The sequence below is a fragment of the Cetorhinus maximus genome, unplaced genomic scaffold (genome assembly GCF_964194155.1).
Source record: "Cetorhinus maximus unplaced genomic scaffold, sCetMax3.hap1.1 HAP1_SCAFFOLD_323, whole genome shotgun sequence".
Taxonomy (NCBI): Eukaryota; Metazoa; Chordata; class Chondrichthyes; order Lamniformes; family Cetorhinidae; genus Cetorhinus; species Cetorhinus maximus.
Window position 1 is genome coordinate 454 of NW_027596273.1, and position 144179 is coordinate 144632.

At 45.4% G+C, this 144179-nt stretch overlaps 6 protein-coding genes, 1 non-coding gene and 1 pseudogene across 7 annotated transcripts in view; 3 read left to right on the forward strand and 5 right to left on the reverse strand.

Annotated features, from left to right (window-relative positions):
* Positions 1–11085: 11085 nt before the first annotated feature.
* Positions 11086–12417, reverse strand: LOC144673279 (uncharacterized). The gene has a single exon (XM_078535193.1). It carries the CDS (start codon positions 12293–12295, stop codon positions 11306–11308), a length of 990 nt encoding a protein of 329 aa, XP_078391319.1. The 5' UTR covers positions 12296–12417; the 3' UTR covers positions 11086–11305.
* Positions 12418–15748: 3331 nt separating this feature from the next.
* On the forward strand, positions 15749–52025 carry LOC144673269 (uncharacterized). The gene is given in 5 exon segments (XM_078535184.1): positions 15749–16893; positions 29119–30294; positions 36883–37641; positions 51429–51868; positions 51871–52025. Coding segments are annotated over 5 exon segments (3648 nt in total). The 5' UTR covers positions 15749–15775.
* On the reverse strand, positions 46256–47205 carry LOC144673286 (uncharacterized; annotated as a pseudogene).
* Positions 52026–63924: 11899 nt separating the features above from the next.
* On the forward strand, positions 63925–67223 carry LOC144673278 (uncharacterized). Its single transcript, XM_078535192.1, has one exon. The coding sequence runs from the start codon at positions 65351–65353 to the stop codon at positions 66386–66388; it is 1038 nt and encodes a 345-aa protein (XP_078391318.1). The 5' UTR covers positions 63925–65350; the 3' UTR covers positions 66389–67223.
* A 1908-nt stretch (positions 67224–69131) lies between these two features.
* On the reverse strand, positions 69132–84861 carry LOC144673270 (uncharacterized). The gene is made up of 5 exons (XM_078535186.1): positions 84812–84861; positions 84087–84202; positions 80417–80519; positions 77983–79047; positions 69132–71447 (listed from the first exon to the last, which is right to left on the reverse strand). Exons 4-5 carry the CDS (start codon positions 78591–78593, stop codon positions 70829–70831), a joined length of 1230 nt encoding a protein of 409 aa, XP_078391312.1. The 5' UTR covers positions 78594–79047; positions 80417–80519; positions 84087–84202; positions 84812–84861; the 3' UTR covers positions 69132–70828.
* Positions 84862–90060: 5199 nt separating this feature from the next.
* On the forward strand, positions 90061–98430 carry LOC144673271 (uncharacterized). Its single transcript, XM_078535187.1, has 2 exons — positions 90061–91350; positions 97552–98430. The coding sequence occupies exons 1-2, from the start codon at positions 90223–90225 to the stop codon at positions 98161–98163; spliced, it is 1740 nt and encodes a 579-aa protein (XP_078391313.1). The 5' UTR covers positions 90061–90222; the 3' UTR covers positions 98164–98430.
* A 22863-nt stretch (positions 98431–121293) lies between these two features.
* LOC144673287 (U1 spliceosomal RNA) lies at positions 121294–121454 on the reverse strand. Its single transcript, XR_013574281.1, has one exon. It is a non-coding gene; the product is annotated as a U1 spliceosomal RNA (small nuclear RNA).
* A 4407-nt stretch (positions 121455–125861) lies between these two features.
* The window catches only part of LOC144673272 (uncharacterized), a 74222-nt gene continuing 55904 nt past the window's right edge, over positions 125862–144179 (reverse strand). Inside the window, 3 exon segments of the mRNA XM_078535188.1 lie at positions 125862–126406; positions 126489–126671; positions 140489–141265. Of these exon segments, the coding sequence (XP_078391314.1) occupies positions 125938–126406; positions 126489–126671; positions 140489–141265 (1429 nt within the window). The 3' untranslated portion in view covers positions 125862–125937.

Consider the following 144179-nt stretch of genomic DNA (forward strand, 5'->3'; position numbering starts at 1 on the left):
GTGGGACATGAAGCGATTCCCTTGAAGATCATCAATAGAACGGTTGATAAATCCAGCGGTAAACCGAGTTTTGTGAACATTTCCCTTGCACTGATGGACACCGTTAATTCATGTCAATGAGAATCTCTCGGTTACATTTCAAACTTCAATAAAAAAATAATAAAGTCCTTTTCTCCAATCATGATTTAAATACACAATTGTTTAATCAATGTTGTTTTCCACTTTTGCTAATGTTAGACCTGTTTAGTTAAAATCGGATATTTACAGGGCTCACACCCAAGTCTTGTACACCCAGTGCTCGCAGCTCAGATACACCCTGGGTTAGAGACAGAGTAAAGCTCATTCATTAAGGGATTCTGCAAAATAACATCACCAGCTCTCCTCCCGCTAAGGAGAAATCTGACAATTCCCATTTCCGACAAACAAACACAGTGCATTTAGATCTTGGTGTTCCTGCTTCTCTTGTTGCCCATCCCTTTAAAATGGATGTCAGCTTTAAGCTGCTGCACCACACCCACTGGGAACTGAAGTGGAGTCACACAGAAACATGTTCCAACAATCCCCCATCAGGGAGAGGGGGGAGGGAAATTGTTAACCCACTGTACCCCCTCTTCCCCAACAGAGAGAGGGGGAAGGGAAATTGTTAACCCACTGTACCCCCACTTCCCCAACAGAGGGAGGGGAAGGGAAATTGTTAACCCACTTTACCCCCACTTACCCAACAGAGAGAGGGGAAGGGGACATTGTTAACCCACTGCACCCCCACTTCCACAACAGCGGGTGGGGGGGAATTGTTTAGCCACTGTACCCCATTTTCTCAACAGAGAGTGGGGAAGGGAAATTGTTAACCCGCTGTACCTCCACTTCCCCAACAGAGAAAACTGAAAAGAAAATTTTAAGCCAATTTTACCTCCACTTGCTAAACAAAAAAGACGAGGAAGGACATTGGTTAACCCGGTGTGTCTCCACCTTCTCAGCAGAGAGAACCGAAAGGGAAATTGCCTAGACAACCAGACAGAGCAAAACTATTAGCTCACTGGACCCTCACTCACCAAGCAGTGAATCTGGAAGGGAACGGGTCTCTACTCAGTTACCAACAGTCCAAGTCGGCTTCCAGCTTACTGGCCACAGATTTTAAACTCCCATCATGCTGAGGATGTTGTAAAAACATATATTTATGCAACATAATTTGAAGATGTTTTAACACTCTTGTTCCTGTTAAGATTATGCTAAGATTGATTTCCCATAATCCGAATCTAAACTGGTGATTGAATCCTCCCTGGGTTGTTCAAGGTTGTGTCCCTGAATTTTATGAGACACATGGTTGATTGTTTGCATTCGTTCACCTGATATCACCTTGCATCTCACAGAAAACACGTTTATACACAGAACATTGAAAATATTCACCAAACTTTTCACCATCAAGGTCAGACTCGATCATTTGCACTGGTGAAATTCGGAAAAATAGTAAAAATACACACAGCTGACAAAAATGGACAGACACAAACACGCGTACACACACACATAGGCACAGACACACAGACACAAACACACACAGGTACAGGCAGACACATTTACACCCACACATGCGCAGCCACACAAACACAGGCAGACACACATAGACAAATACAGACACACGTGCACACACATGCACACACGCGCGCACAATCACAAACACTTGGGTGCAGATGCACAAACATACACAGACACACACGTACACGCAATCACACACATAAACAAATACACACGCACACAATCACACACATACAGAAATACACACACAGACACACTCGCTCACACACATATCCACAATCACACACACAAACAGATAAAACCAGACAAGCAGACTCATACAAGGACACAAAGCACAAATGTAACGATTAGCATATGCATTATCACACGTTCACAATGACATAAATACAGACATAAAGATACACACTATCGTACACATTAAAACAAATGCATGGACACACATTAACACATGCACACATATGAGCAGACGACACCCAGGCACAAAAACACAGAGGAACAGACTAACACATTCACAGACACACATGTAGACACAAACATGAATATACTCATACACACTAGAAAACAAAAAACATACGTCAGTACCAATGAAAACATAAACACACATTGATACATAGTTCTAAATATCGATCAACACACAAATGCACATATTAAAAACTCTCTCTCTCTCGCTGTGTCACACACACACACACACACACACATACACACACAGACGCTGTGAGGCAGACATTAATATGCTGACATACACGTGGAACACAAAAAGAAACATTAACACTCATATTAGCAGGCACACATTAAACAGGTAAACACAGATAGTAATAAGTAAATATAGAAATCAAAACATAAACACACACAATAACACACTCATACATCCACATTGGCAGAAAAACAAAATATACGTAAAGAAGCAGACACAAAAATACACAAATCAGCACACATTGGCACATGAACACACACATTAACACACATGTACACCTATGGACACTCAAACAAACTAATGCAAAGCGCGACATACTCATGCAGACACACACAAAAGCTAAAGCACAACACAAACGCCAGGCGATTGAAGAAAGTATAATTCAAATGCACTTTTTAACGGGCATATCCTCCGGCAATTGTCTCTATTACCCGATAAACACACTGAAAAAATGCTCTTACTGAGAAACTGATTTAAGTTAATGACGCACCAAACATTCCCATCACAAATAAACAAACAAGATGGGAACTCACATCCGAGCTTTTAAAAAGCAACGTTCACAGTTTCCAAATAAGTAGCTCAGTGAATCTCTCCCGATACCCATCATAATATTCTCCAATAATAGATCGTACGAACTGTTCGAAAATGAATTGATACTGGAGAAAAGTTGCCATATTTTCCGACACGGACTGTACAAAGATTGTAAAGGAAGAACAGCTGTGGAGATAGTTACAGAAATGGGTTACTGAGTGTCACGAACTTAATAGTAGATATACATTGAACATTGAATACACTAATAACTTAGGAAAGAGTAAAGGAAATGTTTAAAAAATGATATCCTAGATTAATAAACAATCTAATAATATCTCCTCGGATATATCCCTGTAGATTCCACAGACCGCATCTGGACTGAAGACTCTGAGGATGATAACGGCAATATCTGGACAACCGCTTCTACATTCATCATCCTGTTCTTCCTGAGCATTTTCTACAGCGCTGCCGTCACTCTGGCGAAGGTGAGAAGATTCAATCCACTCACACTTCAAACTGACAGAAGCGGTTTGAAAAATCTCTCAATGTTTCATTAATTAAAACTCTAACATAATTGTCCTAGATCATAAAGATCTGCTTCATTATTTCATCCTCTTTTACAGATCAAGTGACCAGTTGAATTTTGGACACCGTAGATTTTCCTCAGCTCTTTACTGAGATCTCTGTACTCCGAATTTAAAATATGTCCTCTCGGTGATTCTAAAACTGAAATACCTTCAGCTTATGTTTCCGAATTTGTAACTGAGACAATGATAGACGATATTTCCATTTCTCTGTTTCAAATGTGCGAGATAATTATGATTGCATTGCAATAGCAGCTTATAATTTCCCAGTCGTTTGAATTCCCTGTGTAAATAAGTAACTTTTTTCATTCCTCGTCCACAATTACTCCCTTCCCTTTATATTGAGCTCCTGTTTTCTCTTTCTGGTGTCTGTTACAGTTGTACACACAGGTGGCAGCTCAGAGCAAATGTGCTCTGTTCTCAATGTGACTCTCAGTCATTATATTCACTTCAGTTAACTTTAAAATAAACTTCCCTGTAAAATGTTCTCTGAAATTGTTAATAAATCATGAATGTGAAACGAACTGACTTTGCTGAACTCCTTTCTCTCAGGCCCATCGACACCGCTCCATTTTCCCTATTATACTGTTTTCCCCCCTTTCCCAGGCAGGTATTTTTAACCAGCCCTGTCTGGGATGTGAAACAAAAACTGCAAATGCTGGAAAAATTCAGCAGGTCTCACAGCATCTGTGGAGTCAAAAAACAGGGTGAACGTTTCGAGTCCTTATGACTCTTCTTCAGAGCCCAAGGTCCTTCAGTGAAAGAGTCACTGCGACACCCAGCGACCCATCGGTGTTACTACACCTTTACTTCTGCCTTTTTTCTGGCAAACCCCAGAGGCAGAATGATTGCACAGCGAGGAGAACCTCGGTGATTTCACTCATACTCAGGCCTGTCACAGTCACATGTCAGGTAATAGTAAACAGCAGGTGTCTGCTTCATCAGAGGCCCATACAGGACAGTATATGGTGGACGAAAGTTTCCTTTACACTGTCCCATTAAACACTCCCAGGGTCGGTGCAGCAGGGGTTAGATAGGGAGTAAAAGTTTTTTTTTAATCTCTTTACCCTTTCATGAGGTGTGGGTGTCGCTGGCAAGGCCGCCCAGAACAGCCCGGCTTCCGAGGCCATTTCAGAGGGCAGTTAAGTGTCAGTCAGGTTGCTGTCGACCTGGAATCACATGAAGACCAGGCCGGGTAAGGATGGCAGATTCGCTTCACTAAAGGACATTAGTGCAGCAGATGGATTTTTACGACAATCGGTGATAGTTGTCATGGTCACCATTACTGAGGCTAGTTTTCAATCCCAGGTTTTAATAATTGAATTCACATTCCAGCAGCTGCCATGTTGGGATTTGAACCCATGCGCCCAGAGCATTCGCCTGGACTCTCTCCACTTTGTCCAATTAAACACTCACAAGGCAGAGACGTCACAGGCCACCTTCTCAATGCAATTAGGGATGTGCAATAAATGCTGGCCCAGAAAGCCACGCCCACATCGCATAAATGAATAAGAAAAAATACACAAATACCGCAGACTGAACCGTTGACACAAACCATGGGAGATTCCTAGAGACTAGGGCCGATCTGACACAGTCACATTATCGAGCAGTAATCCTGCAAATTATTACCACAGTTTGGGGCTTATTAGGAACACCAGGGAGCAAAAATAGTGGAAATTCCCAGGCTGCCAGGCGCAACAAACAACTGAATTCACGGAACATCACCCCAGGGATCCTCTCTCCCTGCTCCATTCCCTCTCATACCTTTCTTCTGAACTCACTGAACATCACCCCAAGGATACTCTCTCCCTTCTCCATTCATCCTGATACCATTCTCCTGAACTCACTGAAGATCATCCCAGGGATCCTCTCTCTCTGCTCCATTTCCAGGCCTGCTGTTATCCAGTAACCTCCCACACAAATAGTTTTCGAATATTTATTTTTGTAAATGGGATAACTTAGATCAAACATGTGCATAACATCCAGCCCATTAGAAATATTGGGTTCAAAATAACAAATATAAATTGTTTCTATGATTGCACATATAGAACTGGAACACACCATCGCACCGAGTGAATCCACTGTCAGTTTACATGTTGCTCAGTGAAAATTTCAATCATCCTTGACTTTTTGGCATTTGCGCACTGAGCCGGGAAGCAGTCTGGACTCAAAGAACATGTGAACATATGAACTCAGAGCAGGAGTAGGCCACTCGGCCCTTCAAGCCTTCTCCGCCATTCAATAAGATCATGGCTGATCTGATTGAAACCTGCTGCTTACCCCGATCACCTTTCACCTCCTTGTTGATCAAGAATCAATCTAACTCTGCCTTCAAAATATTCAAAGACTCTGCTTCCACTGCCTTTTGAAGGAGAGAGTTACAAGTACTCACGACCCTCTGAGAAAAAAACTTCTCTCATCTCTGTCTTAAATGAGCGATCCCTTATTTTTAAACAGTGACCCCTAGTTCTAAATTCTCCCACAAGACGAAAGATCCTCACCACATCCACCCTGTCAAGACCCCTCAGGATCTGAAAGATTTCAATCAAGTCGCCTCTTAACCTTCTAAACTCCAGCGGATGTAGGCCTAGCCTGCCACCTTTCCTCACAAGACAAGCCGCCCATTCTTGGTATTAGTTCAGTAAGCCTTCTCTGAACTGCTTCTAACGCATTTACATTTTCCTTAAATAAGGAGGCCAATACTCTACACTGTACTCCTGATATCACTGTCCTGTACAACTGAAGTATAACCTTCTTATTTCAATTCCCCCTCACAGCAAATGATAACATTCTATTAGCTTTCCTAATTACTTGTGCCTAAACAGTTCAGCATTTTTCAATTTCTGTCAGACCTTCTTAATAGCTTTGCACATCTGGAAAGTATTCTCCCATGTTCTATCTTTGTTACCCTGACGTGTCTAAATCTCTTCACAGCCGAGATACTCCTCCCCACAGTTTACATTTCCACCGCTTCCATCAGCTAATCTTTATCCACAGGCACCAGCAGGGATCGAACTCACAGCATCTGGGTTGATAAGTCCACTATTTTAACCACGGGTTACGCCAACCGCGCCAGAAAGGTTAAGGTCCTCTTCCAACTCTTAAACCTACTGGTATTCTCTGTGCCATTTACTATGAAGATGCATAACGAAAGTGAGTAAAGTTTATGATGGTAAAAATGCATTCATCTCCCTCAGGGAACTGAATCATATTGACACACGCAGAGGAACACACACAGACATAGACACCGATAGTGACAGCGGCCTAAGGAGAGACAAACATCCAGAAATCAAGGATGTCACCAAATTGGCTCCGTTTTTGTTCCATTTCCAACTGCAAATTTGGTGAATGCCGACAGATGAACGGAAATGAAAAATACAGGGAAGCGTTTGAAAGGTTTTTTTAGTCCATTTAATGGATAATCATTTACTGTAACTCATTCTTAAAACCAGAACTGTGAGAAATGTAAACTAATAAATGTAGATTGCAGGTTCAAAATGTTGGATTTTCACCTGTACCAGGAAACTCTAAAGGGTTTCAAACCCATTACATAAGCAAGTCAGTTCCGTACATCGTCGCCATGTACCTTTTAATGTTCTGTACATAAAAGGACAGAGTGGTTACAGAAGGGAATGAAGAAATGCAGCCCCATCTATTCCTCGCTGTCCTACAATTTCTGCTGCCTCTCCTCGATCTTTCCGCCAGAATGGAGCACTGCACACGGAGCGCACACAGTGGGGACATGATTGAGGTGCATAAAATTATGAGGGGCATAATAGGGCACACAGGAACGAACTTTTCCCCTTGGTGGACGGATTTTAAGGTAAAGGGTAGGAAGTTTAGAGGGGATGCGAGGAAGAATTTTCTCACCCAGAGGGTGGTGGGAATCTGGAACTCACTGCCTGAAAGGGTGGTAGAGGCAGAAACCCTCATAACATTTAAGAAGTATTTGGATGTGCACTTGCGATGCCATGGTATACAAGGCTATGGGCCTAGTGCTGGAAAATGGGATTAGAATAGTTAGGTATTTGTTTGACCGGCGCAGACTCGATGGGCCGAATGGCCTTTCTCTGTGCTGCAGCCCTCTCCAACTCAATGACTGAAGGGTGTGGCAAAATTGATTCGAAATACGGACAGTCTGAAACTCTGGCAGCGATGGGATTTCAAGCCACGCCTCCATAGAGTCTGAAACTTAAATCCAGCGCCTTAGACCGCTCGGCCACTGCGACGTCTAAAATTGTCATTGCCTTGACTGGAAATTTCAAACGCCATCCACTTTGTAACGCTCAGTAACTGAACGGCCTCCAATGTAAAAACATACGGAAAGAAACAATCTCTTCTTGCATCTTCCCAACCTGCTTTTTCTCCCTGAACCTTTTTATTATGAAGCTACACAACTAATGTGAATGAAGTTTGCGATGGTAAAATGCGTCCACCCCCTCGTGGAACTGAACCGAATTGATATCTTCCAGATCCGAACCATTGGCTGTGCAACATAGAAGCCCCTTTAAAATTGTAACCTTAATTTTCTGTTTCCTCTCCTCTCCGACGAAAATGAATCACTTCACACTTCCAGACATGAAATTTCAGCTGCCACTTGTCCGTCGAAATGGATTTGTTGAAGAACCCGAAAGGAGAACCGACTCAAACTTGACAATCAGACACATAGACACAAGAACAAAGAAGAAAAGTACAGCACAGGAACAGGCCCTTCGGCCCTCCAAGCCTGCGCCAATCATATTGCCTGTCAAACTAAGACATTTTGCACTTCCAGGGTCCATATCCCTCTATTCCCATCCTATTCATGTATTTGTCAAGTTGCCTCTTAAACACTACTATCGTACCTGCTTCCACCACCTCCTCTGGCAGCGAATTCCAGACACTCACTACCCTCTGCGTAAAAAACTTGCCCCGCACATCTCCTCTAAAGTTTTCTCCTCTCACCTTAAATCTATGCCCCTAGTAATTGACTCTTCCACCCTGGGGAAAAAGCTTCTGACTATCTACTCTGTCCATGCCACTCATAATTTTGTAAACTTCTATCAAGTCATCCCTCAATCTCCGTCACTCTAGTGAGAACAATTCGAGTTTCTCCAACCTCTGCTCATAGGTAATAACCTCCAGACCAGGCAGCATCCTGGTAAACCTCCAAGTGTGGCCCAACCAAGGTTCTACACAGCTGCAGCATGACTTCCCAGCTTTTATACTCAATACCCCTGCTGATGAAGGAAAGCATGCCATGTGCCTTCCTAACTACCTTATCCACCTGCGTTGCCACTTTCAGTGACCTGTGGACCTGTACACCAAGATCACTCTGCCCGTCAATGCACTTAAGGGTTCTGCCATTTACTGTATAATTCCTATCTGTATTAGACCTACCAAAATGCATTACCTCGCATTTGTCCGGATTAAACTCCATCTGCCAAGTCTCCAACCGATCTATATCCCATTGTATCCTTTGACAATCCTCTTCACTATCTGCAACTCCTCCAACCTTAGTGTCGTCTGCAAACTTACTAATTAGCCCAGTTACATTTTCCTCCAAATCATTTACGCATGCTACAAACAGCAAAGGTCCCAGCACTGATCACTGCAGAACTCCACTAGTCACAGCTCTCCATTCAGAAAAGCATCCTTCCACTGCTACCCTCGAGTGTGTGCGCGCAAACACTCACACACACCATTTTGTGTTGAGCTGGTTTCAGTTGTGCCTGTTAACCAGAAGATAGATTTTTAATTGGATACCATTAGGATCCTGCAGCAGTCAATTCGACTGAGGAGACAGTTCTAGATTCTGTCTGACACCATCAGTGGGTCAGGTGGAAGCTAAATAGAAAATCCTGCAGGGAAAATAATCCTTAACATTAAAAATCTATCTGAGCAATTGTCTCAGTGCTACACCAGTGTGAATTAGTAAACTTTTAACACAACAGGGTTTGTCACTAAGTAGTGTGCAGTGCAGTACAGTGCACTAATGCTCACCTTTAGTCTTGCCCCTCAATCCCAGTTAATCTGGGAGATTGTTACAAGATTCACCCCATCCTTTCGACACAAATATTACCCACATAACACTGGAGTCATTAGAAATTGATGTGTGCTTCCCACACACTGTCCTTTTAAATATACTTCACTCCTACCAGCCTTTAATGATCAAAAACATAACAGGGTTAATAGCTGCTGATAGCTGTCAATGAGATTAAATTAATGCTTGAAATGATTAAATCTTCACATGCAAAATATATTTTGTTTTATTCTTTGATGGGATGTTGGTGTCACTGGCAAGGCCAACATTTGTTACCCAACCTTAACTGCCCTTGAACAGAGTGGCTTCCTCAGTAATTTCAGAGGGCAGTTAAGGGTTAATCACATTGCTGTGGGTCTGGCCTCACATGTAGGCCAGACCAGGTGAGGATAGCAGATTTCCCTCCATAAAGGACATTAGTGAAGCAGATGGGTTTTTACAACAATCAATGATAGTTTCATGGACACCATCACTGAGACCAGATTTCAATTGCAGATTTTGAATATCATCATGAGGTTAGAAGCCTGGTCAATATGCTCAGGTTCTGAAGGTGAAATCCGCAATCTAGAGATCCTGAAATCAGTGTTGTCACTGTAACCAAGCTGCTACTGAAATGTTTAAGGAGCTAAGGTGACATTTTGCATCTACAGTTTGACCATAACATTGGTTAATACCGTTACTGTTAAACTTCCAGATAAAATCACAAACAGCAACTTCAAGCAGAAGGAGCAGAATAAACGAACTGGAGAGAAACACGAGAGCCCACAGGCGAGTACCACATAGAGCAGGTTCACACACCCGGGGACAGGGTGGGTTGCCGCGTCTGGGGGTGGGGCGGGTTCACACACCCAAGGCTCACCGGGAATGATCAGAATAAGGAAACCGTCCAGAAAACTACCAACAGGAATCTTCAGCTGAACACATCACTCATTCTTAAAGGGACCAAAGGGGTCCTGACACTGTGAAGTTAAAGGGGCAGAAACAGCTTCAGCCTTCTCTCTGTTACCTTTCTGATAGTTAAAGGCTGGTAGGAGTGAGGTATATTTAAAAGGACAGTGTGTGGGAAGCACACATCAATAAAACTGGGAATTCTTGGACATACGCTGCAGGTCGTTCTTTTTCTGGGAATCAACCTGTTGTATTATTGTCCCAGCAGTTAACAGTCTCCTGTGAACTCCTCCAGCTTCTAGTTTAATGCAGATTTTAACCCAATAAATTTCAGCATGTTTCGATTCAGCGACTCGGGACTGACACACAAACACGTTGAACCATTTTAGACTTATTAAGAACCATTTTCCGTCTGGAAACTTAAACCTGCTGTTTCACTTTCAGTCAGGAACAGATCACAATTTTACACCAATCTTTCATTTGGCAGCACGTTTCCAGCATTCACCGTTGTTCTTCCTGACTCTAAACCCAGTTGTAAAAGAGCCTTCTGTTCTGTGTCTAGGAGCTCTGAACCATGGAAGAGAGCAGCTGAGACACATTTCTTACACACCTCAGGATTCACCCACATGGGGATTGTGCAGTCAGTGAAGAAAGATGAGAAAAACCAAAGTGTTGTTTGGGGGTCCCTCACTGTGAACCTAATGGACTGTGTCCAGGCTGAAGTTTTGTTCCTACTGTAAGATCCTCCCCCAGATTGTCCTTTCTGACTCCAGTCAGGCGATGTTAAACACTCAAGTGGGGAAAAACAAAAATCTACAAACAAAGCTGATTTATGTCACATTTATTCAGAATATTGAACCTCATCAACAGGTCAGGACAGTCAGAATGAACATGGTTCAGTCCTGGTATGATTAACAGCATCAACAGGAGTAGAATCCAAACCTTGCAGTCGCTTGTGAACCCACTGTGTGTTCGCAGGTGTGATGACTGAGTGAATGCCTTTCCGCAGGCATTACAGGCGAACGGCCTCTCCCCACTGTGAACTCGCTGGTGTTACAGCAGATAGGATGAATGAGAAAATCTCTTCCCACACACAGAGCAGGTAAATGGCCTCTCCCCACTGTGAATGCTCTGGTGTGTCAGCAGGTTGGATAACTGAGTGAATCCCTTCCCACACACAGAGCAGGTGAACGGCCTCTCTCCAGTGTGTATTCGTTGGTGATTCAATAGGTTGGATGACCGAGTGAATCCCTTCCCACACACGGAGCAAGTGAATGGTCTCTCCTCAGTGTGAACCTGTTGGTGTGTCAGAAGGTTAGATGAACGGGTGAATCCCTTCCCACAGTCAGAGCAGGTGAACGGTCTATCCCCCGTGTGAAGTTGCTGGTGTATCAGAAGGTTGGATGAATTAATGAATCCCTTCCCACAGTCAGAGCAGGTGAACGGCCTCTCCCCAGTGTGAATTCGCTGGTGATTCAGTAGGGCAGACGGACGGCTGAATCCCTTCCCACAGTTGGTACAGGTGAATGGCCTCTCTCCAGTGTGAGTATATTGATGTGTTAGCAGATCCTTTTTGCTTTTAAAGCTCTTGTCACAGTCAGAACAATTAAAAAATTTGTTATCAGAGTGAACAAGTTGATGTGTTAGAAGGTGGGATGACTGAATGAATCCCTTCCCACACACGGAGCAGGTGAACGGCCTCTCCCCAGTGTGAATACGTTGATGTATCAGCAGATCTTTTCTGCATTTAAAACTCTTCTCACAGTTAGAACATGTAAACGGTCTCTTATCAGTGTGAACAAGTTGGTGTGTCACAATGTGGGATGACCGAGTGAAGTCCTTCCCACACACAGGGCAGGTGAATGGCCTCTCCTCAGTGTGAACTCGCTGGTGTGTCCGAAGGTTGTACAAATGGGTGAATCCCTTCCCACAGATAGAGCAGGTGAACGGTCTCTCCCCAGTATGACTGCGCCGATGAACTTCCAGTTGGGATGGGAAACTGAATCCCTTCCCACAGTCCATACATTTCCATGGTTTCTCCATGGTGTGGGGGTCCTTGTCTCTCTCCAGGTTGGACGCTTAGTTGAAGCCTTGTCCACACACAACACGTGAACAGTTTCTCCCCACTGTGAATGGTGCGATATTTTTGCAGACTGTGTAACTGCTTAAAGTTTTTTCCAAAGTCAATTCACTGGAACACTCTTACTCGAGTGTGTGTGTGTTGAGGCTTTTCCAGTCACACCGATGTTTGAAATCCTTTCCCAAAGACAGAATAGACAAACATTTCTCCTTCCACATTCAAAAGTTGATGATACTCAGGTCCTGATGAATTCAGTGCCTCTGACAGATCTTGATGTGATGTTTGCTTTGCGTTTTCTGTCTGCCAGTCACCTCCGTTTAATACCCTGTAAAACGAGTTTACAAAAGTCATCACTATAAATCCAGGACTGAAATTCAGAACAGAGTTTCTATGGAACATTTATTCCTCTCTTGTTCCCCCAAAGCTGTAAATCCCCGTCCCACACACTCTCCCTCCTCCCTGGGCTGAAATCCAAACCCATCTCACCATCTCCACCATTTCTTTCCTCCACTCCCAGTTTTCTCCCTCCCTCTCCTCTGCCTGGGTTCAGTTCTCCAGCTCCTGTGTCTCTGATTCAGGGTCTCAGGCGGGACCCCAGCTGCCGTCGGGCGGGATACAGGAGGGGGGACCCTCCCGGGTGGGTCTTACCCGGACCATGAGTCCGTCCCCCCAGTTTCTGAGCCCCCGGGCGGCCCGCGGTCTCCCCATAGTTTCTGAATCTCCCGCTCCGGAGCCTCTTCCCCTGAAGCCGGCGCTGTCACCGGGAAGAAGCCCCGGAGCTGCAAACACGGGTCATGGAGGCTGTGATCCGGGATTGCGGCCTACACCGGGTGTTTCTGGATCCTCCCCACCCCGGCTCCCAGAACCGCTCCTCCCTCCGCCTCAGCGAATCTCACCCGCCTCTCCCGCACTCCCAGGGCTCTGAGCAAACTGACACTGCGCATGCTCCAGGTATCATCAGCATTGCGCCTGCGCGTTGGGCTCCTGCACAGTGACTAGGGCACTTTCACACACGCAGGAGATTGTGGGTATCGGCAGTGCCATTGAAACAAAAAATAGAGAACGAAAACAATTTTCTGATACCCAATTGTGAACAAATAAAAAGAAAAATCACACGCAAATCCTAGTAAATGGGTGGTCTGCCATGTTCCATTTCTAGAAGTGATTTAAACATATTTCAAGCCAGCTCAAACGTGTTAAGGGCAAGTCATGTTCAACTAACTTGCTGTAAATTCTTTACAAATGCCCATTCCCTTTCCTTCTGCTGTATAATGGAAGTTCCGTGCATTGGTGTTTCTTTATCATTTGGTTCTGATCTTTATTGATTGGTCTACGGTCAAAGTTTCAATCCCATAACCACAAAGTAATCACAAAAAAAATATTTTCCACTCACAATTACCCAGCACCCCAGCAGCTGGGATTCTGCATTGCGACTGGATGAGCTCCTGCTCACAGATTCTGCCTCCGACAAAGGTTGTTCTTGTAGTGGCTGTCCCTGTGGTTGATTTTTTGCGGGTTTTTCTGGGATAAAATTGCCCATTGCCCCCGTACAGTTGGAACCCTGGTTCTGAAATACTGTCCGTATGATTTTAAGGCTTCCTGGAATAATGCACCGATGGAAATCTGCAATAATCCATGGTCCCATCTGAGTTGCAGATTTTAATGTGATTGTCCAATCTAGAAAAAATATCATTTCACCCCTTTAAACCTGATTCAGCTGATCCCCTCCACACATACTGCAAAAGATTATCTTTGAGATCAGCTGTTCCTTTATAGTCTGTAAGAAATACAAAAAATTCTGGAAAAATTCAGCAGGTCTGACAGCATCTGTGGAAAGAAACACAGAGTTAATGTTTCGAGTCCGTATGACTCTTCTTCAGAGTCTGTGTTATTCTGAATTATGACATTGAACCTGTCCTAACCCTTCTGCCAGTTCACTTATTGGAAACAGGGACTCTCCTTGTTTTAATGTTAACACTCCATGTCTCCCCAGTTATTCATTTAAGTCAGCCCATGAATTGTTTGAGCATTGTTTCATCATGTTCCCACATTTCATTAACAAATGTTGAAACGTATGCTTCACACCCACAGGGTTTCATCTGTTTAAAGCCACAAACAGAAAGGTCCAGTTTTCTCCTGGAGGTTGAGACAAATCAGCTTTCAAAATGATGCAGGGTTTCAGCCAATGAGGGACATCCGGATTCAGCCCCCCCTCATTCACTCCGATTGGTTGGAGGATCACACGCGCACGATCGGAACTCCAGCTCCGCCCCCTCTTCCTATTGGTCCGGAGTTTCCGTCAATCCAACGGGCACGGTGATCTGGAGCATGCGCAGTGTGTGTAATGACGGTGGATGGAGGCTTGTTTGTCGGATCCACAGGAGGTAAGATAAAGAGCGGAGTGGAGGGAAAAATAGAGCCGGTGGGTGGATGGGGAGGGTTCGTAAGCACTCGATGCGGCTCTTAACCCAAAATAAGAAACTATCTGTGGGGCGAAGGCTGCGGGATCACGTCTCCAGCAAAAGGCCCAGGTTAACGACCGCCATCTTGAGCGGGGTTAATGTGTAGCATGGCGCATGCGCAGTCATCCCTGTCACCAGGAGGAGAGAATGTTGTGCATTTCTATCCTGGACTGACGGGGATGGGTTTTGGAAACTCCTTTTACAGGGGATTGGAAGGGGAGGATTTGCACACAGCAAACTCCAAGCAAAGATCACATTAAGATCTGACTCGAGTCACTCGATTCATCAGGACCTGGATATTATCAGTCTTTGAGTTCCATGTCATTAACACTCAATGTGTGAAATTTCTTCCTCACATTCCCCCTGTAGATCTTACCCTAAATCTTAAATCCGTGTCTGTGATACTTTTATGATTAGCTAATACCTTATGTTTTTTTCATTCATTCATAGGATGTGGGCTTTGCTGGATGGGCCAGCATTTATTGCCCATCCCTAGTTTCCTTTGAGAAGGTGGTAGTGAGCTGGCCCTTCTAGGTGGTGGAGGTTCAGGGTTTTGAGTTTCTGTCAAAATTCTGGTTGAGTTGTAATCCCTCTTTTTCAACAGTTCCCTCTCCCACCCCAACCCTTCTCTCTCTTCCTGTCTTCTTCCATCTAGGCCTGTGCCTTGTGTAGGCCCAGACTGGGTGGCAGATTCCCTTCCCTGAAGGACATCAGTGAACCAGTTGGGTTTTTATGACAATCCAGCAGTTTTCATGCTCACTTTTCCCTGGTGTCGGCCCCACAAATTACCAGATTCATTCAACTCAATTTCACAACCTGTTTTTGTGGATTCTCTCTCACTCCCTTTTCTCTGTTTTAAATCAATTTCACAGGGTATTAGAAGGGGAGGATTTGCAGTTGGGAAACTGAAACCAAACATCACATCAGAATCTGACAGAGTTGCCCAGTTTATCGTCACCCAGATATCATCGGAAGTTGAACATGGAAGGAAAAAGCACCGTTCACAGTGGGGAGAAACCGTACACGTGTTCTGTGTGTGGACGAGGCTTCAACCGATCATCTAATCTGTTGAAACATAAATGCAGTCACAACAGGGAGAAACTGTGGAAATGTGGGGACTGTGGGAAGGGATTTAATTACCCATCAGAGCTGGAAAATCATCAACGAATTCACACTGGGGAGAGGCCATTCACCTGCCCTGAGTGTAGGAAGGGATTTACTTGTTCGTCCAGCCTGCTGAAACATCGGCGAGTTCACACTGGGGAGAGGCCGTTCACCTGCTCCGAGTGTGGGAAGGGATTTGCTCGCTCATCCACCCTGCTGACACACCAGCGAGTTCACACTGACGAGAGACCTTTCAAATGTCCAGACTGCGGGAAGTGCTTTAAAAGTCCCCGGGAACTGACTGCCCATCAACGTGTTCACACTGATGAGAGGCCATTCAGGTGCTCGCACTGTGGGACTGGGTTCAAGACATTATTTCACCTCACTGTTCACCAGCGAATTCACACTGGGGAGAGCCCATTCACCTGCTCCAAGTGTGGGAAGGGATTTGCTAACGCATCCACCCTGCTGAATCACCAGAGTGTTCACACTGACGAGAGACCTTTCAAATGTCCAGACTGTGGGAAGTGCTTTAAAAGTTCCGGGGACCTGATGATCCATCAACGTGTTCACACCGATGAGAGACCGTTCAGGTGCTCTCACTGCGGGACTGGGTTCAGACAATCATCTCAACTCATTGTACACCAGCGAATTCACAATGGGGAGAGACCATTCACCTGCTCAGAGTGTGGGATGGGATTCACTCGCTTATCCATCCTGTTGACACACCAGCGCACGCACACTGGGGAGAGGCCATTCACCTGCTCTGAGTGTGGGAGGGGATTCACAACCACATCCTCCCTGCTGAGACACCGGCGAGTTCACACTGGGGAGAGGCCATTCAGCTGCCCCAAGTGTGGGAGGGGATTCACAACCACATCCTCCCTGCTGAGACACCGGCGAGTTCACACTGGGGAGAGGCCATTCACCTGCCCCGAGTGTGGGAAGGGATTCATAACCTCATCCAAACTGCTGAAACATCAGCGAGTTCACAAGTGATTGGGTTTTTCTGTTAATCGCATCCAGGACTGAACTGTGTCCATTTGGTCTGTTTCTGCTGATGTTAATAAACTCCAGTCCAATTGTAGGGGTTAATATTCTGGATAAAGTCAAATAAATCAGCTTTGTGTTAAACTTGCATCGTGTTGAGTCTTTTTAATATCTCTAACACAAATTAGTTCCTTTTGAAGTGCTCTCCCTCTCCTCTGTCTCCTTCATCCACAACTCCAACGAGTGTGAGGAGCTCATGGAGCTTCGTTGTCACTAAGATTGAGACAATCCGATCAACTGCTTCCCTCGTTCCACTGGCCCACTGGGCCAAACTCTTTCTAAAGCTCCCCCCTGCCCCTTGCCCTGAACCTGTGTTTTTCTCCAGTTTTGCCCCTCTCTCCCCTCTTGCCCTCTCAGAGCTCATCTTGTCAATGAGACCTGCCTTCTGCTGCCTTGACACTATTCTCACGAAACTGCTGACCATCCATTTTCTCCATGTTAGCTGATATTGTTAATGGTTCGTTCTCTTATCTGTCCCTCTTGCCTTAAAATCCACCACTAACACTCTCCTGAGAAGAAACAAACCTTTATCCCACCATCTTTACAACCTACCACCCCATCTCCAAACTCCCTTTTCTCTACAAAGTCCTTGAACTTGGTGTCCCCAAGGATCTATCCTTGGCCCCTCCTATTTCTCATCTACAGGCTGCCACTAGGCAACATCATCCAAAAGCACCATGTTAGTTTTCACATGTACACTGACAACGCCCAGCTCTACCTCACCACCATCCCTCTCCATTCCTTCACTGTTACTGAATTATCAAACTGCTTATCCGACACCAAGTACTGAATAAGCAGGAATTTTCTCCAATCAAAATTTGGGAAGACCAAAGCTATTGTCTTCAGTCACCACTTTGAATTGTCAAGGAACTATCAGATTTTTTTCTGATATTATTGTGGCATATTGTAAAGCAAGCTTATGGTTCTGTGTGTGTGGCTAATTTAATTAACTAAAGACAATTAGACTGCAAGGTTTAAATTATCAAAGGAGTGAGGTGTAAAAGAAGCATTTGAAATGGGGATAAGTGAGCTGGAATGAGGTCTCAGTGAATGAGGTGTGAAGGTAATTTACATGTTTAGATAAATGAAGGAGTTGTTTGATTTTCAAAGGGATGGTGTAATGTTTACAACTGACAAGATAAGTCAGGCAAAGTGATTGCATTTGTTTTTCCCAGAAGTGCTGGCCATAATAACAACGTGAAAGATTTTTGTATTCTGGGAAAAGTAACTTCGAAAGAGAAACAATGGGATTTACAAATCAAAAGGTATAAAATATATTTAAAGAAGGATGGAAGGTTGTGTGGGGTATGGCCTTGTGAGATCTTGAAAGGTGCAACGTGTGAAACAGACTTGGGGGGTGGGGAAAAGCCTCTAGCTACCCTCCAGAAGTTTGCTGTTCCAGTAACCAAGGTTGTGTTAAAAGCCTTTGGAATTCCACTGTCGAGTGGGTGCTTGTGGTAATAGTACTGAATGTCTTTATAAATTGGGAATCTATTTGGGTTGTTGCCTTAAAGGAAGTGTGTAGTTGGTAGTCTGGTTAAGTATGAACTTTGTGAAATGCTATAAGATTAAGTAACTGTAACCATGATTTTGTGTGTGTGTGTGTGTTTAAGTTTTTTCTTCTTTTGTTAATAAATACTTTAAATTAATCTTTAAAATCTCTGAAGGTGGCCATGAACTCATTACTTCTGACTTCAGTGCCATTACTCATTACTTCTGACTTCTTGTAATAAATGCAAATAGCAAAATTATTGTGATAGCGTAGCCAAGTCTCCTTTGTGGATTTGATCAGCCTGGCAAATTCTGTTCCATAACTGCCGTGTGCATCCCTCTCCCTGTTGGAGGCTCAACCACACTGTTCACAATCTTGGTGTCAGATTTAACCCCAAGATAAGTTTCTGACCACATATCCACACCATCACTAACACCAGATATTTCAATCTCCATAATGTCGCCTGTCTCCACCCCACCCCAGCTCACATGGGACACCTGCCTTTATTAGCCGAGACACAGAATATAAGAGCAGGGAGGTTATGTTGGAGTGTATACAATGTGAGTTAGGCCATAGCTGGAGTACTGTGTGCAATTCTGGTCACCAAACTATAGGAAGGATGTGCTTGCACTGGAGAGGGTGCAGAGGGGATTCACCAGGATGTTGCCTGGGCTGGAGCGTTTCAGCTATGAAGAGAGACTGGATAGGCGAGGGTTGTTTTCCTTCGAGCAGAGAAGGCTGAGGGGGGACCTGATAGAGGTGTACAAAATTATGAGGGGCATAGAATGGGTAGATAGGAAGAAACATTTTCCCTTAGCGGTGGTGTCAATAACCAGGGGGCATAGATTGAAAATAAAGGGCAGGGGGTTTAGAGGCGATTTGAGGAACCAACAAGCAATCTGATAATGAGCAGATAATCTGTATTTGTGATGTTGATTTGAGTGTGGAAGGGGATGTGTAAAGAGCTGGTCATTGTATAGAGATGTGAACCAAGGAAATGGTACCTGTGTGTAATAGTGACGCAGCCTTGTGTTCACACTCAGAACAATACACAGATATCCTTGTGGTTATGGTTTGAACAGGGCCAGATGACGAATGTGGTGACCAAGTTAAATATAAATATCTCCAGTGTAGCTGCAGCTTCTTAGATCAGAGCTGGGGAGAAGAGAGCTCCGAATCCACTGCATTATCTTCCCATGGAGAGGTTGTGCAGTCAGTAGTTTAGTGGGAATAGTGTCAATGGAGCAGGTGGTGTGTCTCATGGACAAGATGAGCTCTGAGAGGGCATGAGGGGAGGTGGGAGAGAAACTAGAGGAAGATGTGAGTTCAAAGCTCGGTGTAAGGGGAACTTTAGGGGAGGTTTGGCCCAGTAGGTTAGGGGAAGGGAGGGAAACAACAGAGGCAGCTGGTTGGATTGTCTCAATTTTAGTGACAAAGAAGACCATGAGCTGCTCCTCCATGAGCACTTGTTGGGGGTGAGATGGAGGAGACAGGGGAGAGGGAGAGCAATTCAAAAGGAGCTAACATGTTAGAGATATTAAAATGACTCAACATATTGTGTAATTTAAAACAGAGCTGATTTATTTAACTTTTATCCAAAATATTAATCCCGATAACTGGGCTGGAGTTCATTTACATCAGCAGAAATAAACTAGGAACGTAGGTCAGTTCTAAGTGTGATTAACAGCAAAATTCAAGCACTGTAATTTTTTTTACTTATTTGTTCATGGGATGTGGGTGTCGCTGGTGTCACTGGCTGGGCCAGCATTTATTGCCCATCCCTAATTGCCCTTGAGAAGGTGCTGGTGAGCTGTCTTCTTGAATCACTGCAGTCCGTGTGGGATAGGTACACCCACAGTGCTGTTAGGAAGGGGGTTCCAGGATTTTCTTCCAGTGACAGTGAAGGAACGGCGATATAGTTCCAAGTCAGGATGGTGTGGGGCTTGGTGGGAAACATGAAGATGATGGCATTCTCATGCATCTTTGTGAACTCGCTGGTGTCTCAGCAGGGTGGATGAGTGAGCAAATCCCTTCTGACATACGGTGCAGGTGAATGGCCTCTCCCCAGTGTGAACTCGCTGGTGCTACAGCTGGTTGGATAATGTAGTGAATCCCTTTCCACACAAGGAGCAGGTGAACGGCCTCTCACCAGTATGAATGCGCTGGTGTGTCAGCAGGTTGGCTAACTGAGTGAATCCCTTCCCACACTCGGAGCAGGTGAATGGCCTCTCTCCAGTGTGAACTCGCTGGTGTACAGTGAGGTCAGATAATTGCCTGAACCCAGTATGGCACCGAGAGCACCTGAATGGCCTCTCATCAGTGTGAATACGTTGATGGCGCATCAGTTCACCAGAACTTTTATAGCACTTCCCACAGTCTGGGCATTTAAAAGGTTTCTCGTCAGAGTGAACTCGCTGGTGAGCCAATAGGTTGCATGACAGAGTGAATCCCTTCCCACACTCGGAGCAGGTGAACGGCTTCTCCCCGGTGTGACTGCGCCGATGAGATTCCAGCTGAACTGGAAAATTGAATCCTTTCCCACAATCCCCACATTTACACGGTTTCTCCTCAGTGTGACTGCGCTTGTGTCTCGACAGGTCAGATGATCGGTTGAAGCCTCGTCCACACACAGAACACGTGTACGGTTTCTCCCAACTGTGAACGGTGTTTTTTCCTTCCATGTTCAAAATCCGACAATATTCAGGTTACGATAAATTCTGCAACTTTGTTAGATCCTGAAGTGATGTTGGGTTTGAATTTCCTGACTGTAAATTCTTCCCCTCTAATACCCTGTGAAATTGATTTAAAACAGAGAAAAGGGAGTGAGTGAGAGAACCCACAAAGACACAAAGGCAGATTGTGAAATTGAGCTGAATGAATCTGGTAATTTGTGGGGCCGGCACTAGGGAAAAGTGACCATGAAAGCTGATGGATTGTCATAAAAACCCAACTGGTTCACTAATGTCCTTCAGGGAAAGGGATCCACCATCTCATCTGGATCTGGACTCTGGCTTCTAAGGGAGAACAGGCAGACATTGAGATGTGGGAGCATTAGGGGGCAAAGGAGAGGGATTTTATATATCCACAACTCAACCTAAACTTTGACAGAAACTTCCAAACCCTCAACTTCTACCATCTGGAAGAACCAGAGAAGCAGGTGTATGTGAAAACCATCACTTCCAAGTTCCCCTCCAAGTTGAAACTGTCGTGACTTGTCTGACTCCTAGTACTGGATGAACAGAAATTTCCTCCAGTTAAATATCGTGAAGACCAAAGACATTGTCTTCAGTCCCCGCTCTAAACTATTCCATAGCCACTGACTTCATTCCTCTCCCTGGCAACTGTCCCAGGCTGGACAAGACTGGGCACAATCTCAGTGTCATGTTTCCCACCTGCTGATCTCCTGACCACAGAACACCGCCTATTTCCATCTCAGTAATCTCACCTGCTTTGCCCCTGAGTCAGCTAATCTGCTTCTGAAACTCTCATCCATTCCACTCCCTAAATTTGAATATTCTAATTCATCCCACATTTAACCTCTCTGTAAAGCTGAGTTCATCCAAAACTCTGCTACCCTTCACTACTCTGCTCACTGAGCTACTTAGGCTCAGGTTGAGCAGTGCTTCAAATCTGAAAACTTTCATCTGTTTCCAAATCTCTCCAAAGCTTTGCTCACCCCTATTTCCGTCATCTCCTCCAGCCCCACAGCCCTCTGAGATCTCTGTGCTCATCTAATTCCGGTCTCTTCAGCATCCCCATTTTCAGTTCCTTCAGTGTTTGTGGCTGGGCCAAAGGCAAAAACTCACAATATCCCTCATGAAATCTCTCCACCTCTGTAACTTACTTTCCTCATTAAGACACTCCTTCAAACCTACCTCTTTGACCAAACTTTTGACTTTCTTCCCTGATATCTGTGTGTGTCTCGGTGTCAGATGTTGCTTTGTAAAACTCCCATAAAACACCCTGGAATGTTTGATTACATCAAAGGCGCTCTATAAATGAAAGTCAATGTTACAGACTTGGACACATATCACCGTTATAAATGTAAGTCAATGTTACAGACTAGGACACATATCACTGTTATAAATGTAAGTCAATGTTACAGACTGGAACACATATTACCGTTATAAATGTAATTCAATGTTACAGACTTGGACACATATTACCGTTATAAATGTAAGTCAATGTTACAGACTGGGACACACATCACCGTTATAAATGTAAGTCAGTGTTACAGACTTGGACACACATCACCGTTACAAATGTAAGTCAGTGTTACAGACTGGGACACACATCACCATTATAAATGTAAGTCAGTGTTATAGACTGGGACACACATCACTGTTATAAATATAAGTCAATGTTACAGACTGGGACACACATCACTGTTGCTTCATCACTGGATGAAGATCCTCTCAGTTTATACCTAACAGTTTTGCGGAAGCCCCTTCACCACACGGGCTGCAGCGGTTCAAGAACAAAACCCAGCATCAATTTCTCAACAAGCGACTGGGGATTGGCAATATGAGCTGCCTTGCTACTGACTCCTATAAGCCCATCATAAATTAAAAGTATCTGCCTGTGTGAAATGGATTAACAGCTCCTACAGGAATCCTTGTTCCTCCCGCTCCCGGCCGCTCCCATTCAGATTCCAGGAGCCGCGCTCACTCTCACGGAAGCTGCGCTCAGTCTGGAGCAACACTGCGCATGCTCCGCGCACGCAGGCGGCTTCCGGGGGCGGGGCCTTCCCACGCCTAGGCGTAACTGCCCTTCTGATGGAGATAGGGTGTATTCACTCTCGCGGAGCATTCTGGGTCTCCTTATCCGCCATCATTAAAAAAGCGTCTGGAGGGTGAGAAGTCTGTTCCAGTAATTTTGATACAATCCGTTGTTTACACCGAGAGGCCCGACACAGTTGATGTCAGTGACAGGTCCAGGTTAGCAGCCGCCATCTTTATAGGGATAAAAACAAAAAGCTAAAAGCTACTGCGGATGCTGGAAATCCAAAACAAAATAAAAACAGAATTACCTGGAAAAACTCAGCAAGTCTGGCAGCATCGGCGGAGAAGAAATCAGTCAACGTTTCGAGCCCTCATGGCCCTTCAGCAGAACTGAAGCATAGTTTCAACAAGGGAGAAATATAAATTGGTTTAAGGTGGGTGGGGGGGAAGAGACACATGTGCCATCGTTTGAAGGGCAATGTGCTGCTGGGTGCAAGCGCTGCCATCCTAACAACATAAGAATAAGAACATCAGAACTCGGAGCAGGAGTTGGCCTGTCGGCCCATTGAGCATGATGCACCATTCAATGAGACCATGGCTGATCTGATTGTGGTCTTAACTGCACTGCCCGCCCCTCATTTTGATGCTTAGATGAAAAATTTGTCTAACTCGGTCTCAATTAGTCATTTGGTAGTAAAGAACTTGAGTGTTGCTGAAAAAAAGAGACATGTGGAAGCTTTTCGTCTTGTACTCATCGGGGCACTTCGCAAGAATACCAATGTAAGGAAAAACAACCATATATACTGTATGTAAAGAGAATGCTGATTGGTTGGCGAGTGGACTCTGATTGATAGAGGCTTGCTATGCAAAATGCACTAGTAATGGTGCCTGACAGTTAACTGCCAAGCATTGTTTGAAATTTGAACCAGACAGTTTGACCCTGATTGGTCAAGGCATTGTCCTGAGGAATGAGTCAGCAAATGGCTGTCACTTATTTTGTTTAGCTGAAACAGGCGCAATGTGTGTATATGTTTTTTCTGTCTGCAAAGAACTGAGCCCTATTAATATATGTATCTTTCAGTACATGCAAATGCACCACACTGCAAGCCCAACTGAGAATCTTAAATTGGTTGTCAATGTAATTTTTAGCACACTGACGATTATTTAGCAAATGTTGTCCAATCACGGAATCACATCTAATATTGGACACTGTTTTGAGCTTTGCAAACACAGGCTGGTTGGGTATGGTCTGTTTGCAATGTTTGGCAGTTAACTGTCAGTCACTATCACTGGTGCATTCTCCATGGCAATGCCTCTACCAATCAGAGCCCACTTGCCAACCAATCAGCACTCGCTTTGCATACAGTATGTATAGTTGTTTTCTCCCTATATTGGTATTCTTGCCATTTGTCCTGTTCAGTACAAGGTGAAAAGCTTCAACGTGTCCCTTTTTTTTTAGCAATACTCAACTTTGCATCTATTCAATAACCAGACCTCCACTCCTTGCTGGGGAAGAGAGTTCCACAGACTAATGGATGCCTGAGAGAAGAAATTTCTCCTCACCTCAGTCTTCCGCATCTCAGTCAAGTTTATTGAAAACCTTTATTTTTAAATGGTGCCTCCTTGTTCCATATTCCCCCATGAGGGGAAAAAGCTCTCTCAGGATCCACCCTGTTAAGTGCCCTCAGAATCTTACAGGTTTCAATAAGATCACCTCTCATTCTTCGAAACTCCAATGAATAGAGACCCACCTTGCTCAACCTTTCCTCATGAGGCAAAGCCTCTCATTCCAGGAATCAGCCTAGTGAACTTTCTCTGAACTGCTTCCAGTGCAAATATGTCCTTGCTTAAGTTATCTTGGACCAGGCAGCAGGAGGAGAGAATATTGTGAATTTCTATCCTGGACTGACAGTGATGGATTCTGGAACCCCTTTTACAGGGATTAGGAGGGGAGGATTTACACACAGCAAACTCAAATCAAGAGAAATGTTTGTCTCTTCTGAATTTATACCTGCATCTGACACTTATGACTTTTGTAATCTCCTTTTACAGAGAGCTAGAAGATTTGAAGTCTGTGAGATTTTTCTCTGACTCCAGTGCTTCTGATATCTTTCCAGCTGCAGGCTCCAGCAGGAGATTTTAAATTTGAAAACAGTGAAATTGTTTCAGGGGTGAGTATTATTGAACATTCATCGACAATTTAGAGCTCTTAGTGCTGCGCTGTCGTCCCATGGCTCTGGGGCTGGTGTGGCTCCTTTACTGTGGATCTGAATCCATGTCCATCCATTGCTCTGTTTCACCCTTACCCTTCACAATCACCTCTCTACCGTTGTATGGATCCCTCTGCCTCTAATGTTGGGTGTATTTTAACCATGTTTGGTATTTTACTGTTATTTTCACCAACTGTGTCTAAATGAGGTTCCACTGCTGCCCATCCCCCCAGCTATTCACTGCTGATTTACCAGCTTTATCTTCCCATGGCCAGGAATTGTTTTTCCTGCACTAGAGATCATTTCTCTCCCACTTCTGAGCTTATATTGACTGTCAAATTCTGCTTCATTTGTATTCCCCATAATTCATTCTGTACACCCTGAAATTTTAACTCTTTCTCTTTCCACAGTTACTGCCTGACCTGCTGAGTATTTCCAGCACTTGCTCTTTTTATTTCAGATTTCCAGCAGCTGCAATATTTTGGTTTGGTTTTATTGCAGGCATTTCTCACAGAACTGAGTCTGGGAACAGAGATGAACCAATTAAGAACGGATTTGTATTTGGGTGGGTGTTGATTGGAGAGGTTGGTCCCTGGCCTCCAGTGTTAGACTTTTTCATGCAGCCATAGAATGATTACAATACAGGAGGCCATTTATCCTGTCATTCCTGTGCTGGCTGTGTGCAACTGCAGATCAGCTAGTCCCACTCCCTGCCCTTTCCTCATAGCCCAGCTTTTTCTCTTCAGGTACTTATCCAATTTTATTTTCAAAGCCTTTGCTGTATCAGTTTGAGCTGGAGTGGAGATGGAGGAGAAGCTGCTGGGTTTAACCACAAGGACCCGGCAATTTCCAACGTGAAATTGTCAAAGGGAGGTAGGTTCTGGGGAAGATGAGGTTGCTGAGCAGACACTGGCCATGAAATGTAAAAGATCATTGTTTTAGGAAAAAATATTTCTGTAGATGCTTTTAATCTATTCTACAAATGCATACTTATAAAATCTATTCTGGGGATTTGGGCGTCACTAACAAGACCAGCAGCAGATATTTCCCATCCCCAGTTACCTGTGGAGAAGATGATGTTTGACCTTCTTGAACTGCTGCAGTCCGTGTGGTGAAGGTGCTCCCACAATGATGTTAGATAAGGAGTTACAGGTTATTCACCAGTGATGAAGAAGAAACAATGATATATATCCAAATCAATAACAACAATCTGTATTTATATTGCAACTTTAATGTAACAAAATGTTCCAAGGCATTTCCCAGAAATATTACAAAGCAACATTTGACACTGAGCCACATAAGGAGATATTTGGGCAGGTGACCAGAAGCTTTGTCAAAGAGGTAGGCTTTAAGGAGTATCTTAAAGGGGGAAATTGAGGTAGAGAGGCAGAGAGGTTTAGGGAGGAAATTCCAGAGCTTACGGCCTAGGCAACTGAAGGCACAGCCACCAAAGGTGGAACAGTTAAAATAGGAATGCTCAGGAGATTGGAATTAGATGAGCACAGATATCTCAGAGGGTCATGAGACTGATGGAGGTTACAGAGACAGGGAGGGGCCAAGGAGGAATTTGAAAATAAGGATGAGAAATTAAAAATTTAGATTCTTCTTAACCAAGAACCTTTGTCGGTCAGCGGGCACAGGAGTGATGGGCGAGGAAAACTTGGTGTGAGTAAACACAAGGGCAGCAGAGTTTTGGATAGCCTCAAGATTACAGAGAGGTTGAATGTGGGAGGCTGGCACGGAGTGCCTTAGGATAGTTAAGTCTAGAGGTAACAAAGGAATGGATGAGAGTTTCAGCAACAGGTGAGCTGAGACTAGGGCAGAGTTGGGCGAAGTTACTGAGGTGGAAACAGGCCGTCTGGGTGATGATGAGGATGTGTGGTTGTAAGCTTTTTTCATTACTTATTCATGGAATGTGGGGTTGCTGGCTAGGCCAGCATTTATTGCCCATCCCTGATTGCCCTTGTTTAGAGGGCAATTAAGAGCCAGTCACATTGCTGTGAGTCTGGAGTCACACGTAGGCCAGACCAGGTAAGGACAGCAGATTTCCTTCCCTAAAGGACATTAGTGAACCAGATGGGTTTTTTTTTGTAGTAAAAACCCATCTGGTTTACTACTGTCCTCTAGGGATGGAATTCTGCCGTCCTTGTACTGGTCTGGCCGACATGTGACTCCAGACCCACAGCAATGTGGTTGACTCTTAACTTAGGGATGGGCAATAAATGCTGGTCTAGCTAGCGATGCTCACATCCCATGAACGAATGATTTTAAAAAAGAGCTCATCTTGGGGTGAAGTATTACACTAAAGTTTTGAACAGTCTGGTTCAGCCTCAGACAGTTGCCAGGGAGAGAGATGAAGTCAGTTGTTAGGGAATGGAGTTTGTAGTAGGGACTGAAGACAACACTTTCAGTCTTCCCAGTATTTATATGAAAGAATTTTCTGTTCATTCATTACTGGATGTCAGACCAGTCAGGAGAGTGTGTGACTTCAAGGCGAACTTGGAGAGTTGGTGTTCACATACACCGGCTACCCTGGTCCTAGGTGCTGGAGGCTAGTGGTTCAGGAGATTTGTCAAAGTTATGGTCGAGTAGTAGGTATATAAAATCCCTCTCCTTCAACTGCTGCCTCTCCTACTTCTCTCTCTCTCTCTCCTTCCATAGAGACCAGAGTCTTGCATAGGCCCAGTCTGGGTGGAAGGTTCCATTAATAAGAACTAGGAGCAGGAGTAGGTTATTCAGTCCCTCGAGCCTGCCCCGCCATTCAATACGATCATGGCTGATCTCATTTCGGCCTCAACTCCCGCCCTCTCCCCATAACCATTCAACCCGTTACTAATTAAAAATCTGTCTATGTCCTCCTTAAATTTATTCAGTGTCCCGGCATCCACTGCACTCTGAGATAGTGAATTCCACAGATTCACGACTTTGAGAAAAGTAATTCCTCCTCATCTCTGATTTAAATCTACCACCCCTTAGCTTAAAACTATGGCCTCTTGTTCTAGAATGCCCCAGAAGAGGAAACATCCGCTCCACGTCTACTTTGTCTCTCCCCTTTAGCATCTTATATACCTCAATTAGATCTCCTCTCATCCTTCTAAACTCTAGCAAGTATAGGCCTAAACTGCTCAATCTCTCCTCATAAGACAAGTCCCGCATCTCTGGAATCAATCTCGTGAACCTCCTCTGAACTGCCTCCAATGCAACTACATCCTTCCTCAAGTAAGGGGACCAAAACTGTGTACAGTCCTCCAGGTGCAGTCTCACCAATGCCTTGTACAGTTGCAGCAATAATTCCCTATTTTTATACTCTATTCCCTTAGCAATAAATGCCAAAGTTCCATTTGCCTTCCTTATTACCTGCTGTACCTGCATACTAGCTTTCAGCAATTCATGCACGAGGACACCCAGACCCCTCTGCACTGAAGCATTCTGAAGTTTCTCTCCATTTAAATAATAATAATAAATAATAATAATTCCCTGAAGGACATTAGTGAGCCAGTTGGGTTTTTACGACAATCCAGCAGTTTTTATGGTCACTTTTCCCTGGTGCCGGCCCCACAAATTACCAGATTCATTCAGCTCCATTTCACAACCTGCCTTTGTGTTTCTGTGGGTTCTCCCTCACTCCCTTTTTTCTGTTTTACATCGATTTCACAGGATATTAGAAGGGGAGGATTTGCAGCCCAATTTATCATAATGTGAATGTCACCGGATTTTGAACACGGAAGGAGAAAGCACTGTTCACAGTGGAGAGAAACCGTACACGTGTTCTGTGTGTGGTCGAGGCTTCAGCCAATTATCTGACCGATCAGAACATAAATGCAGTCACAACAGGGAGAAGCCGTGGAAATGTGGGGACTGTGGGAAAGGATTTAATTACCCGTCTGACCTGAAAACTCATCGGCGCAGTCACACTGGGGAGAGGCCATTCACCTGCTCCGAGTGTGGGAAGGGATTCACTCAGTCCTCCCACCTGCTGATACATCAACGTGTTCACACTGATGAGAGGCCATTCAGATGCTCTCACTGTGGGATGCGTTTCAGGCGATCATCTGACCTCACTGTACACCAACGAGTTCACACTGGAGAGAGGCCGTTCATCTGCTCCAAGTGCGGGAAGGGATTCACTCGATCATCCAACTTGCTGATACACCAGCAAATTCACACTGGGGAGAGACCATTCACCTGCTCCGAGTGTGGGAAGGGATTCAATCATTCATCTGACCTGCTGCAACACCAGTGCGTTCACACTGGAGAGAGGCCATTCACCTGCTCTGAATGTGGGAAGGGGTTTACTTGTTCATCAGACCTGCTGACACACCAGCGAGTTCACACTGGGGAGAGACCATTCATATGCTCCAAGTGTGGGACAGGATTTGCTCGCTCATCCACATTACTGAGGCACCAGCGAATTCACACTGACGCGAGACCTTTTAAATGCCCAGTCTGTGGGAAGTGTTATAAAAGCTCCAAGGAACTGTTGTCTCATCAACGTGTTCACACGGATGAAAGACCATTCAGGTGCTCTCTCTGCGGGACTGGATTCAGTCAATCATCTGACCTCACTGTACACCAGCGAATTCACACTGGGGAGAGGCCATTCACCTGCACGGAGTGTGGGAAGGGATTCACTCAGTCATCCAATCTGCTCAGACACCAGCGAGTTCACACTGTGGAGCGACCGTTTAAATGCTCAGACTGTGGGAAGCGTTATAAAGGTTCCCAGGAACTGATGTCCCATCAACGTGTTCACGCTGACGAGAGACCATTCAGGTGCTCTCAATGCGGGATTGGATTTAAGCGATCATCTCAACTCACTGTACACCAGCGAATTCACACTGGGGAGAGACCGTTCAGCTGCACAGACTGTGGGAAGGGATTCACTCAGTCTTCCGCTCTTCTGAGACACCAGCGAGTTCACAAGTAATTACCGTGATTGGATTTTACAGCTGGTCACACCAGGACTGGGCCATGTTCTTTGGGGTCTGTTTTTGCTGATGTTCACAGAATCACAGAATTTTAACGGCACAAAAGGAGGCCATTCGGCCTATCGTGTCTGCACCAGCTCTGCAAATGAGCATCATGGCCTAGTGCCATTGCCCTGCCTTTTCCCTGTACCCTTGCACATTGTTTTGATCCAAATAACCATCTAATGCCTTCTTGAATGCCTCAGTTGAACCTGGCTCCACCGCACTTCCAGACAGTGCATTCCAGACCCGAACCACTCGTTGTGTGAAAAAGATTTTTCTCCTGTCCCACTCGCTTCATTTGTAAATCACTTTAAATCTGTGCCCTCTCGTTCTTGATCCTTTTACGAGTGGGAACAGCTTCTCCCCGTCTACTCTGTCCAGACCCTTCATGATTTTGAACATCTCTATCAAATCTTCTCTTAGCCTTCTTCTCTCCAAGGAGAACAGCCTTAATCTCTCCAATTTATCCCCATTGCTGAAGTTTCTCATCCCTGGGACTATTCTTGTAAACTCCTTCTGCACTCTCTCCAATGTGTTCGCATCCTCCCTATAACATGGTGCCCAGAACTGTACACAATATTCCAGCTGAGGTCTAGTGAGTGTCTTATATAAATCCAGCATAACTTCCCTGCCCTTGTACTCTATGTCCCTATTAATAAAGCCCAGGGCACTATAAGCTTTACTAATTGCTCTCTCCACCTGTCCTGCCACCTTCAGTGATCTATACACATATACACCCAGGTCTTTCTGCTTCTACATCCCCATGTTCTTCCTACCAAAATGCATCACCTCAAATTTCTCTGCATTGAACTTCATCTGCCATCTATCTGCCCACTCTACCAACTTGTCTGTCCTCTTGAAGTTCCACACCGTCCTCCTTGCAGTCCACAACACTCCCAACTTGCATATCGTCTGCAAACTTTGAAATTGTCCCCTGCACACCAAGATCTAGATCGTTAATATATATCAGGAAAAGCAAGGGTCCCAATACCAGCCCCTGGGGAACTCCACTACAAACCTTCCTACAGCCTGAAAAATATCCATTGACCATTACTCTCTGCTTCCCAGTTTTCAGCCAATTTTGTATCCACATTGCTGCTGTCCCTTTTATTCCATGAGCAATAACTTTTCTCAGAAGTCTGTTGTGTGACACTGTGTCAAATGCGTTTTGACAGTCCATATACACTACATCAACTGCATTACCCTCATTCACCTTTTTTGTTACCTCTTCAAAAAACTCCAGCAAGTTAGTTAAACTTTAGTAATCCATGCTGGCTCTCCCTTATCAACACATATTTTTCCATGTGACTACTAATTCTATCCTGAATAATTGTTTCTAGAATCTTGCCCACTACTGAAGTTAAACTGACTGGTCTGTAATTGCTGGGCTTATCCTTGCAACCTTTTTGAACAAGGGCATAATGTTTACAATTTTGCAGTCCTCTAGCACCACCCCTGAGTTTAGGGAAGACTGAAAGACTATGGCCAGTGCCCCTGGAATTTCTACTCTCACTTCTTTCAATATCCTTGGATGCATCTCATTTGGTCCCAGTACCTTGTCAAGTTTTAGTACCGATAGTCTATTCAACACTTCCTCCCTATCAATTTTGAACCCTTCAGAGTCTGTCACCATGGCTTGGGTAGCATCTACCTCCTTAGTAAAGACGGATGCAAAGTGTTCATTTAATACCTCAGCCATGGCCCCTTCGTCCATGTGTAAATTCCCTTTTCGGTCCCCAATCAGCCATACTCCTCTTTTTATCAACTTTTTACTATTTATATGCCTGTAGAAAACTTTGGGATTCCCCTTTATGTTGGCTGCCAGTCTCTTCTCATAATCCCTCTTCGCTTCTCTCATGTGCTTTTTCACCTCCCCTCTGAACCTTTTGTATTCCACTTGGTTCTCAATTGTATTTTCTACCTGACACCTGTCATAAGTGCACTTTTTCTTTTTATCTGAATTTCAATCTCCTTTTTCATCCAGAGAGCTCTGGATTTGTTAGCCCCACCTTTCCCTTTAGATGGAATATAGACTCATGGACGTTTACAGCACAGAAGGAGGCCATTCAGCCCATCGTGTCTGAGCTGGTCAACAAAGATCTAACTACACTAATTCCATTTTCCAGCACTTGACCCATAGCCCTGGAGGCTATGGCAACTCAGGTGAATGTCTAAATACTTGACTGTGCCCGAACCAATTCATTTTTTGAAGGTAGCCCATTGTTCAGCTACAGTTTTTCCTGCCAATCTTTTGTTCCAGTCTATCTGGCCCAGCTCCATTTTTGTTCCATTGAAGTCGGCTCTTGTCCCATTAATTATTCTTACTCTGGATTGCCTATCGTGCTTTTCTCATCATCATCCTAAAACATGCAATACAATAATCACTATCTCCTAAATGTTCCCCCACTGACACTTGATCTACTTGGCCAACCTAATTTCCAAGAACCAGGTCCAACAGTGGATTAGACACATACTTCTGGAGAATATTCTCCTGAACACAATTTAGGAACTTTTGTCCCTCTCCGCCCTTTACACTACCACTGTCCCTATCTATATTCGGGTAATTAAAGTCTCCCATTATAACTACTCTATAATGCCTGCATTTCTCTGTATTTTCCGTGCAGATTTGTTCCTCTACACCCTTCCCGCTAGTTGGCGGTCTATAGGCTACACCAAGCAATGTAATTGCACCCTTTTTGCTCCTTAACCCTAGCCAAATTGATTCTGTCCTTGAACCCTCTGGGACATCCTCTTTCTCCAGCACTGCAATGCTCTCCTTAACCAATACCGCCACCCCTCATCCTTTCCTTCCTTTCCTGTCTCTTCTGAACACCTTGTACTCGGGAATATTGAACACCCAGTTCTGCCCTTCCTTGAGCCAGGTCTGTTATTGCCACAACATCACATTTCCACATGGCAGTCTGCACCTGTAACTCCCCAAACTTATTTACTATACTCTGTGCATTTACATGCATGCACAATAACCCTGATTTGGCTTTTGTTACTTTCTCCCTTGCCCCGACTTTACCTATTAACTTACTCTTCTCTAAACTAGTACTCTCTGTCCCTCCCAGTATTTTGTGCACCCTGGTATTCCTCTCTAATATTTTCTCTTGGTTCCTGCACTCCTGCTGAGCTAGTTTAAAGCCCTCCCAACAGCACTAGCAAAACGCCCTGCAAGGAGCTCAGTCCCGGCTCTGTTCAGGTGCAATCCATCTGGCTTCTACAGGTGCCATCTCTCCCAGAGCCTGTCCCAGGAATCTAAAGCCCTCCCTCCGGCACCACTTTTCCAGCCATGCATTCATCTGCCTTATCCTCCTACTTCTGTAATCACTAGCACATGGCACTAGGAGTAATCTGGAGGTTACTACTGCTGAGGTCCTGCTTGTTAATTTTCTACTTAGCTCCCTAAATTCTGATTGCAGGACTAAATCCTTCCTCCCTAAGTCATTGGTACCAATGTGGACCACGACCTCTGGCTGATCACCCTCCCCCAGAAGAATGTCCTTCAGCCGCTCTGTGACATCCTTGACCCTGGCACCAGGGAGGCAACATACCATCCTGGAGTCACTTCTACGGCCACACAAACACCTGCCTGTTCCCCTAACTTGCATCTTTCTCCAATTTCTCTCCTATCTTCTATCTCACTCAGAGCTCATCTTGCCTTCTGCTTCCTTGACACTATTCTCACTAAACTGCTGACCATCCAACTTCCACATTTTAGACGATATCCTTAACGGTTCTCTCTCTCTTTTGGTACTGTCCCTCTCACGTTTAAATCCACTGTTGTCTCCCATCATTAAAAAAACCTTCGACCCCACCGTCCTCTCCCTCTCTTTTTGCTGACTTTGCACTTGCTGGTAAACTGTTAGATCTTTAATTTTTTTCAAGTTTGGATAAAAGGTTACTGACCTGAAGCATTCACTCTGTTTCCTTCTCCGTAGATATTTGACCTGCTGAGGTTTTCCAATAGTTTGTTTTGAGGTCGTGCGAACATACGAATTAGGAGCAGGAATAGGCCACTCGGCCCCTCGAGCCTGCTCTGCCATTCAATGAGATCGTGGCTCATCTGATTGTAACCTCATTCCCGTCTACTCCCGATAACCTTTCGCCCCCCTTGCTTATCAAGAACCTATCCAGCTCTGCCTTAAAAAGATTCAAAGACTCCCCACCGCCTTTTGAGGAAGAGAGTTGCAAAGACTCATGACCTTCTGCGAGAAAAAAAATCCCCTCATCTCTGTCTTAAATGGGCCACCCTTATTTTTAAACAGTGACCCCCCCTAGTTCTAGGTCGGGTTTCCACCTGGAGTATTGCAGTATTTTGTTTTTGGGTCAGAGTGGATCCGTTTTCTCTGGAATGAGACAACAGGAACTGTCACCCTGTTCGACATGAAACTAAACTCACTGTTAATTCCTCATCAGTAACAATGTTAAACACAAAGTTTCCAGCCAGGATTGAACCGGGGACTTTCTCATATAAAGTAAAGGTGATAATCACTGCACTGGGGAAATGAGTGTGAATCCCCCCCGGACAGAGGGGAACTGACCATCCATCTCTAGCTCTAATTCCCAAACAGAAAATGCTGCCAAGAATCAGCAAGTCAGGCTGAGTCTGTGGCCGCTCTCAGCGTTTGAAACCGTCATAATGCCCGGGTGATTGACGGCAGCTCCGGACCAATAGGGAAAGGGAGGGAGGGAGTGGGGCGGGGGGAACTGGAAGAACGCGCAGGAATGGCTGGTCCTCCAACCAATCGGAGTGAATGGAGGGGCGGGGGCTCGGCTGTGACTGAAGCATGCGCAGTGCGGGTAATGGCGATGGGGAGACGGGTCCACAATGGGTAAAGGGGGGGACGCCGGGGCGGAGGGAGCGATGGATCCGGCGAGTGGACGGAGAGGCTCCGGAAACATGTTGTGTAAACCGCAAACCCCGGAAATAAACTGACCGGTTCCCCCCTCCCCGTTTGCACCGAGCGGGGCCGCAGCTCCCAGATCAATGAAGAGCCGGTTTGTATCAGGCTGGACATTGGTTCTTTTATTCATTCACGGGATGTGGGCTTCACGGGCTGGGGCAGCATTTACTGCCCATCCCGAGTTGCCGTTGAGAAGGTGGTGGTGAGCTGCCTTCTTGAACCGCTGCAGTCCATGTGGTGTAGGTACACCCACAGTGCTGTTAGGAAGGGATGTTGACCCAGTGACAGTGAAGGAACGGGATATATTTCCAAGTCAGGAAGGTGAGTGATTTGGAGGGGAACTTCCAGGTGGCGGTGTTCCCATCTATCTGCTGCCCTTGTCTTTCTAGATGGGTAGTAGTCGTGGGTTTGGAAAATGCTATCGAAGGAGCCTAGGTGGATTCCTGCAGTGCATCTTATAGATGGTACACCCAGCTGCTACTGTTCGTCGGTGGTGGAGGGAGTGAAGGTTTGTGGATGGGGTGCCAATCAAGAGGGCTGCTTTGTCCTGGATGGTGTCAAGCTTCTTGAGTTTTGTTGGAGCTGCACTCATCCAGGCATCCTTTGCTCCCTCGGCTTGACACATTTATTTGTCTGGCTAAAAGGATGGCCTCTTTCCTCATGTTCACAATTAAAGTGGTGGATTCCCCAGGAGATGGCTGACATTTAAGGGGACAGTAAAGTAATGTAGGACAGAGATATGCCTGGTGTTATTATATGGTATATATTAGATATGTTATTTATGATTCTGTAATAAAGTTAATTTATTATTATTTCTAGTCTTGTAACATAGCACTGTGCTATGTCATATATTTTGAGTCAGTCATAATGGCACAGAAGGAGTCCATTCAGTAATTCAAATCCATGCTGATTCTCTGTAGAGCAACCCAGTCAGTCCTATTCTTCTTCTATATCCCCGTTCCCCAGCAAGTTTATTTTCTTCAAGTGCACACCCAGTTTCATTTTCATATCATTGACCATCTCCACTTCCACCACACAGTGAGTTCCATGTCTAGCAGCCTGCCTGAACATTTTCAGGTCTCTGTGTCCTGGACAGGAAGCGATGAGCATGGATTTGTTAGGTCAGCGGATTGAGATTGGATGGAGAATATGTGGGATCGAGATTGACTGTCTTTGGGGAATGAAAGAGGAAAGAAGGTTCCATAGAAAGTAGACTTGTGTGTTCTGAATTTCTATCCTGTACTGACAGTGATGACTTTTGTAAACTAACTCCATTTACAGGATATTAGAAATGGAGGATTTACAGACAGAAATCGCAAACCAAACATTACATCGAGACCTGACTTGATTTATGGGAGCTCAATATCATCAGCCTTTGAACTAGAAAGAGAAATGTTTGTTTTGTCTGCTTCAACAGATTTTAAACGTCACTGTGTCTGGAAAATCACCAAGAAGCTCGCGTACACACATGTGAGAGAGTTCCAATGCACTGACTGTGGAGAAAACTTTAACCAGATACACAGACTGAAGAAACATTGCATCATTCACAGCCGGGAGAGACCGAACACGTGTACTGTTTGTGGATGAGGCTTCAGTTAAACATCTTACCTCAAGGAATGCAAGGACACCTGAACCATGGAGAAACCATGCAAATGTGGGGAATGTGGGAAGGGATTCCGGTCCCCATCTGCACTGGAATCTCATCGCCGCATTCACACTGGGGAGAGGCCGTTCACCTGCTCTGATTGTGGAAAGGGATTCACTCAGTTATCCCACCTGCAGATACACCAGCGACTTCACACCGGGGAGAGGCCATTCACCTGCTCTGATTGTGGGAAGGGATTCACTAACTCTTCCAATCTGCGGACACACCAGCGAGTTCACACGGGGGAGAGACCGTTCACCTGCTCCAAATGTGGGAAAGGTTTCAGTGATTCATCCAGCCTGCTGATACACCAGCGAGTTCATACTGGGGACAAATTATTCAACTGCTCTGTATGTGGGAAGCAATTCAGTCGATTATGCAACCTTCTGCGACACCAGCGAGCTCACACTAGGGAGAGGCCGTTCACCTGCTCTGAGTGTGGGAAGGGATTTGCTGATCCATCCATCTTGCGGAAGCACCGGCGAGTTCACACTGGGGAGAGGCCTTTCAGCTGCTCCATGTGTGGGAAGGGTTTCACTCAGTTAACCAACCTGCTGACACACCAGCGAGTTCACACTGGGGAGAGGCCTTTCATCTGCTGTGAGTGTGGGAAGGGATTCAGTGATTCATCCACCCTTCTGCGACACCAGGGTGTTCACACTGGGGAGAGGCCGTTCACCTGCTCCGTGTGTGGGAAACGATTCACTCGGTCATCTCACCTGCTGAGACACCAGCGAGTTCACCAGTGATTACAGGGGTTGGATTCTGCTGTGATTGCTGCTGTCAATCACATTCTAGACTGAACCATGTTCATTCTGACAGTTGGTGAAGTGGGAAGGTCAAAGGGTTTCTTTCTGCTGTACTGGCCAGTCTTACAACTTTGTTTCCAGTGGTCTGGGAGTGCACATTTCCACTGAAATGTTCCACAGAAGCTGATGAAGGTCATTTATTGCTGCAAAAAGAGACATGCTCTCGAAGTTTTCATATTGCACTGATCAGGACAGACACAAGAACACCAAATTTCAAAGGGAGCAACTATTTATACTGCGTGAGAAAAGGGTGCTCATCAGTTGGCAAGTCAGCTGTGATTGGTCAAGTCGTTGCCATGGAGAATTCACCAGAATTCCTCACGTGACCTCAGCATTTAGATGAATTCAAAAATGTTGCAATGCCTGGACATGTCCATTTTGGCTTCAGAGTATCAGAGCTTTATGATGGTTCAATGTCACTTCCCTGCTTCTTTACTCAATAACCTGGATTTTCAGAGTCAGAAAGACTCACCTACCTTCAAAAATCGTGGGTGGGACCCGGATGCGGAAGTCCCACTCCCATTTTTCACAGATCCAATTTTTGCCAGTAGGGGACAGGGGCAGGGCTTGATTCACACCCAAGTTGAACCTGAACTCAGCAGAGCCATCTGAACTCAGCACTGAGTTCAAACAGGCACCATTTTGCCTTCTGCAAGGGAGTTAATTCATAGTGTGAAAGTCACGACTTTATGGAGTAGACGTAAAGACTCTTGTTGGGTGGATAGGGTCTGTTTAACTGTCATGATCGAAAGTCTTTTTTAAATTCCTTGCTTTCCATGCCAGGGCAAGAATTGGCATGAGCTGGCATGGAGTGTATAAGGGCCTTGGGGTGGGATGGGGGCTTACAATTGGCTTACTTGCATTTAGTGAGGAGCAATTGTGTTGGACTGCTGCCCCTGGTGGGTGGGCAATTATTCCAAATAATCATGTCTATTAATTTATTTTTAAAACATTCTCTTGGCATGTGGGTGCCACTGGCGAAGACCAGAGATTCCAAAAGGTTACAATACAACTGGGATCAAGTCCCAGAGAATGGAGGCGGGCCTTTTAACCAGCACACCTCAGTGCTCGGGCATCCTGTTACCCGCCTAAGCTCCGATTCCGGTGGCACAGCAACCAACTCGATCCATAACCGCCCACCTCAAAGCACCACCCCCTCCCCCCGCCCCCGAGTGAAGATCACAACATTTGGGAACTTTTGAACCGAGGCAGGTCCGGCAATTGGAAAATTTCCAGATCCAAGCTACCCACCTCGGTACCGAAGATCCAACCCAAGCTCTCTATTTCTGAAGCTCAAGATCCCACATGCTTTGCTAATTCCTCTCTCACTGTGTCCTGCCACCTTCAAAGATCTCTGCACATGAACCCCCATGTCCCTCTGTCCCTGCTCACTCTTTGAAACTGTGCCATTACATCTGTGTTGCCTCTACCTGTCCCTTCTGCCAAATTACATCACCTCAACTTTCCCTGTATTAAACTCCATCTGCCACTTCAGAGAATGTGAAGGGGAGATTTAAGTGTTAAACTAAACATACAGAGAAGAGGAGGCACTGATTGCTTTAATATGTCACCCACAATTGAAGATCCTTTAAATGCACATGAGGCTCATAGAGCACAGTAGGAGGCAATTGGAGGCTCTTTGAAAGAGTTTTCCCATTAATCCCATTGCCCTGCAATTTTCTTTTTCTTTCAAGAATCTGTCCAGTTCCCTTTTGAACGATACAGTTGAATTTACTTCCAGTCGGTTTTGAGGCAGTGGATTCCAAATCGTAACAATTCGCTGTGTTTTTAAAACAAATAATTCCTCATCTTGTGTGTGGTGTATTTGGACTTTCAAAAAGCATTCGGAAAGGTGTCAACCAGGAGCTTCATACACAAAATGAGGTCTCAATCCTTATGAATGATCGAGATGAGGGACTGAGTGTAATGCATCCAAATTTGCTGACAATTAAACAAGGATTTGCATTTCTATAGCGCCTTTCACAACCACAGGATGTTTCAAAGCGTTTTACAGCCACTTTTGAAATGTAGTCACTGTTGTAATTTTGGAAACTCGGCAGGCAATTTGCACACGGCAAGATCCCACAAACAGAAATGTGATAATGACCCAAATGATATGTTTGTGGTTATGTTGATTGAAGGATAAATATTGGCCCAAGACACCAGGGATCAAGGCCCGGGAGAGTGGGGTTCAGACAGTGCCAAACAGCAGGCCCTGGGATGTTGTGGGTGGGGGAGGTGAGTAGGTGTGGGCTGGGCTCGTTGTTTCAAACAGTTTTGCATCATCCTCACTGAGCAGCCAGAGCTACAGACCTGACAGACCAGCTTAAAAAAAACAGATCTGTCAGGCTGAGAGTTCTGATATTTTCGAAGCCAGTCTGTCAGTGTCAGGTCAATTTCACGAGTCGCTGCTGCTGCCTCCGACCTTCAGGCAGCTTTGCAATTCCAATTTTTTTGAAAAACCCGCCAGGAAACCACAAAGCTGCCCAAAGGTGAGAAGCAGCAGCAGCAGAAACTGAGAGTTTTCCTGCTTGAGAAATAGTCAGTCAAATCCCTGTAATTTTACAACCAATTGGATGCAGTTGTGGGTAGGGGGTGGGGGGGAGGTGTGGGGGGGGAGTTTGGGGGCATGTTTAGAGGCGGTTGGGGGAAGTTTGGAGGGAGTTGGGGGATGTGGGAGGGGGTTTGGGGGATGTGGGGGTAGGTTGGAGGGGTGGTTGGGGGTAGGTTTTGAGAGGGGTTGTGGGGAAGTTAGGGGGTTGGCGAAAGTTTGGAGGGTTGGGGGAACTTTAGATGGGCTGTTGGGGAGAATTTAGCAGGAGGTTGGGGGAATTTGGAGGGGGTTGGGGAAAGCTTGGAGGGGGGTTGAGGGGTAGGTCAAGGTTTTGAGGGAAGTTGGAGGGATTTGGGGAAGTTTGGAAGGGTTTGGGGGAAATTTGGAGGGAGGTCGGGGAAGTTTGGTGGAGTAGGGGGGATGGTTGGAGGGACGTTCAGGGGAGCTAGAGGGGTTTTGGGGGTAGATTAGGTACAGATTTGAATTGTTTTTGTAAATGTAGTGATTCCTTTGTAGCCACTTTGCTAACATCAGTTGATTGCTCGGTGATTAATTATCTTTAAATAATCAGCAATGGGCCTCCACTTTCACCATTGCTACTGTCACTCTTCCCACTGCATGCAGGTATAATGAAAGAAAGACAAAACCTACATTTATACAGCACCTTTCACAATGCCCCAAATCACTTTCCAGCCAATTCAGCACTTTTGAGTTGTAGCCATTGGTGAAATGTAGGGAATGTTATCTAATGGTGGAGCAGGCTCATGGGGGCGAATGACCTATTCCTGCTCCTAATTCATATGTGTGTACGGAGACAGGTGAGATGAACAGGACTCGATGGCCTTTGTCATCTATAATTATCGTGCGAACAGAGGGTGGAATCCTGGCTGGAGTTCTGTTTATTTTGTTGCTGGTGAAAGTTTACTGTGAGCAGGATTTGTGCGATGAGATCACCAGGACAGGAGTGCAGATTGAGCTCAGTGTGAATCAGTAACCTGTTTTACTGCACATGATTCATAAGAGTCTTTTCCATATACTTCAATATTGTCCTTTTGTCCAGTTACCTGTTATCCCGCTTCATCTTGCTGTTTTTTGAGGTTAGAAATATCATGATAAAATTATGTTGCGTTGCAGATATTGAAAATATATTGTGGTGACAAGCAGCAATCAGCAGAGTCTTCAGACTTGCTGATGACCAAACAGATACAACTGTGAGCCATTCAGTCTTCGTTCTCTGGCCCCTTAAAAGTTCTGTTGCACGGAGAAGCCTGGAAACAGGAAAAGCACCGGGGCCCAGGATTTCTCTCCCAGTCCCTGCTGGAGATAACTGTCCTGCTCTTCTTCGAAATAGTGGCTGTGGGTTCTTCTACGCCCACCTGAGAGGGCAGACAGGGCCTTGGTGTATTGCTCGTCTGAAGGACAGCAGCTCTGACAGTGCAGCACTCTCTCAGTGCTGGCACCAGGAATGTCAATTTTGATTGTTGTTCTTGGGCCCCTGGATTGGGACTGGAACCAACAACCTTCTGACTCAGAAGTAAGAGTGAGATCCACTGAGCCACTGCTGACACGATAGACAATACAAACTTAGAAAGGGAAAGTTACCCTTTAAAAGCCCCCACCCTTTGCCTCCAGCACCTAAATCTAATAATAAAAACCCTAGTATAAAAAACACATACAGGACTGACAAATGTTACAGTGTTGGTTTAGAGCCAAAGTTTTGAGTTCCCATTTGAGTTCCTACGCTTTTCTGTCTCTCTATTGTGCATGTGAATGACAGCCAGGCGATGGAGCTGAAGGCTCAATGTAGCTGAGAATAACAGGGCTTGTGGCCCAGTTGGGAAACTGCCACGGACGTCGCACTAATAGAGAGAGACAGGAAGGTGCTGGAGGACTGACTGGGAAATGGGTCTCCAGCCAATCAGGGAGGGAGAGATGGTGATGTGACCTCCCCGGGGTTCAGTGCTCCTGTGTCCAAAGTGGGGAGTCATGAGGACAGGGTACAGAGGAGCCAAAAAGAAACCATTTGGATCCAGAACATTGTGCACATCCTTTTATTCTGGTTGTCTTTGATCCTCAAGTAATTTGCTGTTTTTTTTAAACCGTGTTCTGTTACATTAATAAATTTTATCAGTAAAAATATTTGATTTTGCTGGACTTTTGATTTGATTTATGCACTTTAGGGAAAGTGGGTGAAAGGAATTGGCAGGCTGTTTAACAGAAAGTGAGTCCCTCTAAGATAATTGGCAAAGGATCCAGAGGGTGAGATGATGGTGGGGGAGTCAAGAACCAGAGGTCACAGTCTGAGGATATGGGGTAGACCATTTAGGACTGAGATGAGGAGAAATTTGTTCACCCAAAGAGTGGTAAGCCTGTGGAATTCGTTACCACGGCAAGTAGTTGAGACCAAAGCATTGTATGTTTTCAAGGAGTTAGATACAGCTCTTGGGGCGAAAGGGATCAAAGGGTATGGGGAGAAAGTGGGAGCAGGCTATTGAGTTGGATGATCAGCCATGATCATAATGAATGGTGGAGCAGGCTCGAAGGGCCGAATGGCCTGCTCCTGCTCTTAGTTTCTATGTAAATTTTATTTTTTTCACATAGCGAGTAGTTCTGATCTGCCTGAAAGCAGATTCGATTATTTATTTCCAAGGTGTAAATATTTGAAAGGGAAGAATTTGCAGGGCTGTAGGGAAAGAGGAGAGCAGTTGGATGAATCAGAAATTCCTTTCAAAGAGATGGTACGGGCATGATGGGCCAAATGAACTCCTGCAGCCTGTGAATCTGAGCTTCCTGTCTTTGTGCAGGTTAAAAGGGTCAAATTTCATTTCAGCCTCTTCCTGGCATATATATTTAAAGAGACAAGTTTCTCTTTAGTTCTGAGGGACCGACATAACAATGTCTCTAGTCCTCTGTATATTTAAACATTGAATATTCCATGGCCAATTGTAGTCAACAGCCTTCCTATAGCTCTCTCAGGAGGCAGCAACAAAGCATTTTGACTGCTTAACAATAGCAACCTCCGCTGAACATGATTAAACCACAACAACAAAAACAACCTGCATTTGTATAGCACCTTTAATCATGTGCTTCACAGGTGCCATTACTAAACAAAATTTTACACCGAGCCACATAAAGAGATGACCAGTAGCTTGGTTTTAAGGAGTTTGCGAAAGAAGCACAAGAGATCAAGGGGCAGAGAGGTTTAAGGAGGGAATTCCAGAGCGTGGGACCCAGGCAGCTGAAGACAAAGCCCCCAGTTGTTGTGCAATTGAAATTGGGGATATTGAAGAGGCCAGAATTAGTGGAGCACAGATATCTCAGAGGGTTTTAGGGATGGAGAAGATTACAGAGATGGCAAGAGGGGGACGTGAGACCATGTGGTGATTTGAAAAAAAGGATGCTGGTGAGGGATTTGAAAAAAAAGAGAATTTTAAAATCGAGGCGTTGCTTGAGTGGGAGCCAGTGTTGGTCAGTGAGCACAGCGGGTGATAGGTGAACGGGACTGAGTGTGAGTTGGGAGACGGGCAGCAGAGTTTGTCGACTGAAGAAAACTGGTCCAGTTCTGTACATTTCCCATGACACTACTTATGTCTAAGATTGAGCTGAAATCAAACCTTTCCATTGGGATTGCATAATCTGCTGATGTCATCACATTCTATTGTGATGATGTCATAAGATTACATCAGCATTTTTCTGATTATATAATCAGCTGACACCAGACTATATACTTTATTGGGAGTGTGGGATTAGCTGATGCCTGTACAATCCTTTACCTTTGCGCAGTAAGCAGAAACGATCGTTTGTGTGATTTCATAAATAGAATTTTTAACTACATGTACATAACTTATTTTTGAATCCAGAAATGGTCCAGATCGTGAACATTTACCACTAAAATTAACCAATTTGCTAGCGCAAGCGTATGTGACTTTTCAGCCAATTTGTTGTTCTTGTTTACAATAAATTGTTGGGGAGAAAAAAATGTTATTTCAACCAATCTCCCAATGTTATCAAATCCTTTTAAACATTTGAATATTGCTGAAAAAACAGACATGCTGTCAAAGCTTTTCGTCTTGCACTCATCAGGATAGATGCAAGAATACCAAATGTCAAGGGGAACAACTGAGTTTAAACTGTCTGAGAAACAAGGTGCTAATTGGTTGTCAAGTGGACTCTGACTGGTTGAGGCATTGCCATGGAGAATGCACCAGGGAACAGTTACCCCAAGCTTTTGCTCAAATTCAGAAATGGCAAGTCGATTCTGATTGGTTGAGATGTTGCCATGGGGAATGCATCAGGGAACAATTGTCCCCCAAGTGCCTGTTTAATTAAAAAGGCAAAATGCTTGGACAAATTCCTTTTGTGTGCAGAAAACAGGGCCCAGTATTTGAATATGAAAAATCCAGTGCCTGGATCCAGTCTGCATGTTCACTACATCTAATCATTTCTTCCTATGGCCATAGCCTATTTGTGTGCCACGTTTTGTTCAAATCCATCCATTAGTTTTTACGATATATTGTTACAGACAGACAAACAAATAGGCATGAAAACATTCTCTGTAAGGACAAAGCTGAAAAAAAAAATGTTTTTATTAAGACCAAGGAAGCCTTAGGATAATCCACAGCCAACAACCTGCTCTGAAAACTCTGCTGATATTTTGACAGCTGTGATAAATTCCACCCCAGCAGCGGAGACAATCCACAACATTCCAGAAAGCAATCGCCATTCGAAATAAAACAAACCACAACAATTGAAAAGAAAAAGTCAATTCTCCTGATCTCCCAATGTGAACGGATCCTTCAAAAAAATTCCAGGATCCGCAACTGCACCGGACATAGGACAGTTCTTGCATGGTCGGTGTACCAAGTTTCGGTAAATCCATCCATTACTTTGTGAGATCAATTGTTTACAGACAAACATCTTCAATGGCAGAGGTACTCTCAGTACATTGACCAGCCCCAAAATCTATTCTCAGCCAGCATTTCACAGGGGGAAAGGGGTGGATTCTCAGACAAGCAAGATAAGGCAACCCCTTTAAATAGCCAGTTCCCACAATGTATTCAGTGGCCTTTGGACGGAAGCAGATTGGTCCACACTGGGAGTTCTTGCACTGCCTCTCCCCCCCACCCTCAGGTCAGCTGGCTCCTGCTCCTGCTGGACAATCTGCCGGTAAGAATAGGAGCGTGTTGATTTAAAAATAAACTTGCATTTATAAAGCATCTTCCACCACCTCAGGGAGTCTCAAAGTGTTCCACTGCCAATGAAACACTTTCTGAAATGTGGTCACACTGTAGGAAACGTGGCAACCAATTTGTGCATAGCAAGCTGCCACAGACGGCAATGGCCAGAGTGTCTGTTTTCACTGATGTTGACTGAGGGATAAATATCAGGCACCAGGACACCAGGGGAGATCTCCTCCCCCTCCTGCTCTCCTTCCAATTGTGGCCATTGAATCTTTTACATACACCTGAGAGGGCAGACGGGGCTCTCGGGTTAATGTCTCACTGGAAAGACGGTCCCTCCGTCAGGACTGCTCTCCCTCATAACTGGCACCGGAGGTGTCAGCCGTGGATTCTGGGGGCTTGAGTCTCTGGGTTGGGGATTTGAACGCAGCACCTCCTGACTCAGAGGTAAGAGTACTACCCACTGTCATGCTGTGTTGAATAAAATTATCTAGCTGGTGTTCTAGAATGATGGAATGGTTACAACACGGAAGGGAGGCCATTCAGCCCATCGTGTCTGAGCCAGCCCTCTGCAAGAGCAGCGAACATGATGTCATTCCGCTACCTTTTCCACATAACCCTGTCAATTTTTCCCCTTCAGATAATGATCCAATTTTCTGTTCAAAACCATGACTGAATCTTCCTCTAAGCCCCTTCATCCCTGGCACCATTCTAGTACATCTCCAATCCTCCCACTTCACCAACTGTCAGAATGAACATGGTTCAGTCTTGGATATGATTAACAGCAGCAATAACGGCAAAATCCAACCCCTGTAATTACTTGTGAACTCGCCGGTGTCTCAGCAGACTGGATAACTGACTGAAACCCTTCCCACACATAGAGCAGGTGAATGGCCTCTCACCAGTATGAATTCGCTGGTGTCTCAGCAGGGTGGATGAATCTCTGAATCCCTTCCCACATTCAGAGCAGATGGACGGTCTCTCCCTGGTGTGAACTCGCTGATGCATCACCAGGTTGCATAACTGAATGAATCCTTTCCCACATCCAGAGCAAGTGAATGGCCTCTTCCCATTGTGAACACGTTGGTGTGTCTGCAGGTGGGATAATTGAGTGAATCCTTTCCCACACTCGGAACAGATGAAAGGCCTCTCCCCGGTGTGAACTCGCTGGTGTGTCAGCAGGTTGGATGACTGAGGGAATCCCTTCCCACATGTAGAGCAGATGAAAGGCTTCTCCCCGGTGTGAACCCGCTGGTGTGTCAGGAGGGCAGATGAATCGCTGAATCCCTTCCCACACTCAGGGCAGGTGAATGGCCTCTCCCTGGTGTGAACTCGCTGGTGCATCAGCAGGTTGGATGACTGAGTGAATGCCTTCCCACACTCAGAGCAGATAAATGGCCTCTCCCCAGTGTGAACTCGCTTGTGTGTCAGCAGGTGAGATGAATTACTGAATCCCTTCCCACATTCAGAGCAGACGAAAGGCCTCTCCCCGGAGTGAACTTGCTGGTGTTTCAGCAGGGTGGATGACTGAGTGAATGCTTTCCCACACTCAGAGCAGGTGAAAGGCCTCTCCCCAGTGTGAATGCGTTGATGAGTTTCCAGCGCAGATGGGGTGCAGAATCACTTCCCACAGTCCCCACATTTGTACGGTTTCTCCATGGTGCAGGTGTCCTTGTGTCCCTCCAGGTTAACCGCTCAGTTGAAACCTCGTCTTCACACAGAACATGTGTACAATCTCTCCCCGCTGTGAATGGCGTAATGTTGTTTCGGACTGTTTAAAGCTCTTTTCACAGTCAGTGCACTGGAGCACTGTCACTCAGTTGTCTGTGTCTCATTGCTTTTCCAGTCACACTGATGCTTGAAATGTTTTCCCACAGACAGAACAGGGGAACATTTCTCCTTCCACATTCAAAGGGCTGATGATATTCAGGTCCTGATGAATCCAATAAATCTTGATGCGATATTTGGTTTGAGTTTCCCAGATACAAGTCCTCTCCTAATATCCTGTAAAAGGAGTTTACAAAAGTCATCATTGTCAGTGCAGGATAAAAATTCACAACACATAATTCTAATTTCTACGGAACATTCTTTCTCTCATATTCCCCAGAAGCAGTAACTCTCTGTCCCACACACTGTCCCTCCATTCTCACTCTGCTGTACCTCCCAAATCTCCTGAAGGTGCCATTTCATGCTGATCAGCAGATCCATGTGCACTGCTTCCTGTCCAGGGCACAGGGGCCTTTGAAATCATTATGCAGGCTATTTATATATATATATATATATATATATGGAAACATTACTGGATTTAAAATGTGCATAATATACACTGCATTACTTGATTAAAGGTACAGAGAGGATGCAAGGAAGAGCTTTATTTAGGAGCGAGTGTGCATGACCTGGAACTCACTGCCTACAAGGGTGGAGGAACTCGTGATGATCAGTGATTTCAAAATGAAATTGGTGGACACTTGAAGGAAATAAACTTGTAGGAGAACGGGGTATAGAGGGAGAATGGGATGGATAGCTCTACAGAGGGTTGGCATGGACTTGAGTTGCTGAATGCATTCCTGTGCTGTAATGACTCGATGACTGGAAATATATAACGGTAGCTAGAGTACTATATTACAAACAAAAACAGAATTACCTGGAAAAACTCAGCAGGTCTGGCAGCATCGGTGGAGAAGAAAAGAGTTGACGTTTTGAGTCCACATGACCCTTCAACAGAACTGAAGTATAGTTAGGAGAGGGGTGAAATATAAGCTGGTTTAAGGTGGGGGGCGGGGGGAGAGAAGTTGAGGGTGGGGTGGTTGTGGGGACAAGCAAGCAGTGATAGGAGCAGATAATCAAAAGATGTCACAGACAAAAGGATCAAAGAGGTGTTGAAGGTGGTGATATTATCTAAGAAAAGTGCTAATTAAGAATGGATGGCAGGACACTCAAGGTACAGCTCTAGTGGGGGTGGGGTGGAAAGACTGACAAGGTATTAGTTGTAGATTTAAAAATAATGTAAATAGGTGGGAAAAGAAGAATCTATATAAATTATTGAAAAAAAAACAAAAGGGAGGGGGAAGAAACGGGGTGGGGATGGGGGGAGGGGGAGTTTAAGATCTAAAGTTGTTGAATTCAATATTCAGCCCGGAAGGCTGTAAAGTGCCTAGTCGGAAGATGAGGTGCTGTTCCTCCAGTTTGCCCTAACTATACTTCAGTTCTGTTGAAGGGTCATGTTGGACTCGAAAGGTCAACTCTTTTCTTCTCCACCGATGCTGCCAGACCTGCTGAGTTTTTCCAGGTAATTCTGTTTTTGTTTTGGATTTCCAGCATCCGCAGTAACTTTTTGTTTTTATCACTATATTACAAGACTAGACATATTTATAAATGAAAGTTATTATCGGTCAACAAAAAATATATCAAATATTTACCATATAAAAACATTGGACATATCTCTGCCCTATATTAGTTTACTGCCACCTTAAATGTCAGGCATCTCCTGGGGAATCCGACTATTTTATTGGAAATACTAGGAAAGAGGCTATCCTTTTAGCCAGACAAATAAATGTGTCAAGCTGAGGGAGTAAAGGATGTCAATGTCTTTAAGAGAGAGCGAGAGAGAAAGAGAGACCTGGGCCAACCTTTCCAGAGTCTGCACCCTCACTGGATTCACTTACTTTCCCTTCAGTTCCTGCAGGTCAACAATTTAAACCCAGAATTAGAAAAGAAATGGAAAAGGGGAGAAAAAGAAAGTGTTTTACTCACAGGTATTTGACACGAGACTGGGGAGAAAGTTTTCGTGTGTGTGAAGCTAAATCCTCATTCAGAGAGAGAAACAGCATCAGCAGCTTTGCTGGGCAGTAATGGACAGGTTTAAAAGCTCATTGTCCAACATCCGCATTCAAACAATGGGGGAAGCTCCGTGTCGGCAATGCGACAGTGCCCGCGCTCTGATTGGTTGGAGGACCATCCACCTTCCGGTCGTCCAGCTCCTCCCATTGGCTAACCTCGGTCCGACCACAATGAGGGAGAGTAACCCGAGCGCGTGTTCGGTGGAGAGAGTTTGACCATCAAGTCCACTGCACTGAATGTGAACTGGGAACGCTCCTCTGAATCATTGTGACGCCTGAATCAGCCAATAGGACTGACTGTGCTCCGCGGTGACGTCCTCGGGTTCCAGTTTGCAGACCAGGCGCGCGGACACGGTAGCCCCACCCATTGTTCCCCATCCCCCTAACCTCCTCGAGCCAAAGTTTCCAGGCAACCGGCTGACGGCTCCGGCCAGAGCGAGAAGCCGCTCAGCGAATTCCCCCTCCCCGCTCTGTCTACGGCGACTGGCTTCTCCAAAAAGAGATCGAGAGCGACCGCTGACGACAGCCGCACTGCGCCTGCTCCGGACAGAAAGCGCTTTCTGCGCCTGCGTGCTGGGCTGCCAGCTATGGGAGTGGGGAGGGGACTGTGTAAAATGTCTTCTCCTCATTTTCTTCCAATGCAATTTGATTTTAAACGGCACAGCATTTGTGTTTAGCTTCATAAACATTAAAACTTCTTCCTCGGTCCAACATCTGTGAGTAAATCACTTTCTTTCCTTCCCCTGGGAAGTTGCGGGACTCTGTAACTGGAATTAGTGCCAAATATGCTGAGGGGGGAAATGCTGCTGATTTTATGGACCAGGCTGATTCTCCAGCTGTTTAAAGTCATATTTATCCGGTCTATTGAAATGCTATTTGTCTGTTAATGCAGGCTTCATTTATGTTGAATTTAGTTTGATTGTTACCGGAATCGTTTTTAAAAAATAAAACCTTGTCCTTCTGTTTATTCCGTTGGGGTTGTCTGGGAATTTGTTTATTTTAAGGTTATTGGTTTCCACAGGGATCGTAACAACAGAGAAATGTCTAGTTATTTATTATTCTGTATTAAAGTTCATTTAATATTATTTCTAGTCCTGTAATAATACTGTAGCTGCATTATATATTTCCGGTCATAGACTCATTACAGCACAGATGGTGTCCAATTGGAAACTCAGATCCATGCTGACATTCTGTAGAGTAATCCAGTGAGTCCCATTCTCCATCTGTATCCTCGTTCCCCTGAAAGTTTTTCTTTCAACTCCCTATCCAATTTAATTTTGAAACCATTGATCATCTCCGGTTCTGCCATCCTCATAGGCATCGAGTTCCAGGTCATGACTACTTGATGTCTAAATAAAGTTCTTCCTCATATCCCCTCTGTATTGCTAATCAAGTATTACAATCTTTTTGGCTCCTTCAGGAGAATTGGGAGTGTATAAATGAGATATAACAGAGTGAGAATGAAGGGAGTAAAAACAGAAAATGGTGCAAAAAACTCAGCAGGTCTGGCAGCATATGTGGAGCAAGAAACAGAGCTAACATTTTGAATCTGAACATTCCTGAGAGCTCAAAATGCAGGGAGCATGTTGGGGATGGAGATTTACAGCATTTGGGGAATGAGAGGGGAAAGAATGTTCCATAAAAACTAGAATTGTCTGTTCTGAATTTCTATCGCAGACTTTCTGTGATGACTTTTGTAAACTCCTTTTACAGGACATTAGAAGGGGATGATTTGCAGTCAGAAAGCTCAAACCAAAGGTCACGTCAAGATCTGGCAGAGCCACTTGATTCATCGGGATCTGAATATCAGCAGCCTTTGAACCTAGAAGAAATATTTGTCTGTTATGTCTGCTTCAAAATATTTGAAACATCAGTGTGACTGGAAAAGCACCGATTCTCACACACCCGAGTGAGTGTGTTCCAATGCACTGGCTTTGGAACGAGCTATGAACTGTTATACAGTCTGAAGAAACATTGCCGCATTCACAGCCGGGAAGACCGTACACAGGTTCTGTGTGTGAATGAGGCTTCAACTGATTGTCAAACCTGGAGAGACACAAGGGCACTCGCACCATGGAGAAACCATGGAAATGTCGGGATTGTGGGAAGGGATTCCGATGCCCGTCTGCACTGGAAATTCATCAGCGCAGTAACACTGGGGAGAAGCCATTCACCTGCTCTGAGTGTGGGAAGGCATTCAGTGGTTCATGGCAGCTGCACGCACACCAGCGAGTTCATGCAGTGGAGAGGCCGTTCACCTGCTCTCAGCGTGGCAAGGGATTCAGTGATTCATCAACCCTGCTGAGACACCAGCGAGTTCACACTGGAGAGAGGCCGTTCACCTGCTCTGAGTGTGGGAAGGGATTCACCCAGTTATCCAACCTGCTAACACACCGAGAAGTTCACACCGGGGAGAGGCCATTCACCTGCTCTCATTGTGGGAAAGGATTCACTCGGTTATTCAACTTGCAGACACATCAGCGAGTCCACACCGGGGAGAGGCCGTTCACCTGCTCTGTGTGTGGGAAGGGTTTCACCCAGTCATCCAACCTGCTGCTACACCAGCAACTTCACACTGGGAAGAGGTCATTCCCTGCTCTCAGTGTGGGAAGGGATTCACTCGATTATCCAGCCTGCAGAGGCACCAGCGAGTTCACACCGGGGAGAGGCCTTTCATCTGCTCTGTGTGTGGGAGGGGATTCACTCAGTCATCCCATCTGCAGACACACCAGCGTGTTCACAAGTGATCACAGCGATTGGATTCTGATCTTATTGCTGCTGTTAATCACGTCCAGAACTGAACCGTGTTCATCCCGACAGTTGGTGAAGTGGGAGGATCCCTTTATACTGGACTGGCCGGTCTCACAACTTTGTTTCCAGTGGGCTGATGCTCTTTGAGGCTTGTTGCGAATATCCATTGCACATTTCATATGGATCATAAAATAAAATGCTATATGGATGGAAAAAGATTTCTGTTTGGAACCTCCCAAAGCATGCCATGTTGCCATGGAGATGGACTGTTGGAGTTAGAAGGTTCTTTTGTTTAATTTATCTGGGTGTTTCCCACAGAAGGCAGTTGCACATCTGGGATTGTGTAGTTTGCAGCTCACTTGGACTTGGTGAGGGAAAAGAAGCTGGAAGATTTGCCTGGCTTGGAGCTAGAGGATGAAATCTACAGTGACCCTCCCAGAGAAAGGCCTTGTGGTAGAAAGCAGTTAATCATATGAATTAGGAGCATGTGTAGGCCATTCAGGCCTGTGAGCCTGCTCGGACATGTGATAAAATCATAGCTGATCTGATTGAGGCCCCAACTCTACTTTCCTGTCTACCCCCATAATCTTTGACTCCCTGTCAATCATGAATTAACTCAACCTCAAAATTATTCAATAGCCTCCACTGCTTTCTGGTGAAGAGAATTCCACAATTGACGACCCTGTGAGAGGACAAATTTCTCATCTCTGTCTCAAATGAGAGACCCCTTATGTTTAAACAGTGGCCCCTAATTGTGGTCTCTCCCATAAGGAGAAACATCCTCAGCCTCCAAAGTGGCCTGGAGGCACAGATTTGTTTCAGCGCAAAAGGAGGCCATTCAGCCCATCGTGACTGCACCGGCTCTTTGAATGGTCATTTGATTTAGAGCCGTTCTCCCGCCTTCTACCTATAACCCTGCACGTTCTTCCTTTTCCGGTAACAGTATAATTCCCTTTTGAATGCTTCAATTGAACCTGCCTCCACCACACTCCCAGGCAGTGCATTCCAGACCTTAACCACTCGATGCGTGAAGAAGGTTTTCCTCGTGTCACTTTTGCTTCTTTTACCAACTACTTTAAATCTGTGCCCTCTCGTTTTAGATCCTTTCAAAAGGGGGAACTCATCACATTCTCCCCATCAACCCTGTCCAGACCCCTCATGATTTTGAATACACTTCCAGCCCACTGAAACACCAGTTCTTCACACTGGGGAGAGGCCATTCACCTGCTCTGAGTGTGGGAAGGGATTCCCTCATCATCCCACCTACTGGCACACCAGGGAGTTCACAAGTAACTATCGTGATTGGATTTTGCTGTTAATCACAAACAGAATTGAACTATGTTCAATGGGGTCTGTTTCTGCTGATGTTAATAAACTCCAGCCCAGTTATAGGGCATAGTATTGTGGATAAAATTCAAATCAGCAGCTTTGTGTTAAATACAGTGTGTTGAGTCTTTTTAGTATCTCTGAGACAAGTTAGTTCCTTTTGAAGGGCTCTCCCTCTCCCCTGTCTCCTCCATCCTCATCGCCAACAAGTGTGAGAAGCTCATGGAGTTTCTTTGTCACTAAGATTGAAACAATTTGATCAGCTGCCTCTGCTGCCTCCCTCCCTTCCACTAGATCACCAGTCCAATTGACCTTGAATGTTCCCCCCTCGCCCTGCACGTGCATCTTTCTGTAGTTTCTCTCCCATGTCCCCTCGTTCCTTCTCAGCACTTAGCTTTGCCATGAGACCCATCTCCTGCTACCCCAGCCCTGTTTTCACTCATCTGTTGATCTCCAAGCTTCCCATGTTCGTTAACATTGTTAACAGTTCTCTCTCTTCAGTTACTGCTCCTCTCTCCTTCAAATCTGACATTATCACCCCCTCCTCAATAAAATCAACCATTGATCCCACCATCCTTGCAAACCACTCCAAGCTCCCTTTCCCCTTCTAAGTCCTGAAATGTGTTGACACCTCCCAAATCCTGCCCATCTTTTTGGAATTCCATTTTTGAATCTGAACATATGAAATATGAGCAGAAGTAGGCCATTTGGCCCCTCGACAAATAAGATTTCTGCCTCTGCCACGTTATCAAAGTAACTCTTCTCAGTCCCTAACTGCATCCAATGTAACCAAGGTAAACTCTCCCTCATTGTCCTTTGACCTTCTTGGCCCATCTACAGTCTTTGACACAATTGACCAAACCATCCATAGGGATGGTGAATAAATGCTGGCCTAGCCACATCTCATGAATGAATTATAACAAAAATTCCTTCAATGCCTCTTCACTGTTGTCCAGCTGGGTGGGACTGATCCCTGATTCCTTTCTTATCAAATTGCAGCAAGAGGATCAACTGCAGTAGCAGTGATTATTTGAGGTTTTTTTTACAAACTGACTCACTGGGAAAATGATCAGGTGTCACTGGACATTAACATAAAAATGTTCCATTATCAGTCTCACATTGATTGTCTCTTACAGACCAAGTCCTTCTAAATATATCACCGCTCCTGGATCAACAGGAAAAAGTGAAGACGGTATAGTCCATAACCCAATCTAACAGCAGTAAAAATATCTGAAAATTCCCATTAAAATGCAAGGCATTGCAGAGCAACTGTGGCTTCTGTGACTTATTGAAACAGTCATTACACAGATTGGCCAAAAGCTCCATTATTGCAGGATGCGGATGGTAGAAGATTGAGTTTGATCCTTCTTATTTTTCAACACCGACATTAGCGGAATCTCACCCCCACTTCCCTAGAATCAAATGAAGATTAAGTGAGTTCGATCTCTAATGGCGGCCGCAGTACCCACAATACCACACGGCTCAGAAACCGCTCTATCTGCCGCGGGTTGGCCGGGTGGGTCGCGCATGCTCGGAGGGTCCTGGTCTCTTTGTTTGAGGTTGTTCCCGGAGAGAAGCCGGAAGCGGCGGATAGTGAGAGTGGAGAATGTTCATTGTTTAATATTCGGCTCTGGGGCCGCAGTCGGGATTTGTAAACCCCGCCCCCCCTGCCCGGGGTTTATCCACCTGACAGTTCACGATGCACGGCTGATTGACGGCGGAGCTAGACCAATAGGAAGAGGGGGCGGGGTTGGAGGCATGAGCACTGACGGCTGATCCTCCAACCAATTAGAGTGAATGAGGGGCGGGGCTGAGTCCAGATCAGCCTCATTGGCTGAAACTCTGCATCATTTTGAAATGGGCAATTGGAGATGTCACAGAGCTGGAAGCAGGCAGCCTGGAGTATTGTGTGCAGTTTTCGTCTCCTTACCGAAGAAAGGATATACTTGTCACAGAGGAAGTGCCTGCAAAGCTTCACCAGCCTGATTCCTGGGATGGCAGGATTGTTGTATGAGGAGAGTTTTGGGTCGACTAGGGCTGTATTCACTGGAGTTCAGAAGAATGAGAGGGGCCGTCATTGAAACGTTTAAAATTCGGACAGAAGTGTACAGACTGGATGCAGGGATGATGTTTCCCCAGGCTGGGTTTGGAGGGGTGGGTGGTGGGGGGCGTCTGGAACAAGGGGTCAGTCTCAGGATATGGTGCAGGCCATTTCGGACTGAGTTGCGGTGAAATTTATTTGCTCAGTGCATGGTGAACCTGTGGAATTGTCTACCACAAAAGGCTGTGGAGGCCAAATCGCTGAATAGATTTCTAGACATGAAAGGCATCAAGGTGTTTGGGAAAAGAGGGGGAGTATGATGTTGAGGTAGAGGGTCAGCCATGATCACTTGAATGGAAGAGCAGGCTCGAGGGGCCAAATGGCCTACTCCTGCTCCTATTTTCTATGTTTCTAAGTGTCTATGCCTTGGTAAAGGAGCGGATGTTGGTCACAAAATCAGCTCAGGGTGAAATCAACGTTGAGATGATGAACAATGTGGCTCAGACTCAGACAGTGGCCAGAATAACAACAGAACAATAGAATCCAACCAATACAGTCAGATGTGAACTTATTGGTGTGTCAGAAGGTTGAATGATCGAGTGAATCCCTTCCCAGATTCAGTGCAGGTGAATGGTTTCTCTCCATTGGTATTTCATCTGATCTTTAGAGCTTTGAAAACTCTTCAGACAGTGAGAACAATTAAAAGGTCTCTTATCAGAGTGAACAACTTGATGGGCAGTGAGATTGGACACACAAGTGAATCAGGATCGGATGTGTCAATAAATTTCAGTTATGGAGCAGCTCTATTAAGAGAAAGGCAGGACAAACTTAAAGACGAAATGTAAAGTTCAGGCAGTGATTTACAGAACAACATGAGCTCTATACTTCTCTTGTCATATCTAGACAGCAGAGCACACTTCTTTCCTTGGAGCTTCCAGTTTTCTTGTGGAGTTTCCAGCTTTTGTGTTTCTTTCTCTTCTTTCCTTTGTTCTTTTCTCCACTGTACCAAATCCCTCAGGTGGACTGTTCTTAGTTGGAAACCCCCCCGCCAACTGGCTCCCCTGAGACCACCAATCAGAACTGTCCATGGACATTTCACTATTCAATCATGTGGCTCTTGTCCAATCACAGGTGTGTTCATGTGAACAGCATTCGCCTGTTGATGAAAGCACACATATTCCTCTATGATTACATAGAACTCCTGCACTTCCACCATTTCACAGTTCTAAACTCAGACAAGCCGGTTCAAAGCATGACATCACCTCCAGAGATTCTACCCTACAGATCAACACACAGGCAAAGAAAGAACACAACTCCTGCAGACTATATTAATACACAGTCAAAGAAAGAACAGAATTCTCACAGACTGTATCCGGAGAATGGATGACTGAGTGAATCTCTTCCCACACACGGAGTAAGTTTTACGGTTTCTCCTCACTGTGAATGTGCTGGTGTTTCTGGAAGCTGGATGATTCAGTGAATCCCTTCCCACACACAGTGCAGGTGAATGGCCTCTCCCTAGTGTGACTGTGCCAATGAGTTCCCAGCCGGGATAGAGAACTGAATCCCTTCCCACAGTCCCCACATTTCCACGGTTTCTCCCTGTTGCTTAATCCTTGCTGACAATTCTTACTGATTTACACACTCTTCAAAGTGAAGCCTCCATTATGAAATTAAATTATCAAACAACAGGAATCAAAGCAGTGAAATATTTTACAGGCACATCAATAAAAGCTTAATCAATCAACATTGATACTGATGAAGTTTGGAAGTCGCTGAGTTCAACCATTTCTCACACAGCAGCAGTAACATTTGGTAAAGGGGAATCCACAATAAAGGCTGGTTTGAGACCTACTCAGCAGAGATGACATCTATCATTGAAGCAAAAAGCAAAGCCGACCTGATGCATAACATAAACCCAACAGCTAAGTACTGTGTGCAGTACCCTGTTGCTAGTGTCCATGTGTCTCTCCAGGTTGGACGATCAGTTAAGCCTTACACAGGATTATATAGGATATACAGCACAGAAAGAAGCCATTCAGCCCAACCAGTGCATGTTGGTGTTTATGTTCCACTCAAGCCACCTCTCATCTTTCCACTTCTAAATCTACCATCATGAGCTAATATTTCCTTCAGCCACATATGTTTGTCTAGCCTCCCCATGAATACATCTATACTATTCACTTCACCCACTTCCTGTGGTCTTGAGTTCCACATTCTCACCACTCTCTGGGCGAAGAAGTTTCTTCTGAATTCCCTACTGGATTTCTCGGTGACTATCTTATATTGATGGTCTCTAGTTTTGCTCTTCCCCACAAGAGGAAACATTCTCTCTGTTTCCTCTCCATTAAAACTTTCATCATTTTAAAGTCCTAAATTAGTTCAGCTTCAGACATCTTTTTTCAAGAGAAAAGAGATCCAGTCTGTTCATCTTCTCCTGATATGTAAACCCATGCATTTCTGATATCATTCTTATCAATTTTCTCTGCACCCTCTCCAGTGTCTCTATATCCTTTCTATAATTTGGTGACCAGAACTGCACACAGTACTTGGCTGTTGGGTTTATTTTGTGTGTCAAAAGGAGATCTTCCCTCCACAGTTTCCAACCTCATAGTCTCCCAACCTCCCATAACTCTTTCTCCGGTATATCGATGACTGCTTCGGTGCTGCTTCATGCTGTCACCTTGACCTGGAAAAATGTATTAATTTTGCTTCCAATTTCCACCCCTCCAACACTTTCACATGGTCTATCACTGACACTTCCCTTTCCTTCTTTGAACTCTCTGTCTCAATTTCTGGTGATAGACTGTCCACCAATATTCATGACAAGCCCACCGACTCCCACAGCTACCTCGACTACAGCTTCTCACACTCTGTTCCTGTTAGGACTCCATCCCATTCTCTCAGTTCCTTCGCCTCCGTCGCATAGTTCCGATGATGCCACTTTCCAAAACAGTTCTTCTGACATGTCTTCCTTCTTCCTTAACTGAGGTTTTCCACCCACGGTGGTTGACAGGGCCCTCAACCGTGTCCAACCCATCTCCTGCGCATCTGCCCACACACCTTCCTCTCCCTCCCAGAACCATGATAGGGTCCCCCTTGTCCTCACTTATCATCCCACCAGCCTCCGTATTCAAAGGACCATCCTCCGCCATTTCCGCCAGCTCTAGCATGATGCCACAACCAAACACATCTTCCCTTCACCCCCCCGTCGGCATTCTGTAGGGACCATTCCCTCCGGGACACCCTGGTCCACTCCTCCATCACCCCCTACACCTCAACCCCCCCCACCCCATGCAACCGCAGATGGTACAGCACCTGCCCCTATACTTCCCCCCTCCTCACCGTCCAAGGGCCCAAACACTCCTTTCAAGTGAAGCAGCATTTCACTTGCACTTCCATCAATTTAGTCTACTGCATTTGCTGCTCCCAATGTGGTCTCCTCTACATTGGAGAGACCAAACGCAGACTGGGTAACCGCTTTTTGGAACACCTTTGGTCTGTCCGCAAGCATGACCCAGATCTGCCTGTTGCTTGCCATTTCAACACCCCATCCTACTCTCATGCTCACATGACCGTTCTTGGCCTGCTGCAATGTTCCAGTGAAGCTCAACGGAAACTGGAGGAACAGCACCTCATCTTCCAATTAGGCACTTTTCAGCCTTCTGGACTTAACAATGAGTTCAACAACTTCAAGTCATGAACTCTCTCCTCCATCCTCACCCCCTCTTTTATCCCCCTTTTTAAATTTAATTTTATTTTTATATATATATTTCTTTTCCCACTGATTTCTATTGTTATTTTTGAAATTTATTTATATTCATTGTTTATTCCCCACCTTTAAGCCTATTTCGATCCCCTCCCCCACACCTCGTCCCCACTAGGGCCATCTGTCACTGCTCATCCTGCTTTCCACCCTTAATGTCACCATTAGCACATCCTTTAGCTCATATCACCATCGTCAACACCCCTTTGACCTTTTATTTATGACATCTTTTGCAGTCTCTCCTTTGCCTCCACCGATCACTGGCCCTCTATCCAGCTTCACCTGTCCCACCCCCTTTAACCGCTTATATTTCATTACATTTCTATTTCTCTTTAGTTCTGATGAAGAGTCATATGGACTCGAAATGTTAACTAGTCTTTCTCTCCACAGATGCTTTCAGACCTGCTGAGTTTTTCCAGCAATTTTTGCTTTTGTTCCTGGGTAACCACACCTTCAATTGTCTGTCTCTGGACACCACTCGCAATGCGCATGCGCACCGATATAGATGGAGCAGCCGTATTGAACATGCTCCAGCTCACAATGCCCATGTAATTGATGGCAGCTGTAGGCCAGTAGAAGGAAGGAGTGGGATGGAGGACCGAATGGGAGCAGCAGGTCCCCCATCCAATCGGAGTGAGTGAGGGCCGTGGCTGAGCACAGATCTCCCTCATTTGTTGAACATAGTCACATAGAGTTATACAGTACAGAAACAGGCCCTTTGGCCTATTGGGACTGTGCCGGCCATCAAGCACCTGTCTATTCTAAACCCATATTCCACCACCTGGCCCGTAGCCCTGTACGCTATGGCTTTTCAAGTGCTCATCTAAATACTTTTAAAATGTTGTGAGGGTTCCTGCCTCTACCAACCCCTCAGGCAGCGTGTTCCAGATTCCTACCACCCTCTGGGTGAAATTTTGTTTCCTCAAATCCCCTCTAAACCTCCTGCCCCTTACCTTAATTCCATGCCCCCTATTATTGACACCTCCGCTAATAATGCCCATCATAATTTTGTAAGCCACTAATATGTTCCCTCTCTGCCTTTTCTGCTCTAAGGGAAACAACCCTCGCCTATCCAATCTCTCTTTATAGTTGAAATGGTCCAGCCCAGGCAACATCCTGGTGAATCTGCCCTGCACCCTCTCCAGTCCAATCACATCCTTCCTATAGTGTGGCGACCAGAACTGCACACAGTACTCCAGCTGTGGCCTAACTAGCGTTTTATACACATCCAACATAACCTCTCTGCTCTTATATTCTACGCCTCAGCTAATAAAGGCAAATATCCCATATGCCTTCTTAACCACTTTATCTCCCTGTGCTGCTGCTTTCAGGGGTCTATGGACATGTACACCAAGGTCACTCTGATCCTCTGTACTTCCTAGGGTCCTACCATTCATTATGTATTCCCTAACCGTGTTAGTCCTCTCAACATGCATCACCTCACATTTCTCAGGGTTAAATTCCAGCCCGTCTATATCATCCTGTAATCTAAGGCTTTCCTCCTCACTGTTTACAACACCACCAATTTTTATGTCATCTGTGAACTTACTGGCCACTGAAACTCTGCATCATTTTGAAAGTTGATTTTGTCTCAAACTCCACAAGAAAACTTGATGAAACCCTTTGGGTGTGGAGCAAACATTTCAGCAATTGTTACTGAAATGGATTTATTCACAAGGAATGCAATAAATGTACTTAATTAGAGAACCATAAATAATATGTACCATTTAACAACACTAGATATACCTCTGCCCTATATTAATTTATTGGCCCCTGGGTAACCGCCCATTTAATTGTGAATATTAAGAAAGAGGCCATCCTTTGTCAGACAAATAAATGTGTCAAGCTGGGAAAGCAAAAGATGTCAATGTTTTTAAGAGGGAGAGAGACCTGGGCCAAACTTTCCATGGAGCTTTTTTGTCACTAAGATTGAGACAATCCGATCAGCTGCCTCTGCTGTGTCCCTCCCTTCCATTGACTCGCTGGGCCAAACCGCTTCTAAAGAGCTCCCTTGCTGCAGCCCTGAGTCTGCTTTTTTCTTTAGCTTCTCTCCAATCTTCCCTCATGCTTCTCAGAACTTATCTTTTCCATAAAACCCACCTCCTCCATTCCTATTCCAATTGATCACCCAACCTTCCCATGTTCGCTGATATTGTTAACAGCTCTCTCTCTTCAGGTACTGTCCTTTCCTTTAAATCTGCCATAACTACTTATCCTCAAGAAAACAAGCACTTGACCGCAATGTTCTTGCCAACTACCACCCAATCTCTAATCACCCTTTCCTCGCCAAAGTCCTTGTCACCTCCCAAATCCAAGCACATTTTCCCAGAACTCCATGTTTGTATCCCTTCAATGAGATTTCTGTAACTGCCACAACATTGAAACAGCTCTTATTTAAGTCACAAATTACAGCCTATGTGAATATGGCAGAGGTAAATTCTGCTGCAATTTCCTTCTCATCCTGTCTGCAGTCTTTGACACTGTTAACCAAACCATTCTCTTTGAATGCCTCTGCACTGTTGATTCCTTTCTCTTGATTCTTTTCTTATCTATCTCATTGTAGCTAGAGAATAATCTGTAGCAGCTGTGATTATTTTCTTTACGTTTTTACAAACTGACTCTGTTGGTAAGTGATCAGGTGTCACTGAACTATGATATTAAAATGTTCCTTTATCCCTCTAAATGCGATTGTATCTTGCAAGCCAAGTCCTTTTAACTACAGTAGCCCTTCTGGATTCGATCAACAGAGAAGAGTGAAGGCATCACCATCCACAGCCCAAGCTGGTAGTCGTAAAAACATTTGATAATTCCCATCAAATGCAAAACATAGCAGAAGAATTATGTATTGGTCTGTTACAGATTTATGAAATGGATTCATTGCAAAGATTGGCCAACAGATCCATTGTCGTAGGGTTTGGATGGTAGGAGATGGGCCTTGGTCTTTCTTAGTTGCAATCTCTATATCAGCATAACCTTGTCTTCGTTTCCTCAGATTCAGACAAAAATTAAGTCAGTTCCAATGAAGAGTCATAGTGGGTTTGAAACATTATCACTTGTTTCTCTCTCCACAGATGCTGCCAGAGTTGCTGAGTTTTTCCAGTATTTTCTGTTTTTATTTCAGATTTCCAACATCTGCAGTATTTTGCTTTTATTTTAATGATCAACGGACTCTGGGTCTCTAATGGCATCCGTATTACCCACAGTCCCAAACATCTCAGAAACCGCTCTATCTGCCGCAGGTTGGCCGGGTGAATTGTGCATGCTCGGAGGGTCCTGGTCTCTTTGTTTGAGGTTGTTCACAGAATCACACAGTGCAGAAGAGGCCCTTCGGCTCTTCAAGTCTGCACCAACACGTGAGAAACACCTGACCTACCTACCTAATCCTATTTACCAGCACTTGGCCCATAGCCTTGAATGTTATGATGTGCCAAGTGCTCATCCAGGTACTTTTTAAAGGATGTGAGGCAACCCTCCTTCAACACCCTCTCCCAGGCAGCGCATTCTCCACCCTCTGGGTAAAAAAGTTTTTTCTTCACATCCGCCCTAAACCTCCTGCCCCTCACCTTGAATTTGTGTTCCCTTGTGACTGACCCTTCAACTAAGGGGAACAGCTGCTCCCTATCCACCCTGTCCGTGCCCCTCACAACCTTGTAAACCTCGATCAGGTCACCCCTCAGTCTTCTCTGCTCCAAGGAAAACAACCCAAGTCTATCCAACCTCTCACCATAACTTAAATGTTAATAAAGGCAAGTATCCCATATGCCTTCTTAACCACCTTATCTACCTGTCCGGCGGATAGTGAGAGTGGAGAATGTTCATTGTTTAATATTCGGATCTGGGGCCGCACTCGGGATTTGTAAACCCCGCCCCCCTGCCCGGGGTTTATTAACCCGCTCCCAACAGTGACCTCTCACCTGACAGCTCACAATGCCCAGCTGATTGACAGCGGTTCCGAGCCAATAGGAAGAGAGAGGCGGGACTAGAGGACGGAGCGGGTGCGGTATGCCCTCCAACCAATTGGACTGATGGAGGGGCGGGGTTAGGCCGCGACTGAAGCATGCGCAGTACTAGAACCGGAGCTGGAAGAAGGAGCGGTCGACTTGAGATCACAAAGGGTGAGAAATGAATCCAGCGGCTGGAGATTGTGAACCGGGGAGGGGGAGCCTGGAAACCACGCGCGAGCTCGGAGGGCGGGTGGAGATTGTGAACCGTGGGGAGCCTGGACACCGCGCGCGAGCTCGGAGGGCGGGGAGACGGTGCCCCAGTGGTAATGCCACTGGGCTGGGGACATGGGTTCAAGTCCCAACATCGGACTATGGGTTATTGTCCCTGTGAGTGCAGCACAGTTTTACCTGAATGATACCTGGACTCCAAGAGTCGGTTAATAATTTATAAAACTATCAATTATCGTAAACCCCATCTGGTTCACTAATGTCCCTTTAGGGAAGGAAATCTGCCGTCCTTACCAAGTCCGGCCTACATGTGACTCCAGCCCCACAGTGATGTGGTTCACTCTGAAACGGCCCAGCAAGCCACACAGCTCCAGGGCCATTAGGGATGGACAATGCACACATCCCATCATAGAATAAAAAAACACATGGTGTGTGCGGGACTGGAAACCCTGGTAAGAGGTTTGGCTTATGCAGGCAACTGCCTATTGTCATCTTGAGAGGGGAAGGTGGAGTGAATGGGTAGTGATATTGGTGAGGGAATTGTCATTTGTGGCAGAAAACTCCAAACTTGTCAAGCTTTGTGTCAACAATTGTTTCCTCATTTCACTGTGAAAGACATGGCTACAATTTTTAGGCCATGCTCGTCCTCACTTCCCCAGATTCAGACAAAGATTCAGTCAGTTCCAAAGAAGAGTCATAGTCCTAGACTCTGGGGGCATATTGTAAACATGAGAGCCAGACCTTTTAGGACTGAAGTCAGCAAACACTTCTACACACAAAGGGAGGTAGAAGTGATGAACTCTGTTCCACAAACAGCAGTTGATGTGAGACTAATGTTAAATCTGACATTGAACGATCTTTGTTAACCAAAGGTATTAATGGATGTGGGGCAAAGCAGGTGTATAGAATTAGACCACAGATAAGCCATGATCTCATTTCACAGTGGAACAGACACAAGGGCTAAATTCCTAGAATCATAGAAACTTACAGCATAGAAAAAGGCCATTCAACCCTTTGTGCTTGTGCTGGCTCTTTGAAAGAGCAGTCATGTTTAGACCCACATACACACACTTTCTGTTTGTAACCCTTTAAGTTCCTCATTCTCAAAAACCTGTCAACTTCCTTTTAAAACTCCTTATAGAGTCAGGTTCCACAACCTTTTCAGGTAGAGAGTTTCAATCCTGACAACTCTCTTGATGTTGAGTTTGGAAGGTTGTAAAGTGCCAGATCGAAAGATGAGCTGCTGTTCCTCGAGCTCCCATTAAGTTTCATTGGAACAGTTCAGGAGGCTGAGGACAGAGAGGTCAGAGTGGGAGTGGGGTGGAGAATTAAAATGACAAGTGACTGGAAGCTCAGGGTCAAGCTGACAGACTGTTCCACAAAGTGATCACCCAATCTGTGTTTGATCTTCCCAATGTAGAGCAGACCACATGATGAGTACTGAATACAGTAACTAAATTGAAAATAATTACAAGTAAATCACTGTTTGTTGTAGGCTGAAGAAACATACTTTATTTGACAAAGTAAAACAAGCCGATTTCCAGAATATTGAATATCTAGTCCAGTTGCAGAGCTTATTAACATCAGTAGAAACAAACCCAAACTATCAGAATGAACATGGTTCAGTCCTGGATGTGATTAACAGCAGAATCCAACCCCTGGAGTCTCTGCTGAACTTGCTGGTGTGTCAGCCGGTTGGATGATGGATTAAACCCCTTCTCACACATGGAGCAGGTGTCTGGTCTCTCCCCAGTGTGAACTCACTGCTGTGTGTCTTAGAGCTGATGGTTTTTCCCCATGCACCAGCTGCTCTTGTCTTTCCAGGTGGTGGGGCTCATGAGTTTGGGAAATTGTATCAAAATTCTGGGTTGAGTTGCAGGGCTATGAAATCCTTCTCCTTTTCCCCTCCTCCACCTCTCACTCTCTCTTCTCCCTTTGAGGCCAGAGTCTTTTGTAGCCCAGACTGGGAGGCAGGTTCCTTTCCCTGAAGGACATTAGTGAACCAGTTGGGTTTTTATGACAATCCAACAGTTTTCGTGGTCACTTTTTCCTAGTGCCGACCCCACAAATTACGGGATTCGTTCAGCTCAATTTCACAACCTATCTTTGTGTTTTTGTGAATTCTCTTTCATATTTTTTGTTTCTGTTTTGAATTCACTTTACAAGCTACTAGAAGGATTTGCAGTCGGGAAAGTCAAACCAAAATCACATCCAAATCTGCCAGAGTGGCTTGATTCATCAGGACCTGAATATGATTATCCTTTGAACATGGAAGCAAAAAGCACCGTTCACACCAGAGAGAAACCGTGGAAATGTGGGGACTGTGGGAAGGGATTCAGATCCCCATCCAATCTGGAAACCCATCGACGCAGTCACACCGGGGAGAGGCCGTTCATCTGCTCCGTGTGTGGGAAGGGATTCACTCAGTTAATCTGCCTTCAGAGACACCAGCGACTTCACACTGGGGAGAGGCCATTCACCTGCTCCGTGTGTGGAAAAGGATTTACTCGCTCATCCCACCTGCTGGAACACCAGCAAGTTCACACTGACAAGAGAGATTTTAAATGCCCCAACTGTGAAAAGAGCTTTAAAAACCCACATGGACTGAGGGAGCACCAGCGCATTCACACTGCGCATGCACCATTCAGCTGCTCACAGTGTGGGAAGAGGCTCAGGACATCATCCCGCCTTCTGAAACACCAGCGAGTTCACACTGACGAGAGGCCGTTTAAATGTCCAGACTGTGGGAAGTGCTTTAAAAGTTCTGGGGATCTGCAATACCACCAACGTATTCACACTGATGAGAAACCATTCAGATGCTCTCACTGTGGGACTGGGTTCAGGCAATCATTTCACCTCACTGCACACCAGCGCACCCACACTGGGGAAAGGCCGTTCACCTGCTCCGAGTGTGGGAAGGGGTTCGCTCAATCATCCAACCTGCTGACACACCAGCAAGTTCACACTGGGGAGAAGTCATTCACCTGCTCCAAGTGTGGGAAGGGATTCACTCGCTTATCCTACCTGGTGACACACCAGAGAGTTCACAAGTGATTACAGGGGTTGGATTCTGCTGTTATTGCTGCTGTTAATCACATCCTGGACTGAATCATGTTCATTCTGACAGTTGGGGTTGATCTCTAATGTTAGTTGCCCAGTTTAGACTTAGCGTGCACCCGCACCATCTCTCAATTATGTGTGAATAGACCATCATGTCTGCAAACCTCGTTTTCAATGTAAATCACTCAGAAACTGCCTTGAACGAAAGATGAACAATAAAGAGATCACAGTGCAATCCTGCAGCTCTATATTGATGGGAGAAAGTCTGTTCTGTAACTCGAGGATGAAGCTTGGTAAGTTCTGAATGTTTTTAATTACAAGTAGGCTCGAGCTATTTGAGAGACGGGCTGTTCAAAGCTGTTAACTTGTCAAATATTGAAGGAATTACTCTGAAAATAAACTCAACCAATTGATAACCTCAGCCTCTGCTCCCTGCTGTAATTAATACTCAGCATCCATTCGTGCTGATTTACAGTGAATCACTGAATATCCTGTGGAGTCTTTGTTCCTTGTTTTATGAAATAGCTCTCCCCATTAGTGCTGAACTGCTGGATAACTCTGATTACATTTCGACATGTCTAGAAAGGTCTGTGTGCCCACATTTCACTGTGATTTGTAAACAATAAACAATGTTCATGGCCTGACTTGTAGTCTGGTATCCGGGTGATTTGTGAAGAAAGATTTAATTCACTCACTCAGCAGCTTGAGGGGAACCAGACTGAGACTGAATGAAAATAAGAAATAGGAGCAGGAAGAGGCCATTCGGCTCATCAATCCTGTTCTGCTATATGATATGATCATGGCTGATCATCTACCTCAGATCCACACTCCCCAGAAACCTTAATTCCCCTTGTACCCAAAACTCTGTCGACCTCTGTCTTAAATATAACTGAGAGCCACGGATCCCTGGGTTAGAAAGTTCCAAAGATTCACAACTGAGTGAAGAAATTCCTCCTCATCTCAGTCCTAAATGGTCGACCCCTTCTTCTGAGACTGATTCCCCGTGTTCTAGATTCTCCAGACAGGAAACATTTTCCCAGCATTTAAGGCCATTTAAGAATGTTTCAGTTGGATCACTCAATCTTCCAAACTCCATTCAATCTAGGCCGAGTCTGCTCGATCTCTCCTCATGGGACAATCTCCTCATCCCAGGAACCAGTCTGGTGAACATTTGTTTCACTCCCTCTAGGTCAAGTATGTCCTTCCTTAGGTAAGGAGACTAAAACTGCACACAGTACTCCAGGTGATGCCTCACCAATGCTCTATATAATTGTAGTAAGACATCTTTACTCTTATACTCCAATCCCTTTGTAACAAAAGCTAACAGACCATTTGCTTGCTGTACCTGCATGTTAACTTTCTGTGATTCATGTACAAGAACAGCCAGGTCCCTCTGAATGCAAATATTTCCCAGTCTTGCACCATTCAAAAGATATTCTTTTTTTTTCCTACCAAAGTGGATAACTTCACACTTCACCATGTTGTATTCCAGCTGCCATGTTCTTACCCAACCTGTCTATGTCCCTCTGCAGCCTCTTTGTGTCCTCCTCAGCACCTACTTTCCCACCCAACATTGTATTGTCAGAAAACCTGGATACATTACACTCAGTCCCCTCATCTAAGTCATTGATATCGATTGTAAATAGCTGAGGCACAACTGCTGATCCTTGTGGTACCTGCTAGTCACAGCCTGCCAACCTGAAAATGTCCCGTTTATTCCTACTCTCTGTTTTCTGACCATTAACCAATCCTCAGTCCATGCTCAGATACCCCCAAACACCAGACCGAATTTTGTGTGATGACCTCTTGTGTGGCCCCTCATCAAATGCTTTTTGAAAATCCAAATACACAACATCTACTGATACCCTCATTATCCTCCTTACTTATTACATTTTTAAGAAGCTCTGAACAGATTTGTCAAACATGATCTCCCTTTCATAAATCCATATTGGCTCTGCTCAATCAGTTCATGATTTTCTAAGTGCCCTGTTACCACATCCCTCATGATAGATTCCTACATTTTACCAATTACTGATGTTAGACGAACTGGCCTCTAGTTCCCCATTTTCTCTCTTCCTCCTTTTTCGAAAAGCGAGATGATGTTTGCTACCAAGGCTGGGAGAGACACTCTGGAAGGTATGGGGAGCTGGGACTTGTCCATGAGAGTAACGAAAGGTCTAGGATCTGATATAATCCAGAGTGATGATGATGATGTGTTAGTCGTGGCTCAGTGGTTGCATTTTCATGTCTTAGTCAGGAGGTTGTGGATTTAAATCCGCATCCAGAAAGATGAGCATAAAATCCAGGCTAACATTCCACCGCAGTACTGAGGGAGAGACTGTCAGAGATGGCACTGAGACAGAATGGATGGGTGTAAGAGATCCATTGACATTATTTCAAAGAGCAGGGGATTTATCCCAGGAATCTTGGTCAATATTTATCCCTCAATCAACATCACTGAAACAGATTATCTGGGTATTATCAATTTGTTGTCTATGGGATCTTGCTGTGTATAAATTAGCTGCTGTGTTTCCTACATTCCAACATTGACTGCACTTCAAAGGAATTTCATTGGCTGTAGAATGCTTTGGGACATCCAGATGTCATGAAAGACTCTGCAGAAATACAAATCTTTCTTTAACAGAGGAGAAAAGGCCCAGAAATGGAACAGTCGAGAACAGGATTTCAATTAGTCTCCTCTTATCCTGGAGTAAACAAATACTCCACACACTGTGTGTTTGACGCCAAGCTGATTTATTTGACATTTAACCAGAATATTAAACTCCAGCCCTGTTACAGGGATTATTAACATCAGGAGGAATAAAACCCCCAAGAGCTGGATTTTCAAAGAGGGTTGGGAACCTGACACTGGATGAATTCCGGGTCCGCACACTGCACCTGAACTGCATCACTCTTGCAGCACTATTTTAAAATGTAATTGAGCTGTTTTGGCAGGAGGTGAGCTCAGCATCCAAACCGAGGCACCAAGTGCCTCTGGGGGGAGGGAGCTTCCTGTCTGATGCCAGCAGCAAAGACAGACGACAGCCATTTTGGGGTTTGCTGCTGCTTTGCCGAGGTACAGTGCTCAAACCAGAACAAGTCTACCCCTCAAATTTTACAAACAAAACACAGATGAAAATTAACTTCCTTTCAATCTATGGTAACTCCAACAGTTGTGCACTAACATGCACCAGGCTATCTGACTTCATCCCGTAAGTAAGCCTGGGTACTAGATTTTAGTGTAGCCTAACCATTTTCAGGTTCATTTCATGCCATATTCATTGTAATAAGCTAACAATGTCAAAACACAATTTTCTGCTAACACTGAGATGAGAAGCCATTTTGACGATTTTAACCTTTTACAACAAACTAACCCAAAATAGTATTACGAAGCAGTGACTGACAAGCAACAGATGATTGGTAGTTGCTTAGAAGTCGCTTTATCTTATCTCAATATATCTCCATTCGCATTTCTTATTAGAGAATTAAAGTGCTGTAACAGCTGGGAAAGAAATGGGATAAGCCTTGGTCTTGCTCCCTATCAGGAACACACACTATCCTTGATTGTTGAGTCTGTCTTAATGAATGGGCTCCTGTAAAGATATCAAGATGAGAGACATAGCTTAAAGGAAAGCAGTGTCCTAAATTTAAGACAATGTGGCAAATTAGCTAAAACCAATGGAGTTAACTCTTGTCACATTATTGACAAATCATAGACTAATTAGCCATTTCCAATAACTTGGCTAAGGTGGGCTTCCAGCATCTTTTAAGTGTAAAAATTAAGATTTCGAGAAGCCACTTTGTTAGCATATTATCTGTGTATCGAATGATGGAGGGTTATCCTCACTTCATGTCTTCAGCCTGATCAACCGAGGGAAGTTGTGAGAAGTCTGTTTAATTGTTAAAGTTAAATATTCTCCTCTTACTGTTCATTGAAACTTTGATTTTTATTTTTCTAACTTGTTACCTTTTCACATTTTAATGGTTAATAAATCTTTTTGAAATGACCATTTAAAGTCTTCATCCTGCCAGATGGTTAAGTTCTGTAGAACCTGATGATTTCATTCACAATTGGGGATTTATTACAAACAACCTGTACCCCAAAAATCAATTTAAATCCAGAAAAAAGATTGAAAATCCCATTCTGTTCCAGACAGGCTCCTTAACAAGTTCTTTAATGAGATTAAGGTGCCGTTAATTGGTGGTGAGTGGGTTTCCTGTTTCCTCCCCTCCACCGGCACTTTGAAAATTACAAACTGTTTCAGAGGCAGCGGATCCAGTGCCTCCGACCGGGAAAGTAATTTTCAAATCGCATAAGTCCCGGTTCCCACCCCCATCAGAAAGTGAAAATCCAACCCCAGTTATCTGAATGAACCTAGTTCAAGCCTGGATGTGATTCACAGCAGCAATAACAGCAGAATCCAACCCCTGTTGTCATATGTGAAACTTCTGGTGTCTCTTCAAGTTAGATGAAAAAGTGAGTCCCTTCCCACAGACGGGGCAGTTGAAAGGCCTCTCCCCAGTGTGAACTCGCTGGTGTCTGTGCAGGTTGTGCGACCGAGTGAATCTCTTCCCACACACACAGCAGGTGAACGGCCTCTCCCCAGTGTGAACTCGCTGGTGTTTCAGCAGATTTATCGGTCCTTTGAAACTCTTCTCACAGTCAGAGCATTTAAACAATCTCTGATCACTGTGAACAAGTTGATGTGTCAGCAGAGCAGATGACTGAGTGAAGCCTTTCCCACACACAGAGCAGGTGAACGGCCTCTCCCCAGTGTGAACTCGCTGGTGGGTCCCCAGGTTAGATGAGCTCATGAATCCCTTCCCGCACACAGAACAGCTGAACGGCCTCACGCCACTGTGAACACGCTGGTGTGTCAGAAGATTTGATAACTGCGTGAAACCCTTCCCACAATCGGTGCAGGTGAACGGCCTCTCCCCAGTGTGTATACGCCGATGAATTTCCAGCTGGGATGGGGAAATGAATCCAGTTTCACAGTCCCCACATTTCCACGGTTTCTCCGTGGTGCCGGTGCCCTTGTGTCTCTCCAGATTGGATGATCAGTTGAATGCTTGTCCACACACACACACAGAAAACACGTGTATGTGGAATTCACAACATCCCACGGTAAATGCTGTAATTTTTGTTTTCAAGTTGTATAACTAGGTAAAGGTGATATTCTGCTCCTGATGAATCAAGTGACTCTGTTAGATCTTGATGTGATGTTTTGTTTGAGTTACCAGTGTATAAATTCTCCCTTCTGATGCCCCTGTAAGCAGAGATTTCAAAAGTCCTCATTGTAAGCACGGCATAGAAATGAAGAACAGTTAATTTTAGTTCCTATGGAACATTTTTTCTCTCTTGTTCCCCCAAAGCTGCAAATCCCCGTCCCACACCCTCTCCCCCCTCCCTGGGTTGAAATCTAAATAAAGTGTTGGATAATTCTCTGTATCCTTTTAATAAATTCTACAACTGGAGATCATGTTTTACAAGGGGCCATTTGTTAACAGTTTCCCAAACACAGATCAGATCCTCATTGATTTGAGCCCAAAGTGTAACCTCTTATTTCTTGTCCCCCCTCCCCCATCCTCTGATGTGAACCATCCTCCACTCGCTGACCCAGGATGGCGGCCGTTAACCTGGGCCTGTTCCCGGGAGGGAGAAGCCCCGCAGCTGCAAACCAGGAGCTGACAATTATTCCTCAGGGTTTGCGGATCCACAAAGTGTTTCCAAATCCTCCCCGTCCAGCCGCCGGCTCCATCGCTCCCTCCCCCCGGGCCTGTCACCGCGGGGTAAACACGGGGCCTGGGGCCTACCCCAGAAGTTGCTCCAGTTCCCAGTCCAGCCACGGTTTCCATTCCTACCCTGTGCTCACAATCTCCTCCCGCCTCCCGAACCGTCCGCTCCTCCTCACTCTGTCACCATGACTGACACTGAGCATGCTCAGAGCGCACACCCACACTGCACCTGCGCACTGGACTCCTGTAGTCATTGATAGGGGACTTTCTGCAACGCGGTTTGTTCTGGGTAAATAATCCGCCATTGATAGCTTGACTTGGGAACACAAAATTCAATGCATCGGCTTCCCAATCGAGATCGGGACCCGGGGCGCTGTTGGCACAGTGGATGGTAAATGCTGAGCTGCTCAAGTCACAGAACAAAACCTGAAACAGCTGCCAGTACTGTTTTGCAATTTGTATTTTATCTTGAGATGCGTGAATGATATTCAAAGTGAGTTTTCTTAGCTTCAGTTCCTGCAGACAGCAACTTAATGCATAGAGGCTGGAGGCTTTTCATACTTGTGTTAGATCTCAGAATGCCTTCCCTCTCCTTCATACATGTTTCTCTCTTAATGTAAATTCCAATGTCCCAATATGTCTGCAAATTTACTTTTCTTATATCATAAATCTTTCATAGTACTTATATTAACAGTAACCTTTGGGAAAAATAAACACTGTTTTACTTAGCTTCCTATGGCTAGATGTAACATCTTATCGTCTCTTTGAAGTTCAAACTAATCTATCTAAAAATGCAATTGGTCCTTGCACCTCGCATTCTAAAACTTCAGCCAGGTTTATGTATTTAGCATTTCAAACCTAGCTTCCCTTTTGATCATTCAAAAGCTCCAGACCAGCTGTCTCCAATTCCATTAAATCCCCTCCCCCAAACAAATCCACACAGAGAAACTAGTCCAAACCCCAAAATTAACCTACCTTTACAATGTATCACATCAATATGATGAAATGCATTATATTTTCATGACAGCGCAATACACACAATAGGTACTTAAAGTATGTACATACCAGAATGTCTGGGCCTTCCTCCATGATGCAATCTGTGCAATTCACCCCCACCTCCACCTCCAATTGCAGATTGGAAAAAGGTCGATGTTGAAATTTACAAAGATCAAGACTGGTACAAACTGGTGGAAACAACCTGCTGAGTTTTTCCATCACTTTCCGTTTTTATTTCAGATTTCCAGTTCCCATAGTATTTTGCTTTTAATTCAGTGCTGGTATCTCTGTAAGGAAAGATATGCTGAAAAGCAGACATGAGATAGACGAAATGGAATGTATCTTGTGCGAAACATAAACACCAGCACAGGTCAGTTGAACAGAATTCACTGTTTCTGGACTTGATATTTTCTGTAATTCAGTGTCATCTCCAACCAGCTCCTGATCAGCATGTTCCACGTCCATCACTTGTACTGCACATGCTCAGAGTGCAACCGAGTGCTGAGTAATCACACCACGCTCCTGTAGTCATTGATGGGGCACATTCTGGCACATTGAAAATTATCGATTGTAACAGTGTCGCTCAAAGCTTAATTGGTGAATGAAAATGTTCATCACCACATTGAGATTGGGCCTGTTTCTGTATCAAGTAGCACTTGCTAAGAAATAACCTGCTCACTAATGCTAAGCGTGGGTTCCGCCAGGGTCACTCAGCCCCTGACCTCATTACAGCCGTGGTTCAAACATGGACAAAAGAGCTGCACTCCTGAGGTGCGTTGAGAGTGACTGCCCTTGACATCCAGGCAGCATTTGACCAAGTGTGGCATCAAGGAGCCCTGGCAACACTGGAGTCAATGGGAATAAGGGGGGAAACTCTACACTGGTTGCATTCATACCTAGCACAAAGGAAGATGGTTGTGGCTGTTGGGGGTCAATCATCTCATTTCTACGACATCATGGCAGGAATTCCTCAGGGTAGTGTCCTAGACCCAACCATCTTCAGGCTGTTTCATCAATGACCTTCCTCCCATCATATGGTCAGAAATGGGGATGTTCACTGGTGATTGCACAATGTTCAGCACCATTCGCGACTCCTCAGCTACTGAAGCAGTGCATGTCTAAATGCAGCAAGATCTGGACAATATCCAGGCTTGTACTGACAGGTGGCAAGTAACGTTCGCAAGACACAAGTGCCAGGCAATGACCATCTCCAACAAGTAAGAATCTACCCATCACCCCTTGACATTCAGTGGCATTACCTTCACTGAGTCCCCCACTATCAATATCCTGGGTGTTACCATTGAGCAGAAACAGAACTGGACCAGCCATGTAAATACTATGGCTCCAAGAGCAGGTCAGAGGCTGGAGATCCTGCCGCAAGTAACTCACCTCCTGACTCTCCAAAACCTGTCCACCATCTGCAAAGCACAAGACAGGAGTGTGATGGAATATTCTCCACTTGCCTGGATGAGTGCAGCTCCAACAACACTCAAGAAGCTTGACACCATCCAGGGCATCCGCTTGATTGGCACCCATCCACAAACATTCACTCCCTCCACCACCGACAAACAGTAGCAGCTGTGTGTACCATCTACAAGATGCACTGCAGGAACTCACCAAGGCTCCTTTGACAGCACCTTCCAAACCCACGACCGCAGCCATCTCGAAGGACAAGGGCAGCAGATAGATGGGAACACCACCCCCTGGAAGTTCCCCTCCAAACCACTCACCATCCTGACTTGGAAATATATCGCCATTCCTTCAGTTGCTGGATCAAAATCCTGGAGCTCCCTTCTTAACAGCACTGTGGGTGTACCTGCAGTGGTTCAAGAAGGCAGCTCACCACCACCTTCTCAAGGGCAACTAGCTATGGGGAATAAATGCTGGCCCAGCCAGTGAAGCCCACATCCCGTGAATGAACTTTAAAAAATATTATATATATATAGTTAATATATGATATATTACTATATCATAGATTAGGCAGAGGTCATGGTCCATATCGGTACCAACAACATAAGTAAAAAGAGGGATGAGGGCCTGAAAGCAGAATATAGGGAGCTAGGAAATAAATTAAAAAACAGGACCTCAAAGGTAGTAATCACAGGATTACTCCCAGTACCATGTGCTAGTGAGATCAGGAGTTGGAGAATAGACCAGATGAATACATGGCTGGAGAGATGGTGTAGGAGGGAGGGATTTAGATTCCTGAGGCATGGGGACTGACTCTGGGGATGATGGGACATGTAAAAGCTGGATGGGTTGCAGGACCAGTATCCTCGCAGTGGTATTTGCTAGTAATGTGGGGGAGGGTTTAAACTAGACTGGCAAGGGAAAGGGAAACTGAGTGAGGAGACACAAGAGAGGGAAACAAAGATAGGAATGAAAGATAGAAAAGTAGAAAGCAAAAGTGGAAGGCAGAGGAAACAAGGGCTAGCAGCAAATAGGACCATAGTACAAAAAGAGATGTATAAAAAATGTTAAAAAGACAAGTCGAAAGGCACTGTATATGAATGCATGGAGCATTTGCAATAAGGTAGATGAATTAACAGTGCAAATAGATGTGAACGGGTACAATATGATTGTGATTACGGAGACATGGCTGCAGGGTGACCAAGGCTGGGAACTGAATATCCAAGGGTACTCGATATTTAGGACAGACAGGCAAAAAGGAAAAGGAGGTGGTGTGACATTGTTAGTTAAGGATGAAATTGGTGCAGTAGTGAGAGAGGATATTGGCTTAGAAAATCTAGACCTAGAATCTGTCTGGGTGGAGCTAAGAAGAAACAAAGGGCAGAAAACATTCGTGGGGGTTGTCTATCAGCCTCCAAACAGTAGCGATAAGGTAGGTGACAGTGTTAAACAGGAAATTAGAGATGTATGTAACAAGGGTGCTACGGTAATCATGGGTGACTTTAAGCTGCATATAGACTGGGCAAGCCAAATTAGCAAAAATACTCTGGCAGATGAATTCCTGGAATGTACAAGATAGTTTTTAGGCCAGAATGTCGAGGAACTGATTAGGGAACAGGCTATCCTAGATTTGGTATTGTGCAATGAAGGAGAGTCATACGGAATTGAAATGTTAACTCTGTTTCTCTCTCCACAGGTGGTGTCAGACCTGCTGAGTTTTCCCAGTATTTTCTGTTCTTATTTCAGATATCCAGCATCCGCAATATTTTGCTTTTACGCTAGCATCACGATGAAACCTTTTCAGCAACAACTGGTGAGAATTTGGAATTCACTATCTGATGGATACAGGTTCAAGAGTAAACTTCAAAAAGGAACTGGATAAATATTTGAAGGAGAAATGATGCAGGGATGAGTAAAGAATGGGGGAGTGGGACTAACTGGATAGCTCGTCGAATTTGTCAGCACAGATTTGATAGGCCAACCGGCCTCCTTCTCTGCTGTACTATTAGGAGATTCTATCATCTATAATAATATAATGATTCATAATAAACATATGATAGAATCATAGAGCATGGATGGTGGCCATTCAGCCCACTGTGCCTGAAAACGTTACCAATCTGTCCCACTCCCCTGCTCTTTTCCGATTGCCTTCCAAATCTTTCCGTATTAATTTAAAATCCAAATCACTTTTGAAAGTTACGACTGAATTTGCTTCTAACAACCATTCAAACAATGACTTCAGTCTTCCCAATATTTAATTGGAGGAAATTTTCTGCACATCCGCCAAACAGTCTGATAATTTACCAAGAGTGGAGAAGTCGAGAGAGGTGGTGGTGAAGCAGAGCTGGGAGCTGTCAGTGTAAATGTGATAAGTGACAGTGTTTTCAGATGATGTCACTGTTTGGAACAGGTTAATGAAAAATAAGAGGAGACCAAGTCTGGATCCTTTGGGGACACCAGAGGTGACTCTGTGAGTGGAAAGGGAAGACATTGCAAGTGATTCTCTGGCGATGATTAGATAGAGAAGAATGGAACTAGGAGAGAGCAGCCCCACCCAGCTGGACGACAGGGGAGAGGCGAAGGTGCAGAATGATGTGGTCAACCTTGTCAAAGGCTGCAGACAGGTCGAGGACGAGAAGGGAGAGTTTATCTTAGTCACAGTCACATAGGATGTCATTTGTGACTTGGATAAGAGCTGTTTCAGTACTGTGACAGGGGCAAAAACATGATTGGAGGGATTCAGAGATGGAGTTCTGGGAAAGATGGGCAGGGATTTGGGAGGTGACAACAAGGACTTTGGAGAGGAAAGAGAGACTGGAGATGGGGCAGTAGTTTGGAAAGACAGTGGGGACAAAGATTTGTTTTTTGAGAAGGGTATAATGATGGCAGATTTGAAGGAGAGAGGGACAGTACCTGAGAGAGAAAACTGTTATCATAGTCAGTGAACATGGGGAAGTTGAGTGATCAGTAGTTTAGTTGCAACAGGGTTGATGAAGGAGGTGGGTTTCATGGACAAGATGAGCTCTGAGAGGGCCTGAGGGGAGATGGGAGAGAAACTACAGAAAGATGAGAGTTCAAGGCTCGGGTAATGGGGAACTTTAGGGAGGGCGAGTGGAAGGGAGGGAAGCAGCAGAGGCAGCTGATCGGATTATCTCAATCTTAGTGACAAAGGAGCTCCATGAGATCCTCACACCGGTTGCTGGGGGTGAGGATGGAGGCTAGGGGAGAGGGAGAGCACTTCAAAATGAAGTAACTTGTGTTAGAGATATTAAAAAGATTCAACACATTGTGTCTTTAGCACAAAACTAATTTATGTGACATTTATCCAGAATATTAGCCCCTCTAAGTGGTCTGTAGTTTATTAACATCAGCAGAAACAGATCCCAGGGAACATGGTTCAGTCCTGGATGTGATTAATAGCAAATTCCCAGCACTTTAGTTACTTGTGAACTTGCTGGTGTCTCAGCAGGTTGGATGAGGTAGTGAATCCCTTCCCACACTGGAGGCAAGTGAATGGTCTCTCCCCAGTGTGAATTCGTTGGTGTGCCAGCAGGTTGGATGAGGTAGTGAATCCCTTCCCACAATGGGGGCAGGTGAATGGCTTCTCCCCAGTGTGAATTCGTTGGTGTGTCAGCAGGTTGGATGAGGTAGTGAATCTCTTCCCACACTGAGGGCAGATGAATGGCCTCTCCCCAGTGTGAATTTGCTGGTGTCTCAGCAGGGTGGATAACTGAGTGAATCCCTTCCCACACTGGGGGCAGGTGAATGGCCTCTCCCCAGTGTGAACTTGCTGGTGTGTTAGCAGGCTGTGTGACTCAGTGAATCCCTTCCCACACTCAGAGCAGGTGAACAGTCTTTCCCCCGTGTGAACTTGCTGGTGTCTCAGCAGGTGGGATGACTGAGTGAATCCATTCCCACACTGGAGACAGATGAATGGCCTCTCCCCAGTGTGAATTCGCTGGTGTACAGTGAGTTGGGATGATCCCCTGAACCCAGTCCCGCATTTAGAGCACTTAAATGGTCTCTTGTCAGTGTGAACACATTGATGGGACATCAGCTCTCAGGAACTTTTATAGCACTTCCTGCAGTCTGGGCATTTAAAAGGTCTCTCTTCACTGTGAACTCGCTGGTGGCTCAGCAGGTGGGCTGAAAGAGTAAATCCCTTCCCACAATTTGAGCAGGTGAACGACCTCTCCCCAGTGTGACTGCGCCGATGCCCTTCCAGCTCAGATGGGAATCTGAATCCCTTCCCACAGTCCCCACATTTCCATGGTTTCTCCCGGATGTGGCTGTGCTTGTGTCTTGACAGGCCAGATGATCGGTTGAAACATCGTCCACACACAGGACACGTGTACGATTTCTCTCCACTGTGAATGGTGCTTTTTCCTTCCACGTTCAAAATCAAATGATATTCAGGTTACGATAAATCGGGCGACTGTCAGATTCTGCTGTGATGTTTTGTTTCTGTTTCCTGACTGCAAATCCTCTCCTTCTAATCCCCTGTGAAACTGATTTAAAACAGAAAAAAGGGAGTGAGAGAGAACCCACAAAATCACAAAGGCAGGTTGAGCTGAATGAATCTGGTAATTTGTGGGGCTGGCACGAGGCAAAAGTGACCATAATGCTGGATTGTCATAAAAACCCAACTGGTTCACTAATGTCCTTCAGGGAATGGAACCTGTCACCTGGTCTGGGTCTACACAAGACTCTGCCTCCATGGGAGGAAAGAGAGAGGTGGGAGATGCAGGGGGTGAAGATGTGTTTAATACATCTTCAGCTCAACCAGAACTTTGGCAGAATATCCCAAGCCCTCAACGTCCCACGACCTAGAAGGACGAAGGTAACAGGTGTCAATGAACACCATCACCTCCAGCTCACACACTGTCCTGACTTGTCTGACATGCAGTACTGGATGAGCAGAAATTTCCTCCATTTAAATGTTGGGAAGATGAAAGCCATTGTTTTCAGTCCCTGCTACAAACTCCACTCCCTAACCACTGACTCCATCCCTCTTGCAGCTCTCTGAGGCTGAACCAGACTGTTCACAATCTTGTTGTCATATTTTAGCCCAAGCTGAGCTTCTGACTACAAATCACTAAAACCAGCCATTTCCACCTCAGTAAAATCGCCCAACTGTGTTCCTGCCTCAGTTCATCTGCTGCTGAAACTCATCCATTCCTTTGTTCCCTCTAAACTGAACGATTTGACTGTGCTTCTTGTCGGCCTCCCAGATTCAACTCCATAGAAACTGGAGGTCACCCAAAACTCAGCAGCTCATGTCCTTACTTGTACCAAGTCTTGTTCACCATCATCCCCTGTGTTCCCTGACGGTCGTGGTCGTCTCCAGCCCTTCAGCCTTCCAGGATTATCTGAGATCATCTAATTCTGACCCACCCCTGGCTCCAATTCCTCCCGTGCATCCACAATCTCCTCCAGCCTCCTCAGCTGCCTGTTCCACCCCAGTCCGTCTCCACCAGCCGCACTGAGCATGCTCTGAGCACAGCCCGGCCCCCACGCAGTCGCTCTGGGTTCCTGTTCTCATCGATAGGGGGCTTTCTGACCCATGAGGCATTCTGAGTAATCCTGCCACCATTGAGGCCAATCAGCGAACAGACAATTTTTTTCAACACCAGCTCTGAAGAAGGGTCATATGGACTCGAAACGTTAACTCTGTTTGTCTCTCCACAGATGCTGTTAGACCTGTTGAGCTTTTCCAGCAATTTCTGTTTTTGTTTCAGATTTCCAGCATGCGCAGTTTTTTGCTTTTGCCTTAGGCAATTTTTTTTCCCCCAGTTGGTAAAACAGAAGATCCATGAATGAGGGGGATATTGGACAGGAAGCACAATGAGAGGTTCAGACACTTTATTAAATACTCACAGCAGAAGCACATTAATCTGATCGGAGATCACTTCCTCATGAGCAGCCAGCTGAGTGGAGCCTCCTGAGATTCTGTTCCCTTTCCAGTCAGTATTTACAGGAGCTGGGACATGGAAAAGAGTCTCAGTAAAATCAGGGATTTATTTGTTCACTGTTTTAAAATGGGCCTGGGCTCACACTCGAAGTTTGTGCAGCCTGTGACTCCCTGGGATTATTAACCCTCCCCTTCCAGACCCTTTGGGCTCTCTATTGTTTCTCAATATCCTCCCGGCCCTGTGACTCCCGAGGTTTATTAACCCTCCCTCTCCAGGCCCTTTGGACTGTCTAATGTTGGACTATGTATTGTTTTTCAATGTCCTCCTGGCCTTGTTGTATCTGATCCAATAAAAACCCTCTTTACATCACACAGGGAACAGCTTTAGACATGTTCTGACTTTTCACCTCAATCTTATTCTGCTGAATGATCTTACTGACCGTTCCCTTTCTCTCGATCAGTCCGTCCACCATCTCTTTTCTGGATTTCACTCCTTCTTGTTGTTCCAGGATTTCATCTCTCTGCCTTTTATTTCTTTTACTGAAGATTCCTGTCCATTGCTGCCTCACAGCCTCGTCCTGTTCCCACATATTCTCCATGTCTAAGTGCTTCCCAGCGGCCGTGCCAGCCGTGGCCCCTATTCCAGCCCAGTCACTGATCCCTCTCTTCCCTCCACCCTTTTTACTGGTGTCACTATCACAGGAACGATTGCAGAGTTTTGCAAAACTGCCTTAACGCCGGGGTCTTGGCTACTGGTGGTCATAGTCCACCCATCTCTCTCCCTGCGTTCTGACTTCTGAAATCCCCGGATAATTCCCTTATCATCCGAACATCAAGGTGCTTGAAGATGGGATGATATAACCTTGGGGACGGGTGTATTGGGGTTCAGGGCAAATATTACAGGAATTATTTTAAATCTTGTATCATTATATCGGCTTTCTGAGTATGGGTGATGATTAAACCATTTGTGGGACCAATTTCTTATGGCAGGACAGATTGAGGGGTAGTCAGTGAAGCATATGGGGCCTTCGGCTTCATAAATAGAGGTACTGAGTATAAAAACAGAGGCATTATTTTGGCATTTATAAGGAAGGCAAATGGAATTTTGGCATTTTTTGCAAAAGGAAGAGTATAAAAATAGGGAAGTGTTGTTGCAACTGTACAAGGCTTTGGTGAGACCGCACCTGGAGTACTGTGCACAGTTTTGGTCCCCTTACTTGAGGAAGGATTTAGTTGCACTGGAGGCGGTTCGGAGGAGGTTCACTAGATTGATTCCAGAGATGCGGGGCTTGTCTTATGAGGAGAGATTGAGCAGTTTAGGCCTATACTCGCTAGAGTTTAGAAGGATGAGAGGAGATCTAATTGAGGTATATAAGATGCTAAAGGGGATAGACAAAGTAGAGGTGGAGCGGATGTTTCCCCTTGTGGGGCATTCTAGAAAAAGAGGCCATAGTTTGAGGCTAAGGTGTGGTAGATTTAAATCAGAGATGAGGAGGAATTACTTTTCTCAAAGGGTCGTGAATCTATGGAATTCACTATTCCAGAGTGCAGGGGATACCGGGACACTGAATAATTTTGAGGAGATAGATTTTTAATTAGTAATGGGTTGAAAGGTTATGGGGAGAAGGCGAGAAATTGGAGTTGAGGCCGAAATGAGATCAGCCGTGATCGTATTGAACGGCTGGGCAGGCTCGAGGGGCCGAATTGCCTATTCCTGCTCCTAGTTCTTATGTTATAGAGTTTTGGTTAGGTCACAACTAGAATATTGCATCCAGTTCTGGTCCCCAGTCTTTAGGAAGAATGTGAGGGGCCTTGATAAGGTGCAGAGGAGATTTACCAGAATGGTTCGAGGGATGAGGGATTTTAGCTACAAGGTTTGGCTGGAGAAGCTGGGGTTGTTCTCTTTGGAGCTGGGGGATTGAGGGGAGATTTGATAGCGGTGTACAAGATTATGAAAGGTTTAGAATAAGATAGACAAAGGAAATCCTTTTCCATTAGCTGATGGTACAAGGATACAGGTTTTGGGCAAGAGATGCAAGAGGGGATATGAGGAAGAACGTTTTTCACAGCAAGTAGGGTCACGTGATTTGTTCAACCAATGTGTAGCTAGTGCGGGGGTATAAATTCTAGGGGAGGAGTTTCCTAGGAAGTGGTTGCAGGAGGGGCTGGCTGGATACAAGCAGCCACACAAGCTCTTGTCTAAATAAAGCTTAATTTGTTTGACTAAAAAGCCTCTGAGAGCATGTTTCTACAATAATAACCTGGAACTCAGCCCACGAGGGTGGTGGAAGTGGAGACGATTAATCATTTCAAAAGGAAATTGGATGTTATACTGCCAGGATTTTATGAAGGATTTGACCATGTTAAGTGCATGCTGGACCCTGAAGTTCTGGTCACTTATCATTTAACTTCTCCACCCCACTCCCACTCTGACCTCTGTGTCCTTGGCCTCCTGAACTGTTCCAATGAAGCTCAAGGGGAGTTTGAGGAACAGCAGCTCATCTTTCGATTCGTCACTTTACAACCTTCCAGACTCAGCATCGAGTTCAGTAGTTTCTGCACCAACAGAGAGTTGTCAGGATCAGGAACGCTCTACCTGAAAAGGTGCTGGAACCTGATTCTATGTTTAGTCTCCGCCCACTGGTCCTAGATTCCCCAACCAGTGAATATAGTTTCTCTCTATCAACCCGGTCAGTTCCAATTAACATCCCAAAAACTTTGATCAAATCACCTCTTCATCTTCTAAATTCCCGGGTTTCCGGGATTACAATGCTCATAGTGAGGTGCGGTGCTGGATTTTAGCAGAAGGAATAGGGAGAGGGAAGATATAATTCATGGCTCAGTTCTAAAGAGTGTGCATGGACAGAGGGACCCGGGGTTCATGTGCTTTGATCTCTGAAGGTGACAGGATGTATTAAGAGAGAAGTTAGCAAAGCCGATTGGATCTTGAGCTACATAAATAGTGACATTGAGAACAAAAACAGGAAGCTATGCTGAATCTTTACAAAGCACTGGTTAGGCTCCAATTTGAGTATCTTCTGGTCACCAGACGTTAGCAAGGATGTGAAGGTCCTTGAGAAGGTGCAGAGGAGGTTTACCAGAATAGTTCCTGCAAAGGAGGTTGAGGTGGGATTTGATTGAGGTGCACAAGGTTCTGGCAGGTTTAGATAAGGTGGACAAAGAAAAGCTGTTCCCATCAGCTGATTGTACAAGGACTCGGGGACACAGATTTAAGGCTTTGGGTAAAAGGTACGGGAAATGTGATGAAGAATGTTGTTACACAGTGAGTGGTAATGACCTGGAGTTTACTGCCTACGAAAGGAGGTGGAAACGGATATGATGAATGATCTCAAAAGGAAATTGGACAGACACGCGAGGGAAATAAACCTGCAAGGATATGGGGATAGAGCAGGGGCAGGGGAATGGGACGACTGGATTGCTCCAGAAAACTGGCATGGACTCAATGGGCTAAATGGCTTCCTCTGTGCCATAATGACTCTTTTGTGTAATCTTCTTCTGTAATTTAACCCTTGGAGTTTGGATATCACTCAGGTAAAACTGTGCTACACTCCCTCCTGGTGTTTTTCCAGTCACATTGATATCTGAAATTTTCTCCCACAAACAGAACAGACAAACCTTCCACATTCAGATGCTGCTGATATTCAGTTTCTGATGAATCGAGTGAATCTGTCAGATCTTGTTGTGATGTTTGGTTTGAGTTTCCCGTCTATCAATCCTCCAATTCCAGTGCCCTGTAAAGTTTACAGAAACCATCACTGTCAGTCTAGGACAGAAATTCACAATATTCTCTCCTCTAGGGTTGCCAACTCTGATTAAATGGAGGTTCCATCACATGACTTGTCCCTATGCTCCAGCCATGAGTCGGCCAACACATCCTTCCTTGTGACACACTGCCTTCTCAGGCCAATTGGAAAGCAAAATGTCTCGTGACGCAATTGGATGATGATTTGTCCCACTTTCAATATTTTAATAAAGAGAAACATTCAAAGAAAATTACAAATTAAAACAATCTTTTTAATGCCCTTAAGATATTTCTCCAGTGCTGCACACAGCAATGTCCTGGAGATTGAGCATCAGCTCCTGGAAACTCCAGTCCAATCCTGGAAGGTGGCAACCCACTCTTTGCCTGTCTCCTAATCCAGGATCACAGCGCATGCGCCCTGCTGTACCGGGCCTGTGAACGGAAGGCGCCCCGCAGCTCATAGACCTTTCGGTGCTAATGCGGGACCGGTAACTTTTTACTCGGGGTTCGAAGCCTCCGCGTAGTATTTATGAAGCCCCCCCCGCCCATTCCGCTGGCTCTAATCCTCCCCGCTCACCCACCGACTCCATTACTCAACTGCACTCGATTGTTTCTTCCCCGTTCCTTGCAGCGCCATTGACAGTCTGCACTGCGCATGCTCTACTCTCAGCGGGAAACTGCGCCTGCGCGAGGCGCGCCGGTCGTGTGGATAGGGCACATTCTTACCCGCAGTGAATGCTGGGTCAGAGCGACGCCATTGTGATCATACATTTTTTTTAGTAGAACATTGTGATTTGCGATCAGAATTCCGATTACAATTGGAGCCATTTGTCCAAGTTACAAATTTACTAAATCAATTGATACAGCAACTAAAGAGCACGTGTCTTCCACCATAGTTCTGTCCTGGGTGTGATTAACAGCAGAACAAACCCCTACAGTTAGATGTGGACTCACTGGAGTCTCAGTAGGTGCGGTGAACAAGTGATTTTTTTTCCATAGACATAAGGGTTAAACTATCCCTCCCGAATAAGAATGGACTAGTCGTAGATCAAAAGTGTTGGGTTTCTAAAGTTGGAGTGTTAACCAGGGGGCAAATTGAGTGAATGCCTTTGCACACACAATGAGTCTGATTCTCCTCCCTCAAATGTGAACGTGCTGTTGCGTCAGTAAGTGGGATGACTGAGTAAATCCTTTTCCACATTCAGCTTTCAAATTATCTTTGCATGGTGAGGTTTTATCTAAGAATTTCCAGCTCAGGCGGGAATCACAAATCCTTCTGGTGGTTAGTTTCACAATCTTTTTTAAAATTCATTCAAGGGATGTGGGCGTCGCTGGCTAGGCCAGCATTTATTGTCCATCCCTAATTGCCCTTGAGAAGGTGGTGGTAATCTAGCTTCTTGAACCACTGCAGTCCATGTGGTGTAGGTACACCCACAGTGCTGTTAGGGAGGGAGTTCCAGGATTTTGACCCAGCGACAGCAAAGGAACGGCAGTATATTTCCAAGTCAGGATGGTGAGTGGCTTGGATGGGAAGTTCCAGGTAGTGGTGTTTCCCAGGGATCTGCTGTCCTTGCCCTTTTAGATGGTAGTGGTCTTGGGTTTAGAAGGTGCTGTCTAAGGTGAGTTCTTGCAGTGCATCTTGTAGATGGTACACACTTCTGCTACTGTGCGTCAGTGGTGGAGGGAGTGAATGTTTGTGGATGGGGTGCCAGTCAAGTGGGCTGCTTTGTCCTGGATGGCGTTGAGCTTCTTGAGTGTTGTGGGAGCTGCACTAATCCAGGCAAGTGGAGAGTATTCCATCACACTCCTGACTTGTGTCTTGTAGATGATGAAGTCAGGAGGTGAGTTATTGCCACAGGATTCCTAGCCTCTGACCTGCTCTTGTAGCCACAGTATTTATATGGCTAATCTTGTTCAGTTCCTGGTCAATGGTAACCCCCAGGATGTTGATAGTGGGGGATTCAGCAATGGTAATGCCATTGAATGTAAAGGGGTGATGGTTAGATTCTCTCTTGTTGGAGATGGTAATTGCCTAGCACTTGTGTTGCAAATGTTACTTCCCACTTGTCAGTCAAGCTTGGATATTGTCCAGGTCTTTCTCCATTTGAACATTGACTGCTTCAATATCTGAGGAGTCGCAAATGATGCTGAACACTGTGCAGTCATCAGTGAACCTCCCCATTTCTGACCTTGTGATGGAAGGAAGGTCATTGATGTAGCAATTGAGGTAGTGTCCGAGGCCCAATCGGCAGTGATGTCCTGGAGCTAAGATGACTGACCTCCAACAACCATAACCATCTTCCTTTGTGCTAGGTATGCCTCCAACCAGCAGAGAGGTTTCCCTGATTCCCATTGACTCCAGTTTCACCAGGGCTACCTAATACCACACTCGGTCAAATGCGGCTGTGCTGTCAAGGGCAGTCACTCTCACCTCACCTCAGGAGTTCAGCTCTTTTGGCATTGATTGAACCAGGGCTGTAATGTGGTCAGGAGCTGAGTGGCCCTGGCGGAACCCAAACTGGGCGTCAATGACCAGATTATTGGGGCCGGAGACTGATGGGGCAGTAATTGGATGGGTTCGATTTGTCCGGCATTTTGTGTACAGGAAATACCTGGGGAATTTTCCTCATTGCCAGATGGATGCCAGTGTTGTAGCTGTACTGGAACAGCTTGGCTAGGGACGTGGAACGTTCTGGAGCACAAGTCTTTAGTACTATTGCTGGAATATTGTTTGGGCCCATAGCCTTTGCAGTATCCAGTGTCTTTAGCTCTTTCTTGATGTCACATGGAGTTCATTTCAGCATTTTCCAGTTAAAGAAAAGCAAAATACTGTGGATGCTTCAAATCTTAATTAAAAACAGAAAATTTTGGAAATACTCAGCAATTCTGGTAGCATTTGTGAAGAGAGAAACAGTTTACATTTCAGGCCCATGATCTTTCATCAGAACTGGACTGCATCTGTGCACAGATTTAAATATTAATCTTCTGTTTCCATCCACAGATCTGCTGAGTATTTCCAATGTTTTCTGTTTTTAATCTCTGGTTTAAAATGTTGCTCTGGAATTGCATATTAAATTTATTAGCGACTAAATGATATTTATTCTCATTCTGTCTGCAAGTGGAAACATCTGCCACTTGTCTACCCTGTCAAACCCTTTCATAGTCTTAAAGGATCAGGTCATCCTTCATTCTCTTTTCTAGAGAAAACATTTACAGCCTGTCCCGTCTTTCTTAATGGGTGTCACCTGCCAGTTCTGGCATCATTCTAGTATTTTTTTCTTGCATCTTCTCCAGTCCTTTTAGTTCTATCTTATAATATGGAGACCTAAGCTAATCTGAGCAGCAAACTCACCATTGTCCCCAAAAGCGCGTATGTTTCAGTATTTTACTCATTTTCCCATGAGATGAATATAAAATGGGATGGAATAACCAGATCTAATGAGCCAGACTGGAGTAATTACAAAGTTGTCTCTTCTCCTTACAGTGAAACGGTGGCTGTTTTACTCTTAATCTGTCAATTATGACATTAAGAATAACATGTCAGAGAAAGACAAGATTTCAGTGCTGTGACACTAGGCCAGACTAAAGTTCAGTTAATATGATTGCCGAGCAGTGATCAGGAGCACTTGCAAATTATTCTCTGTCTTGAATATATTCCAGATGCAAATCCATGAACGTTTAGATACTGGGGAATCAATGGTTTGGAGATAGGGAGGAGAAGTGGAGTTAAGGAGGAAGAGCATTTAATGGTGTAGTGGCCATACGTTCTCCTGCTGCTCCTATTTCTGGTCTTCTTATGAACATCATTTTGTATCATTTCCGTGTGAGCACAGCAGATGCTGCACCCACCCTTTCATCTCCTCCCTTCCTACATTCCCAGCTCTCAATACGCTTTCCAGGTGGCACAGTGATTTCCTTGTACTTGTTGCAATTTAGCATCGTGTTTTCATTACTCATGATGCCATCTCTCCTACACTGAGGAGATTAAATTAAATTGAGTGACTGCTTTGTGGAACATCACCATTCAGTTTGCAAACGTGATACTGAGCTTCTGATCATTTACTATTTTAGTTCTCTGCCTCACTTCAGTTCTGACCTCTCTGTCCTCAGCCTCCTGCACTGTTCCAATAAATCTCAAAGGAAACTCGAGGAACAGTGCTCATCATTGATTAGACACTTTGCAACCTTCTGGACTCAACATTAATTTCAACAATTTTGGATCATAACCACCACTCCCATTTTTTCAGACAGTAGGTGCTTGTAATTGTTCTGCTGTTATCATTCATATCTCATCTGGACCTGTCTTTTGTCTCTTCACTTGTCCCATTAGTTTATTTACTTGTCTCCTTATCACCCAGTGTTGCCTTGCATCATCCGCTTTGTCATTTAATCACTCCAGCCTTCCATCCTATCACAAGACCGTTTGTTCTTTTCTCCTTTCCCCTTCTCATTTCCCTGACTCCGTACATGCTGGAAAACAACTAAATCTCTAAATTCTTCCAGCTTGGATAAAAATTTAGCGACCTGAAACATTTACTCTGTTTCCCTCTCCGTAGACACTCCATCTCTAGCTCTAATTCCCGAACAGAAAATGCTGCCAAGAGTCATCAAGTCAGGCTTGAGTCTGTGGCCGCTCTCAGCGTTTGAAACCGTCACAATGCCCGGGTGATTAACGGCAGCTCCGGACCAATAGGAAGAGTGGGCGGGACTGGAAGACTGAACGGGACTATCTGGTGGTCCTCCAACCAATCGAAATGAAGGAAGGGTGCCACCTGATCATCCATCAGGCTGGCGCCCTGCGCGCAGGCGCAATGTCGTTGTGACTGAAGACTGGGGCTTGCGGGAGTTGAAGGAGGAAGGATGGGGGGACAAGGTGAGAAACAGCGTAACTGAGGAGAGGAATGGAGCTGGAGAATGGACTGGATGCTTCATAAACGCTAGGTATCGGCCTCTAAACCCGAATGAGAAGCTGCCGGATCCGCGATTGCACCAAATCGAGCAAAGCTGCCGACCTCCTCCGGTCACAGGCCCGAATGAACGGCCGCCATCTTTCTAGTGTCAATGTGCAGCAGTACGCATGCGCAGTAATCCCTGTCCCTGACAGCAGGAGGAGAGAATGGTGTTCATTTCTATCCTAGACTGACAGGGATGGATTTTGGAAACTCCTTTTACAGGGAGTTAGAAGGGGAGGATTTACACCCAGCAAACTAAAACCAAGAGAGATGTTTGTCTCTTCTCAATTTCTATCCTGGATTGACAGTGATGAGTTTTGTAAACCAGAACAAATATTTCTGTTATGAAAGATTGAAAAGGGTGGAGCTTTCTTTTTCCTTTAGAAAATGGAAGAGTTAGCAGTGAGTTGATAGAGGTCTTCACAATGATCAATGGGTTGGACGCGGTAGATATGGAGAGAATGTTTTCATTTGAAATTTCTTGAGAGTGATTACAATGTGAAACTCATAGGAAACCATTGAGATAATTTTGAAAGGAAACTAGATGAGTACGTGAGGGAAATGGGAATAGAAAGATAAGCTGAAAGGATGAGATGAGGTGCATGGAATGGGAGGAGAAGCATGTGGTGTATAAAAACCAGCGTAGTCGTTGGACAGAATGGCCTTTGCTTTTTGAATATTCTGAGTATTTTAATGTAAACTCCTTTTACAGGGCATTCAGAGGGTTGGATTTGCAGATGGGAAATTCAAACCAAACATCATGTCAAGATCTGATAGAGTCACTCGATTCATCAGAACCTGAATATCATCGGCCTTTGAATTTGGAAGAAGAAATGTCTGTCTGTAAGGAAAGATTTTAAACAACGTTGTGACTGGAATAGCACTGAGACATACACACATGAGTGAGAGTGTTCCAGTGCAATGATTGGAAAGAGTTTTAACCAGCCCGAAAAAAAAGTGCACCATTCACAGCAGGGAGAGACTGTACACGTGTTCTGTGTGTGGATGAGGCTTCAACTGATTGTCAAACCTGGAGAGAAACAAGGACACCCACACCATGGAGAAACCATGGAAATGTGGGGACTGTGGGAAGGGATTCAATTACCCATCTGAGTTGGAAACTCATCGACGTATTCACACTGGGGAGAGGCCGTTCACCTGCTCTGTGTGTGGAAAAGGATTCACTCAGTCATCCAGCCTCCACACACACCAGCATGTTCATACTGGTGGCAGGCCATTCACCTGCCTTGAATGCGGGAAGGGATTTAATGCATTATCAACCCTCCGGACTCACCAGCAGGTTCACTCTGATCAAAGACCATTTAAATGTTCTGACTGTGAGAAGAGCTTTAAAAGCAGAAAGGATCTACTGATATACCAACGCTCTCACACTGGGGAGAGGCCATTCACCTGTGCAGTGTGTGGGAAGAGATTCACTCAGTCATCCCACCTCCTGACACACCAACTTGTTCACACTGATAAGAGACCTTTTAAATGTTCTGACTGTGAGAAGAGCTTTAAAAGTAAAAAGGATTTACTGAACCACCAACGCACTCTGACTGGGGAGAGACCATTCACCTGCTCCGTGTGTGGGAAGGGATTCACTTGTTCATCCCACCTTCTGACACACCAATTTGTTCACACTGATCAGAGACCGTTCCATTGTTCTGACTGTGAGAAAAAATTTAAAAGCAAAAAGGATCTTCTGAAACATCAACACATTCACACTGGGGAGAGGCCATTCACCTGCTCTATCTGTGGGCAGGGATTCACTCGGTTAGCCCACCTGGTGAGACACCATCGAGTTCACACTGGGGAGAGGCCGTTCACCTGCTCTGAGTATGGGCAGGAATTCATTGATTCATCCAACCTTCTGAAGCATCAGCGATTTCATTCTGGGGAGAGACCATACACTTGCCCCTTGTGCAGGAACAGATTCACTCAGTCATCCCATCTCACTACACACCAGCTTGTTCACACTGATCAGAGACCTTTTAAATGTTCTGACTGTGAAAAGAGATTTAAAAGTAAACAGAATCTGCTGACACACCAGCGTGTTCACACAGGGGAGAGGCCGTTCACCTGCTCCGTGTGTGGGAAGGGATTCGCTCAGTCAAACAACCTGCTGAGATGCCAGCAAGTTCACATGCGACAGTGGGGGTTGGATTCTGCTGTTATTGCTGCTGTTAATCACATCCAGTGCTGAATCATGTCTGGATGCCTGTTTCCAGTGGGGCTCCACAGTTTTGTGGTTTATAGCAATCATTTAGACTTAAATGTGGGGATCATGAGTAAGAAGTTTGCAGGTGATCCTGAAGTTGTTTATGTGTTTAACAATGAGGAAGAAAGCCATAGACTGCAGGAAGATATCAATGAACTGGTCAGATGGACAGGAAAATGGCAAATGAAATTCAATCTGGAGCAGTGTGAGATAATGAATTTGGGAGGGCAAACAAGACAAGGGAATGAACAATTAATGGGTTAATGCTGAGAAGTGTAGAGGAACAGAGGGACCTTGGAGTGCATATCCACAGATCCCTGAAGGTGGTTGGACAGGTAGATCAGGTGGTCAAGAAGGCATTTGGGACATTTTCCTTTCTTGGCTGAAGTCTAGAATATACAAGCAGGGAGATTATGCTGGAATCGTGCAAAACACTAGTTAGAGCACAGCTAGAGTACTGAGTACAGCTCTGACACTGCATTACAGGAAGGATATTCTCACACCAGAGAGGGTACAGAGGAGATTTATGATTTACAGGATTGAAGAAATTCAACTATGAGGAAAGATTGGATAAGCTGGGGTTATTTTCTGTGGCTGAGGGGAGATTTAATTGATGTGTATGAAATTATGAGGGGCCCAGAATGAGTGGACAGGAAGGACCTTTTTCTCTTAGCAGAGAGATCAATAACCAGAGGGAGGGTATAGTTTAGAATTAAAATAATTGGCAGAAGGAATGAGAGGGGGAGGGAGAAATCATTTCAGCCAATGGGTGGTGCAAGTCTGGAACTCACTATCTGATTGGGTCGTACAGGCAGAAACCCTCATTGCATTTAACAGAAAGACTTGGATATGCAGTTGAATTACTGGAACATACAGGGTGACAAACTAAGATCTGCAAAGTGGGATTGGCTGAATAGCTTTATTTCAGCCAGTTCAGACACGATGGGCCAAATGGCCTTTTTCTGTACCAGAACTTTCTGATGCTTTTACTCTGACAGTTGGAGCTTGTTTCTGATGATGTTAATAACCTCGCTAATTGGACTGGAGTTTAATATTCTGGATAAATGTGAAATAAAACAGCTTTGTTTTCAACATGTTGTAGATTTTTGTCTTTCCCACCTGAGTGTTTAACATCACCTGGCTGGAACTCAGAAAGGACAAGCTAGGGTAAGATCATACGGCAGGAACAGAACTTCAGCCTGGACACAGTCCTTCAGGGTCACACTGACAGGGTCTTTCTCATCTCTCTTCACTGACGACAAAGTCCCCATGTGGGTTAATCCTGGGGTATGTAAGAAATGTGTCCCAGCCGCTGTCTTCCATGGTTCAGAGCTCCTAGACACGGAACAGAAGGCTCCTTCACAACTGTGTTTAGAGTCAGGAAGAACAACGGTGAATGCTGGAAATGTGCTGTCAAATCAGAGATTGGTGTAAAGTTGTGATCTGTTTCTGACTAAAAGTGAAACAGCAGGTTTAAGTTTAAGAGAATGACTGTGGTAATTATTCCATGGAGATTTAATGTGTTTTTGTGGCAGTCCTGAATCTAGCACTTTAAAGCTGGTGTTAAAACATTTAAAATAAACCAATTTAAAACTGGGAACATCTAACTGGAGGATTCACAGAAGCCTGTTAACTTCTGGGACAATCATACAGCAGACATTTGATCTCCAAATAAAGGAGGACCTGCAGCGTGTTTTCAGAAACTCCCTGTTTTATTAATGTGTGTGTGTGTAAGACACCAGGATAACTAAAACCATATGCCTTGGAACATCCCCAAGGGTGCATTCCTGATAGTTACTCTGAGATCACTCCCGCTGTGGAACTCCACCACTGACCCTGCTGAAGATTGTAGGCTCAGGGATGGGGCCTCCAGGAGTGGACTGTAAGAAAGGTGGGTTTCAGTATCCTGACTAATGGTCCAGACAACTGACTAAAGTGAGGAACCAGAGGAATCCTTACTGAGAACTGTCTGCAGTTTTGTCTGTCAGTGTAGGTCTAGGGGTGAATGATTCCTGACTCCCTGAACTGTCTGACATTGAACCCAGTTTAGAACAAGATGGATTCAGTGTCCAGGAGAATGGGGACCAATATCACCCACAATTGAAGAAGGCAAAAGCAGCCGGCTCTAATAATGACTTGGATGAAGGAACTGACTGTATTGTAGCCAAAATCACTGATGATACAAAGCAAGTTGTGAGGAGGATACCAAGAGTCTGCAGAAGGACATGGATAGGTTACCTGAATGGACAAAAATTTGGCAGATGGAGCATCATGTGGGAAAATGGGAGCTTTCCCACTTTGGCGGGAAGAATATAAAAGTAGAAAATTATTTAAAAGGTGAGAGACTGCACAATGCTGCAGTACAGAAGGATCTGGGTGTCATAGAGTCATAGTCATAGAGTCATAGACTTATACAGCACAGAAACAGGCCCTTGGGCCCATTGTGATTGTGCTGGCCATTTTCCAGGACTTGACCCATTGCCCTGTATGCTATGGCATTTCAAGTGGTCATCTAAATACTTCATAAATGTTGTGAGGGTTCCTGCCTCTACCACTCCCTCATGTGTTCTTGTACATGAATCATGAAAAATTAGCATGAAGGTTCAGCAAGTAATGAGGAAGACAAATGGAGTGTTGGCCTTTATTGGAAGGGGGTGGAGTAGGGAACTTGCTACAACTACACAGGGCATTGGTGAGACAGCAGCTGGAGTACTTGTACAGTTTTGGTCTTCTTACTTAGGGAATGATATACTAACATTGGAATCAGTTCAGAGAAGGTTCATTAGGCCAACTCCTAAGATGAAGGGGTTGTCTTATGAGGAAAGGTTGAACAGGTTGCACCCATACTTGTTGGGATTCAGAAGAATGAGAGGTGAACTTACTGAAACAAAGAAGATTCTGGGGGGGATGACAGTGTAGATACTGAGCAGATGTTTCCCATCATGAAGAAATCTAGAGCTAGGGGACACAGTTTAAAACTAAGGAGTCTCCCATTTAAGACAGAGATGAGGAGGAATTTCTTCTCTCAGGGGGTCGTCAGTCTTTGGAATTCTCTACCCCAGAGAGCAGTAGAGGCCAGGTCATTGAATATATTCAAGGCTGAGTTAGACAGATTTTTGATCTACAAGGGAGTCAAGAGTAATATTTACTTGGATTTATCTAATATTATGGCCCTTACAGACATCAATACTTTATCCCCAGTTTTATTCAGGGTGGCAAGTGTCCATCCAATGGCACAGGACCTGTTCCATGTGAGAATGTGCGGGGGTGGGTGGGGGGAGGATGGCTGTGTGTGTTAGTTTGTGTACATGTGGATGTGTGTGCTTGTGTGTGAGAGAGCATATGGGTCTTTGTGTGTAGGTCTCTGAGTGTGTATGCTGCTTCTCATTAGCTGTAACACAAAACCTTCCTCTCTTTGAGCAGACGATGTTGGTTCTCAGAGAATCCCATCGAGTGATTTGAATGGTACCATTCAGAGATTCTTCATCCAGGGTGAAACCACAGGCTGACCTTGTGCTGTGTAAAACCTGACTCCGACACAACTAGGACCCACTTCACCTGGAACAACATGAAATGTCTGCTCCTTTCCACATCCCTTCCTTTCCGCACACTGTTATCCTCAGATAGTTCACAAATTCCTTGTGTACATCATCCTTAAGCACCCCTCTGGTCTCCACTTTAAATACTTCCATTGGTCATACTGACAGTTAGCAATGGGATTGCTGCTATCACAGAAATCTGTTCTGAAATACTGTCACCCTGACTTTAAGGCTTCCTGGAGTAAAACACTGATCCAGATCTTCCTACCGAACACCAATCCATATCCTCATCTGAGTTCTAGATTTTGTCTAATATAGAAAACCCCTTTTAAACTTATTCAGCATATCTCATCCATACATAATACAAGAGTTTGTCTTTGAAATCAGTTCTTCCTTTATATTCTTTGTTGTTCTGAATGATGACAGTATTAACCTTCTCCCTAACCTATCCTAACCCTTCTTCCAGTTCATTTATTGAAACCAGAGACTCTCCTTGTTCCAATGGTGACATTCCCTGTCTGCCCAGTTATTCCTCAAAGTCAGCCCTTGAATTGTGTGTCCATTGTTTCATCATGTTCCCACATTTCAGTAACAAATGTTGAAATATTTGCTCCACACCCACAGGGTTTCATCTGTTTTAAGCCACAAACAGAAAGGTCCAGTTTTCTCCTGGAGTTTGAGACAAATCTTTCAAAATGATGCAGAGTTTCAGCCAATGAGGGAGATCCGGGCTCAGCCCCGCCCCTCATTCATTCCGATTGGTTGGAGGACCAGCCGCTCCCTCTCGGTCCTCGAACCCTGCCCCATCTACCTATTGATGATGGGCATTGTGAGCTGGAGCATGCGCATTGCCGACGATGGCGGATGACTGAAGCGGCTGTGTGGAAATTCTCAGCTGGTGAGTTACCGCCGGGTGGGTCAGGAGGGAGGAAAGGAGCCGGCGGGTGTGTTGGAAGGCTTCATAAACACCTCGTGTAAGCCTCCAGCCCAGAATACGAAGCTTGGGCACAGTATTTGAAAGGGCGACAGCTTCTCGGGCTTTTCTCCGAGACAGGCCCGGGTTAACGGCCGCCACCTTTATCGGGGACAGTGCGCAGCCGGGGCGCCTGCGGAGACAATGAGGGATGATGGAGTTATGGGCTCAGCCCCGCCCCCCCCATTCAGTCCGATTGGAGGACCAACCGCTCTCGTTCGGTCCTACAGCCCCATCCCCTATTCCTATTGGTCCGTACCTGCCGTCAATCACTGCCCGGGCATTGTGAGCTGGAGTGACCGTTATGAATAATTATCAGCGCCTGGTTTGCAGCTGCGGGGCTTCTCCCTCCCGGGAACAGGCCCAGGTTAACGGCCGCCATCCTGGGTCAGCGAGTGGAGGATGGTTCACATCAGAGGATGGGGGAGGGGGGGACAATAAATAAGAGGTTACACTTTGGGCTCAAATCAATGAGGAATCTGATCTGTGGGAAGGAAGGAAACCCTGGGAGGTGGGCGGGGAGGATTCAGAAACACCCGCTGGAGGCCCCAAACTCCCAATAAGAACCTGCAGGACCCGCGTTTGTTGCTCCGGGTCTTTTACTTTCTTGCTGAAGCAACAGTAAGTGGGCGGGGCTTCAGGGGCCCAGTGACCAGGAGAGAAAATGATTGATTCATCGATTATATTCTCACTTTCCACACAGGTATTTGAGAACAGAACCCAGCCAGAGTAGACAGAGGGATAAAACTGGGAGTGAGGAAAGGAATGGTGGATATGGTATGAAGGGTTTGGCAGGATGACCATATCACAGGAAGAAAATTGAGGGACAGCCTGCCTTGGGAGTCCATACGAGTGGGTGGGGGTTTGTTGGGTGGGGTGTTGCCTGAGGCGGGGGGTGATGCGGTGAATTGGCTGCCAGAGCTGTTGGAGCACAGAAACAGTGGGGGACAGGGTTCTGTATGGAGAGCGACCAGAACCATAGAACACTACAGCACAGAAAAATAGGCCATTCGGCCCTTCTAGTCTGTGCCGAAATATTATTCCGCTAGTCCCATTGACCGGTCCAATTTAAGGGACAAAACGGAGTTCCGGCACCAGGAAGACCAGAATAACTGACTCTCAAATAGGGGACAATTCTGTAAAATACAGTAAGGTTGGTCACTCTGGGATTTGGATTTCAGCACGGTAGGAGGGAGAGTGTGTGGGATGAGGATTTGCAGGAACATGAGGGGAAAACATGTTCCATAGAAACAAGACTTGTCTGTTCAGAATTTCTGTCCTGTATTTACAGTGATGAGTTTTGTAAATCCTTTTCTAGGATATTAGAACGGGTGGATTTACAGACAGGAGGCTCAAACCGAACATCACAGCATAAACTGATAGAGTCACTCGATTCATCAGGACCTGAAGATCATCAGCCTTTCAATGTGGATGGAGAAATGTTTGCCTGTTCAGTCTGTGTGGAAATGTTTCAAACATCAGTGTGACTGGAAAATCACCAAGACACACATTCACCTGAGTGAGAGTGTTCCAGTAAACTGACTGTGGAAAGTGCTTTAACCAGTTACACAGCCTGAAAAAACTTCACACCATTCACAGTGGGGATAAACTGTACATGTGTTCAGTGTGTCTGGACAAGGCTTCAACTGATCCTCAAACCTTAAGAGACACAAAGACAGCAGCACTATGGAGAAACCATGGAAATGTGAGGACTGTGGAAAAGAATTCAATTCTTCATCCCGGCTGAAAATCCATCAGCGCATTCACACACGGGAGAAGCTGTTCAGCTGTTCTGTGTGTGGGAAGGGATTCACTCGGTCATCCGGCCTTCCGTCACACCAGCGAGTTCACACTGAGAAGAAGCCATTCAGCTGCACAACCTGTGGAGAGAAGTTCAAGTCTTCATCCATCCTCACTGAACACCAGCGGATTCACATGGGTGGGAGACCATTCACTTGCTTCGTGTGTGGAAAGGGATTTACTCAGGTATTCACCCTCCAGTCACACCATCGAATGCACACAAAGGAGAATCCATTCAGCTGTACTTCCTGTGGAAAGAGTTTCAGGCAGTCAACCGACCTCAATGAACACCAACGTACTCACACCGGGGAGAAGCCGTTCACCTGCTCCGTGTGTGGGAAGGGATTCCCTTGGTCATCCCAACTACTGACACATCAGCGAGTTCACACCGGGGACAGACCATTCACCTGCTTCTTGTGTGGGGCGGGATTCACTCAGTCACAACACCTGCTGAGACACGAGTGAGTTCACAAGTGATTACAGGGGTTGGACTCTGCTGTTATTGCTGCTGGTAATCACACCCAGGACTGATAGTCCGACAATATTAGGTTTGTTTTTGCTGATATTCACAACCTTATAACTGGCTGGAGTTTAATATTCTGGAGATGTCACTGACTTTCGGGGCTGCAATGACCCTTTTGAAAGCACCATTTGTGATCTTACCCCTTAATACAAGAACTCTTCTCAAGAACAAGTTTACAATAAAATTATGAACTGTTACTTCAATCCTAATTTATATAAATCTATAATTTGGTGTCAGAAAGGTTCCATTTTTTACATCTCGTGTTATAAAGTGCTGATTAATCCTTGCTGACAATTCTTACTGACTTGCACATTCTTCAGTGACACCTTCATCATGAGGTTAAATTAATAAGGAACATTAAACAAAGCAGTAAATATTTTACAGGCACATCAATAAAAGCTTCATCAATCAACATTGATATTGATGAAGTTTGGAAGTCGCTGATTCAATCATTTCTGACACAGCAGCAGCAACATTTGGTAAAGGTGGAACCCTCAACAAAGACTGGTTTAGGACCTATTCAGCTGAGATGACATCTGTCATTGAAGCAAAAAGCAAAGCCTACCTGATGCACAACATAAACCCAACAGCTAGAACACTGCACAATTTGAAAGTAGTCAAGACAGTCATGTAAAAGACAGGGAGATCCTGTGCAAATAAACACTGGATCAGCCTATATCAAGAAATCCAAACTGCCTGTGACAGTGGAAATGTATGTGCTATGTATGATGGGATCAAGAGGGTGCTTGGTCCGACCATCACCAAAGTTGACCCCTGAAATCACGGATGGTGACGTACTCACTGACAGAAGTAAACAGATATCCCACTGGGTTGAACATTACTGTGAGCTGTACTCCTGTGAGACGTACATCTCTCAGTCTCCATTTGACTCTCCTGCAGCTTCCCATCATGGTTGCGTTGGATGAGGAACCTGCATCATTTGAGTTTGAACAGGCCAATTATTGCTTAGCAAGCAGTAAATCACCCGGCAAGGATAGTGTTCTAACCAAACTGCTCAGGCACAGGAAGTCCCAGATATTGTGACCACCTCCTTCTCTGAAAAGTAGGATCTGTTCCACAAGATATGCATAATGCAAAACTCATCACAATATACAAAAACAATGGTGACAGAGGGGATTGCAACAACTACAGGGGTATCTCATTCCTTAGTATCATAGGGAAGACCTTCACTGCGGTCATGTGTACCCAGAAGCACAGTGCAGTTTCTGTGCTGGCGGATCTACAGTGGACATGATCTTCTCCATACACCAGCTACAAGAGAAGCATACAATTGGGATTTAAAATGCTGCCAGCTTCTGTGCTGAGAAAAGTGAAATATTACAATTACTGATTAAATTAAACCTTGTAGCATTAATCACAATTTACTTGTAGAATTATCAAAGGCACTGAAAAGTTGGATTCCCTAAAGATAAGCTTCAGCCTTGAAATTATGAGCTGGAGTTGACAAGCTGTGGGAAGCTCCACCCTCTTTGACTCTTTTTGGTCTAAGAAGGTTGAAACTTCAATGCTAACTTATTTAGTTTCATTTTTCTTCAGTTATATTACACATTTGAAAAGGTGTGTGATGAAACCTCAACTCATCTCTGTTGGTTCAGTTTGGAAATGCAAGTCAGATGACCTGAAACGGAGCACCATTATCTTGGAGGTGTCCCAGGGAGCAGGACTTGGGACAGGGACAGGGAGAAGCTCCCAAACCAGGGAGAGGTCCCAAAAGGTAGTTCCAGGTAAGGAATGAAGAGAGGGGACAGGAATAGATCCCCTTGAATGAGGTAAAGGAAAGGAGCAGAGAAATAGGTTCAGAGTTAAAGAAGGAGCTGCAGTGAGCAGACTTATAGTGAATTGGGCTTGAGAGAAGCCCTGAAGATCCGAGAAGGCAGCTGAAGGTTGGTGACTCAATGCTGTGGGCTGTTGGGTACCTCTTTGAAGCAGTGGTGTTCTGCTTGGCACAGCCAAAGATCTGAAATTGTGCTTGGAATGTGATGCTTGAGTGTGCTCGAGAATCCAGGGGAAAGGAATCTCAGAAGGAGAGATTAAAACCCTGTGAGGTGGGCCATTGTTGAAACTGCCCGAGTCGGAATACTTTTGGAAAGAATTCCAAGGCAAGGTCTTCAGATGTGGAGATCAGAAACCCTCATGAGAAAGACAAAGTTTCTGTGGGATTGATTGGCTCACAATGTGACAAACGTCTGGGTGGGGTGTTGAGAAATCCATGGAATCTGCTTTGGTCGCATCTGTCATTGAGCGTTCAGAGTGTGTCAGAGAGAGAGGACAGGAATTTTAAGCTCTCTGATAAGAAAAATTCTGAGGCTCTTGGGGACAGTAGTTAACTGAATAATCAGCTAATAGAACTCAGTAAATTGATCAGTTTAGCAGAGATGCTACTGGAAGATAGAGTTTAGGGAACTCATTTGTTCACTTTGCAGTTGAAGAAGCAAAGAGTTCAGAATGTGTTTTTTGGGTGTTTCAGGGAGAGATACAAGTTGGGTGATAAGCATCGAGTGAATGCTCAGGATTTCACCGGAAGAAAATTGTTTGCAACTGTGGCAGTCCGAAGCGAGAAGCTTTTGTGTCAATCTCGTGGTAACTCTTCCCTGTAAAGATATTGTTGGGGTAAAGGAATAGTGTGTGTCTGAAGTGTCTTCTTGTGTTGGTATTGAGATCTTTCCCATTATTTGTCTGGCATAATATAGTTCATTTTTTCTTGTTTAATAAATAGTTTATTCCTTGCGTTAGAAATTCGTCAACAGACTCCTGTTGATGACTTTTCCTCCACGGTTTCTTCAAAGAAAATTAGGAACTGTCAAACCAGGATTCACTCTGGGATCTTATTGTCCAGTATGAACGTCAGCTGGGATCGTAACAGTAATCTGAAGAGAGAACAAAAGAGCTGTGAGAAATACCAAAAGAATTGGAGAAACAAAAATCATGTTTGGCTCATCTTTGATCTGAAAAGAAAAGTTATGTAAAGTTGATACAATTGTGCACATTTGAGAATGTTTGCTCCAACCTTTCCGCAAACAAGCAGAATAGTTAACCCTTTCCACTGTGACAATTTGAACTAAAGACTTTGCCTTTTAATGGTTTGGCTTTATCCCATTTGTTACCTTTTAAGACAAAGTACTTGAGAACGGGAGATATGGGAGAATTGTAAGTATTTCTATCTCTGATGTAAAAACACCATATTACGTGAATATTGAGTTGGACAGTTAAGTTCCTCCAGGGCTCATAAATGAGATAGAATGATAATTAATGGGATGGCCCACTTTGAGTAAAAGATAGAGAAAATCATATGAACAAATGGAAATTGGAAGAACTCATCCTGGGTATAGGTCAATAAAATAGCTCAATTTTGTATCCATGTACATTTAAGTGGAAGAAAGGAAAGTGTAAATGAGACTAATAAGTTGAAAGCCTTTTCTTGGAGATTTTAGTTTTCTTGCCTCTGAACTTTTCAAGGTAAATGCATTTAATTGTCTGGTCAGTACCTGAGGCATTGCACCCTGCAATGGGGAGATAAGTCAAGATCGTCAGACACCCTCCTGATCTTTTGGTAAGATTACCTGAAAGTCAAGAATGGCTTGTATCAGACGGCATGTGTAGCATGATATTGGGATACTGGTGTGAGTGTGTAGATGTGATTGGTTACATGTGAAGTAACTAACATGTTGAAATGCATGGTGAACCTGCTCTGAGGAATGAATCCCAGACATGCTCAGGAACTCAACAACACAACAGCATAAAGTGATTAATGTGGTTAGTAGGATGAGACATTTTATATTATCAATGCATTACACATACTCCATGGAGAAACAGACTTTAAAACAATCAGGATAGAAATAAACACATTAAATTCCACCTCTTACTGTTAATATTGTATGGTCCATTGTTACACTGGGTGATCAGCCCCCGTAGCAAATAGTGTGAAATACAGAACAACATACTTGGATAATAACTGCCTCTAATTTCCTCTTGGTATTACCGATGATGCTAAGTCCCCTAACGTTCATGGTCTGGTTGATGAAGAGAATTCAAAGACAGGTAACAAGGAGAAAGGATATAATGGAAATGTTTGCACTGACCAAGAGAAAAGCTTTGAAGCTACAAAAGGAAGAACATTCTTGAGCCTCAAGGTGGGGAATGTAGACAGAGGGAAGCCAGGTGAGGAAGATCTGAATAATTTTAATAACTCTATTAAACATTTCTCAATAGCAAAGGCACTTACACAAATTAAAACTAAGAATCTGCAATCAGAGCAGGTTCTAGGAGGTCCTGTTGAAGATAAGATTGGACATGAATAGACCAATGATCTGAAAGGACAGATAATGCATGTTCTTGACACTGAGCCAGGGTCAGGAGATGAACTCAATACAAAGACATTATTAGGTCTCTCATATGAGATTTTCAGGCAAACATTGTGTGAAGAGGAATAACATTATCTCACTGCCTATTCCAATGTGGAATTCACTCAGGGCAGGTACAACATGTATTAGAAACAGAGTAAAGGTCCCGCTACACTTTCCCATCAAATATTCCCAAGGTAGGTACAACACGTGTGAGAATTAGAGGCCGAACAAAGCTTCTTCCAAATCGTCTCGTTAAACATGTCCAGGGCGAGTACAGCCCAGCTTAGATACAGAGAACTCCCACAACATGCCACATCAAACAGTGCCACAGAGCAGGTACAGCACGGTTTCGATAGAGAGTTAAACGCCCTCGACACTGTCCCATCAAACTCTCCCAGCCTAAGTAAAAACATTACTCTCCTGCAATCTCACAACTACGAATTGGCTGGGATGTTGCAATATGAAGAAGCCCCACATATTTGTAAGGTGGGAGAGGCTGTGTCCAGCAGATCCCTTCCTTCCGGGAGAGGTGGGGCCTTCCCCCACCTGTATGTTATGGCCCTTCTGATGAAGATTGGCCATATTCACCCACATGGAACATTCTGGGTAGAATGCTTCACCATTTATATGTTACAGAATGGAGGGGAAGGTCATGCATCATAATCATAGAAAAATAGAATAGTATAAAAGAGTGAACATTTCCCACGAGTGCTGGGCAAAATGAATATGTTAATTGGAAACAATTATTGTTAGTTGAATTTCAATACTTTAGTTTATAAATTGAATCCTGTTTCTTTAACTGTACTTCCCAAATTAGATTCACAGCAGCAATTTTTTTTCCCTCTGAGCCCCTGAACTCTGACAGTGTTGGTGAGTGGTGATTGATTCACAAGTGGACTGGATCTCTGAAGGTCAATCATTTCCCTCTTTCCATGTCAATATCTGTTAAAGATATGGAGTTTGATTTCCCCCTCATTTTTAACCTATTTCCAATATTTAGATGGACAATGTTTCACTTTTTCTCTCTTTCAGTAGTTAAGGTAACATTCTTGGTCTTCAGAATGGAGTAAAAATTTCGATGCCTTCAACCTTTAAAATTACCATTGTTTTGTGTAAATCCCTCCACAGCTCAGGATCCACGCAATCACCTTGTACACAAACTAGTTCTAGCTGGATTCCCTGACCCTGGAGCATTAAAAGACCCGTGGATGGAAAAACTGCTGGCTTATGCACATAAGATGGAAGGAGAGTTTTACTCGGGTTTCTGTATAACTTGGATCCGATTTTCATTGATTTCCACACCACCGCGCTCAAAAATCCACGTCATATCAAAATAAATCTCTATACACTGGTTAGGACTTTCCGTGGCGGGGACATTACCCAGCATCCCTCGCAATGGTGAATGCCTCCTATCCCCACTACAGGAGAGCAGTGCGCACGCGCATTTCTACCCATCGTTTGGAGCATGCGCAATGATGGCTCTGGAGAGCCGCTTGTCTGTCGTATCACCAAAATGGATGCGGAATCGAAGGGGAGGGTTTCTAAACACCTGCGGAAGGCCTCATGCCCCGAAAACAAACCTGCAGCTTCGGGTCTCTTCCCACGAAACGGCCTGTTGGTTCAACAGGGAGCAGAATGCTCGCGTCTTGGTGACGTAACCGAATGGGCGGACTTTCACGGCCTCTGTTCCCATCCGGGTCCTAGTGTCCGTTGCATTCATGGGTGCCCAGGTGATGTTTGCAACCTCGAGGAGTCCATGGGCCATGCATACATTCGTTGTGAGAGTTTGCAGCCCCTGTATCGTTACCTGAAGGGGCTGCTCCTCAGTGTTTGATTACAATCTTTGCCTGTCCAATGTGGAGGGGCTAGGTAAGTTAGAGGATCTTCTCCTGAACCTGGTCTTGGTTAAAACAACAATTTGTAGATTGAAGATGGACGGGGGATATGGTGGGCGTGGGGGGTGGGGGGGGGGGGGGTGCGGGGTGGCGACAGTGGCATGGCTTCACACCAGCTGCCAGCCTCTTTCGCAGTCTCGCCTGTGCCCCAGTAACTCTGGAGAGGGAGCATGTGGTGTCCACCTTCATCAGCTGGTGGGGACATCAGGGTACAGAGTGATAGACAGGGTATAGACACGGTGAACAAGATTCTGGTTTAGATAGAAATGTTCTCTGAATTCTTGTTAGGGGTTTGTTGCTGATTGTCACTTCTTTTACCTTGATTGAACCCATCTTTGTAGAAACAAGAGAAGAAAGAGTTTTCTGTAGGAACTAGAATTGCCTATTCTGAATTTCAATCCTGGGCTGATAGTGATACTGACACTGTCAACTTCTTTTCCAGGGATTAGAAGGAGGTAATTTGCAAAAAATTCTGCAGATCTGACAAAGTCACTCGATTCATCAGGACCTGAATATCATTGGCAGTTGAACGTGGAAGGAGAATTTTTTGTATGTTCTGCCTGTGGCTGGAAAAACACCAGCACATACATACCGGAGTGAGGGTGTTCCAGTGCCCTGACTGTCGAAAGAGCTTTAACCAGTTACACAGCCTGAAAATACATTGCACCATTCACAGTGCGGAGAAACCATACACGTGTTCTGTGTGAACGAGACTTCAACTAATCATCCAACCTGGAGAGACACAAGGACATTGACACCACGGAGAAACCATGGAAATGTGGAGACTGTGGGAAGGGATTCACATCACCAACTGCGTTGGAAATTCATTGACACAATCACACTGGGTAAAGGCCGTTCATCTGTTCAGATTGTGGGAAGGGATTCACTCGACTAACCCACCTCACTGCACACCAACTCGTTCACTCTGACACGAGACCTTTTAAATGTTCTGACTGTGAGAAGAGCTTTAAAAGAAAACAAAACCTGCTGACTAACCAGCGAGTTCACGGAGAGGCCGTATACTTGTGCTATGTGTGGGAAGGGATTCACTCAGTTATCCAGCCTTCAGTTACACCAGCGAGTTCACACTGGGGAGAAACCATTCACATGCCCTAAGTGTGGGATGGCATTCACTCAGTTATGCAAACTGTTGGATCATCAGAGACTTAACAGTGGGGAGAGGCTGTTCACTTGCTCTGTGTGTGGGAAGGGGTTCACTCAGTTACCCACCTTGTTGAGACACCAGCACATTCACACTGGGGTGAGACCGTTCACCTGCACTGATTGTGGAAAGGAATTCATCTCACTTCACACCAACGTGTTCACTCTGACATGAGACCTTTTAAATGTTCCGACTGTGATAAGAGCTTTAAAGGCAAAATGGACCTGCTGACTCACCAGCGCAGTCACATTGGAGAGAGGCCGTTCACCTGCTCTGTGTGTGGGAAGGGATTCATTCAGCATTCCCTCTGACTGAAACACCAGCGCATTCACACCAGGGAGAGATCATTCACCTGCCCCATCTGTGGGAAGGGATTCTCTCGTTCATCCACCCTGCAGACACACCAGCGAGTTCACAAGTTGCAGGGCTTGGATTCTGCTGTTATTGTTGCTGTTAATCACATCCAGGACTGAACCGTTTCATTTTGAAAGTTAGAGTTTGTTTCTGTTGGTGTTAGTAATCCTTGTAACTGGGCTGGAGTTTAATATTCTGGGTATAGGTTAAATAAATCAGCTTTGTGTCAAACACAGTGTCCCAGTCCTTCATTTCTCTAAGATAAGAGGAGACTGATTGGTGTCCTGTTACCAACTGTTGTATTTTTGGGCATTTTCTCCTTTGTTAATGGAGACTTGTATTTATATAGCACCTTTCACAACTTCAGGACGTCCATAAGTGCTTTACAACCAATTAAGTTTTTTGAAGTGTAGTCACTGTTGTAATGTATGAAATGTTGTCACCAAATTGTGCACAGCAAGATCTCACTAATAGAAATGTGATTGTGATCAGATAACCTGTTCAGTGATGTTTGTTGAGGATAAAAATGAAGCAGTACAGCAGGGAGAACTCCCTTGCTCTTTGGAAGAACATCCTGGGAACTTTTACACCCAAATGAGAGGACAGATGGGGCCATAGACTGACAGTGCTCCCTCAGTACTGCATCAAAATATCAACCTGGATTTTAAACTCATGTTTCTAGATGTGGATTTCAACCCACAGCCTCCTGACTGAGAGATACGAATGCAAACACTGAACCACAAATAACACCTCATCATTACTCCAGATTATTTCAGTTCTCGTACCTTCAGTTACTCTCATGGTCAAGTGTAAGATTTTAGTCCAGGAGTTACAGATTACCCAAAAAGGGGTTTGAAGTCGTAGGTGTTTTGAAGCATTTTATTAAGAAGCAACAGTTTAGATACGATACATCAGTTAAAAAGGCAGAAAGGACATACAACCCATCACAGGTGAGAACGGTTTACTGGTCCCTGATTGGACAAATGGATAGGGAGAAGCAAGAGTATGTTAATCTCTGTGGCTCAACGGGACAAAGGAGGACACAGAGAGAGACAAGGTGGAGAAAGAGATTGAGGCAACAGAGAGCCAATCAACAGCACTACCCCCTGAACCTCCCAGTCCTCAGGAATCAATGGAGGAGGAGGCAGCAGTGGAAAAGCAGCAGGGGGAGTGGCGGACGGTGAAGAACAAGAAAAGTAAGAGGGAGCGAAGAAGAAGCAAAGGCGTTTCCCAGAGAAGCGGCAAGAGGCGTCTCCCATCCGACACGGATGACAAGGGCAGCAGCTCTTCGGATGATGAAGTGCCAGAGCGGCACCGACAGAAGAGGCGGCAAAGCTCCAGGGCGTTGGAGGACGAGACACCCGAGCTCCAGAAAATTGGAGACAACAAGGAGACCAGCGCACCCCAACTTTGCCTGCAACCTGAGGAGGCCAGTGCACCACAGCCCCTGGAATCTGGGAGCAGTGAGGCAATCATCGCACCCCAGCTCCAGGAAGCCGGGAACAGCAACACCCCAGAGGGGGTGAGTTTTGGAGAAGCTTCTCCAGCAAAGGTCATCTCAAAACCCGCTCTCTACGTGAACCTCCAGATGCCACCGGAGCAGAACACGGCCAAGGAGATCTACCTCAGCCCATCCAAAGTGAAGGAATTTGAGCTCACTACGGGTATGAAGGAGCAGACTAAAGGTCTGGGACTCTCAGAGACAGTGGGTTTGGTAGGAGAATAAATGCTTTAAAATGGGTTTAAAGATTGTATCCATAAATGTGCGTAGCATTAAATCTACTACGCGATGTGTTGCGACCTTGGACTACCTAGCCAAGGTCAAAGCTGACCTGTTGTTTCTGCAGGAGTGTGCGATACCGCACCTCAGCTCCTACAGGCAATGGTCACGATGGTGGTCCCACGGGCCATCGATCTGGTCGGGCGGAAACGACTCTCGTTCCTCCGGCCTGGGTATTCTGCTGCGGGGAGGCAACTTCACCATCTCCGAGGTCAAGGAGGTTGTGGGCGGGCGACTCCTCGTAGCAGACGTAATGTACAAGAACGCTCCACTCCGGTTAATTAACGTGTATGGCCCGGCACAAGGGGCTGAGCGGCTGGAGGTTTTTCAGCAGCTCCCACTGCTGCTGGCGACCTCCAGGCCGGTCATTCTGGGCGGGGACTTCAACTGCATCATCGATGCGGCTGGACAATCCGGCAGGGCCGGAAGCAGATTGGACGCTACGTCCAGATCCCTGATGGAAACAGTTAAGGATGCCAAGCTGCACGACGTCTTCAGCAACCCTGCAGACGGAGCGCAGCGTAGATACACCTGGTCGCGGCCAGACGGGTCCATTCGTTCCAGGATAGACTTCCTGTTTGTGTCCCGTGCATTCACAGTCAGATCCACCGAGGTCAAGCCGGTGTTCTTCTCTGACCACTGCCTCCTACTGGCGGACTGCCACTTGGAGCAGGACCTGAGGGTGGGCAGGGGGGCATGGAAGCTAAATGTGCAACTGCTGACCCCAGAGAACATTGAGGAGCTCAAGAGGGATTACAAAGATTGGAGAACCGTGAAACCCCTCTTTGAGTCCCTGACACACTGGTGGGAAGTGATCAAGGGAAGCATCAAGAGGTTTTTCATCCGCAAAGGCACCCAGAAAGCTAGAAAGGAACAGAGGGAAATGTCCCGACTCCAGAAAAAGATGCAGAATCTGCTCCGGCTGCAGTCGATGGGGGTCGATGTCAAGGAGGAGCTCCAAGAGGTGAAGGGCCAGCAAGCCTCGCACTTTGCCTCGGAGGCCTCCAAGATCATCTTCCGATCCAGGGTCCGCTCCGTGGAGCAGGATGAGACGTGCTCACGTTTCTTCTTCCAAAAGGTACACAGAGAGCGCTCTGTGATCAGCAGCCTGAAGGAAGAAGACGGCTCAGTAAAGTCATCACGGTCCGACATTCTGAGGATCAGCAAATCCTTTTATGCCGGACTGTATGACGTGAAGCCCACGGACAGCACGGCCTCCCAGTCCTTCCTGTCCTCTATCACGGAGGTCTTAGACCACAGTACGCGGGAGAGCCTAGACAAACCGCTAACTCCTGATGAACTGACTAAGGCCCTCGAGTCCTTCGAGAAGAGTAAAACTCCCGGAAGCGACGGCTTGCCGGCGGAGTTGTATTCGGCTCTGTGGGACTTGATCGGCCCAGACCTGCTAGAAGTGTACGAGAGTATGCTCCTGGCCGGCAGCATGTCAGAATCCATGAGGAAAGGCATCATCACCCTCATCTACAAGCACAAGGGGGAAAGGGAAGAAATTAGAAATTGGCGACCCATTTCACTGTTGAATGTGGACTATAAGATTCTGTCCAAGGTCATCGCCAACCGGGTCAAATCCGCTCTGGAATTGGTAATTCACCCTGACCAGACCTGCTCTGTGCCAGGCAGGAAGATCTCTGACAGCCTGGCGCTGCTCAGGGATACGATTGCCTATGTACAGGACAGGGGTGTGGATACCTGCCTCATCAGCTTGGATCAGGAGAAGGCCTTTGACAGAATATCGCACACCTACATGGGGGATGTGCTCTCCAAAATGGGGTTTGGGGAGGGAATTCGAAATTGGATCCAACTGCTCTACACTAACATCAGTAGCGCAGTCTCAATCAATGGGTGGGAAACAGATAGCTTTCCGATTAAATCTGGAGTCAGGCAGGGCTGCCCTCTCTCGCCTGTCCTTTTCGTGTGCTGCATAGAACCCTTTGCCGAGTCCATCAGGAAGGATCCGGGCATAAGAGGAGTGACGATCCCAGGCAGTGGAGGCACTCAGGTAAAAGCCTCCCTGTACATGGACGACGTCGCCGTCTTCTGCTCAGATCCGCTGTCGGTGCGCAGACTGATGCACATCTGCGACCAGTTCGAACTGGCCTCGGGAGCCAAGGTAAATCGTGGGAAGAGCGAGGCCATGTTCTTTGGGAACTGGGCTGACCGATCCTTTGTCCCCTTCACTGTCAGGGCTGACGGCCTGAAGGTGCTGGGGATATGGTTCGGAGGGACCGGGGCATGCGTTAGAAACTGGAAGGAGCGAGTGGCTATGGTGAAAAGGAAACTGGGCATGTGGGAGCGACGCTCCCTCTCCATTGCGGGTAAGAACCTGGTCATCAGGTGTGAGGTACTCTCGCTGTTGCTGTACGTGGCACAGGTCTGGCCCATTCCAGACTCCTGCGCAACGGCGATCACTCGAGCCATCTTCCGCTTTATCTGGAGGTCGAAAATGGATCGTGTCCGCAGGGACGCGATGTACAAGCCTCTAGATAAAGGGGGAAAAAACGTGCCCAACATCGCCCTCATACTGATGGCCACCTTTGTGTGTGGCTGCATCAAGCGGTGCGTAGACCCTCAGTACGCAAACACCAAGTGTCACTACGTGCTGAGGTTCTACCTGTCCCCGGTGTTGCGAAGGATGGGTCTGGCCACGCTGCCGCGGAACGCTCCAAGTAGTTGGACCGTGCCGTACCACCTGTCCCTGGTGGAAAAATTTATGCAGAAAAACACCTTTGACCACAAGTCCATCAGGCAGTGGTCAGCACGTAACGTCCTAGAGGCCCTGAGGGATAAGGAGAGGGTGGACCCTGTGGGATGGTTCCCCGAGCAGACTGTCAAAGTCATTTGGCAGAATGCCTCATCGCCAGAACTTTCCAACAAGCACCAAGACGTAGCTTGGCTGGTGGTGAGAAAGGCCCTCCCCGTCAGATCCTTCCTACACGCCAGGAAGCTCACCCCCTCTGCACGTTGCCCTCGAGGTGGCTGTGGTGGGGAAGAGACCGTTGTCCACCTCCTTGTGGATTGTGCCTTTGCAAAGAAAGTCTGGAGAGAGATGCAGTGGTTGCTGCCGAGGTTCATCCCGAGCAGTTCTGTGACACAGGACTCTGTGCTCTACGGGCTGTTCCCAGGGACACACACCGAGACAAACATCAACTGCAGCTGGAGGATCATCAACTCGGTGAAAGAGGCGCTTTGGTCTGCCCGAAACTTGTTGGTCTTCCAGCACAAAGAGTTGTCCCCGACCGATTGTTGCGGACTGGCACAATCCAAAGTCCAGGACTACGTGCTGAGGGACGCACTAAAGCTTGGGGCAGCTGCCGCAAAGGCGCAATGGGGAAGGGTCGCTGTCTAAGACCTTTCTACCACAGCGCACCGAGAGACTGGGAACTGTTTAGAGCCCCTCGGGCTGTACAGATCAAAATGAAAGGCTGTAAATGATTGTAATATTGTTTGTACTGATGCACCTGGTGATACATTTTGTAAAAGTTTAACCTGGATTGTACCCTTGTAATGTTGTTTTTGAAATGGTTTTGAATGTGATTGAAGATAATTTATGAATAAAGTATATTTTTACAAAAAAAAAAAAAAAAAAATGTTAATCTCTGTGGCTGGAGGTGACAGTCTCCTCGGAATGGTTTACTGGTCCTGGATCAGGGGGATGCTGATCTCCTTGGCTGGAGTTGGCAGTCCCCTCGGAATGATTTACTGGTTCTGGATCAGGGGGAGGCTGATCTCCATGGCTGGAGGTGACAGTCTCTCCCTTTCTCGGTTTCTTTAAGCCAAAGTGTTCAGCTGAAGCCAGCATAGATCACTGAGAAGTTCTTTCTTCTCTAAACTGATTTTCCTCTTGAAAGGCTGTTTGTATACATTATTTCTGGGGGTCTTTTGTCAATCGCTTATTCAATTATCAAGGGATAGATTTTCAGGTTAATCCCTCCTATTTCCATTGGAAATCCTTGAAGTCATTTAGTGGCTCATCACTTTCTAGGGCATCCTGTTAACCTTTACTTAGACAGTTGGTTTACATTTGGGTCATGAGATTCCTCCCCCATCACCCTCCACTGACCCGATCAAGTGTGTCTTGTTTCAGGGTGTGTACTGGAGACATGTCCTTGGCAGAGATAACAGGCTTACACTGTCCTGTGTTTGTCAACCCAGGAAGCTTTCTTCATAAGTGAGAGAGAGAGAGAGAGATTCCTACAATCAGTAAATTTCTTTAAAAATTACATGGTTATTGGACAATTATTTCTTCCAGATCTCCCCACCTTGAGAAGGAAATATCCTTACTGACTTTTCACAAACCAATTTCTGGCTAACCCAGTTATTTCTAAGCTAAGAGCTTGTTTTCATAATTTCATGATTACATACCATCAATAACATACTCAAGCTACTAGAATTATCAGAATCAGCAACACAAACCCTTGAGCTGCCAAGAATAAATGTTAAAACTATATCCAGTAAACGTGATAGCTACCAATTTCGATTCATCCTCCCCATCTGCAGAAAATCTCACACAATTCTAAATTATTGGCATGTCGTAAATACATATGGTTCAAACAAAAGTTCTGGCGCAGAATTTAAAGATTTTCCAGCTCATTCTTCACCTGCATTCACCTTGTGGATATTTTCCAACTGATTCTGGACTTTCTTCAATTTAATTTGGCCTTTCTGAAACTCTTTAGAAAGTCTATAGAGATATATTCGTAATTCTCATCATACCCTTCTACAATCACCAGGATATCTCTCACCCCTGGCGTGTCCATGTTCTCTGTCAGCCTATCTGTCCATCGTTCCCTGTAATATGTTAATGTCATTATATACTCCTGGCTTCACTTAGGAATTTCCCCATTCACATTTAACTAAGACTGTTACTTCTCAAGCCTATGACCTCGACCACTGTGATCCTGCTCCTAACACTCCTTGTAAGATTTAGGTCTGGGAGTCACAGATTACCTGAAAAAGGGGGCCGAGCTCAGAAGTGATTTGAAAGTAGTTTATTGAGAAGCAACAGTTTAGATATGATCAAAGAGCTAAATAGACAGGAAAACAGATGACCGGTGACAGGTCAGAATGGTTGACCAGTCCCGGAGGACAAACGGACGCATGATGTCTCAGAGTGAGTGCTGGTCTCTGTAGCTGGTGGCTGCAATCTCCTCTGAACGGTTTACTGGTGTGAGCCAGAGTGTGGGTGCTGGGCTGAAGCCAGTACGAGTCACTTTGAAATCGTTTTGCTCTCGTGAGCCTGTTTTAACCTTCAGACAGACAGTTGGTTTAAATATGGGTCATGAGATTCAATCACATCAGGGTTAGAAATGTCTTGTTTCAGGAAATGTGCTTGAGACGTCCTTGGCAGAGATAACAGGCCTGTCCTGTGTTTGTCATCCAGTAAGCTGCTATGGAAGCTTCCTTCATAAGAGTGAGCAATTTCTATAATATTCCATAAATTTCTGAAGATTTCATAAGTTTATTAGACGGCGATTTCTTAGTCCATCACTTGGATTGGACTTGTCTCCATTCCTGTGCCAAGGGGATTTCTGTACTAGACAGGAGGGGTAACATTTGGGGACTCTCGATTCTCCAAACCCCATTCCCCTTCTTTCTGGTGGATAATGGATGTGTCACTGTGCTTAATGTGCAAATCAGTAAGAATTGTCAGCAGGGATTAATCAGCACTTTCTAACTGGAGATGTTAATCAGTGGAACCTTTCAGACACTGAATTGTAGAGTTCGTACCAAAGATCAATTTAGGATTGAAGAAAAGTTCATAATCTTGATGTAAACTAATCTCTGATGAATGTCACAGAGTTGTGGGGAAAGATCAGACAGCGGTTCTTAAAGGGACACTGCCGTCCCAAGAACACAATCAGCTATAGATTCAGCATATTAAACTTCAACCCAGTTACAGGGATTATTAACAGCAGCAGAGACAAACCCCAGCTGTCAGAATGAACATGGTTCAATCCTGGATATGGTTAACAGCAGCAATAACATTAGAATCCAGTCCGTGCTGTCACTTGTGAAGTCGCTGATGCCTCACCAGGTGAGAGGAACAAGTGAATCCCTTCCCACAATGGGAGCAGGTGAATGGCCTCTCTCCTGTGTGAACTTGCAGGTGCAGACTGAGATTACTTGAATGCCTGAAACTCTTTCCACAGGAAGTGCAGCTGAATGGTTTCTCCTCAGTGTGAATTCGCTAGTGTGACACCAGGTTGGATGAATTAATAAATCCCTTCCCACACACAGAGCAGATGAATGGCCTCTCCCCAGTGTGAACTCGCTGGTATAATGCTAGGTTGGCTGACTCAGTGAATCCCTTCCCACACATGGAGCAGATGAATGGCCTCTCCCCAGTGTGAACTCGCTGGTGTGAGATGAGGATGGTTGAAAGACTGAAAGTCTTTCCACAATAAGAGCAAATGAATGGCTTTTCCTCACTGTGAACATGCTGGTGCCTCAGAAGGTTGGAAGAATTAATAAATTTCTACCCACACACGGAGCAGGTGAAAGGCCTCTCCCTGGTATGAACTCACTGGTGTAATGCTAGGCTGTATGACTGAGTGAATCCCTTCCCAGCAGGTGAATGGTCTCTCCCCAGTGTGAGTGCGTCGATGAGTTTCCAGCTTGGAGGGGGTAGTGAATGCCTGCCCACAGTCCCCACATTTCCATGGTTTCTCCGTGGTATTCGATGATCAGATGAAGCCTTTTTCACAGACAGAACAGTTCCTCCCCACTGTAAATGATGCAATTTTTTTTTCGGCTGTGTAACCGGTTAAAGCTCTTTCCACAGTCAGTGCGCTGGAACACTCTCACTAGTGTGTGCGTGTCTCGGTGTTTTTCCAGTCACACTGATGTTTGAAACCTTTTCCCACGGACAAACATTTCTCCTTACAGATTCAAGGGCTGATGATATTCAGGTCCTGATGAATCCAGTGACTGTCAGATCTTGATGTGATGTTCGATTCAAGTTACGTGTCTACAAATTCTCCCCATGTAATATCATGTAAAAGGGGTTTACACAAGTCATCTCTGTCAGTACAGGATAGAAATTCAGAACAGACAATTCTAGTTTCAATAGAACATTTTTTCCCTCTCTTATTCCTCAAAGCTGCAGATCCCCATCCCACACATTCTCCCTGGGCTGAAATCCAGACAAAGTGTTGGATAATTCTTTCTGTATCCTTTTAACAAGTTTGTACAACTAGAGAGAACAATATGTTTGATAATTCACTTTATTCATTACTCGTGTTAAAATATTAATCTGAAACAGCCTGACCAACCATACAGAATAAAACATGAGCCTTGTGTCCAGAACTTACTGTGTCGAGATTTAATGAGCAATCGTGAAGGTGGTTTCTCCACCCCTTGTGGCTGCGTCTTCAGTTCCCTCAGCCCCAAGCTCTGCAATTCCCTCCCTACATCTCTCCGTCTCGACCTCACTTTCCTCCTTTAAGGCACTTTTTAAAACTGCCCTCTTTGACCAAGCTTTTGGTCACCTGCCCTCATATCTCCTCATGTGTCTCGGTGTCACACTTTGTTTTATAATTTTCCTGTGAAATGCACTGGGATGGTTTCTGATGCTAAAGGCTCTATATAAATAGAAGTTGTTGTTGTTGACTGTAACCCTGTCCTCCTGATTTACAACAACCCATTGACTTCACAACAAACTCTCTCTCTGATTTTTTGCCTCCTGCTGGTTTGCGGCCTCTATAAAGATGCCGGCCGTAAACTCAGGCCTGTCGCCGGGAGAAGCCGCAGCTGTTTCCCCCGCTCGATACAAACGCGGGACCAGAAGCTTCTTATTCAGATTTGGGGCCGACAGGCCTCACTCCAGCTACAGCATCAGCACTGCGCATGCTTCAACTCACAAAGCCCGGTGATTGATGGCAGGTCCGGACCAATAGGAAGAGGGGGCGGTCTGGAGGACCGAGCAGCAGCGACAGGTCCCCCAACCAATCGGAGTGAATGAGGGGCGGGGCTGAGCCCGGATCTCCCTCATTGGCTGAAACTCTGCATCATTTTGAAAGCTGATTTGTCACAAATTCCAGCGGGAAACTGGACTTTTTCTTCGCGGTGACAGGCCCGGGGGCAGCGGGCTCACTGGCCGCCATCATGCGAGTGGGAGTCAGGGAGGCGGGGCTTCCTCCCCGGTGACAGGTCCGGGTTACCCGGGCAACCGGCCGCCGCCATCTTGAGCTGAGGGTTTTCCATCCGGGTCTTGAGTGAAGGAATGGACAATGAGCTGGAGTCAGTTTGAAAACTGTTCAGAGGAAGGTCTGAAATCACTCAGAGCAGGTGAACGGCCTCCCCCCAGTGTGAACTCGCTGGTATCCCAAAAGCGTGCATATCTGATTGAATCTCTTCCCACAGTCGGAGCAGGTGAACAGCCTCTCCCCAGTGTGAATTCTTTGATGCGTCAGCACGTAGGATGACCGAGTGAATCTCTTCCCACACTTGGAGCAGGTGAATGGCCTCTCCCCAGTGTGAACCCGCTCATGTACAGTGAGGTCAGATGATTGGCTGAATCCAATGCAACAGTGAGAGTATCTGAATGGTCTCTTGCCAGTGTGAACACGTTGATGGGACAACAGTTCCCTGGAACTTATACAGCACTTCCCGCAATCTGGACATTTAAAAGGTCTCTTGCCAGTGTGAACTCGCTGGTGCCTCAGCTGGTTTGATGAGTAAGAAAAGTCCTTCCCACACTTGGAGCAGGTGAACGGCCTCTTCCCAGTGTGAACTCATTGATGTGTCAGCAGGTGGGATGACTGAGTGAATCCCTTCCCACACTCTGAACAGGTGAATGGCCTTTCCCCAGTGTGAATGCGCTGATGTACCCTGAGGTCAGATGATCGTCTGAACCCAATCCCACAGTGAGAGCACTTGAACGGTGTCACATCAGTGTGAACACGTTGGTGAGACATCAGTTCCCCAGAGCTTTTGTAGTGCTTCCTGCAGTCTGGGCATTGAAAAGGTCTCTCATCAGTGTGAACTCGCTAGTGTCTCAGCAGGTTGGATGAATGAGCAAATCCCTTCCCACCCTTGGAGCAGGTGAACGGCTTTTCTCCGGTGTGAATGCGCTGGTGTGTCAGAAGGTGGGATGAGGTAATGAATCTCTTCCCACAGTCAGTGCAGGTGAATGGCCTCTCCCCGTTGTGACGACCCTGATGAATTTCTACCTTGAATGGATAATTGTATCCCTTCCCACAGTCCCAAAATCTGCACGGTTTCTCCCCATTCTGACTGCATTTATGTTCTGACAGGCTGGATGAATGGCTGAAGTCTTGTTCACACACAGAGCACATGCACGGTTTCCCCCCATTGTGAACAGTGCTTTTTCCTTCCATGTTCAAAATCTGATGATATTCAGGTTATGATAAATTTTGTGATTGAGGCAGATCTTGATATGATGTGTTTGTGTTTCTCGACTGCAAATCCTTCGACTTCAAATATCCTGTGAATTTGATTTAAAACAGAAAAAATGGAGTGAGAGAGAATCCCAGAAAAGCAAAGGCAGGTTGTGATACTGAGCTGAATTAACCTGGTAATTTGTGGGGCTGGCACGAGGGAAAAGTGACAACGAAAGTTATCAAATTGTCATAAAAACACAATCGGTTCACTAATGTCCTTCAGGGAAAAGAATCAGTCTGTGTCTACACAAGGCTCTAGCATCTATAGAAGGAAAGGGAGAGGTGGGAGAGGCAGTGGGTGATGGAGAGGAATTTTATATATTTACAACTCGACAAGAACTTTGACAGAATCTCACAAACCCTCAACCTCCAGCACCTCGAAGGACCAGGATAGCAGGATTATGAAAATGCTATCACCTCCAAATTCCTCTGCAAGTCACACACCAATGTCTTAGGCTGAGATGATTGGCCTCCAACAACCACAAGCACCTTCCTTAGTATTGGCCATGATTCCAGCCAGATTCCCCCCTCCCAATTCCCATTGATTTCAATTTTACTCGGGCTCCTTGATGCCACACTGGGCCAAGGTAAGTCACTTTCAAATCATCTCTGGAATTTAGCTCTTTTGTTGAGGTCATTAGCAAGTAAGGGGCCAGAATCAGAGGTATGCAGAGTGCCTAATGTTATGGAATGGCACAGCATGGAAGGAGGCCATTCTGCCCATCATGGCCACACTGGATCTTTGAAAGAGCTGTGCACTTTAACACCACAATCTTGCCCTTTCCCAACAGCCCTGCAATTTTTTTCCAATTTGAGTATTTATCCCATTTGAAAGGTATTACTGAATTTGCTTCCACCACCCTATTAGGCAGTGCATTCTGGAGCATAACAAATCACTGCATTATCTCCCTCATGTCACCTCTGGTTCTGCTGCCAATTACCTTCAATCTGTGTTATCTGCTCACTGACCCGTCTCACACTGGAAAGTGCTTCTCCTTATTTAGAGGGTATAGGGCTTGAGGAGGTCACAGAGATAGGGAGGGGTGACTCCATGGAGGGAATTGAACAAAAGGATTAGAATTTTAAAGGCTGAAGTCGCCAGACATCTCCCCCAGTACAGAATGTGGATCACTAATTGCATGAAGGATGTTTCTTTAACTCATAAATGTGCAGAAATCTGAATGATTGTCTCTCTAAATATCACAAATGGTTGCATGATCAATGAGGAATTAATCTATATCTTTAACTAACAACAACATGGAACGAGGGAAATGAATGAACTTTAAACACCTGCTCAACTTGGCACAGAAGCATCTGAAACAAAGGCCAGGAACTCCAGGAAGATGGTGGCGTATTGATAATGTCACTGAACTTATAATGCTAAAGCTAATGCTCTGGGGAGATTGGTTCAAATCTCATCAGCACAGCTGGTGCAATTTAACTCCCTTTAATAAAATCTGGAATATAAGGCTGATGTCAGTAACAGTGACCAGATCATTGCAAAATCAATCTGGTTCACTAATGTCCTTTAGAGAAGGAAACCTGTCATCCTTACCTGTTGTGGCCCACATGTGACCCTAAGTTCACAGAAACGTGGTTGACTCCTAACTGCTGCTGCAATGGCCGAGCAAGTCACTCAATTCAAGGCAATTAAGATGGGCAACAAACGCTGGCCTTGCCAGTGATGCCCACACCCCATGAAATAAATAAAAATACTGATAAATGTTAAATAATGTTGTTGATAAAAGAGATACTCCTTTAATTTTTCAGAGATGAATGATTCCCCAGGGGTTCACTCTGACTCTTCTGACTGACTGACTCAGGGTCCAGTCCTCAATCCCCCCGATTGATGACTGAACTCGCTGCTCCCTTTGCTCCTCCGGCCTCTGAGCTCCTCTTGCTGTTGTTTCCCAGGACAGTCAATGCCCGCTCTCCGACATGACCCTGTCAGATGGAGTTCAGGGGCGCAGAGGGAGAAAAGAAAATGAGGCGGTGAATCTGAGTTGGGAGAAACAAGGAGAGAAACAGGATTCAATGGAGAAACTGAGCGGGGGGCGAGCGCAGCCTCAGGAGCAGCGAGTGCGGCTCTCAGAGGCCGAATGAGAGCGGCCGGGCCCGGCGGCCGTGCGGTGATCTCCCCGGGCTGGGGGTCAGGGCTGCCCATTAAAGCGATGCTGCAGCGCCTCCCCCATCCTCGCTGCCGCTTCCCGGTTTCTTCTCCCGTTTCCACCGAGTCCGACTCACAACAAAGGAGCCGCCCAGAATGCCCCGCGGCTGACCCGGGGGAGCACGCGCACTCTCAGCGCCTGGGGAAAGGCGTGAGTTGGATAGAGCGTTTTCTGGGGCGCGGGGGATTATGGGAGCTGTGGCTGCCATTAGGAACATGGTCCAGTGCAGTAACCAGTAGACCGGGTATAGTGTCTTATAAAAAAGGACATGATCTAGTGTATTATAATCAAGAAGAAGGTCTAGGGCAGTAAGCAGTAGACTGGGTCTCGTGTATTATAAACAGGGTCATGGTTTAATGTAGTATAAGCAGGGATAGGGTCTAGCGCAGTAATCAGTAAACCAGGTCTAATGTATTATAAACAGGGACAGGGTCCAGTGCCGTAATCAGTAAACTGGGTCTAATGTGTTATGAACAGGGGTAAGGTCCCGTGCAATAATCAGTAGACCGAGTATCATGTATTATAAATGTACTTACAAGGCCAGTATTTGATGCCGATCTAGAACAGGGCCTAGTGTGATATAGGTAGATATCATTAGAAACATGATCTATTACAGTAATAATTGAGACACTGTCTAATGAAATATAAACCGAAACAAGATCTATTACAGTAATAACTGAGACAGGGCCTAGAACCCTAGTAACTGTATGACTCTCAATGAATTTTTATTTTGAAACCTGCAAAGTGAAGATCCAGACTGGGACAAGGACTCTTCCTCTTCAGGACCTTCCTCCAGAGGGGACAGACTGAGACCTTCTCCAAGGCCGCGCCCCATGAGCCCACGTGAGTTTGTGTCTGTTTCTTACCCTGAGATTTAATTGCCTGGTTTTCGGTGGCTCCGGTTAACCAGTTCCTGTTAGGCTGTGGGCCTGGAGTTTCAAAAAGATAGCCCTGGGGTTAAAGTAGCCCGGCCTTGCAATCTAAAACATACATGTTAGCCTCCGGTGTGTGAGGAACTGGAGCCCCACAAGAGAAAGTGAGAAGTCCTAATGTGAAGCTGTCTAAAGTCTTGTTATAATTCAGGGATAATGCATGTGTTTTAGGCTGTGTGATCATCCTGTTGGTCATTTTCTATTCATTTTACGGAGGTTTTGGGTTTAGATTTCTTTCTGTCTCTCTCCAGCTTTCTTTCTCCGTTTATTTCTTCGCTTTGCGCTATTGAAGTCTTGAAGAAATAATGGCAAGTGAATGGAAAGCCTGTTTATGAGATAAACCCACAGCAGGGGAAGTGAGCTGCAGAAGGGGCAGGGAAAGACTTTACACATGGGGAGAGGGGGGCAGGAGTTTGAGAAGGTAGGAATCATAGAGGGGGCTGTTGAAGGGGGAGATTATACAGAGGGGGTGGGAGGCTGCTGTTGATTTCGGAGGGGGGTAATTAGAATGTACATGGGGACAGGGTACTTGCACATGTTTGAAATAGTGAGGGTTCGCAGCTGCATGTTTTAAATGGTGAATGTAAATGAATGAATAGCTGACTGATGATATACCGAAGTCCAGAGAGATACGGGGTGGGTTGGGAGGTGGAGGGTGGTGCTGGAAGGAGTGCAGGGACTGTTTTGATGGTGGGTTGGGTATTATTTGGGGGTTTGAGAGAGAATATTGGAGTGGGCAAATGCGGGGTTAAAAATGGCGCGTGGAATTTGGCGGCCACAACAGAAATGGCAGCGATAAAATGATGCGGAGATGGAATAATCGCCTGCTGATAATCGCAGGGAGGAAAAGAATGGGGATTGGATAGTTGCGGGAGGGAAAACAAAAGAGTCGAGATTTCGAAAGAGTATTTTGTGGCCCAAATTGTTTACATTGGATAAGATATAACAAAGAACCTCATTAAACAAATATGTTGAAGTCTATTTTTTGAATTGTAAACCAGGGGAGAGCGCGAACGCAGTCCCCCACTACCACAAATTTTGCAGTCGAGTATCCCGCATTTGGGGACATCGCAGGCATCAGCACACCCGAAGTGCAATGGGATAGCCTCATCCTGGGAGAACAACTTTTGAGTTATCAACAGTCACAGATTGCAACTCTTTTTTTTCGAGTACAATCACAGTTCTTGGTTTCCGGGAGTGGGACATGAACCCACAACCCTCTGATTCAAAGGCGATGGTGCTATGAACTGAGCTGGAGAACAGCTGGAGAACAACCTGCATGATCATTGTTTGCTCCCCTGCCAGGTAAGTATGCCATAACCTCTCGCACGCTGCCAGCCGGCATCAAGCACTACCTCTCATAGTCACATACACTAATTTTTAAAAATCATAACGTCACCCTGTTCATATTTTTCCATTAAACAGCTCAGTTTTTCTCATGTATTGTAGAACATGCTTAACTATCGCTCTAGATGGAGAAAAGATAGCTGATATACTGTCCTCCATTTATATTTGCATAATGCCTTAAAAGGAGACAAACCGCCTTCCTGGGCCACTGGCTGCAATACAGGTATTCGCCAATTAGTGGCGCTGTTCCCTCAATATAAGACACTCGTTAGGCCTCAGTTGGAATATTGTATATAGTTCTGGGCGCCACGCTGTACCTTGCGTGTCCTGCCATCCAGTCATAATTAGCAGATTCTTTCAGATAATATCACCACCTTCAACACCTCTTTGTTCTTTTGTCTGTGACATCTTTTGATTAGCTGCTCCTATCGCTGCTTGCTTGTCCCTACAACCACCCCCCCCCCCAACCACTTCTCTCCCCCTCCCCCCCACAACTTAAACCAGCTTATATTTCACCCCTCTCCTATTTTTACTTAGTTCTGTTGAAGGGTCATGAGGACTCGAAACGTCAACTTTGTTCTTCTCCGCTGATGCTGCCAGACCTGCTGAGTTTTTCCAGGTAATTCTGTTTTTTGTTTTGAGTTATGAAGATAGTTTGGAGAGGTTGGGACTGTTCTTCTGGAGAGGAGAAGGTGAAGAGGAGATTTGACTGAGGTGTTCAAAATCACGTGGGGGTTCGATAGAGTAAATAGGGAGAAACTCATCGAGGGAACGAGAGGGCACAGATTTAAAGTGATTTGCAAAAGAAGTTACGGGGAGAAGGCGGGAGAATGGGGTTGAGAAACTTATCAGCCATGATTGAATGGCGGAGCAGACTCGATGGGCCGAACGGCCTAATTTCTGCTCCTATGTCTTATGGTCTAAGTAAATGTGATGTGAAAAAAAACTTTCTCACACAGCGACTGGTTCGAGTTGGGAATGCACTGCCTGGAGGTGTGGTGGAGGCAGGTTCAACTGAGGCATTCATGAGGGCAATAGATGATTATTTATATAGAAACAATGTGCAGGGTTACAGGGAAAAGGCAGGAGAGTGGCACCAAGTTACAATGCTCAGAGAGCCGGTGCAGACACGATGGGCCAAATGGCCTCCTTCTGCACCGTAACAATTCTGTGAACTGAGGCAGAGTAACGTGTAATATAAAGAGAGACATGGTCGAGTTTGGTAATAATCAGATAGGGTCTAGTGCAGTAATATCTTGAATATAGCCGATTGTAATATAAGGAGAGATATGGTGCAATGCAGTAATAACTGAGGTAGATCCTAGTATGTTATAAATAGAGGCATTGGCTTAGTGCAGGAATCTGAGACAGTGTTTTCAGTAATGTAATCAGAGATACATTCTACTTTAACATAAATACCGATACAGTCTATTTTAATATAAACAGTAACTCAATCTGTACTTTTGGGAGGTTTTAATTCCTCATTTATCAACAGAAACAGACATAGTAACAAAGTTTCAATTGTGAAACAACTTTATGGAGACAAAGTCAGGACAAGTTTATCAAGTTTCATGTAAACTACAGCAACAAGCTCTGGCAATGATTTACAGTTTAATGTGGGTTATTCTACCTGTGTCAAATCTGTTTCTTCTCTGTTTCTCCTTCTCTTGGCTGCTGGTCTCGGCTTCTTCTCCTCCACATGGCCTTGCTCAGGAGGATCTCTTTCTTGTTGCCTCTTATCCAATTAACCTCTGCCCCATCCCAATCAATATTCATCCCTGTGGTGATCATGCCCTGAGAATGTTTCTCTTAACCAATCAGGTATAGTTCATGTCAGCAATGTTAGCCTTAGTTAATCACCTAAATTTTCGTATTCACAGTTCATGTCAGGAATGTTAGCCTTGGTTAATCATGTAATGTTCCGTGTATTCACCATGGTTCTATTTCCTCGTACCTGCAGGCTGCTACATCCTGTTGCCATTTATCTCAGAGAGGCCCCTACATTCCTGCCTTTGGCTCACACAACCAATCTTCAAGAACTTTAGTTTTTAGCTGCAGTAAGTGTTTTAAAGATTGTCATTATTTCCCAGAATCTTTCTCCCGTGGAATTAATTTATATTATGCCCTATTTCTCCATTTTCCTTCCTCACTATAACACAAAAGGGGTTTTAACAGAGTTCAGTGTTAATAATTTTACACCATCTTCTATTGAAGACCTCTGGTTATTCTCTTTCCCACGAGAGAAAACGTTCTCTCTGTTTCCTCTCTATCGAAATCTTTCACAATTTTAAAGACCTCTATTAGGTCACCCTTCAGCCTGCTATTTTTCAGGGGGAAGGGACTCAGTCTGTCAATCCTTTCCTCATATGTATTTCTGGTATCATCCTTGTAAATATTCTCTGCTCCCTCTCCAGGGTCTCTCTATTTGTTTTATAAAATGGTGACCAGAGCTGTACTCATTACTCTCAGTGTGGTCTGACCAGGGTTCCAGGCAGCTTTAGCAGAACTTCCCCACATTCCAATTCCATTCCTCAAGAAATAAAACCTAGTGCTCGATTTGCTCATTTTATGGCCTTGCTCTGAATGATACAATTATACTCAGAGATCTCTTAGTTCCTTTTTTCCACTCAGGCTCACACCTTCCAAGTAATAAATGACCTCCTCATTCTTCTGACCAAAATCTACTACCTCACATTTAACTGTGTTCAACTTCATTTTGTGTGCTCCTGAAATCAAGGGGCTGAGGGCAGTGGTGTGGTGTGGTGCTAATATCACTGCATCAGTAATCCCGAGATTCAGGCTAATCCTCTGGGGGCATGGGTTCAAATCCCATCACAGCAGTTGATGGAGTTTAAATTCAATTAATGAATCTGGAATTGAAAGCTAGTCTCAGTAATCGATAGTTGTAAAAATCCATCTGGTTCACTGATGCCCTTTAGGGAAGGAAATCTACCATCCTTACCTGGTCTGGCCTACATGTGCCTCCAAACTCCCACAACAATGTAGTTGACTCTTGTGCTGAGCAACCCATCAGTTCAAGGGCAACAAGGAATGGGCAACAAATACTGGCCTTTCCAGTGACCCCCCACATCCCATGAAAGAACAATAATAAAATTCTGACCCCTTCAGCTCCCCACACCTACATCACTCCACTATTGGCAGAGGCGCTTTCACCCTGCTGAGGTCCTCGGGGCTTGAATTCCCTCACTAAACCTGTCTCCTTCGTACCTTTTCGACCCAGCTTTTGATTCTCTGTGAAGGGTCTCGGGACATTTTAATCTGTTCAAGGGTAAATCCAAGTTGTTGTTGTCACTGCCTTACATTGGGAGACTCCAGAATGTTACACAAACGCTTGGAAATTTTCAGACTGGAAACATCACTTTCAGTCAGGAACAGGTCGCAGTTTCACACCAATCTCTGATTTAACAGTTTGTTTGGTAAAATATCACCATCTAATAATCTTCATGAGATGTTAAGAAATTCATTGAATATTAATAGAAACAGCTCTCGTACTCTCTGTTACGAAGAAAGCTTCCACAGCAGCTGACTGGGTGACAAACACAGGACAGGCCTGTTATCTCTACCAAGGACATCTCTCTATCAATGTCCCTGAAACAAGAGATCTCTAACCCTGATCAGGTTGGATCTGATGACCCACATGTAAACCAACTGTCTGAGTGAAGTTTAAACAGGCTCGAGAGGGAACATCATTTTGGACAGTAAAGGTTTTTTCAAACTGATCCATAATGATCTGGCTTCAGATTAACACCAAACACTTGGACTAGATCCAGAAGAATGAGAACAGAAGAGGCTGCCACATCAAGCTGCAGAGATCAGCTTCATCTGTCCGATCATCCAATCCAGGACCAGTAAACCATCCAGAGGAGACTGTCACCTCCAGCCATGGAGATCAGCATCTCCCTGATCCGGGACCAGTAAACCATTCCGAGGAGACTGTCACCTCCAGCCACAGAGATCAGGATTGGTAAACCATTCTCAGCTGTTACAGGTTGTGTATCTTTTCTGAATATTTAACTGATGTATCGTATCTAAATGTTGCCTCTTAATAAAATGCTGAAAAATCACCAATGACTTCAACAGCTCCCTTTTTGGGTAATCTGTGACTTCTGGATTAAAATCTTACACTTTCCAGCATTCACACTTGCTCTTCTTGACTCCAAATACAGTTATAAAGGAGCCTTCTGTTCCATGCCTGGAGCTCTGAACTATGGAAGAGAGTGGCTGGGACACATTTCTTACACACCTCAGGATTAATACAGAGGTTAATACAGTGATTAATACTGGATGTGGCTAACAGTAGCAAAAACAGCAGAATCCAACTCCTGCAGACACTCGTGAATTCTCCGGTGTCTCAGTAGACGTTTTAAGTCAGTGAATCCATTTCCACACTCGGAGCAGGTGAACGGTCTCTCCACAGTGTGAATTTGCTGGTGTCTCAGCAGATCATTGCTGCTTTTGAAGCTCTCCTCACAGTCAGAACATTTAAAGGGTTTCATAGCAGAGTGAATATGCTGGTGTTTCAGCAGGTTGTATGACTGAGTAAATCCCTTCCCACATGCAGAGCAGGTGAACGGCCTCTCCCCAGTGTGAACTCGCTGGTGTACAGTGAGTTCAGATGATCGCCTGAACCCAGTCCCACAGTGAGAGCATCTGAACGGTCTCTCGTCTGTGTGAACACGTTGATGGCATATCACTTCCCCAGAACTTTTAAAGCACTTCCCACAGTCTGGGCATTTAAAAGGTCTTTCATTTGTGAGGACTCGCTGGTGTTTCTGCAGGTTAGATGTAGCAGTGAATCCCTTCCCACATGGAGCAGGTGAATGACTTCTCCCCACTGTGAATGTGTTGGTGTCTGAGAAGATATTTTTTGCTTTTAAATTTCTTCTGACAGTCAGAACATTCAAAAGGTCTCTGATCAGTGTGAACATACTGGTGTGTCAGCAGGCTGGACGACTGAGTGAATCCCTTCCCACAATTGGAGCAGGTAAATGGTCTCTCCCCAGTGTGAGCGCGTCGATGAATTTCCAGTTCAGAAGGGTAACTGAAACCCTCCCCACAGTCCCCACATTTCCATGGTTTCTCCATAGTGTGGGTGCCTTTGTGTCTCTCCAGATTGGATGATCAGTTGAAGCCTCATCCACATACAGAATATGTGTGTGGTTTCTCTCCACTGTGAATGGGGTAATGTTTTACAGGTTGTTTAACTGGTTAAGACTCTTTCCACAGTCAATTCACTGGAACATGCTTACATGGGTGTGTGTGTCTTGGTGCTTTTCCAGTCACACTGATGCTTGAAATCTTTTCCCACGGGTAAACAGACAAACATTTCTCCTGCTACACTCAAAGGCGGATAATATTCAGGTCCTGATGAAACAAGTGGCTCTGTCAGATCTTGCTGTGATGTTTGGTTTGAGCTTTCCATTTTCAAATCCTCCCTTTCTGATATGCTGTAAAAGGAGTTTACAAAAGTTAGCGCTGTCAGGAAAGACCAGAAATTCAGAGTGAAAAATTCTAGTTTCTATGAAGCATTTTTTTCTCTCTTGGTTCCCCGAAGGTTTAACACCCTGTTTCACATACGTTCCCCTCTTATCTCCTGATGACTGGGATGCTGAAGTTCCACCAATTCTCTGTTCCCCAACAAGATGGCCAAACATGCACTCCGCTCGCTGAAGCAGCCCACCTTCATAAGATTGTGAGAAATAACAGCAGCAGAGGCCATTCGGCCCATCAAACCTGCTCAGTGAGATCATGGCTGATTTGATTCTGGCCTTCACGCCACATTTCTCCTCGCACCCATAACCCATGACTGCCTTGTGGATCAAAAATTAATGCAGCTAACTCAGCCTTGAAAATGTGCAATGACCCAGCCTTCACTGATCTCTGGGGAAGTGAAATAAAAACAAAAAACTACTGCGGATGCTGGAAATCCAAAACAAAAACAGAATTACCTGGAAAAACTCAGCAGATCTGGCAGCCTCGGCGGAGAAGAAAAGAGTTGACGTTTCGAGTTCTGTTGAAGGGTCATGAGGACTCGAAACGTCAACTCTTTTCTTCTCCGCCGATGCTGCCAGACCTGCTGAGTTTTTCCAGGTAATTCTGTTTTTGTTTTGGATTTCCAGCATCCGCAGTAGTTTTTTGTTTTTATTTCACTTCCCCAGAGAAGTGGGGAAGTGAATTCCATCTTACAATGCTGCACAGGCCAATGGGTCCCTGAGTCCCCGCCCACTGCCTCTTACCTCACCAAGATGGCCGCCCAAGAGCCCCCTCATTGAACAAGCCCCGCCTTCCTCTCCCAAGATGGCGGCGGCCTGTTGCCCGGGTAATCGGATTCTCCTTTGCCTTCACCTATCACTGGCCTCCTATCCAGCTTCACCAGTCCCACGCCGCCCCGCCCCCCCCCCCCCCACCGCCCCGCCCTTTAACATATATATTTCACCACATTTCTACTTCTCTTCAATTCTGAAGAAGAGTCATACGGACTCGAAATGTCAACTCTGTCTTTCTCTTCCCAGATGATGTCAGACCTGCCGAGTTTTTCCTGCAATTTTTGTTTTAATAACCCGGGTCTGTCACTGGGGAGGAAGCCCCGCCTCCCGGATCCGCCCCGCCCCGACTCGCAAGATGGCGGCCAGTGAGCCCGCTGTCCTCGGGCCTGTCACCGCGGGGTAAACGCGGGGTTTCGGGCCTCTTATTCGGGGTCTCAGGCCTACCCCAGAAGTTGATCCAGTTCGCAGTCCAGCCGCGGTTTCCATTCCTACCCTGTGCCCACAATCTCCTCCCGCCTCCCAAACCGTCCGCTCCTCCTCACTCTGTCACCATGACTGACACTGAGCATGCTCAGAGCGCACACCCACACTGCACCTGCGCACTGGACTCCAATAGTCATTGATAGGGGACTTTCTGGAGCGCGGGCTGTTCTGGGTAAATAAGCCGCCATTGATAGCTTGAATGCGGGCAGAGAATGTAATGTTTCGGCATCCCAATTAAGGTCAGTTCGAGAGGCACAATACATAAAATAAACACTTTATTATGTGGAAACCCGAATGTCTGGACCCTCCTCCCTGATGTAATCTATGCAATCACCACCACATCCACCCGCAATTTCAGATTGGAAGAAGGTTCAAAGTGATGATCCAACACCGTTATTCATCATTTACACTACGGACCGGGACTTGGGAACAATGAAAATATTGGCAGCTGATGCCAAACAGCATTTCTAACACTGAGGAAGAATGTAACATAATACAAGAAGACATTAGAACACCTGCAGACTGGTCGTTAAGTGGCAAATGAACTTCAACAACGAGGGGATGAATGGCCGACTCCTGCTCATTGCCCATATATTCGTGCAATAAGCAATGATATACCGTGGGAGCAAAAATACAAACATTGCCTAGACCTTAGAGAATAAAAAACTGAATGGTGAAGAAGAGAAATGCAATCTCTAGAAAGAGATGAATAATGAAAAACGTTATTGCAAGTCAGCAAATCAAATAAAAATGTTCACAAAAGGCCTGGATTTATTTCCAGGGGTACCAAATTAAGAAATAATTAAATATTGTTCAAATTGGTTAGGACCATGTAGGTATTTCTGGTCTCCATACAATTAAAAAGTCAAATAAGCATTGGAGCTTGTGCACAAAGGATTTTTAAGGATGATATCCTCACTGAGCGGTTACAGTTATTGGGAAAATTAAAAGGATAGGGCTTTGTTCTTTAGAAAAGTGAAGGCTTAGATGTGACCTGCCAGAGGATTCTTTAAACTATGAATGGGTTGTACGGGGTAGAAGTGGAGCCAATGTTTCCATGGGGGAGGGGGGGGGGGGATCAAAAACCAGGACCATATCTTCAAGATAGTTCCTAATAAGACCAACAGGAAAATAAGGAGAAATGTCTTTAGTCAGAGAGTAGTTAGAATGTGAAATTTACTACCACAGGAAGCAGTTGAGGTGAAGTAACTTAGTTGCTTTCAAAGGAAACTAGATGAGTACACGAGAGAAAGGAGATTAGAAAGAAAAGCTGAAAGGCTGAAGTGAGGGAGATGGAATGGAGTGAGATACTTTGAAGATAACCATGAAAACAAATGAGTTGCTTCAAATAGTCTGTTTCCAGACTCGATGTTCTCTGTAATTCAATGTCATCTCCTATCAAATCCTGATCATCATGTTCCACATCCATCACTTGTACTGCACATGCTCAGAGTACAACCCAGTGCTGAGTAATCACACTGGGCTCTGCAGTCACTGATGGAACATATTCGGCCACGTGGAGAATTATGGATTGTAACAGTGTCATTGAAAGCCCAATTGGTGAACAGGCATTTTTTTTATAGATCGAGGTTGGGCTGAAAGGCCTGTTACTGTAATGGAATCATACGTGGCAGAGGTTGGTTAATGCTCAGGTCTGTACAGCTGCGGCCCATGAGGTGGATTAATACTCAGGCCTATAAAAACCCACCATCCTAAGTTCAGTTACCCTCACTACCAACTCCATCCCTCTCCCTGCCACATTCTGAGGCTGGACCAGATCCATTGCAACCTTAGTTTCCGATCTGACTCTGAGCTGAGGGATGAGCTACCGATGACATATCCTCTCCATCATGAAGATCGCCTCCTTCCAACTCTATATCTGTTGTCTCCATCCCACGCCAACCCATTTGCTACTCATCCACATCATTGTTACCTCCAGACTCGACTATTCCACTGCCCTCCTGGCTGGTCTCCCAACTTCCACCCTGCATAAGCTTACGCTCCTCCAAAACTCTCCTGGGTGGACAGCAGTCCAGTGGGGATAGGGTAAATAGAGATGAAGCTGGGTCTCATGAACAAGATGAGCTTGTGAGAAGATAAGAGGATATAAGAGAGAAACTAAAGAAAGATGTGAGTTCAGGGCTGGGGCTGGTCAGATCTTTGGAGGAAGTTTAGCCCAGTGAACTAATGGAGTGGAGGGAAGCAGCAGAGGCAGCTGATCAGAATGTCCCAATCTTAGAGACAAAGAAGTCCATAAGCTCTTCTGTTGTCAGAGGTGAGGATGGAGAAAACAGGGGAGAGAGAGAACATTTCAAAAGGAACAAACTTGTATTAGGGATATTTAAATGACTCATCACTCTGTTAACATCAAGTTGATTTATTTGACTTTTATCCAGAATATTAACATATATAACTGGGCTAGAGCTTCTTAACATCAGTAGAAACATATCCCAATGCTATTTTTGTTTTAAGACAAGGGATGGAAAAATATCTGGAAGGTCAATGCAACATGAGGACTGTATTCATTGATCTACAGAAGACTTATGACCGGGTGCCCAGGGAGGAAGTCTTGAGATGTGTTAGAATTCATGGAGTCCCTGAGGAGCATGTACGACTATTACAGGACATGTCCAAGGAGTGCCAAGCCAAGAGTAAGAAGCAGTATGGAGGGAGAGAGAGAGTTTCAATGTCAAAGTTGAATTGCATCAAGGATGGACACTGAACCCCTTCCTCTTCCTGATGGCCGCGGATGTTCTAACTGAGCAAGAATAACAGGAAATGCCATGGTCAATTATATTTGCAGATGACATTGAGCAATGTGGTGAGGATGATGAGAACATGACTGAGTACGTAGGAAAATAAGTTGTGAAGAGGACATAAGGAGGTTACAAAGGGATTTAGTTAGGTTAAGTGAGTGGGAAACGATCTGGCAATATAATGTGGGAAAATGTGAAATTGTCCCTTTTGGCAGGAAGAGTAAAACAGCATATTATCTAAATGATGAGAGATTGCAGAGCTCTGAGATGCAGAGAGATCTGGGTGTCCCAGTGCATGAATCTCAAAAGGTTAATAAGCAGGTACAGCAAGCAATTAAGAAAGCTAATAGAATGTTATTGTTTATTGCGTGGGGAATTGAATACAAAAGTAGGGAGGTTATTGTCGAATTATACAGGGCACTGGTGATACTACGTCTTGAGTACTGTGTGTAGTATTGGTCTCCTTTTTAAGGAAAGATGTAAATGGAAGCAGGACAGAGGAGGTTTACTGGACTAATACCAGGAATGGGCAGGTCATCTTATAAGGAAAGATTGGACAGAGTGACCTTGTATCCGATGGAGTTTAAAAGAGTAAGAGGTGACTTGATTGAAACATACAGGATCCTGAGGGGTGTTGACACGATGGATGTGGAAGCATGTTTTCTCCTATGAGAGAATCAAAACTAGGGGCCACTGTCTAAAAAGAAGGGGTCGCTCATTTAAGTCAGAGATGAGGAGAATTTTTTTCTCTTAGAGGGTAGTGAATCTTTGGAACTCTCTTCCTCTAAATGCAGTGGAAGCAGAGTCTTTGAATATGTTTAAGGTAGAGTTAGATATATTCTTGATTAACAAGTGGGTGACAGGTTATCTTGGGGGGCGGGGAGTTGTAGGTGGGAATGTGGAGGTAAGGTTACATTCAGATCAGCCATAATCTTATTGAATGGCGGAGCAGGCTCGATGGGCTAAGTGGCCTACTCCTGCCCCTAATTCATATGTTTGTATCAATATCTGGGAAACTGGAGAAATGCACTGGAAGACACAGGTATAAAGATTAGTTTTGTTTTTATTCTTTCATGGGATGTGGGAGTCGCTGACAAGACCAGCATTTGTTGCCCATCTCTAATTGCCTTTGAACTGACTGACTTGCTCGGTCATTGCAGAGGGCAGTTAAGAGTCAACCACATTGCTGTGGGACTGGAGTCACATGTAGGCCAAACTGGGTAAGGACAGCAGATTTCTTTCCTAAAGGACATTAGTGAACCAAAGACCCAATCTATGGTCTGTCAGAAAAGCTCTGAAGAAGGGTCATTCGGATTTGAAACATTAACTCTGATTCTCTCTCCACAGATGCTGCTAGACTTGCTGTGTTTTTCCAGCATTTTCTGTTTTTGTTTCAGATTTCCAACATCCGAAGTATTTTGCTTTTATCTATGGACTGTCAGTTCGAGTCCAGGGAAGAGAATCAGAGTGATGGTGTAAGATTAGAGGCAAAGGCTTGGAGAATGTGAATAGCTTCAAGTACCTGGGGTCAGTGATGGCAGGAGATGGAAGTATGGAAACTAGGAAATGGATTAGCTCTGGTTGGAGTAATTGGAAGAAGTGCAGTGCAGTGTGATTTGATAGAAAATTGTCACTGAAATTGAAAAAGAAGAATCTACAGGGCAGTTGTGAGACCGGCCTTGTTATACAGAGCAGAAACTTGGGCAATCTCAAGAAGAGAAGAACAATGCCTGGATACTAATGTGATAGAGATACTGAGATGGATGTGTGGAGTGACAAGAAAGGATACAATCAGGAACCAGTACATCAGGGGGTCAGTGAAGATTGTGGAAACATCAATGGAAGTAGCTGAGAAGAGATTGAAATGGTCTGGTCTTCATTTGTGGAGAGAGAGAGGAAATGTGGTGAGGTGAGTAATGGACATGGGACTGTCAGGAAGAAGGGGAAGGTCTAAGACCAGATGGAAAGATGCGGTGGCCAGAGACAGAAATGCAGTAGGATTTGATCCGAATGTTATTCATTGCGATACCCTGCCCCAATCTCGACATCACAGCGAAAAATGACTATTCGCTTATTTGATTTTTGATGGCGGGTTCTATACCCAGCATTCCGAGCGGTAGTGAATGTTCCCTATCCACGCCTCAAGAGAGTAGTGCGCAGGCGCAGTGTCGGGTGCATGCCCAACACGAGGGATGGCGATTGGGCGAGATGCTTCTTTGTCTCATCTGGAGCCGGTAAGAAAAGGGAAATGCAGAGGCAGCGGTGGAGTCGGCGGGTGGACAGGGAAGGTTTTTAAACGCCTGGTGAAGCCCTCAAATCTGGAATACGGACCTGCAGCTCCCGCGTTTGCAGCTTTTAGTCTATTTCCAGAGAACAAGCCCAGGTTAACGGCTGCCATCTTGATTCAAGGGGGCGGGTGAATGTGCGGCCATATTGGTGATGTAACAAAGTGGGCGGGGTTTCAGGATTTGTGTTCCCAACCGGGTCCTAGTGCTGTTTTGTTTAAAGGGGCACGTATATAGTGCAGGGCTGCAGTCCCCGTATTGTTACTGGAATGAGTTACACAACTTTTGGTTACACTTCAGCCCCAGGCTCCTAATCTTTGACTGCCAAGTGTGGAGGGGTGCGGGTGGGTAAGTCAGAGGATCTTCTCATTGTTACAGACAGAATTTAGGTGGTCCCTTCCAGTCCATAATCAGGATGTTTGTGTGTCATTTCCTTATCTTCTGAGTGATTTTTTCTTAATTTAAAATAAATTCCAGCAGTAGGCTTTCTGGTGATTTTTAAAAGTAAAACAGGTTATTTATTGTCACACTCTTGCCCTGGATGTTTAAATGCAACATCTCAAACACTCTTCTCACCCACAGTATCTCACACACAGAAGTTAGATACAGATGAAGTTAAAGCCGTAATTATATAAATGGAATTTATAACTCAGTCTTTATATCAGTACGGGCCTGTTGTCTTCTTGGCTGAGCTGTTCCTTTAGTTGGAGTGAAGGTCTTTTAGAAGCAAATAATTCTCATCAAACTGTGCATCCTTTTGTCAATGAACAGCCAGGAGATTGGTTCTCAGGTAGGCTTGGAAGCTGGAACAAGTACAGTACTTTGGCTGCATTGGTAGACTTTCAGCTATGATGGTTCAGTTGTTTCAGATGTTTCCTGGTGCTTCAGATGTCTTTCAGACACAGATTTGCTTTGTTGAGGTTGTATTATACTGCAGTCACTGACAGTCAATTCCAGTCACAAGACTGCAGGGTTAACACTTCTGGGGTCCAGACCACCATGAAACAAAAGAAGTTGATAATGGTCATTCACTCTTATCTCTGCCCATCCTTGAGCTCAAATATCATCCTTTATTAGATATGGCACCCTGAGACCGACAGTATAGAGACTTCATATTCCCCACATGCTTGTTCATCCTTGCACAGTGAGATGTTTAAACTTCACAGGTGCCTATGAAGTTCCCTTATTCAGCTCCATGTTTAACTAAATATTGGCCACGGAATCGAACGCTGTTCACAGTTTAATGTCCGTAGTCACATGTTAAGTTGCAGCCATCTTAACAGAGTTTTGTGGCCAGTTTCACAAAGTATGACCTTACACTCTCTAATATCGAGTATCTCATGCTTGTACTGAGCGTGATGTCCTGGACCTGGTTAAAACAGTCATTTGTAGATCCAGGATGGGTGAGTCCCATGGGGAGGGTGGTGGGGGGAATCACTCTGGCCACCAACCTATTTTCCATGGTCTTGTCTGTGCCCAGGTGGCCCTGGAGAGGGAACAGTGTCCACTGGTATACTTGGTACATTCCACAACTGGTGGGCACTTCAGGGTACAGAGTGTCTCAGACACTGGAAACAACATTCTGGTTTAGCTGGGAAAGTTCCCTTTGCTTTTGTTGGGACTTTGTTGCTGATTTTGGTTTCTTTTAGTTTGATTGGGCAACATGCTAGGAGGAAACAAGGAAGAGGAAAAAATGTTCCATAGAAACTAGAATAATCTGTTCTGAATTTCTATCCTGCACTGACAGTGATGACTTTTGTAAACTCCTTTTACAGGATATTAGAATGGGAGGATTTGCAGAGGAAAATATCAAATCAAACATCATGTCAAGATCTGACAGTCACTCGGTTCATCAGGACCTGAATATCATTGGCCATTGAATGTGGAAGGAGAAATGTTTGTCTGTTCTGTCTTTCGGAAAAGATTTCAACCATCAGCGTGAATGGAAAAGTACCGAGACACACACACATCCGAGTGAGAGTGTCCAAGTGCACGGACCGTGGAAAGAGCTTTAACCAGCTACACTGCCTGAAAAAAAAATCACACCATTCACAGCGGGGAGAAAACGTGCACGTGTTCTGTGTGTGGACGAGGCTTCCATTGATCATTCAGCCTGGAGAGACACGAGGACACTGGCACCATTGAGAAACCGTGGAAATGTGGCAACTGTGGGAAGGGCTTCAGATCCCCGTCCGTGCTGGAAATTCATCGACACAGTCACACCAGGGGGAGACCGTTCACCTGCTCCGTCTGTGGGAAGGGATTCACTTGTTCATCGTACCTGCTGAGACACCAGCAAGTTCATAAGTGACTGCAGGAGTTGGATTCTGCTGTTATTCTGTGTTAAGCTGTTACCATGTTCATTCTGACAGCTGGAGTTTGTTTCAGTTGATGTTAATAATCTCTGTAACTAGGTTCGAGTTTAATATTCTGGATATAGGTTAAATAAATCAGCTTTGTGTCAAACACAGTGTTCGAGTCCTTGATTTCTCTAAGAGGAGACTGACTGATATCCTGTTACCGTCTGTTTCATTTTTGGGCCTTTTCTCCTTTGTTAATGGAAACTTGTATTGAAATAGCACCTTTCACAACATCAGGATGTCCCAAAGTGCTTTACAGCCAATTAAGTTCTTTTGAAGCGTAGTCACTGCTGTAATGGAGAAAGTGCAGTCGCCAATTTATGCACAGCCATTTTCCACTAATAGAAATGTGACTTTGACCAGGTAATCTGTTCAATGATGTTTGTTGAGGGATAAATATGAAGCAGTACAACAGGGAGAACTCCCCTGCTCTTTGGAATAACACTATTGGAATTTTTACACCAACTGAGAGGGCAGATGGGGCCATAGATGAATGTCTCATCTGGAAGATGGGACCTCTGACAGTGCAGTGCTCCCTCAGTACTGCATCAAAATATCAACCTGGATTTTATGCTCATGTTTCTGGATGTGGATTTGAACCCACAACCACCTGACTCAGATATAAGAATACAATCACTGAGCCACAACTAACACTTCATCATTAGCCAGGTTATTTCAGTCCTCATACCTTCGGTTACTCTCATGGACGAGTGTAAGATTTTACTGTGGGAGTCACAGATTACCCAAAAAGTGGGTCGAAGTACTAGGTGATCTTAAAGCATTTTATTAAGAAGCAACAATTTAGATATGATACATCAGTTAAATAGGCAGAAAGAACATACAACCCGTAACAGGTGAGAATGGTTTACTGGTCCCGGTGTGAACAAATGGATGGGGATATGCAGGGGGGGAACCTGATCTCCATGGCTGGAGGTGACAGTCTCCTCGGAATGGTTTACTGGTCTCGGATCAGGGGGATGCTGATCTCCGTGGCTGGAGGTCGCAGTCTCCTCGGAATGGTTTACTGGTCCTGGATCAGGGGGATGCTGATCTCCATGGCTGGAGGTGACAGTCTCCTTGGAATGGTTTACTGGTCCTGGATCAGGGGGATGCTGATCTCCGTGGCTGGAGGTGGCAGTCTCCTCGGAATGGTTTACTGGTCTCGGATCAGGGGGATGCTGATCTCCGTGGCTGGAGGTCGCAGTCTCCTCGGAATGGTTTACTGGTCCTGGATCAGGGGGATGCTGATCTCCGGGGCTGGAGGTGACAGTCTCCTCGGAATGGTTTACTGGTCCTGGATCAGGGGGATGCTGATCTCCAAGGCTGGAGGTCGCAGTCTCCTCGGAATTTTTTCAAACGTTACAAATCACACCTGCACACTCACATCGGTATGCTAGTATCATGCCACATATGCTCCTTCTGATACAAACCACTCTTGAACTTTCATGTGATCTTATTGAAAGATCAAACAGGGCATCTGACTGAAGATCTTTGCTTATGGTTCTGATGCCTTGGGTAGTGGCCAGACTATCAAATGCAGTTTTCTTAAGAGTTCAGAGGCAAGGATACAAACAAAGAAAGCTATCAATTTACTCATCCCATCGAAACTTCTCTGAGTTTCACTAGAATGTACATGGCTACCAGATTGATCTATTCTATTGAAGTGTACCCGAGGTAGGGAGAGGGGGTTATTCCAATTCCCATTTGGTGGTATAACTTACTCTATCTTTTATTCTCAGTGGGGCATCGCATTAATTACCATTCTATCTCATTCATGAGCCATGGAGGAACTTTGCCATCCAATTTAATATTCTCATAATATGGTGTAATTGGATCAGAGAAAGAAGTCTAGGTACTTGCAATCAGTTTGGAGATAACTCCCATTCTCAAGTACTTTGTCTTTAAAGATAACACATGGGATAAAGCCAAATTTTTAGTTCAAAACATCATGTCATTGGAAAGGGTTAACTTTTCTGCATGTTTGCAAAAGCACAGAGCAAACATTCTCAAATGTGCACAATTGTGGAAACGTTACATAACTTCTTCAGATCAACGATGAATGAAACTACCATTTTAAACTTATTTTTCTAATCATTTGTTTAAATTTTTTTATCTTTGCCCAAATTTTATTATTTTGTTTGATTCTCTCTTCAAGTATTTTTCCAAATGACTGTGTTAGAACTGAGGAAAAATAAAATTTAAAAAGTTAGCTTTTACTGTTAAACAAAAGATTCAACCTTCTTAGACCAACAAGAGTTAAAGGAGGTGGAGCTTCCCACTGGTTATGTTTCAACTCTGAAACATAACTTGAAACCTAAAGTGTTTCTTCCATGAAGCAAACCTTTCAATGCCTGTTACAATTGTACAAGTGCATTGTAATTCGTACTTAAAGATTTACTTTCACTGAGTAATTATAACGTTTCACTTCTCTCAGCACCTAAGTTGGTGGCATTTTCGCTTAAATGCCAAATGGTTCCAAATTTTTTAGTTCTTTCTTGAAAGAATTTTTGAATCTTTGAGATTTGCGAGCAATGCCCTGCATTAACAATGACTGGACGGTGTTTCGAATGTATGGTATACTCTCAGCAGGGTAAGGACACTTCTTCATGGGAGGATGTATCAGTCTGCTAATATCTTCCAGTTTGGTCATGTCTCCACAACCATGTGAATGCACCTGGCACAGATTCGAGAACTGCCTGGACCTCAGGATCACCAGAGGTGACGGGTTCGTGCTCCTCTGCAAAGCCTGATAAAACTTGGGGCACACCTTTCATGGGGTCGGGGGGAAGATCGTGGATTATTGATGGCCTTCATTATCAATACCGATAATGCAGAATACCGATCTCCCACTATCATGTCAGAGAGGGGAAACAACTCTGTGGGAGCCCTGCTAAAGTCACTGGGAGTCTGGAGATATGTGCCTGGGGTACCTGATACACTATGACAGCCAGCAAAACTCTGTTACTAATTCACCTAATCTCTATCACTGCCTCCATTCTTTCCAGCCACTGATCAACAGGATCAGGACTCTCCTGTGCAGGGGGAGGGGGAAAGCAGGACTCACAGTTACTGTCAGTCTCCACACTGCACCTATCGTGACAGTGACGGGCATAGTGGACCAGTTGGTTACAATTAGGATGATGCACTGGGTCATCCCTTCCTGGCATGAAGTTCCTGGATGGTCCAGATTTCTGGCCAGGCAAGGGTCTTCCTCTTCATCGGTGCTTGTGGAGTTATCACGGGTCTGTTCGTGGACCCATGGGAATGTTGAAACAACTTGTTCCAGGTCATTGCCATAGTGTCATAAACACCCCACATGCTACAGACTCATGGCTGGAGCCCTTTCAGAAAGAGACCCTTGAAGCTGAAGGAGTGAGAACAGTTTACTGTCCCGGAGAACAAACAGATGGATGATGCAGAGTAAGTGCTGGGCTCTGTAGCTGATGGCAGCGGACTCTTCTCAACAGTTTGCTGGTGTGAGCCAAAGTGTGGGTGTTGTACTGGAGCCAATATGGATCAGTATGGAATTTTCTTCCTAGTCAAAGAGATTTTTTTTTCCTCTCAAGAGCCTGTGTTAACCTTTACACAGTCATTGGGGAGGCGGTGGAGTAGTGGTATTGTCACTGGACTGGTATTCCAGAGAGCCAGATTAATGCACTGGGGACCTGGGTTTGAATCCCACCATGGCAGATGGTGAAATTTGAATTCATTAAAAAAAAACTGATGCCCATGAAATCATTGTCATAAAAAACTCATCTAGTTCACTAATGTTCTTTAGGGAAGGAAATCTGCTGTCCTTATCTGGTCTGGCCTACATGTGACCCCAGATCCACAGTGATGTGGTTGATTCTTAAAATGCCCTCTGAACAAGGGCAATAAATGCTGGCTGAGCCAGTGACATCTCCATCCTATGAATGAATTGAATTTAAAAAAACCACAGACAGCTGCTTTACATCTGGGTCATGGGATCCAGTGGTATCAGGGTTAGAAATGTCTTGCTTCAGGGCCTGTGCTAGAGACATGTCCTCAGACAACAGCCCTATCCATGCTTGTCAGCACCAAGCTGCTATGGAGTCTTTCTTCATAAGAAAGAGAGTTATTTCTACAATATTCAACAACTTACTTAAGATTTCTTACGGTTAATAGATGGTGATTTCCTACAGCCCATTACATGGATTGGACTTGTCTGCATTCCCACTCGAGGGATTTCTACCAGATGGGAGGGGTAATATTTGGGGACTCTCGATTCTGCACCAATTCCCATTCCCCTTCTTTCTGGTGGATAATGGAGTTGTCACTGTGTGTAATATGTATGTCAGTAAGAATTGTCAGCAAGGATTAATCAGCACTTTCTAATTGGAGATGTTAATCAGTGAAACCTTTCAGTCACTGATTTGTAGAGTTCGTACCAAAGATCAATTTAGGATTGAAGAAAAAGTTCATAATATTGTTCTGAACTAACTACTGATGCAAGTTCCTGAACTACAGGGAAGGTCACAGACAGCAGTTCTTAAAAATTGCAGCCCCTAGAACACAATTAGTTACAGTTACAAATATTAAACTCAAGCCCAGTTACCGGGAGTATTAACATCAGCAGAACCAAAGCTGAACTGTCAGAATGATTCAGTCCTGGATGTGATTAACTGAATAATCCAGTCCCTGCAGTCACTTGTGAACTCGCTGGTGTGCCAAAAGGTTGGATGAATTAATGAATCCCTTCCCACACTCGGAGCAGGTGAACGGCCTCTCCCCAGTGTGAATTCGCTGGTGTGTCAGTAGGTTTGATGACTTAGTGAATCCCTTCCCACACTCGGAGCAGGTGTACGGCCTCTCCCCAGTGTGAACTCGTCGGTGTGCAATGAGGTGTGATGAACTCCTGAACCTCTTTCCACAGTAAGTGCAGCTGAACGGTCTCTCCTCAGTGTGAGTTCGTTGGTGTGACAGGAGGCAGGATGAATCAGTAAATCCTTTTCCACACACGGAGCAGATGAACGGTCTCTCCCCAGTGTGAACTCGCTGGTGTATCAGCAGGTGGGATGACCGAGTGAATCCCTCCCTACACACAGTGCAGGTGAATGGCCTCTCCCCACTGTGAATTCGCTGGTGTGTCAGCAGGTTGGATGACTTAGTGAATCCCTTCCCACACACAGAGCAGGTGAACGGCCTTTCCCTTGTGTGAACTCGCCGGTGTGTAATGAGAGTGCCTGACTGCCTGAAGCTCTTTCCACAGAAAGTGCAGCTGAATGGCTTCTCCTGAGTGTGAATGAGTTGGTGTGACTGGAGACTGGATAATTCTGTGAATCCCTTCCCACACACAGAGCAGGTGAATGGTCTCTCCCCTGTGTGACTGCGTCGATGAGTTTCTAGCGTGGATGGGCATTTGAATCCCTTCCCACAGTCCCCACATTTCCACGGTTTCCCCATTGTGCCGGTGTCCTTGTGTTTCTCGAGGCTGGATGATCAGTTGAAGTCTCATCCACACAAAGAACACGTTTATGGTTTCTCCCCACTACAATGTGATGCTTTCTCAGGCTGCGTAACCGGTTAAAGATCTTTCCACAGTCAGTGCACTGGAACGCTCTCACTTGGGTGTGTGTGTCTTGCTGCTTTTCTAGTCACACAAATGTTTGAAATCTTCCCCCTCCCCGACTGAAGAGACAAATATTTATCATTCCACATTCGAAGGCCGATGATGCTCAGGTTCAAATGAATTGAGTGACTCTGTCAGATCTTGACGTGATGATTGGTTCAAGTTTCCCATCTGCAAACCCTCATCTAACCTGTAAAAGGAGTTTGCAAAAGTCATCACTGTCAGTCCAGGATAGAAATTCAGAAAAGACAATTCTACTTTCAATGGAACATATTTTCCTCTCTTGTTCCCCCAAAGCTGTAAATCCCCGTCCCACACACTCTCCCTCCCCCCTGGGCTGAAATCCAAACCCATCTCACCATTTCTTTCCTCCACTCCCAGTTTTCTCCCTCCCTCTCCTCTGCCTGGGTTCAGTTCTCCAGCTCCTGTCTGCAGACTGACAATAAAATCAATGAGTCTTATTGGGGGTTTGGGGCCTCCAGCGGGTGTTTCTGAATCCTCCCCGCCCACCTCCCAGGGTTTCCTTCCTTCCCACAGATCAGATCCTGATTGACTGGAGCCCAAAGTGTAACCTCTTATTTCTTGTCCCCCCTCCCCCATCCTCTGATGTGAACCATCCTCCACTCGCTGCCCCAGGATGGCGGCCGTTAACCTGGGCCTGTTCCCGGGAGGGAGAAGCCCCGCAGCTGCAAACCAGGAGCTGACAATGATTCCTCAGGGTTTGCGGATCCACAAAGTGTTTCCAAATCCTCCCACCCACCGCCTCGCTCTGACCCCGCTTCTCCGGGACAATCAGGCGCCTCTTCCCGCAAGGCCATCAATCGCATTGCGCATGCTCCAGACTTCCCGACACTGCGCCTGCGTGCTGGTGTCCATTGGCACTGCGCATGCTCCAGCTCAAGATGCCTGGTTGATTCACAGCTGTTTTGCATCAATAGGAACTGGAGGCCCGAGCGTGATCGGCTGGTCCTCCAATCAATCGGAATGAACGAGAGGCGGGGCTGAGCCCGGATCTCCCTCATTGGCTGAAACTCTGCATCATTTTGAAAACTGATTTGTCTCAAACTCCAGGAGAAAACTGGACCTTTCTGTTTTTGGCTTTAAACAGATAAAACCCTGTGGGTGTGGAGCAAATATTTCAACAGTTCTTAGTGAAATGTGGGAACATGATGAAGCAATGCACAAGCAATTCAAGTCTGACTTCAAGGAATAACTGGGCAGACAGGGAATGTCACCATTGGAACAAGGAGAGCCCCTGGTTTCAATAAATGAACCGGCAGAAGAATTAGGACAGGTTAGAGAGAAGGGAGGATCTGGACATAAGAGGAGTGATGATCCCAGGCAGTGGAGGCACTCAGATCAAAGCCTCCCTGTACATGGACGATGTCGCCGTCTTCTGCTCGGATCCGCTGTCGGTGCGCAGACTGATCCACATCTGTGACCAGTTCGAACTGGCCTCGGGAGCCAAGGTAAATCGTGGGAAGAGCGAGACCATGTTCTTTGGGAACTGGGCTGACTGGTCCTTTGTCCCCTTCACTGTCAGGGCTGACGGCCTGAAGGTGCTGGGGATATGGTTCAGAGGGACCAGGGAATGTGTTAGAAACTGGAAGGAGCGAGTGTCTATGGTGAAAAGGAAACTTGGCATGTGGGAGCGACGCTCCCTCTCCATTGCGGGTAAGAACCTGGTCATCAGGTGTGAGGCACTCTCGCTGTTGCTGTACGTGGCGCAGGTCTGGCCCATTCCACGCTCCTGCGTGGTGGCGATCACCTGAGCCATTTTCCGCTTTATCTGGAGGTCGAAAATGGATTGTGTCCGCAGGGACACGATGTACAAGTCTCTAGATAAAGGGGGAAAAAAACGTGCCCAACATCGCCCTCATACTGATGGCCACTTTTGTGTGTGGCTGCATCAAGCGGTGCGTAGACCCTCAGTATGCAAACACCAAGTGTCACTACATGCTGAGGCTCTACCTGTCCCCGGTGTTGCGAAGGATGGGTCTGGCCACGCTGCCGCGGAACGCTCCAAGTAGTTGGACTGTGCCGTACCACCTGTCCCTCGTGGGAAAATTTATGCAGAGAAATACCTTTGACCACAAGTCCATCAGACAGTGGTCGGCACGTAATGTCTTAGAGGCCCTGTGGGAAAAGGAGAGGGTGGATCCGGTGGGATGGTTCCCCGAGCAGACTGTCAAAGTCATTTGACAGAATGCCTCATCGCCAGAACTTTCCAACAAGCACCAAGACGTAGCTTGGCTGGTGGTGAGAAAGGCCCTCCCCATCAGATCCTTCCTACACGCCAGGAGTCTCACCCCCTCGGCACGTTGCCCTCGAGGTGGCTGTGGTGGGGAGGAGACCATTGTTCACCTCCTGGTGGATTGTGCCTTTGCAAAGAAGGTCTGGAGAGAGATGCAGTGGTTTCTGTTGAGGTTCAGCCCAAGCAGTTCTGTGACACAGGACTCTGTGCTCTACGGGCTGATCCCAGGGACACACACCGAGACAAGCATCAGCTGCAGCTGGAGGATCATCAACTCGGTGAAAGACGCTCTTTAGTCTGCCAGAAACTTGTTGGTCTTCCAGCGCAAAGAGTTGTCCCCGACCGAGTGTTGCAGACTGGCACATTCCAAAGTCCAGGACTAAGTGCTGAGGGACGCACTAAAGCTTGGGGCAGCCGCCGCAAAGGCGCAATGGGGAAGGGTCGCTTTCTGCCACAGTGCACCGAGGGGCTGGGAACTGTTTAAATCCCCTCAGGCTGTACAGCTCAAAATGAATGTCTGCA

Bases quoted from the DNA above. Each gene is read 5' to 3' on its own strand.
- LOC144673278 (XM_078535192.1), top strand. From the start codon at position 65,351: ATGACAATCCAACAGTTTTCGTGGTCACTTTTTCCTAGTGCCGACCCC.
- LOC144673279 (XM_078535193.1), bottom strand. From the start codon at position 12,295: ATGGAGAAACCATGGAAATGTATGGACTGTGGGAAGGGATTCAGTTTC.
- LOC144673271 (XM_078535187.1), top strand. From the start codon at position 90,223: ATGGAGAAACCATGGAAATGTGGGGACTGTGGGAAGGGATTCAATTAC. The intron at 91,351-97,551 runs GTTAATCACATC...TTCAACTGATCC, and splicing joins ATTCTGCTGTTATTGCTGCT to TCAAACCTTAAGAGACACAA.
- LOC144673270 (XM_078535186.1), bottom strand. From the start codon at position 78,593: ATGTCCCATCAATGTGTTCACACTGACAAGAGACCATTTAAGTGCTCT. The intron at 71,448-77,982 runs GTAACTAAAGTG...CTGATCATCCAA, and splicing joins AGACACCAGCAAGTTCACAA to TCTGGAGAGACACAAGGGCA.